This window comes from Mesoplodon densirostris, chromosome 5 (genome assembly GCF_025265405.1).
Source record: "Mesoplodon densirostris isolate mMesDen1 chromosome 5, mMesDen1 primary haplotype, whole genome shotgun sequence".
Taxonomy (NCBI): domain Eukaryota; kingdom Metazoa; phylum Chordata; class Mammalia; order Artiodactyla; family Ziphiidae; genus Mesoplodon; species Mesoplodon densirostris.
In genome coordinates this window covers 85,000,660-85,101,864 of record NC_082665.1, presented here as the reverse complement: position 1 = coordinate 85,101,864, position 101,205 = coordinate 85,000,660, and the positions used below count along the sequence as shown (strand labels likewise).

At 38.1% G+C, this 101,205-nt stretch overlaps 1 protein-coding gene and 1 non-coding gene across 2 annotated transcripts; both read left to right on the top strand.

Moving 5' to 3' along the window:
• The first annotated feature begins 36,048 nt into the window (after window positions 1-36,048).
• Window positions 36,049-93,076, top strand: KPNA4 (karyopherin subunit alpha 4). Its single transcript, XM_060099089.1, has 17 exons — window positions 36,049-36,313; window positions 65,168-65,212; window positions 66,047-66,136; window positions 66,247-66,276; window positions 66,371-66,423; window positions 69,307-69,402; window positions 69,893-69,978; window positions 71,585-71,671; window positions 73,770-73,939; window positions 74,045-74,089; window positions 77,015-77,146; window positions 80,890-81,018; window positions 82,371-82,475; window positions 85,869-85,940; window positions 87,684-87,846; window positions 90,436-90,530; window positions 92,469-93,076. The coding sequence occupies exons 1-17, from the start codon at window positions 36,245-36,247 to the stop codon at window positions 92,565-92,567; spliced, it is 1,566 nt and encodes a 521-aa protein (XP_059955072.1). The 5' UTR covers window positions 36,049-36,244; the 3' UTR covers window positions 92,568-93,076.
• Window positions 81,233-81,551, top strand: LOC132491494 (small Cajal body-specific RNA 7). Its single transcript, XR_009532707.1, has one exon. It is a non-coding gene; the product is annotated as a small Cajal body-specific RNA 7 (non-coding RNA).
• Window positions 93,077-101,205: the final 8,129 nt, after the last annotated feature.

The window sequence follows — 101,205 nt, the reverse complement described above, 5'->3', positions numbered from 1 at the left end:
CTTGCAACTACTACCACCCCATCTCCTAACATCATCAACTTCTCAGCTTCCCCTGAGGATAAGGGCTCGGCTCCAGCAAGGAGCCCAATAGATAAATTCCTTCTCCTCCCTCCATGGACTGTTCTGAGTCTCAGGGGGTTTTCTTTCCATGCCTTATTCATTTCTCTTTTTCCCTCACTCTTGCTGCCCTGGGATTGCACCACCAGTGAACCCATAGTAGGTAAGGTTTGTTTCAGGTTTTGTTTTCTAGGAAAACTGGACTAAGATAATGTGTGTTGCCAAAAAGTTCTGCTCAAATTAAATTTTGTCAGATTGAACTATATTTTAAATGAATTTAAGGGGATTTTTCTGTTTAAGATTATTTTAATGGAATGAGAACCTCTCTGTAATTCATATAAATACATTCTACTATCACATTCACTTTTTGTAAGGTTAGATTTTTACCTATTAGTTTTTCACAATTAAGTTTATAGAACACAGGCAAATGGCTCATACTAAAACAAACACAGTTTAAAAATGTATACATTTTAAAAGTTTGTAACCAACAGCAACAAGCATTTCCAGTGTGCCCAGATTTTGAATTCTAATACATTCTTTAATAAAAAGAATCAAGGCTCCTTAGGGAAATGGCTGATTCTAAAGCTGGGACAGGGAACATACAAGATGAAGCATTCTATTGTGCTCAAAAAACAAAAGGATGGGGCATGTCAAGGACATATGGGAGCCAATGTGAAGGAGCTCCCAAAAACAAACCTGGAAGAATCTGAGAGCAAAAATAACATAGCATTGAATTATAACCCCCAAAATAAATAAATATTCAGGAGTCCATGTTGGTATAAATAAATGACTGAAAAAAAATGAACGAGAAAAGAGATGTCTTCCTTCTATTAGAATTCCAAACAATTGTTGTAGATACTTCCTCTCAAGGAGGTGGAGCTTACTATCTCTTCCTCTCTTGAGTGTGGGCTGAGTTTAGTCATTTGCTTCCAAGGAATAGAGTATGATGAAAGGGGGAAAGTTTCTTTATGGTGAAGAAACCTGGCAAACACTACCTAAACTAAATGAGCAAGGTTAACATAACCAGTGATAAGTCATATTGATAGCATATATCCCTGATATGATGTGATAAGAATGGTACTTCACTTCTGTGATCATCCTCTCCAAAGCCTGTGACCCCAGTCTAACCACACACACACACACACACACACACACACACACACACACACACAAATCAAATTGAGAGGGATGTACAAAGTACCTGGCCAGTACTCCTCATCCTCAAAACTGTCAAGGTCATGAAAAATAGAGAAAGCCTAAAAAATTGTCATAGATCAGAGGAGGCTAAGGAAACATGATGACTAAATGTAATGTGGTGTCCTGGATGGGATCCTAGAACAGAAAAAGACCATTAGTGGAAAAACTAGTGAAATTCAAATAAAGTCTGGAGTTTAGTTCATAGCAATGTATCAGTGTTGGTTTTTTAGTTGTGACAAATGTAGCTTGCTAATGAAGATGTTAACAATAGGAGAAACTGGGTGAGGGGCAGACAGGAACTCTCTGTACTATCTTGGCAACTTTCTTGTAAATCTAAAGCAATTCTAAATTTAAAGTTAAAAAAAGCCCTAAAACATTCTAACTTACCAGGTTCTTATAATGTAATTTAAAAACAGAAACCAGAAAGGAAAAACATTGCATATAGGTTCAGCAGGAGAGGAGAAAAAAAGATATTGCTTGTATTTCACATGAATTATTATACACTTCCTTTTCTAAAATAGTTCTCTGATGGTGTTACTGGAATATTGTAAATGAAGAGGGAAATCAGAGAAGTAAAGGAGAGCAAGAGGCAAGGTCAGAGATTGGGGTGAAGGCTAAGGAAGCCAGAGTGAGAGGTCAGAGGCTGCTGAGCAGGCACCGCAAGCTCGGGGAGCCCACAGGTGGGCTAAGCAAAACAGCCTGCTTCGCCTCTTCCCCGGAAACATCTACCTTGCCCGACACTCTAACCCTGTTGGAATTGAGCTCAGTAATGCAGAAAGAGACTTTTTGGTGTCTGAGGGAAGTCATTAAGACCTGGAAACCTCCATATCCCAGATTATCCAGAACTGCCTGGGTCAAAATCTGGATATTGGTGAGGGTGGGGAGAAGCTAAGCGACTGAGGGAAAAATTCAGCTGTGATTCTGTTTGCTCTTTGCCCTGCAGGAGCTCACCATGGTGCTATCCAGTTTTCTCAGACACAAGATGTTTAGAAATAAACTGCTTCAGGGCAGAAATAGAGACACAGATGTGGAGAACAAATGTATGGACACAAAGGGGGGAAAGTGGCGGGGTGATGATGGTGGGCTGAATTGGGAGATTGGGATTGATATGTATACACTAATATGTATAAAATGGATAACTAATAAGAACCTGCTGTATAAAAAATAAATGCAATAAAATTCAAAAAAAAAGAAATAGACAAACTGCAACATCATTTTCCCTTTCATGGGATGGTGGTGCTAATTCATATTCAATAAACTACTTAGAAAAAATACTCCCACCAATAACACTGATTTTAATTGATTCTTATAGCTTAAGTGACTATAAATTCTAGTCTACAGGAAAACATTAAAAAAGAATTTAAAACTTAGCTTATATTTACTTCCATGTTATAAATGAATCATCATATAAAGTTTATAATTTAAAAAATCTTAGCTGATTTTATTATATCAACCCACTGGTAGAACAGGTATTATTTCCATTGTATAAATGAGAAAATGTGAGGCTCTAAATAATTAAGTACATAGTTGGAGAGCATACAACTAGTAAGTAGCTGATCCAGGTTTAGAACCCAAGTTATCAGGCTTCAGTTCTTGACCTGATGCTGGTCACTCCATACTCTCAGCCTGCCTGACACTGCCAGGTCCCTTTATAGGCTCAAAACTTCCAGCTTGAATGGGGTGAAGGTAGATTCTGGTACACTTTGGGGATAGGTTGTGCCTCTTACACTGGCAGGTGAGCTTAACCTTGCGGCTCGCAATGTCCTCATCATGTGCTGTCAAGCAATGGGAAATTGGCTTTTTACACAGCACAGCTTCACAAAACACACTGAGTTCTAGGAAAGGCAGTGGAGGTTTCTTACATGGCATTTAAAAGTCTCCAATGAAATGATATGTTGATTGAGATTCTGACATTTACTTTAAAATAATCCAGGAGGGGACGGAGGGGAAAGAGGATACCAATGACATAGGAATGACCATAAATATGTAGGAAATGGCACATACACATAAGAAATAGGAATGGCCTTATAACATAAACATTGAAGTTTAGTGATGGGTACGTAAGGCTTCATTATATCATTTCCTCTACTTTCATATGTTTGAAATTTTACAAAGTAAAAAGTTAATAAATTAACAAAGATACAGAAATAAATAACATCAAGACTAGATCCTGGGGGAAAAATAATTTAAATAAATAAATTGATTAGACTGGACCCTGGGGGGGAAATAGGTATCTCAATTTTGAAGAAAATAGCTAATTAGTTATGGTAAGTTCACTTACTTTATAAATTTATTTATTTATTTATTTTTGGCTGCATTGGGTCTTCGTTGCTGTGCACAGGCTTTCTCTAGCTGCGGCGAGCGAGGGCTACTCTTCGTTGTGGTGCGCCGGCTTCTCACTGTGGTGGCTTCTCTTGTTGAGGAGCACAGGCTCCATGTGCGCGGTCTCAGTAGTTGTGGTGCACGGGCTCAGTAGTTGTGGCTCACAGGCTCTAGAGTGCAGGCTCAGTAGTTGTGGTGCATGGGCTTAGTTGCTCCACGGCATGTGGGATCTTCCCGGACTAGGGCTCGAACTCGTGTCCCCTGCATTGGTGGGCGGATTCTTAAACACCACACCACCAGGCAAGTCCGGTTCACTTATTTTAATACATAAACTTTAAAAGATAATCACTCAGCAACTAAGCCCATGCACCACAACTACTGAACCTGTGCTCTAGAGCCCGCGAGCCACAACTACTGAGCCCACGTGCCACAACTACTGAAGCCCACATGCCTAGAGCCCATGCTCTGCAACAAGAGAAGCCACCACAATGAGAAGCCCAAGCACCGCAATGAGGAGTAGCCCCCACTTGCCGCAACTAGAGAAAGCCCGCACAAAGCAACAAAGACCCAACACAGCCACACACACACAAAAAAGATAATCACTCAAACACAATAGAAGTTTATTTCTCTCTAACAAAATTGTTGTTCAGGGGAGTGTTGCAGCCTGGAGGGGTAGAAAAGTGAAAGGGGGTAGAGAATGCTCTGTGAAGTCATTCAGGGACTCAGTGAGGCAGTGGTTCTGCCATCTTCAACATGTGCCTTCCAAGTTCTCTCCACTTGTCACCATATTGGCCCATGAGAAGGAGGAAAGTAGCATAATACCCACTCTCTTGAAAGCACAGTCCAGAAAGGCACATACTACTTCTGCTGCATTCCATTAACAAGAGCTTAGCCACATGAAACACTTGGCTGCAAGGGAGGCTGGACATTGTGGCGCCATAGTTACAGCCTCTTTGGAAGAAAGAACAAATTTTGGTGGAAAACTAGCTGTCTTTGCCACAACAATCTAGTAGACTTAGCCATTAACATTGGCAGAGACCAATTTATCATAAAGCTTATGAGATTCAAATTTCTAGGCTTCTCACTTGCATAGGCCTCTTCCAAGGCCCTGTGAGGGGCCTGCATTAGTTACCAATTTCTGTATAACAAATTACTCCAAAACTTATCAGCTTAAAACAATAACCTTATTATTCCACACAGATTCTGGGTCTGGAATCAGGGAGCAGTTTTCTGGGTGATTCTGGCTCAGAATATCTCATGAAGTTGTAGCCAAGTCTGTAGTTATTTAAAGGCTTGACCAGGGCTGGAGGATCCCCTTCCAAGATGGCTCACTCACATGGCTGTGGGCTGAAGGCCTTAGTTTCTCACCACATGGGCTTCTCCATGGGGCTACCTGAGGGTTCTCACAGCATGGTAGCTGGGTTCCCCAGAGTGAACGATCCAAGAGAGAGGTAGAAGTCGTAATGTCTTTTATAACCTAGCCTCCAAAGTGACATCACTTCTACTATATTCTATAGATTATATTGGTCTCACAGACCAATCTCAGTATGGTATTGGAGAGGAATTACAGAAGGGCATGGATACCAGGACATAGGAATGATTGGGGGAAATCTTCATAATGGGAAGCTGGCTACCACTAGGCCCCCAGCAGTGTGTTCACATGTTCTTGTAACATTTGCAAAAGTAAGATATTTTTATATTCTTTCTCTTAATGAGCCCCACCCCCACCTCCATTATATAAGTTTTTGGCCCCATGAAGCACGAATCCTTTTCTTATATGACCTTGCTTGAAACTTTAAACATCATTTTAGAATTTGGTGAAACTATTCCACAAACCAAAGTCATAATAACTAAATTCTGAAGGAAATGAAGTAATTTTTCAAAATGCGTTTGTTTTGATTACTATTAACTTTACCTAGTTTGTGCACTGCTGATTTATTATCAATGCTAGATGAGAAGTTAGGAGATCTGGATTCCAATCCAGATTCTACCTCTAACAAACTGGGTGACCTCCTTTTGATAAGATGCAGCCTGCTTTTTAAGCTGGCTTTTTTTTTTTCCTTTTGTCAATACAGTGAGGGTTGCATTAACTAATCCATACAGGTACTTCCATCCAGCTCTTTAAAAGTTTATGATTTAATGATGTCTCTCTATGCCACAAATTCCTCATCCCTAAAAAGGGATAACAGTATTTACTTCATCGAGTTGTAGTGATGATTAAATGAGATAGCCTACATAAGGTGCCTGGAATATGCCTGGCAAGCAGTGCATGCTCAATAAATATTAGTCATTTTTATTATCTTATGCCTGAAAGCTAACCAACCTCAAGAAGCCTATTTTGAATGCTTTTATACTATCACAGTGAGTTCAGTTTTCATCTCAGATGATAGTATAAATTTTTATAAGTTGGAAAAATATAATGTAAAGTAATATCAAGGATGTGGAACAACTGGAACTGCCATACATTTATTGATGGGAGTATAAACTGGTATGACTTTGGCAAAGTATTTGATAATATAACCACTTAAGCGGAACTTATGCATATCCTATGACACAGCAAATCCTCTTCTGGCTATACACCCAACAAAATTAGTGCTTATGTCCACCAACAGACATATACAAGACTATTCATAATAGCTTTATTCATAACAGTCTTGAAACTTGAAATAAACCCAAAATGTCCTCAATAGTAGAATGGATAAAGTACAATACAGTCATACAATGGGATGAGTATAGCAGTGAAAAAGAACAAAACTCACCAAGATGATGTTGAGAAAAAGAAGCTACTTCATTATGTGGAGTTCAAAATCTGGCAAACAAATCTGTGGTGATAAGAGGTCGGAAGCAATTACCTTTGAGAGGATGCTGACTGGCAGAGGCAGTGAGCGAGCCTTCTGGTCTTCTGGAAATGTCCTACATATTGATCTGAGTAGTGGTTACACTGGCATATACATATATAAAAATCAATCAAGCTTTAGATTTAAGATTTGTACATTTTATTGTAAGTTGTACCTCAATAAAACATTTTTTTAAGTTGGTATAGAAAAACATACTGCTGGTATCCTTGACGTAGGAAAAGAGGCTTGGTCATGATTTAGATTTATGCAACTCTGTTTCATTTTAGCTAAATCTTTGACAATTTTGGTCATTAAGCAGTCATTAATGAACAATTAATCATTTATTACTCCCCTATCATTTACTACCTTATTAATTGTGTCAACTGTTCATTCATTTCACAAATACTTAAGTGCTGAGTACTCTGCTAGGTGATGAGGCCACCAACAATGAACAAAAGAGACATAGTTCTTGCCTCCATAGGGTGAGGTGTATTGGGGCAAAACAGAAAAGTAAATCAGGAATTACAATTGCTTGTCACAAGTGTATTATGGGGATGTAGAAGGTACCTCCTGCTACTGGAGAACAAAGCAGGGGCAACAACCCAGAAGGGAAAGATCTACTGAAGAAAATAATATCTAAGTTGAATTCAGTGCCTTTAGAGTAGGAGTAGCATGCTGTTCCCCAGGCCAAAGAGAACATGGCATATCCTAGGACCTGGGAGAAGTTGAGTAGGGGTGAACACAAAGTGTGCTGGAAAGGAAGCAAGGGGTGCAATAAATGATGCTGGAGAAGCCAACCCATGGAAGACCTTGCAAGCCCTGAGAAGGAGGTTAAGATGTTATTTATTCTATGGACAGGGAAGACATGACATGGCATGTGTTCTGGATGTAGCAGTCTGTCTTCAGTGTGAAGAATGAACTAGAAGAAGGAAGAGACTGGTTAGGAGGCTGTTGCAGTAAACTAGGCTGGAGGTGATGGAGCCTACAACTAAGGCAGTGGAGGTGAGAGAAGTTTCGGAAGTAGAAGTTGTAGGACTTGAAGTATGGTTGGCTAAGCAGAGAAGAGTGAAGAGTGAAGGTTGACACTCAGTTTCTGGCTTGAGTGCTCCTGCTGACAGTGGTGCCATTGCCCAGGGTAGGGAATATAATAAAGAAGTAGTTTGCTATTTTGAGGGATTCTGTTGAGGTGAGAAGAGGAAGCTAATGAGTTCTCTTTTGTCTATCTTATGTTTAAGGTGCTTTTGAGTCACTGAGGTAGAGATATTCAGAATGCAGCTGGTGCTGAGGAGAGGTAACTGTCCTGAAGAAATAAATTTGGGGGGATTCCCTGGTGGTGCAGTGGTTAAGAATTTGCCTGCCAATGCAGGGATACAGGTTCAATTCCTGGTCTGGGAAGATCCCACATGCCGTGGAGCAGCTAAGCCCATGCGCCACAACTACTGAGCCTGTGCTCTAGAGCCCGTGAGCCACAACTACTGAGCCCATGTGCCACAACTACTGAAACCCACGCACCTAGAGCCCATGCTTCACAACAAGAGAAGCCACTGCAAGAAGTCCACACACCGCAACGAAGAGTAGCCCCCACTCGCTGCAACTGGAGAAAGCCACGGACAGCAAAAAAGACCCAACACAGCCATAAATAAATAAATAAATAAATAAAATTTATTAAAAAAATATAGTCAGAAGTCAGCATTGTACAGGAATTTTTTTTACAAATTTCTATAAATTTAAAAAAAATTTAAATTTAATTTTATTTATTTTTTTATACAGCAGGTTCTTATTAGTCACCAACTTTATACACATCAGTGTATACATGTCAATCCCATTCTCCCAATTCATCCCACCACCACCACCACCACCCCCAGAATTCCCCCCTTGGTGTCCATACGTTTGTTCTCTACATCTGTGTCTCAATTTCTGCCCTGAAAACCAGTTCATCTTGTACAGGAATTAATTAAAGCTGTGAGAGTAGGGAAAATCTAAAATCACCTCTGAATAAAACGTAGAGTAAGAAGAGGAGCTGATTTGGTGTAGAACACTGAGGGATACACATCCAGATGATCAGTAGCAGAGAAAGAAGGCCCCTCGGAAAACATTGAGGAGAAACGGAGAAAAAGTAAGGAAACCAGATTGTATACACAGAAGCTAAAAGGAGGGAGATTTTTCTAGAACTGTTAGGTGGGCAACAGGGTCAAATGCTTCCAAGAGGTTACATCAGCGAAGTCTCGGTGATCTTAACAAATACAGTAGCAGGGAAGATAGATGCCAGATTTCAGTGGTTGAGGACTGAATGGGAGGTGAGGGGGTTATTGTGTCTGAATCTCAAACACTCACCCCTTCTCTGAAATTGGGGAATCCTACTGCCCTTGCATTGACTAGTTTAGTATCATCATATTAGAGTACTAATTTTAGACGACAGAGTACACTCTCACTAGTTTAAGCAGAAAAGGATTTATTAAAGAGTATTGGTTAGTTTACAGGATGTCTGGGAAGGCTAAGGAACCACCTTTGGTTTTTGCACAGTCGTTGACAGCACAGCCAGGGGAAAGGCCCAGCCACATCATGGGAACTTTCCAGCAGATATGTCCTCACTGCCATCACCTGCTGCCTGCTACCCATGAACCTAGGATCTGGTCACTAGAACCTCTACAACAGCTGCAGCAGAAGAAACAAAAGCCTCTACATCTGTGCTTGCCAGAAGAACCGTGTGGCCTCTGCCTTGTGATGCTCACTTCTGCATGCCAAGTCTGTCAAGGGTACATCTGCCTGGCAGAAGCATGAGTAACCCTTGCTACACTTCATGAGAGTCTTGGAAATACAGTCTTCAGCTTTTCAGCTGCTGAAGCCCAGGAAGGCATGCTACAATGAATTGAAAAGGTATGGAATGATTCAATCAGTAATATTTTCACTGTCCATCCCTTTGGCTATTCAGAAACAGTTTATCGTTCTCCCCACACTTAAAATTTCAAACCACAAATTGCAAAAACATGCTCCTTCCTTTCCTAATGCAGTGATTTCTTGTACAAAAGAAGTTACATTCATTCTCTCCCTTCAAGATACAGAATCTCATCAATAACTTCATTCATCTTTGGTTAATGTTTTTCCTCCTCTGGTTAAGTTACAACTCAGTATTGATATCCCGAAATCTACGGACTAAACTGTGAAGCTAACCACAAAGTTAAAAGGTCAAGGGTAAAAAGAACAGAGCAAGGAAGAAAATAAGGATAGCTTCTACAGGCCACGAGGCTGTAATGGGCAATTATAACCTTCTTCCGCCCCTATTCAGTCTATGCTCCCTTTGCTCTCAGCCAGAAGCTTAAGTGGTTGGAGTCATGTTGAGATGACCCAAACCTTCTTTCCTGAAAGGTCTGAGCTTTTTATGACTCTGACATATAGATTCCTGAGGTTTTCCATTGGCTTTTACCACTAGGCATGGTAGTAATAGGAGGCAAGGATGCTCTAGGTCCTAGATATACTCCTCCTTTAAAATCAAAATCAAGCACCCCAGCCAATACATGTAATCTCCCCACCTTGTTCATGATGCATGAGGAATCCCAAAAGACCAGGTGCCAGTCTCAACCTCTAGTTCAATGAAACCACTTTTGTGTCTCCTAATGGACTCATTCCTCCCTTGGATAAGAAGACTGTCAGAGCAGCAGGGACAGAAAGCAAAAATTTGGGGAGTGGGTCATTAGATTTATTGGTGGGAGGTGTCACTCCCACTTCACATACATGGGTTTCTGGACCCGTGTATTGTGGGCATGGAAGAAACGCATTTACTGCATCCTGATAGCTTCATACCTCCACGAAATGTTGTTTCCCAGCTGGTACCTTAACTAGATCTCCCAAAGGACTATCTACCTTTCTAAAAGTCCGTCCACTTCTAAGTGATGGGATACATAATAAGATCAGTGAATCTCAGCCATATTCTACTTCATTCATCAATAAACAAATTCCCTGGTCAGAAGCAATGGCTAATGGGATACCACAACAATGAACTAGGTACTTAGTAGGACTAGAGATAATGACGCAAATAAAAATTTGGCATTCAGGGAAAGTAAACCTATATCTATAGTAAATACATATTTACAGCGAGGAAGTATTGCTGTCCTCTCCTTGATGGAAAAAGCCTATGTAATCAATCTGCCGCTAGACGGCTGGTTGATATCCCAGTGTTGGAGCTGGCTCAGGGCTCAGTTACTGATCGCTGCTGCAGGTACGTTAGGTACTCAGAAGGTGAAGTAGCCCAGTCAGCCCTATTGGAGGAAGCTGATGTTGAACCTATGCATAATCTCCTTCCCTGCCTCTACAGAGCCTTTAAAAATGAGCCTTTTGAACAAACAGATGCCCCGAGAAAGGCCATTTTGTCCACCTAATTATTGAGAACCTTCTCTGTAGGAGTCCTTGACAAGAATCCACACGGGACACAGTTATTCTCATACTCTGGGCAGAATCTAAAGGTGTCCATTCATGCACTTCCTTCCTCAAATCTCCTTGTCACAACTTTCAATCTTGTTTTTTCCATGACCTGACTTAGCTCATGAATCAATATACATCCACACCTCAGAACATCTCCTTCCATACAAAATGGACCACGAGATGTTCCTTGTAAAACTCACACATCGGCATCTGCTCGGCAGAAAGAAGCTTGTTACGTGAGAAAACCTTGATGATGCTTTCTTTTTCCCTGTGAAGGGGAGGCAAGGTCATCTGCTAAAAGTGAGGAAGAAAGTGACAGAATCAGAGATGTGAGGAATTCAAAAGTTTTAAAATAGGGAGAGAACCATTTGGAAAACAAAGAAATGATTTTGGAGCAGTTTTGAAGGTGTCAAATTACATAGTTATGTGATTTTTCTCCAGAAGCCCTACTGTAAGCCACTGAGAAGCAAAAACTACCACAGTGGACAGGTACAGCATGTTTACTGAAACTTCAAGACTATCCATTCACCTGTGTTTAAATAGAATTCCTGGGACTTCCCTGGCGGTCCAGTGGTTAGGACTCTGAACTTCCACTGCAGGGGTCAGGGGTTCAATCCCTGGTCGAGGAACTAAGATACCACAAGCCGCTCAGCCCAAAAATAAAAGTAACAGTTAAAAATAAATAAATAGAATTCCTAGTTCACAAAATCAGTTTACCAGTTCTGACTAAATCCAGGGTTATTATTTACATATTAGCTTTTTAATAGCAGCTTTTGTCGATTAAGGCATAAGAATAACGTATAAAAATTATTTTTCCAAATAAGGATTATTTGGAATAATCATCTTTTAAAATCTGTAAAATCAATTGATAACAACGGTTGCCTCTGGGAAGGGGAATTAGGTGGCTGAAAGATGAGAGGGAAAAGAGATTTACTTATCCCTTTGTAGCTTTTTTTTAAAAAAAAACAAGACATTCCTGAGAAATCATTGCTTTCCTGGAATACTTTGTCCTTTTTTTTTTTTTTTTTTTTTTTGCGATACGCGGGCCTCTCACCGTTGTGGCCTCTCCGGTTGAGGAGCACAGTCTCCGGACGCGCAGGCTCGGCGGCCATGGCTCACGGGCCCAGCTGCTCCACGGCATGTGGGATCCTCCCGGACCGGGGCACGAACCCGTGTTCCCTGCATCGGCAGGCGGACTCCCAACCACTGCGCCACCAGGGAAGCCCTGCTTTGTCTTTTTAAGTCTTTTCTTTCCTCCTGGTGGTTCAGAGACTTCTAATGTTGATTTAGAGGTGAATAAAAGCGAAGGCAGGGCCGGTGCTGTGCGTTGGGCCATAACCCTCCACGGTCCACCGGGGCTTCATCTCACCCGGACAACAGCCATTTGCTCATTCCTGCCTGTCTATAAACAACAAGAATTTGAATAATTGCATGTTATTTACTTGTTTCTCTGTAAGAAGGACCTGGAGATGTGTATAATCAAGGATTTCTGAGAAGGGCTTGAGGCTGAGAATTACAAAGAACAATCTTCATTTAGGCTATTTCAAAATATCAAAATCAATAGATGAGCAAAGAAATAAAAACTGCAGGGGCTTCCCTGGTGGCACGGTGGTTAAGAATCCGCCTGCCAATGCAGGGGACACGGTTTCTAGCCCTGGTCCGGGAAGATCCCACATGCCGCGGAGCAACTAAGCTCGTGTGCCACAACTACTGAGCCCACGAGCCACAACTACTGAAGCCCACGCGCCTAGAGCCTGTGCTCCGCAACAAGAGAAGCCACTGCAGTGAGGAACCCGCGCACCGCAACAGAGAGTAGCCCCTGCTCGCCACAACCAGAGAAAGCCTGCGCACAGCAACAAAGGCCCAATGCAGCCACAAATAAATAAATAAATATTAATTTAAAAAATTAAAATATAAAATGCAAAAACTTCAATGAACTTAGAGGTTGTCAAAATCTAGCTCTGAGCTTCCTGGAGGCCAGAGCAAAAAAAGAAATACTTTTTCATTTTTTAAATTGAAGTATAGTTGATTTACAATGTTGTGTTTGTTTTAGGTGTACAGCAAAGTGATTCCGTTTATATATATATATTCTTTTTCAGATTCTTTTCCATTACAGGTTATTACAAGATATTGAAATAGTTCCCTGTGCTATACAGTAGGTCCTTGTTGTTTATCTATTTTGTATATAGTAGTTTGTGTCTGATAATCCCAAACTCCTAATATATCCCTCGCCCCTTCCCCTCCTGTGACCATAAGCTGTTTTCTATGTCTGTGAGTCTGTTTCTGTTTTATAAATAAGTTCATTTGTACCATTTTTAGATTCCACATATAGGTGATATCATGTGGTGTTTGTCTTTCTCAGTCTAACTTGCTTCACTTAGTATGGTAGTCTCTATGTCCATCCACATTGCTGCAAATGGCATTATTTTGTTCATTTTTGTGGCTGAGTTGTATTCTATTGTGTGTATGTGCCACATCTTTTTTGTCCATTCATCTTTCGTTGGACATTTGGGATGCTTCTATGTCTTGACTGTTGTGAATGGTGCTGCTATGAACATGGGGGTGTATGTATCTTTTCAAATTAGAGTTTTCTTCAGATATGTGCCCAGGGGTGGGATCACTGGATCATATGGTAGCTCTACTTTTGGTTTTTTGGGGAACCTCCATGCTGTTTCCCATAGTGGCTGTACCAATTTACATTCCCAGATAAATAATTTTTGTATTTAATTTGCATTTGGAATAAAATGGAAGATGGCTGTTTTTGCAAAAAAAAAAGAAATTCTTCTTTTTTAATATTTATTTATTTATTTAGCTGTGCCCAGTCTTAGTTGCTGCGTGTTGGATCTTCGTTGGGGGATGCGGGATCTTTTTTAGTTGCAGCATGCGGGATCTAGTTCCCTGACCAGGGATCAAACCTGGGCCCTCTGCATTGGGAGCATGGAGTCTTAACCACTGGGCCACCAAGGAAGTCCCTCCCTTTGCAGCTTTTGAATTTATACCAATTCATAAAAATACCTCTATAGTCCCTCAGTATGTCCAGCCTCACCAGATACAAGAACAGTTCTCTAGAGGGCTGGATTTCATCGGAGACTTGACTGGGAAAAGATCTGCTTCTACACTTACATGGTTGTTGGCGGCATCCAGTTCCACTCCGGATGTCAGACTGAGATCCTCAATTGCTTGCTAGCTGTTGGCTGGAGGCTGCCCTCATTTCCTTGCTACGTGGTCCTCTCCTTAGGGAAACTCACAACACAGCATCTTGCTTCTTTAAAGCCAGCAAGAGAAAGTCTCAGCAAGACGGATATTATAATCTTAGTAAGTAATCACATCCATGTAACCAAGTACATCCCATCACCTTTGCTGCGTTCTATTGATTAGATGTAAGTCATAGGTCCCACCCACACTCACAGGAAAGGGATTGCACAAGGACATGAATAGCAGGAGGTAGAGATCATGGGGCCACCTTAGAGTCTGTCCTATACCACAGAACATGGCTTCACGATAAAAACTAGGGGGAGGTGTCACAGGGGTGCCCAAGGGATCTGTTAGGACCATTTTAGTGAATATTTTTCAAATGACCTGGAAGAGAGGAAAAATAACAAAATTTGCCAGTTTTCCTATGGAAATAACTTTCTAGAGAGTGAGATGTCATGACATTGGGAATAAGGAAAGACTGGTCAATGGAAATCACAAGCAACAACGGTAGCAGCATCATTGGCAAGTAGCATGGGGACTTACATCTGAGAACCGTGACACAGAAGCATTAATGGAAACAGTCTAGTGGAGTCTATCAGCAAGACAAGGTGCCTGCCTTAAGGAGTGTCAGGTAGTGCTGCCCCAAGAGGTCAGCAGTGGCGGAGGAAAACATGCTGGCCAATGCCACAGCAGGACAGCAATGGGGGTGTGATGAAGATTCTTTTCTCAGAGATTGAAGGGAATTCCCTGGCAGTCCAGTGGTTAGGACTCCACACTTTCACCATCAAGGGCACGGGTGACAGACTCTGATTGCTTTAAAAGAGAGAGAAAGAGAAAAAAAATTTGTATTCCATTTAATTCAGGAGTATTTGTCATGGGCAAAAACTAAGTAGGTCATAGTATATGGTTGTCAAAGCTCAGAAAAGATAACCAACTGATTAATTGCTTACAGACTGAATTAATTAAAAATGCACTTTAATATCAAAAATCCCATAATCTGGGCTTCCCTGGTGGCGCAGTGGTTGAGGGTCCGCCTGCCGATACAGGGAGCGTGGGTTCGTGCCCCGGAAAGGGAGGATCCCACATGCCACGGAGCGGCTGGGCCCGTGAGCCGTGGCCGCTGGGCCTGCACGTCCAGAGCCTGTGCTCCGCGACGGGAGAGGCCACAGCAGTGGGAGGCCCGCGTACCACAAAAAAAAAAAAAAAAAAAAAAGAAACCCCATAATCTAAAGCTAAACTATATTGTGTTTTATGAGTATATGCCCTCATTTGTGTTCAAGAAATATTTATTGAGCAGTTATTATGCTAGGAAGTGCTCAAGATGCTTGGAATACAATGTGAACAAAGACAAGTGAGGTCTCTGCTCTCGTGGGGCTTATAATAGTGGGAAAGATGAGCATTGAATGAATAGTTACACAAATAGCCATATAACTGTTACTGTTGACTGCTATAAATGGCAAGAATAGAGTGCTTTGAGAAAATATAACAAGGAGATACAATCTGGCCTGTAGGATCAGGATTGAAGGAAAAGTGACATTCAAACTAAGACCTGAAGGATGGGTTTCCCTTGCAAGAGGAGGAGAAAGAACAGGGCAGCAGAGGAAACAACATGTATGAAGGCCCTGGGAGGGAAGGAGTTGAGATGTACTAAAGGACGAGGGAGGCCAGTATGGCTGGGACATGGTGACTAGAGCTCAAAATGACAGTAGCATCATGGAGCACCTGGACAGTAAGCATTTTTAAATTTTATCTTAAGGGCAACAAGAAGCCACTGAAAGATTTTGCAAGCCAAAAAAATGACTGCTATGGTCTGAATGTTTGTGTCCCTCCTCAAATTCATATGTTGAATCCTAACCCCCAAAGATCATGGTATTAGGAGGTAGAGACTTTTAGGAGGTGATTAGGTCATGAGGGCTAAGCCAACATGAATGGAATTAGTGCTCTTATAAAAGAGTCTCCAGAGAGATCTTTAGCCCTTCAACAATGTGGGGACACCACAAGGAGTAGTCCACCCACACTGAATCTGCTGGTGCCTTGATCTTGGACTTCCCAGCCCCTAGAACTGTGAGCAATAAATTTCTGTTGTTTATAAGCTACCGGTCTGTGGTATTTTGTTATAGCAGCCCTAACAGACTAAGACAAATGCCATAACATGATCTCCCTTTAAACTGTCACTCTCATAGCTGTTGAGGATTGGACTGGAGAAGGGGCAAGTGTGAACACAGAGTGGCCAGTGAGAAAGCTTTTCGGTTGTCCAGAGAGATACAACAGTGGCTTGGACCAGGGCAATGACAATGCAGATGGAGAGATGTGGACAAATTCAACACATATTTTGAAGGTAGAAAGATCACTTATTGGCCGTGAAGTACCCTTCACAGGGAGATGGAGTTTTCAAGCATGACAATCATGTTTCAGGCATGAACAGCTGGGTGGACAACGTTACCATTTACTGATAAAAGAAATGCCAAGGTGTGCATAGATTTGGGGAGAAGTTGAAAAGGCTTCAGTTAAAAGATGTGAGATGTTCCCTTCACCAATGGTGGTAATAATAATAATAATAATAATAATAATAATATTGTAATGATTAGGTAAGAACTGAGCCACATGATTTTTCCTTTTCAAAATAAAATATGCCTTAAGAGTTAGGAGGTAGAATATTTATATGCTGCAGAAGCAGACCAGGATGTTACAGAACAACCTTTGGATTTTGAACAACTTATTTCTGAATGGAAATGCTAATGACATTATCTTAGGTTGGCAATATCCCACTATCAACTCTAGCAAGTCAGTTCTAAGCAGACTGAGCACCCCCCAGGTGACCAATCTTACCCTTGCTGATATAGTAGCTCCCAGAAAGTAAAACCTTTGGAACTAGGACCAAACAACTCTTTCAGAGTTTGTAGAACACAAAGTAAAATCATGAATGACCAAACATTTCTCTTCTGAATATAAGAGAACATTTCTGAGCTCTCGTCCAACTACCTGAGGATAGCAGGAGACCGTTTCTCTAAGTGAGAATAAAGTTTATTCTGCCAACATTATTATAATGTGTCACTGCCAAGTGATACCCATATTGTGAAAGTATTTTCTGTGTTAACATTTCATAAAATTGATTTGTTCAAGTGTGTTTTGCTTTTCCATGTTGGTTGGCGTCTCAAATCAAACATTGTGAGGCTGCTAGAAACAGCACTGTGTCTTATTCAACTTTGAGCCATAGAGGATGTTCAGTGAATGTTTGCTGGGTAAAGAAATGAACGTTTATTGTGTGGAATGTAAAAAAAAATGCAGAAATATGATAAGTGAATTTAATATAGATAAGTGTTAAGATAAATGCATTGGAAGAAAATAGCTCAGATCGCACTGATGAAATACTAGGTTCTGAGGTTCTGAGCTATCAAAATACGACCAAAAAAAAAAAATCTAGAACATAAATAACTGGTTTATGGAAAATATCTATTCTGTGTTTCTCTAGGATAGCAGCTTAAAGCAATGAACTGTAAACAGAGACTCCATTCACCATGATTTTAGAAATGTAGTATTCGGATATCAAAAACAATCAGGCACTGACCATAGACAATTTCTTTTTTTTTTTTTTTTTTTTTCAGTACGCGGGCCTCTCACTGTTGTGGCCTCTCCCGTTGCGGAGCACAGGCTCCGGACGCGCAGGCTCAGCGGCCATGGCTCACGGGCCCAGCCGCTCCGCGGCATGTGGGATCTTCCCAGACCGGGGCACGAACCCGTGTCCCCTGCATCGGCAGGCGGACTCTCAACCACTGTGCCACCAGGGAAACCCAAAGAGACAACTTTTTATGTGAAAAAAAATCAGACAGCAGTGCATACAAAGTTACACACTTACAACTGGTTTATAAAAATAGAAAGTGGACTTATTTTTTAATACATCTGTCTCTTTGGAAACTTCTATCAAAGATAATAATTACTTTAAACAGTCATTCGATGTGATATTGAGGGAGGGAGAATATTTCATAAAGTATAAATTAAAAGGAATTGGTTCAAATCTCTGATGAATGATTCACTTATTACTATTTGTTTCCATAGTTTGGTTTCTTTAGCATGGTTAAATTGTAACCTACCTGGTACCTATTCAGTGATCCACAACAGGGAACTCTAATTTTTATTGTGCAATCATTTATAAACCTTGGATTGTAGCCACTTTACATGTAAACACCACCAATGATGACTCTTAGGAAACCAGTGCTATGTGGTTCTTTCCAACAGTGCTGAAGCTATAGCCCAACATGGTTTTTTTTTGGTCCTTAAAGACTAAGATTGAGTTGCAAAAGGATTAATTCAACACCTGCTCTTCAACTTTAGCTTCAGAAACTGTTGTGTTTTTCAGAGAGAAATGAAGACTGGGGAGCAGATCTGAGAGGAAGATTTGGTTTATTACTGGATAAACTCCTAACGTTTGATTTTCTTTACATATTTTTACCACATGCATATATTATCTTATGATAACCGCAAAGCCACAATTTTTTTCAAGTTAGCTACCTTTTAAAAAACTACGTAAGTAATAGTTGTTGTTGTTGTTCAATCTCTGCTTTCCCCAAAGTTCCATAGAATTTACTGATATTCTTACTATAAAATTCTCTATTATATTATGTAAAAAACAAAGCTGAACCTCTACATAGTCAATTGGAACAAGTTAATTCTCTGTATTCCCAGGATCATGATACCAAAAATAAACTGAACTCTTCAAAATTCAAGGCTCTTTTTAGCAAATGTTTTGATCCCAATCCCAACAACTTTTTGTTGAAGCTGCTCATAGGAAATGAAACGAGCTGAGATGAATTGAGTTGGATTGTCTTTTATTTCTTAACCTCAAGCTCCAATCAACATGCTGTAAGCACAGGAAATGCATTAAAAAAAAAACAAAAGGCTGAGGATCTGGACAAGTATTGACGGGATTCAGTCACTGGGTAAGAAAGGACTGGCTGGCTGTGTCAGGCACTGACGTGAAGGTGATAGGAAGCAAAGCAAGTTGAAGTCACCTGGGGTCCAGGGTCCAAATTCACCCTGGAAATGAGCCCCAGATAAATTAGCTAATGTTATCTGTGCTCATCTGTGGCTCAGTTGTACTAGTAAGTTAACTTATTAAAGAATAGTGAGCAAAGAGACCTAGATCACCTCCATTTCCTTTCTTGGTGAGGTAGGCCCACTTAGGGCTCCGAAGTTCAAGTCCGCAATTGCTTTGGAGAAGTCAAAATCAGAACCTAGGGCTTCTCTGGTCATCAAAATCGGGTTTAAAAAAAAAATGTTTTCTTTCTCCTTCAGCTCTATGTTGGTTCAAAAATATGGAACCAGTTATGGAGAAAAATACTTTGCTGACCAAGCCATCCTTTTTCCTTTAAGACTTTTCAACATTCATCTAGCCTGATGTTTTTGTGCAAAAAAAAAAAAAAAAAAAAAAAATTTAGGCGTTAGGAAAGTTTTCCAGGATGATCTACACTAAAATACACGGCCTTTGCACATAGTCCAAATTTCTCTCTAATTAGCCTTAAGATTTCATATTTGTGGTTTTCAGCGAGGGTGGGACAGGCTTGACCTGTGTACTATAGTTTGGAAAATATACCACGGTGATTTGAATATATCAAGTCGGTACCTATCTAACTCTAGTGGACACATTCACACACAAGCACAAAAGCCAGGGTCTCTGTCAGTACATCTCAGATTTTATCCCATTGCATTCCAGTGCCTTCTCACAGTAGAACAACTCATCCATCAACTGAACAGATTTTATCAAGCTTAATTTTCTTGGATTGTATTAGGAAAACAGTAGTCGTATTCAATACACTTTTTAAAATTACACATGCTCTCCCATCTTGAGAATAATTATTCTGAGTTTACCATTCAATTCCTCTGCTAACACACCCTTTCCTTAAGTATATTCCTCACACCTCTATGATGGCAAAATTCCAAATTCATAATAATGCAATGTGACATTACAAAAGATTGCTCTAATATATTTTGGGTGAGTTTCTACATAAATATAATGTCTCCATAATATATTGTGACATTTGCTGCCACTTGTTAAATTCACTTTTATGGTTTTGGCTTTCAAAAAAATTGTATTCACTTTTCACGAAAATCCCACATAGTAAGGCACCACAGACTTTGGATTGAAACTATAGGGCCTGAGATTTAAATGATATTTCTCTACTGAATCAGCCACAAAATTATAAAGTGAAATTTTCATATTTTATTTAAAGTAATCATCTTTATTAAAATCACTCGACATTTATTATTTTAAATTATCTTAAAGCCACTTTGAAAAGTCGGCACTTGAATAACACACTGGGGTAAAGAGTGCCAACTCTCTGCAAAGTTGAAAACCTGCATATAGTCAGCCCTCCATTTAAGTCCTTCCTCTGTATCCACAGTTGTGCATTCTCCAATTGAACAAACTATGGATAGGGTAGTACTGTACTATTTACTACTGAAAAAATCCGTGTATAAATGGACCCATGAAGTTCAAACGCATGTTGTTGAAGGGTCAATTGTAAAGAAATTCCACACCTTTATTAATAAACCTGCCACGGGAAGTCTGTAGTGTGGTCCTCAATGCACGAACCCTGGAGCCAGGCTGCAGAGTGGGAACCTAACTTCTGCTATTTTAACTTCTAATTTTTTCTCGAGTTCTATCACTTCCATTTTGAATTTTAATTTATTTTGCTTTTTTATTTTTTATATATGTATTTTTTAATGTATTTTACCTCATTTTGAAATAATATAGTACTTCAGATCTGCTTATTGGGTATGTCTTTCTGACGTGCTTTTAATGTCTGTATGAATGTTATTTTACTCCTTATTCTTTTTCCTTATAATAACTTTGTATAGCATCAGATCTTGATATTCTCTTGTTGCTCATTTTTATATGAATTTAGTTTTACTGAATTTTAAGAAGAAAGCTTTGTTCAGATAACTTTTATAACTTTGTTCAAAATAGGGCAGCTTGCTTTCAGATGTTTCCTGATTGTTCCCCTTTCCCACATTAGTCTAGATTTTTTTTTCTTTCTTTCCTTTTTTTTAAAATTGAAGTACAGTTGATTTATAATACTGTGTTAGTTTCAGGTGTACAGTAAAGTGATTCAGTTACAGATATATATATATTTCAGATTATTTTCCATTATAGTTTATTACAAGATATTGAATATATTTCCCTGTGCTATACAGTAAGTCCTTGTTGCTTATCTATTTTATGTATAGTAGTTTGTATCTGTTAATGTCAAATTCCTAATTTATCCCTCCTCCCACTTTCCCCTTTGGTAACCGTATGTTTGTTTTCTATGTCTGTGAGTCTGTTTCTGTTTTGCATATAGATTCATTTGTATTATTTTCTAGATTCCACAAATAAGTGATATCATAGAGTATATGTCTTTGTCTGACTTACTTCAGTAAGTATAATAATCCCTAGGTCCATCCACATTGCTGCAAATGGCAAAATTTCATTCTTTTTTATGGCTGATAGTCCATTGTATGTATATATACACTACATCTTCTTAAGCCAGTCATCTGTTAAGGGGAACTTGGGTTGCTTCCATGTCTTGGCTACTGTAAATAGTGCTGCTATGAACATTGGGATACATGTATCTTTTCAAATTAGAGTTTTCATTTTTTTCTGGATGTATACCCAAGAGGGGAATTGCAGGATCATATGATAGCTCTATTTTCAGTTTTTAAAGGAAACTCCATACTGTTTTCCATAGTGACTGCACCAATTTACTTTCCCACCAACAGTGTAGGAGGGCTCCCTTTTCTCCACACACTCTTCAGCATTTATTATTTGTAGACTTTTTGATGATGGCCATTCTGATCGTTATGAAGTGACACCTCATTGTGGTTTTGATTTGCGTTTCTCTAATAGTTAGCCATGTGGAGCATCTTTTCATGTGCCTGTTGGCCATCTGTTTGTCTTCTTTGGAGGAATGTCTATTTAGGTCTTCTGCCCATTTTTTGATTGGGTTGTTTGTTTTTTTGATATTGAGTTGTATGAGACGTTTGTATATTTTGGATATTAGCCCCTTGTTGGTTGCATCATTTGCAAGTGTTTTGTCCCATTCAGTAGGTTGTCTTTGTTTTGTTGATGGTTTCCTTTGCTGTGCAAAAGCTTTTAAGTTTGATTCGGTTCCATTCATTTATTTTTGTTTTTATTTCTTTTGCCTTGGGAGACTGACCTAAGAAAATATTGCTACAATTTATGTCAGAGAATATTTTGCCTATGTTCTCCACTAGGAGTTTTATGGTGTCATGTCTTATATTTAGCGGACTTTCTCTTTCTTTCTTAACTGTTCCTGTCCTGCTAGATTTTTTTTTTTTTTTTTTTTTTTTTTTTTTTTTTTTTTTTGCGGTACGCAGGCCTCTCACTGTTGTGGCCTCTCCCGTTGCGGAGCACAGGCTCCGGACGCGCAGGCTCAGCGGCCATGGCTCACGGGCCCAGCCGCTCCGCGGCATGTGGGATCTTCCCAGACCGGGGCACGAACCCGTGTCCCCTGCATCGGCAGGCGGACACTCAACCACTGCGCCACCAGGGAAGCCCCTGCTAGATTTTGATTATGCTTCCAATCACTTCTGTTCAGTGTGAAGTCCCAGCCTTGAGGCAAAACTAATGCGTCAGTTTTTTTTGTTTTTGTTTATTTATTTATGGTTGCGTTGGCCTTCGTTGCTGTGCGTGGGCTTTCTCTAGTTGCGGCAAGCGGGGGCTACTCTTCATTGCAGTGCGCGGGCTTCTCATCACAGTGGCGTCTCTTGTTGCGGAGCATGGGCTCTAGGCATGCGGGCTTCAGTAGTTGTGGCACGCAGGCTCAGTAGTTGTGGCTCATGGGCTCTAGAGTGGAGGCTCAGTAGTTGTGGTGCACGGGCTTAGTTGCTCTGTGGCATGTGGAATCTTCCCAGACCAGGGCTCAAACCTGTGTCCCCTGCATTGGCAGGTGGATTCTTAACCACTGCGCCACCAGGGAAGCCCCTAATGGGTCAGTTTTGAGAATTAATAGGATTACAACACTCTGGCCTGTGGGCCTTACCTTGAGATCCTCAGTTTCCTAGCCACCTACTAGCTGTGTGACCTTGGACAAAAATTGCTGTAGCTTTCTATGCCTCCATTTCTCCTTTCATAAGATGAAAAAAGTAATAGGATGATCAGTTTTCATTCAAGGTGGTTAACACGTTGACACCCAGGGATCACTTTTTGAATGTTTGGTTAATAAGTAAAATAGCCATTTGCTCCTTCTTTATGAACTCATCTTTAAGTTGTAGAAGCTCTGAGGTCATCCGATCACAACTATCCAAAATCACCAGTGCCTCAAGGAGTCTATTCATGGGCTAGCCATAGTTAAAGCTTTAATTTACCCACTCAACATACCTCACACCATTTTGGTTATTAATAAAAGATTCAAGAGAAAGGAAAACTGCTCAATGTCATCCTACTAAGGACAAATGCCCTTACTTTGGTGTTGAGTCATTTCTTATTACATTTTTTTTCATTTTTTTTCTTCCCTAGGCTCTCTAGAAACTTGAAGGTAACTTTATTTGTATATAATCAAATAAGACTTCTCAACACCTGATACTTGAGCAAAATGGCAAACAGTCTTTTTAGAATGGCCCTGTAAAAAATCTTCTTAAAAGTCCAGAGCATTTTTTAAAGGTTTCTGAAGTTTTCATTTTTTATAGCTTATGATTTACTGCTGAAAATTTGTATGATCTATAGTAACAGTGTGCCATTTCTTTAACCTGTTGGATCGTATGTTTTCCCTTTTAAGCAATATTGTTTTAAAACTTATGAATACAAAAAAGGCTAATCAACCAGATTTTTGGAATTCAAGTTGCCAAAAAGCATTTTTCTACATCAACCTAGGATTTATCTACAAAAATATGACCCCAAAAAAGTGTGTGTGGAGGAACTCATGACAACTAAATGCAATGTGTGGTCCTGGTTTGAATCCTGGACCAGAAAAAATGTTTTCTTCTTTTTCTATAATTATTGGGAATTGATGAAGTTTAAATAATGTCTATAGAGAGCAATATTGTATCAATTTTCCTGATTTAGATAATCACACTGTGATTGTATAAAAGAATGAACACAAAACATTTGGGGAAAGAGGCATCATGCCTGCAACTTAGTCTTGAAGAGTTCAGAAAAAAGAGAGGATGTGAAAGCAAATGTGGTAAAATGTTAACATTTGGGGACTCTGGGTGAAGGGTATATGGGAATTTTTTGTACTGTTCTCTTACAACTTAGTGAAAGTCTGAAACTGTTTCAAAATAAAAAGGATTTTTCAAAGTTGGGGGTTAAGGGCAGAAAGATAGTAAGATTAATGTTGGTAGGGGCACTTTGAGCATTTACAATATCCCTGAATGTTGCATGTGGAAACAAAAACCTTATTTTAATAGAAAAGTTGGGGGCTTAGAATGCCTCAAATATCTTGCCTAGGATTCCAGAACTAAGTCACTCCCCAGAAGTATTCACTTTGATAGGTGCACTGACGTTTGAGTCAGTAAACTGCCATTCCATATTAGCTGAATCAGTGATACCCTAGTGAGCTAATAACTCAGGCTAAGGTCATTAGAAATAGCAGGCACTATCAGATTGGCAGAGATGAAGCTGAGTTATTATGCTTAGCTAGCATGTGGGGCAATGATGGTGCTTGTAATCTGTTGGTGGGATTTAGATTGGTATAATCTGGTATAATCTTTTTTAAGGAGCAATCGGGTAGTATGTACCACATTTTATATATGTTCATACCTTTTGACTCAGCAATTTTACTTCTAGAAATTTATCTTAAGGAAATAGCGGGGTAAGTGAACAAAGATGTATATTCAAGGATGTTCACTCTTTCCCAATAAAAAACAGGAGACATTATATGTCCATCAGTAGGAGATTAAATAAATAATGGTTTATCCATACAAGAAAACATTCTTCAGCCATCACAAAGTATGAGATAACTGACAAGGAGCAATATCTCTAATATATTAAATAAAAAGTAAGTTGCAGAATAGTATGTATAATATGATCCTATATATATTTGCATTACTTATTTACATTTAAAGTAGAGATATTACATAGGCTTTTTTTTTTTTTTTTTTGGTACGCGGGCCTCTCACTGCTGTGGCCTCTCCCGTTGTGGAGCACAGACTCCGGACGCGCAGGCTCAGCGGCCATGGCTCAGGGGCCTAGCCGCTCTGCGGCATACAGGATCTTCCCGGACCGGGGCACGAACCCGTGTCCCCTGCATCGGCAGGCGGACTCTCAACCACTGCGCCACCAGGGAAGCCCTAGGCATTTATTTTTAAAGAGTGAAGAAACATATGCCAAAAAGCATATGGTAGGTAGACAGTTAGAAGTGTATACATTGCATTATACATGGCAGACTATGTAATTTGCAAGTCCCAGTGCAAAATGAAAATGGGGAGCCTCTCAATAAAAAAAATTAAGAATTTCAAGATAGTGACAGCGATCATTAAGGCAAATGTGGGGCCTTCTATGTGCAGAGCCCGATGTGACTATATAGGTCACATGTCCATGAAGCTGGCCCTACATATACACTGTACTATACACTTAGATATATACTGCACTATACTATACATTACACTACAAAGTATATGCTAAAATATACACTACACTAAGTGGTAGTGAATGGAAGGGTGGGTGGAAATATACATGTTGTCTATCCACTCCATCCACCTCTTTGTTATTTTGGGTATTATAATAAGGGAAATACTTTGTGATAAGGGCAATTCAGAGTGTGTTTAAATTATTTCTAAAAGGAGCTAGCATGTTAAGGGTGCCAAGATTAACAATTTGCCAGTGTACCCTTTAGATCACTTTGCATGCCACAAGAGTGCCTCCAAGAGGACTGCCACAGATTCAATGAGGAGAGACAGATGTGCATCTCTCAAGAGAAATGTCTGTGGCAAATTTGAATTACTTTTAAAGAGGTTCCACTTTAATGGCTATCAGGACAGATAAATGATGAGTGATTTTTTTCTTCTTGTCATGTGGCAAGTAGAAGAAAAAAAAGAACAAAAAATATAAACATGAATTTCCTATCTCTAGAAATTAAATAGCTCTCCTAGGCCATCTGGGTATCCATAAATATTTTTCTACTGCTCTAATTGTTCTTTTTATTTTTGGCTGCATTGGGTATTCATTGCTGCGTACGGGCTTTCTCTAGTTGCAGCGAGTGGGGGCTACTCTTTGTTGCAGTGCACAGGCTTCTCCTTGTGGTGGCTTCTCTTGTTGTGGAACACAGGCTCTATGTGCGCGTGCTTCAGTAGTTGCATCACATGGGCTCAGTAGTTGCGGTGCGCAGGCCCTAAGGCATGCAGGCTTCAGTAGTTGTGGCAGCGGTCTCAGTAGTTGTGGCTCTCAGGCTCAGTAGTGGCGCACGGGCTTAGTTGCTCCATGGCATATGGGATCTTCCCAGACCGGGGATCAAACCCACGTCCCCTGCATTGGCAGGCAGATTCTTAACCACTGTGCCACCAGGGAAGTCCCTCTAATGGTTCTGTGATAGACTTGAATTAACCAAATAATAGTATTGCTAGTCATTAGTTGACTGTCTACAAGCTAAATGCTCCTCTGATACTTCTCTTTATAAGTAGAACTAAAAACCTGGGAAGTCTAATTTGGGATCAGCATGGTAGTTTATGTTCTGTCATGTAGAACATCAAGGTTTGATCAGGCAGATCCTAGGGATGTAGCCAAAAAGGCAAGAGGATAAGACATTCTAATATCTATCAGGCTTTAAATATGATGATCTAACACTAACCAGGCCCTGATTCTCAATAGTTTTTATAGGGCCTAATGACTGAGTGTTGGGATAAGCATGTAGGTGAAAGGACAAGGATTTCCAGGGTTCAACCAAGTGGGGAAGAGGTGAGAAAAACATTAAAAGATTTGTTAAAGATTTTATTTTGAAGTCCATCATAAGGTAACTAAGTCTAACTGACACACCAGGAGTTCCAGACCTTTGACTCTGTAGGCATCTGGAAAATTGGTTGAAACTATTAGAGAAGTTCTCCAAGAGACTTCAGGGTTTTGTATAAAATAGTGACAGAACTATAAATAGAAAGCTGATAAATCCTATGAGGTGTTACGTATTTCAAGGCTAATTTCTATGTCTTGAATGTGTTCAATCTTGTACTATTTTAAAATTCATTTTCTAGAATTATATGTGTATACATGGTACCATGTGTCACATCTAATTTATGCTAAGTAATAGGGAAAAACAACTAATAAATACATCAGAGTTCTACTTATATGTGATTCTCCAATGCAGTTAATTGTTTTAGGGCATCAGTTCTGTCTTCATTAAAGTTATTAAAATCACTCGTATTCATGAGAATTAATTTTCACCCATCTGACTAGCACTACTATTCTCAAGTTTCAAAAAAGGACCCATAATCCAGGTGTAAGACATTACTGAAGGTGGGAATCTATCATTTTCACAAATTAAAAAAAAAGAGCTCCATTAATGCATCTGCCCTTTGTCTATAGATATTTAACTGCTTTGATCTTAAATATTACAATGACTTTTTCTTTTAAATATTATATACACACATGTGTTTGACATGAAGAAATTTCTAATGATATCCTCTGAAGACTGAATGGGTTATGATTTAAGAAATATTGAATTCCCCATTAATGAATGTGTTGCCCTTGATGAGAATGTTGTAGTGAGAATTCAAGCACAAAGTAGGTGGTTGAACTAGTTAACACGTGTGCTCTTTTCCAACTCTGAGACATCATGAATATGAAACAATTCTTACAGGTCTTGAACAGGGCAGAAGATGGTCACAGGGAGATGGGAAAGGAGGCAAATGAGAGAGACACCATGAAGATATCCTATTAATTCAATACCATCTGTTCTTGATTGGACATGGAATGGCAGGAGAAAAGGATGAAGAATCAATAACACTTAATATTTTCAGCTCAAGAAACTAAGTAGAGTAGCACCTTTAAGAGAAATGAGAAAGGATTAAGAATTAACAAGTTTTTCTTTTTTCATTGTTTTGATTGTGAAGGAATCCCCTTGAACAGGGTGACTAAAAATAAAATTAACTCTGCATTTCTGTTGTGTTTGTTGGTATCAGAGACTGTTCTAGGAGACCAGTCAAGATGTGGCAGGAGAACCCATTCCTGACTGGACCTGCGAGGGTGTGGCCCCGAGGAGGCAGCTATAGAGGAAAACCTGGCAAACAGGCAAGAATTCAGGAGTTGAGGAAGAACAGTTAATGGAGACATGCTCTGCCTCTTTGCAGATTGACTCAAGAACTGGGACAGGCCTGAGCCTTCAAGGAGCTAGGCAAGTGGCAGAGGATATGAGATTTAACCTAACAACAAGGAACTCAGAATAGACTTTACAGGCTCAATGGAGCTAGTCTTTTAGAAGAATGTCATCAATGGTATTCGAGAAAACTCAAGGGAAAAACTGTAGGCAGAAAGGGGACCCAGGAAAGTACTGCATCAATCTATTGAGAAAGTAAAATGGAATTGGATATTACTGACCTGTAAATTCTATCCTTGAAACATTAATTATGTGGTACATTTTTCGAGTAAGAGTCAGATAACCGTTATTTTATATCTGCAGTACTTTGAAAATTTACATGACATATCATCATCTATTACTGTGATGCTTAATTATACTTATTTAACTCTATCCTTACCTTAGGCTGAAACCACCTTAAATGGGATGGCAGGCCAGATCTAGTAGTTCTCAAAGTATGTTCCAGGAACCAGTACAAGCAGCATCAAGTGAGCACTTGTTAGAAATTCAAATCTTTAGATGCTATCCCAGACCTACTGAATCACAAACTGTGGATGGAGTCCACCAATTGGGGTTTTAAGTCTTGCAAGTGGTTCTAAAACACTCTAAGGTTTGACAACCACTGCTTCAGGCATTTCAGACTTAGACCTCTTTAGAGCCTGTTTAGGAAAAAAATACTCTTGTTTTCTGTCGACTTACAGCACTACTCTCACTTCGGATCACCAAATGTGTGATTTTTTTTCCCACACCAAACAATTCTGCCACACCAGCTGGGTGACCTACATTTAAACTGAGTTCTGACACTACCTGGAGATAGTGTCAGATCCAACAGGTTAAAATCTTGTGGGACTGAGCCCCACACCCCGACATCAGTCACCAGTTGCAAGTTCAAGTTGTTACCAGTGCTTCTGACCTATAAGCAGTAAATTGGGGGTTATATAACCCCATCCTGGGGCTTGATTAATTTGCTAGAGCAGCTCACAGAACTCAAGAAAATAGTTTACTTACTGGATTGCCAGTTTATTATAAAAGAATATAACTCACGAACAGCCAGGTGGAAGAGATGCATAGGGCTCAGTATGGGGAAAGGGCTCAGCTTCCATGCCCTGTCTAGGCTCGCTATCCTCTCAGCACCTCCATGTATTCACCAACATGCAAGCTCTTCAAACCAGTTGGTTTTGGGTTTTACTTTTTTTTTTTTTTTTTTTTTGCGATACGCGGGCCTCTCACTGTTGTGCCCTCTCCCCGTTGCGGAGCACAGGCTCCGGACGCGCAGGCTCAGCAGCCATGGCTCACAGGCCCAGCCGCTCCGCGGCATGTGGGATCTTTCTGGACCGGGGCACGAACCTGTGTCCCCTGCATCGGCAGGCGGATTCTCAACCACTGCGCCACCAGGGAAGCCCTTTTTAAAATTTTTATTTATTTATTTATTTATTTGGTTTGGGGTTTTTATGGAGGCTTCATTAGCCACTGATTCAACCTCCAGTCCCTCTCCCCTCACCAGAGGTCCCTATCCTTAGGAGCTTTCCGAAAGTCATCATATTAACATAAACTCAGAGGTGGTTGAAAGGATACCCATTTCATTCTGGAGCTATTTCAGAAGCTGAGAAAGAAAGGTATCCCTATAACCCTTATTGCTTAGGAAACTACAAAGGTTTTAGGAATTATGTGCCAAAACTGTGGAGGAAGACCAAATATATATTTTTTAAATCACAATATCATTGTGGTCTGGCAGAGCTTTTTGTTAAAAACCAGCGAGGTGGGAATTCCCTGGTAATCCAGTGGTTAGGACTCTGTGCTTTGACTGCTGAGGGCCTGGGTTCAATCCGAGGCCAAAAAAAAACAAACCAGGGAGGCAAAATGGTTTTTTTGTCTGTTCAGGCTGCTATAACAAAATGTCATAGACTGGGTGGCTTACTTATAAACAACAGAAATTTATTTCTCACAGTTCTGGAAGCTGGGAAGTCCAAGATCAAGGTGATGGCCAATTCAGTGTCTAGTGAGAAGCTGCTTCCTCATAGACCATAGTCTTCTCACTGTAATCTCATTTGGCAGAAGGGATGAGAGAGCTCCCTGGGGCCTCTTTTATAGGGGAACTAATCCCATTCCTCATGACCTAATCTCCCCAAAAGGCCCTACCTCCAAACACTATCACACTGGGGATGAGGTTTCAACATATGAATTTTGCGGGGGCAAAAACATTCAGTCCATGACAATGGCCAACTATAAATAGTGGGGGTTTGCAGCTGGTCAGGCCTGGAATCAAACTGGGGCTCCAGTACTTGTTAGTTGTATAGGATCTTGAGCAAGTTGCTTAGCCTTTCTGAACCTCAGGTTCCTCACATAGAAAATAGAAACAATAATATCTACCTTGAGAGGTTACTATGAACTCTGAAGTCTACGTACCTAGATGGTAATCAGGAGTGCTGACTCTGGTGTCAGACCCAGTTCAAATGCCAGCTCTTCTATTGACTGTGTGATCTTGGGAAAATGACTAAACCTCTCTGTGTTTCAGATTTCTCATCTGTAAAGTGAGTAATAATATACTTTCTTCATAGGGTTGTTGTGAGGATTCAATGAGTCAATATTATCAATGGCTTAGAAGACTGCCTGCCCCATAATTGCTCAATGTTTATAATAATAGAAATACAAATAACACTGATAATAATAAAATACCTCACATAGATAGAATACCTAGACCTAGAATATGGTAGATATTAAATATTTGGTAGCAGTTATTATTATTATTATTACTATTTTTAAAAATTTTTTGGCCTCGCTGCATGGTTTATGGAATCTTAGTTCCCTAACCTGGGCCCTTGGCAGTGAAAGCGCCAAGTCCTAAACACTGGACCACCAGGGAATTCCCAGTAGCAATTATTACTGTTGTCCTTATAAAATTCTCAACAAGCATAGGGTTATAAGAGGCTCCAGTATATAGGCACCCCCTGATACTTTCATATAGTCTTTACATTCTAATGACTCCCGTCCCCTATGAATAAGCTCTATGGATTATATCAACATCAATTTTCTGGTTTTGATAGTGTACTATAATTACTCAAGATGCTACCATGGGAGGAGATGGAGCTGAGTAAAGGATATATAGAACCTCCTTGTACATGTTTTTTTTTTTTTTTTTTGGAAATGCCTGTGAATCTGTAATTATTAAAAAATAAAAAGTAAAGAAGAAAAAAAAAAGATAGGGGTAGGGAGCTTGCCTGAAGTGAGAACTACTGGGGCAAGGGGTTGGGCCCAGTTCCTTATTTCTCAGCCCCTAGAATCCTAACATTCCTCTTTACCAGTTTGGGCTACTGGAAGCCATGGGAGCCTGACTAGTGAGAGCTAGCCCAGGTTCCCATAACATTAGGTAAGATATGAATTTGCAGAATCTCTGCTACATGGAATTTTACACATAAGGAACACTGTACTTTGTCACTTCCTCATCTAGCACAGTTCCTGGTGCATGGTGGCAAAGACAAGAAAAGTGTTCCTCCCACCCAAAGTTGTAACTCCAAATACAGCATTTTCCTCATAGAACTATTGCCACATATTGTCACTAGGTTCTATGACATTCATATAAGTACTTTATAGATTAAATAAGCCCTTGTAGGTTAACTTGAACACCTACTCACTAGTCATGACCATGCTTTTATGCACACATTTCAAAGAACTAATCTTCAAGCAAACTTTTGAAATACCACCCATTTGTAAGTCACTATACTTACAAACTGGTGCTATTAATACAAAATTTTTAAATTGAAGAGGGATAGTGACTCTTCTCAATTCACTGATTTCAAGTTTCCAAATGGTGTTCTGCTTAACACCGTCTCAAATTTCCCACTCCCCGCACCCACCAAGTTCTAAACCTGTTAGACCAAGGAAAGTTTTTGTGTTCTTTTGTTTTGTTTTGAGGAATACTTACTAACATCTAGATCTGGGGAACTCTCTGTTTGAGAAACACTGCTCTAAGTCATATGATCAGTCTCCTTGGCTATTTGGTTTAAGTGGCTCCTTCTGTGCTATTTACTTTTTAAAAATTAAAAATGAAGAGTAAAAAAAAAAAGAAAGAAGAGTATACATATCCTTTCATTTTTTCAATATTTAGGTCCAAATAAAAAGCAAGTGAAGGAGGCTTCCCTGGTGGCACAGTGGTTAAGAATCTGCCTGCCAATGCAGGGGACACAGGTTTGTGCCCTGGTCCGGGAAGATCCCACATGCCGTGGAGCAACTAAGCCTGTGCACCACAACTACTGAGCCTGTGCTCTAGAGCCCACGAGCCACAACTACTGAAGCCCATGCGCCTAGAGCCTGTGCTCCGTAACAAAGAGAGGCCACCGCAATGAGAAGCCCGCGCACCGCAATGAAGGGCAGGCCCCGCTCGCCGCAACTAGAGAAAGCCCGCACACAGCAACAAAATAAATAAATAAATAAATAAATAAATTTTAAAAATTAAAAAAAAAGCAAGTGAAAAAAGTTTTAGAAAATCTATGGATGTTTGCCTGGTGGCAATACAAATAGATATTTACCAATAATCAGTGATTTGTACACATGAATTATGAGTATTTCTCCAATTAATTAGTCAAAACTAAGCTTAAAAAAAAACTAAGTTAAAAGAAAAACTGGTGGCTCATCTCTCTCAGTCAGATTATTATCAACAGCTATGCTTTTAATCTCTTACCATTCTGGGACTTGAGTCAAAATAAGAAGTAATTTTTTCCAGGCTCCCCAAAAGTCTGAAAAATCCTGGCAATAAAGAGGAATAAATAAAGTCCTCCACTACCTGATCAGTTCTGTTTTCCTAAGAAAATAAAAGCATATTAACAAAGGTCCAATGTTTTTTTCTAAAAAAACCCCAAAAAACTACTCAACTATAAAAAATAGAAATTACACTTTAGTTAAGATTTAGCAACACATAAAACTGCTTCTTGTTTCAGTAAATACTGCCTAGAGTTTTGCTCAAGAAATTACTCATAATTCCCCAAACAGTAACACAAACTGTAAGATCCATATTCTAGATTAAAGAGGGATTCCACAATCTTCAAGTTAATGTATGTATCATGAGAATACTCCAAACTGCTTAAATGAAATAATGATCAATTATAATTATTTTTGAAATTACATTTGATCAGCTAAAACCCTGTATAAAGCTTCACAAATCCTCTCACAAGTCTCTGCTGCAGAACAGAGAAATAAGTAAAGAAAATAAAGAAATAAATTTCTTTATTCAGAAAGTGACTCTAAGAGAATTTCACGACACATTGAAAGCTAGTATCTCCATAATATTTTAGACTTTTCTTATACCAAAATAATAACAAGTCAGGATATTATGTACCTGCTATTGAATATCCTGTTTAAAATAGGTCTCATGTATAAGTCTTACAGTGTTTGGTTATAAATATATTTCATACTACACACAAAAAATTGTTAAATAGTCTGTGTTGAAATGGTATTAATGGCTGCATATTACTATTTCCTTAGTTCAGCAAATTAAATTTCTGACACCTCCTAACTAAGAGCTACCATATCTTGCCAATTAGATTGCCGATCTGCATTTAGATCTATTACCAACTCCCCGGGAAAAAAATGTACTCCTTTTATATAAATTTTGTATCTTCTATCTGGAAAGAACTGGAGGTACAGACACTAAACATGCAAAGTGAGTGGCAATGGGTAGTGATAATTTCAAATGAAAAATTTAGGCCAGCAAACAGACTACCTAAGCATTATAATTAAGGACAATTTTTCGTTTTAGAAAAGTGTGTCACGGCTCCTTCTAAACATGTGGGGGGGGGTTGCCCTGAAGCCTATGTCTGATCTACCCCCTGAACTTTAACCCTGAAGTGAGCATGATACCAAATTAAGAATTATTAGAAGGAACCCAGTGTAGATTAGAAGCTGTACTAACTCAGTCAACATTTTTAATCAAGAAGTGTTAGCTTGTCTTTTAACTTATGAAACATACACTCACAGCAGCTTAGATTGAGGTCCTGCCTTTGATAGTCACTGAGTGCACACTACCATGCCAAGTACTAGGTGTCGGGTATATATAGAAAAAAAAAAAATATATGGCCCTTGACTTCAGAGAGCTTATTGTGTAGAGAGGGAGAGAGACCTTAGACAGACATTAAACAAATATTAAAAACCGAAATTACAAGTTGTGGTTATTTCCGGTTTGTATTGCATCTCTCTTAGTGGATAACTGTTATCACACTCTTCTTTTAGGAGTGCGGTATTCTAAACTGCATTTTCTTATCCTAAACTCACTTTGAAGACATCAGTGCTACAGTGTGCAATGTTACTTCAATTAAATGATTCTTTGGGGAATAAAGATTTATAATGAACATCATTTTAAACTTAGAATCGGCACTGAATTTACATTCAAGTGAACGTTCAGTGTGAATTATTTCCAGGCACAGCTTCTGTTTGCCTAGGCAGCTCAAAGCATACAAAGTATTGAGGACTTTAAAGGTATTATACTCATTTTAAACGTTTTATCTCTGCACGTTTTACCCACAAAAATATACCGGTAAGGAGGTGGGAGGGACCAGGTGTAAAATTTCCCTAAGTAGTTTGAATAAGGGTCTCTTCCCCCTAACTCGCCAAATTTAAACACACCCAAAGCTTCTAAACACCCCGCTTTCCTTCCGACCCCAATTGCTCCTGCATATTTGAGGAGCTATTAGTTGGATTTAAATATGTTTTTAAACCATTTCCTTCTCCCGCTTTCTAAAACATTTTAGTACGTTCTTTGTAGCCTGTGTTATCTCTGCCTCTGGTAATAACATTTCTGGTAGAGATGTGTATCTTTGGAACTCATTTCCTTTCTCAACAGAGTTTACAATATTACATTTCCTATGCCAGGGGCCACGGTCCCCGCCTTCCATAAGTTAGTACTTTGTGGCCGAGGAGCTCCTTTAACTTTCTAAGACGAAATATCCAGGGGGTGGTATCGTCACAGGATCATCAGCGCTTCCCAAGTTCCCACCTGTTGCGGGACTTGGTTAGAGAGAATGAATCAGATTCGTCTAAAACGTCCTTTGCCTTTTCCACCCACTGTCCCTCCCGCTTTCCGCTGCGCCTCCCGAACGCACGTCACTCCTTCCAGTCCAGGCCCCGAAGCCGGGCCCCCAGACAGTAGAGACCCCTGCCAGGGTAAGGAGCTCGGTTGAGAGGAGGGGGTTGTCCCGACCCGGGATGGAGCAGAGGCTCAGATCCCACTTCCTGTAAAGCCAGCGGAGCTCGCAAAGAATGCTCTGGAAGAGAAGGCTCACCGAAGAAGAAAAAGAACGTACTTTAAGTGGGCTTCGACCCCGGACCCCAGACGTCTGGGGTGGGCCGTACATGAGCAAACCAACTCGTTCCCTGGCGTCTCCTTCCCCTTCCCCTTCCCGCCTCTTAATTCTCTTTCGCTTCCTCCCCGTTGCTCCGGAGGAACGTGGTCCCTCCCGGCTCTGCCCCCGCCGCGCCCCTCCTCTCCGGGGCTTCCTCCCAGCGTCGCCCGCTTTCCCTTTCCGTTCGCTCTTCCGCCCCCGCTCTCCATCGTTCTTTCTGATTGGTTGAACGCACCGGAGTCTGTTTGGCCAATCGGTGAGCTGGGCTGGCGGCGATGGGCGTGGCCGCGGCGCCGGGGCCCTCAGATCGAGGCTTCCTCCCCCTCTCAGCCGGCAGCGCATTCCGCCGCCGTTACCGCCGCCCGGCCCCACAGTTGTCTTAGCCGGAGCTGCGGTCGCGCTGGGGTTAGGGCGGGGGGTGGGGGGGGAACGGGCGGGGAGAGGAGGAGAAGACCGCGGCGGAGGCAGGTGAGAGGAGGACGGAAGCGACGCCGCGGCGGGCACAGCACCTCAGGCGGCGGCCCGGTTCCTGGGAGTGTCGGTGCGGCGTGGTGGTTGGGGCGGATCCCGCGGGGCCCGGGCGGGGGAAGGAGTCACCGGCCCGGCCATGGCGGACAACGAGAAACTGGACAACCAACGGCTCAAGAATTTCAAGAACAAAGGCCGCGACTTGGAGGTAAACTCGGGGGCGCCGGAGGGGTGGGGGCCGTGGGCCTCGGGTCGATCTACGCCGGGACTCGGAGTGTGGGGAGTAGGGGCGGGAGCCGCCGCCGGGCCGCGGGGGAATGGCGCTGGGGGCCGGCCCGTCCGTGACGCCTGTGCTAACGCGCCGGGAAGTTTGTGTCGGGCCTGGTCCGCCTCCGCCGGGGAGCGAGGTGCCGGGGTACCGCCGGCGCGGCCTAGGCCTGCCCCGAGGAGCCGGCCCGGCTCGGGTGCGATGGGCTGGGCCGCGCGGCGGGGAGGCCGGGCGCGGCGAGTGCGGAGGAGGCGTGCGTGTGTCGCGCTGCCCGGGTCGGGCCGCGCAGCCCCCATCCCGGTAGCGGCGGAGATTCCGGCTCTCGCTCCCGCACCGACGTCGGGCGCCGCGGGCAGGAGGGCGGTGTGAGGTGGGGGGGGGGACTAGCGTGTGGCGACCGAGTGGGTCTCGGAACTTCCTCAGCGAGGCCCGAGTCGTCTCCACTTAAAGGCATTTTCTCTGGTCTTCCCGACTCCCGCTTTACCCCTGCCTCCCCCCAGTATCCAAACTACAGGAGTCAACTTCTCCGTTGAAAAAAAACACCCCCGGCGTGAGAGGCCATCCTGGAGATGCTAACAGTGCCTTCCAGCGGCCTGTGTTTTACTATGGATATAGCTGATTCAAGATGTGGCTCACTGTGTGCCCTCTTCCAGGCAGAGGATACCCCTTGTTTCAGCTTGTTCACAAATCTCTTTACCCCCTCCTGAGAGACCACCAGCTGCATTCTTACATAGAGTCCAGAGGGTTATACAAAGCTGTCATCCTCTAGTCTGCAGTATCCTTTCCCTCCACCTGCCGGTGGTGGTGGTAGCGGGGAATGGGGTGGGCCGTGGAGTGGCACCATCACATTTTATTATTTGAAAAGGGTGAAAAGCAACCTTCATTATCTTAAGTTAACAGCTGCTCCTGAGGTTCTTAGGCTACATAAGGTGTGTGGGTTAAGCACACACCCACATCATAGATTTTTAATAGAAGACTTCTTCCCTTCAGATTTAGGCGTCTAGGTAAATAGGGGTTTTTGTTTGTTTTTGTTTTCCATTCTGCATCTGAATCAGGAGGTTAGCTTTTAAGAGAAAGTGGTCAAGTAGTATTTTTATGTTGTTCCTTTGTACTTTTTTATACTGAGATCTTCAAATTCCCATCATCTGTTTCTGAACTTTGAGCATTTGCTTGACTGAGAAAGTAACTGTCTTTTGGACTTTCCACAGAGCCATTTACTTTCCAAGGCAGTTAGTGCTGTCTTAGTGGGTTTCCTAGTTTGAGGGACTATTTCCTAGTTAAAATGAAATTTCAGCATCTTTATTGAGATAATTCATATGCTATAGAAATTGCCATTTAAATGTAGAACTTACGATTTTTATTAAGTTTACCTAGTTGTGTAATGATGTGATTAAAATTTTTTTGACCAGTATTAATATTTAAAATGATGGGGACAATCACAAATTACAAAACCTAAAAACATAAATACCACAAAGTTACAAACATCCAGAGAAATAGCAGTTAAATGCTTGACAATCCTTCTGATCCTTTTCCCCTCTACATTTCTGGCTGCAATTTTTTTTTTTTTTAACATCTTCACTGAGATGTAATTCAAATACCATACAGTTCACCCATTTGAAGTGGCTTTTGGTGTTTTCACATAGTTGTGCAGCCATCAGCACAGTCAGTCTTAGGACATTTTCATCACCCCCAAAAGAAACCCAAACTCACTAGCAGTCACTCTGTCTTTTTAGATATGCCTGTTCTGGATATTTCATATAAATGGAGTTATACAATATGGGGTCTTTTGTGACTTGCTTCTTTTAGGTAGCATAATGTTTTCAAGGTTCATACACTCTGTAACCAGAATGTATTAGTGCTTCATTCCTTTTTATAGCTGAATATTCCAGTGTGTGGATATACTACATTTTGTTTATTCATTCATCATTTGATAGACTTTTGCATTGTTTCCACTTTTTAACTATTACGCATAATGCTGCTCTGAACATTCATCTACACATTTTTGTGTAGACCTGTGTTTTCAGTTCTCTTTGCTTATACACCTAGGTGTGGAATTAGTGGGTCATATGGTAACTTTATTTATTTATTTATTAAACATTTTTATTGGAGTATAATTGCTTTACAATGTTCTGTTAGTTTCTGCTGTATAACAAAGTGAATCAGCTATACATATACACATGTTCCCATTTCCCCTCCCTCTTTCGTCTCCCTCCCACCCTCCCTATCCCACCCCTCTAGGTGGTCACAAAACACATATGGTAACTTTATGTGGAGTTGCCAAACTATTTTCAGGTGATCCTTATTTTTTGAATTGATGTTTCCCCTTACTGTGTATCTCTTATTATTTTTGTCAAAATAAGATTGTGTTGATTCTATATTAGAACAATATTATGATATGTGACTTTTAAAAAAATAATTACAAATACACATTAGGTAAAAATTTTTTGAGAAGTTCATTGTGCCTTGTGGACATCCTTGTGACTTTGATAACCCTGCGTGTGCATTAGGAATATGAATATTTTCACATTTCCACATAAGGAAATGGAATATGACTTTAAGGGAAAGTCATATTCTCTCCTCACTTGTGACTTATTCTGTCACATATGCCTGCAATGAGATAGAAACATCTTTTGTTATCCTTAGAGAACACTAGAAGGCCTATTTTGTGTATTTATTCATTACATATATGCCTGTGTCCCTCAAAATACTAATTATGCCCATTTCCTCCTCCCTCAAAATATGGTTTCTGTATTGTGCTACAACAAATTCTAAGAAAATACTGCTTTTTGGTTGATCTTACAGTGACATGTTTCATTGGAAGGTCTTTGAAAAGAAGTGTGGACCAGTGCTGTCCAATGAATTTTATTTAAGCCGGTATATCCAAAATACCATTTCAACATGTAATCAGTGTAAAAAAATTTAATGAGATGTTTCATGTTCTTTTCATACTGGTCTTCAAAATCTGGTCTGTCTTTTACACTTACAGCGTATCTCAATTTGGGCTAGCTACATTTCAGGTTCTTAATAGCTGCATATGGCTAGTGGCTACCTTATTGGACAGCATGGATATAGAGGATAGCATGAGATAATTATAACATTTTTTGGTTTGATCTAACATTGTTTGATTCCAAATTATGATGAGTACAGAGTCATAAGAGTTTAGTTTAATCTAATCTCTAACTGTGTGTGACTTTGGGAGAATCAGTTAGTCTTAGGGTTCTTTCATCTGTAAAACTAGAGGTCCTTGACATCTGCTTCATGAGTGTTGTGAAGATTAATAGGTTAATGTTAGGAAGATGCCTGGCAATTCTCTGAGCATTTATCACCTTCAGCTTTTCTCAGGGAGAGGAAGGAGATTTAATAGGATTCAGTGGAACCTATTCTCTAACTCCCTTATTTGCAGTTGGCTCTTTGTTTTTTCTCTGTGTGCATATATGTTATGTTGAACTTAAAATTAATGGGAACATTTTTAATGTAGAGAGATGTAATTGCTCACTGAAGGGCAGTTTGGGCACAGGGAATTAGTGACCCTTGTAAAGTCAGAATTTCTAAGTGTTGGAATTGAAACTGATTCCATAGCCTTCAGTCTGATAGTTATTCCTGTGTTACATTCTACCATTCTGGCTCCTCCAAAATATGGTCATGCTAACTTCTTGAAAGATAAAAGCATTAAAGAAGTTATATGTCAGTATCCATTTAAAATAACTTGTAGGAACTGTCAGATGACATTCAGGGTGTGGTTTCTTTTGTGCAGTGTGGTAGAGGATCATCATTATTAGTTTCAGATAGTAACCATAGCGAGGGTATGCACAGTGCAACACAGGAAATGGGTAGTGACCAGATTTCAAAATAAAAAATGTGTCAGAATAAAGCAAATTAATCTCATCTCGCTTATGTTTTAAAAGTAGAGGGGGAATTCTCTTATAGACTTTCTAATAAACCTGCATAATTTTTATAGAAGTTCTGAGGTTATCCAGGATTGAATAGAGCATAAGTTATGTTAGAAAAATAATTAGATCTTATAAAAACACTACTTTAAGAAAAATACTTATCCTAAAAATAAAAGAATACTAAAATGCTACATAATTGGAAACTTGTCATTGTCCACACAGCATCAAATATGAAGTCAGCTTGAACTTCAGGAAAAAATAGTTGCTTGGTTGGCAAGAGTTTAATAAATTGATCAGCTGCTTTATTGTTTAGAAATGGCCTTGGTGATTTGTTAAACTGTACAGAGTGAAAGGCATTGTTAAGCTATTAAGTCTTGTTAACTTTTAGAGACTGACCTCTCTCATCACAAATCTTGGAACATATTTAGTATACTTAAAATAACCACTGTCTAATTTTTCATATAATAGTCCAAGCATGTGACAATATGAAATATCTGATAGAAATATAGTTGGGAATTAAATAATTGTTTTTGTGCTTCCTTTCATCTTTCCTAATTTATAAGGCAACCAATTTCAGAATTGCTTCATTGATAATTTTCTTAGAGATATCAAGATGTCATTTTTCTTAGAGACTAGTATGTCAAATGTGAATATAACAAGATTGGGAAGAGTTGTAGGAGTGATTTAGCTTTAAAAGAATGAAACAACTTTAGGAAAAATGTATAGGTAATTTTTAAACATTGATCTCTTGTATCTGATAGTGGTTGTGGGTCCTTAAGATATTTTTAAATGTTTACTGGAGCAGCATTCATCTACTTGAGGCCTATAATGGTGAAATGAGAGCTTGTCAAATCTAACCTTGAACAATGATTGTGATACTCACTGGTTTAGTTTTGGAACAGAGCAGAAGTCTGATTAAAGGGAACTAACTTCTTGAGCATCTACTATATATGCTTTTAATTGTATTCTCATTTCTCTCAGTCATGTAAGTAGGAAGTATTATTATGTAAAGAAAAAAATTCTAGAGTTAAGTGATATAATAGCATAACATTCAAGGGAATGGTCTTAACTCAGGAATGTCAAAGTGAAGTCAATACTATTTGTACTGTACTATATTACCTCCCTTTAACTTCTCTCAGCCTTAATACAGATCTCAAAGTTGATTAAAAGGCTATATGTGAAAGCACCTAGCATAGTACATGGAGTATATAATAGGCATTCAGTAAGTATTGTTTCCTTTTTTTTTTAAACCAGAGATCTTTTTGGAAATTGTGTTTTATTTGTGGACTTTAAACTAGAGAACACAATCTGTTTACTTACTGTGCTTTCCATTTAGGTTTAATAAGACAGGGATGAGGGAGACTTCTTTCTTCCATAGATAAAATGAAAACAATCTTTATATTGGCACCTACTAAATAAGGACAATATATATGTGCTTGTTATGGTCTCAGTTCAGAAATTTTCAGAGCTTTGGGGCTCAAGACCCATTTATGCTGTTAAGAATAAGGATCCTCAAAAAGCTTTATTTGGGGGTCTTCCCTGGTGGCACAGTGGTTAAGAGTCCACCTGCCAATGCAGGAGACACGGGTTTAGGCCCTGGTCCGGGAAGATCCCACATGCCGTGGAGCAACAAAGCCCTTGCGCCACAGCTACTGTGCCTGTGCTCTAGAGCCTGTGAGCCACAACTACTGAGCCTGCCTGCCACAACTACTGAAGCCCACGTGCCTAGAGCCCATGCTCCGCAACAAGAGAAGTCACCGCAATGAGAAGCCCATGCACCACAACGAAGAGTAGCCCCTGCTGGCTGCAACTAGAGACACAATGCAGCAACGAAGACACAATGCAGCCAAAAAATAAATAAGTAAATAAATGTGTTTTTTAAAATTAAAAAAAAAGCTTTATTTGGGAGTTTCTATTAATATGTTTTTACCATTTTAGAAACTAAAAGCATTTTTAAATATATTAACTCAAAAGTAACACTAATAAAGCTGTTTTTTAAAAAATAAATTTATTTATTTATTTATTTTTGGCTGCTTTGGGTCTTTGTTGCTGTGTGCATGTGGCGAGTAGGGGCTACTCTTTGTTGCAGTGCGCGGGCTTCTCATTGTGGTGGCTTATCGTTGTGGAGCATGGACTCTAGGCACACAGGCTTCAGTAGTTGTGGCACACGGGCTCAGTAGTTGTGGCTCGTGAGCTCTAGAGCGCATACTCAGTAGTTGTGGTGCACGGGGTTAATTGTACCACGGCATGTGGGATCTTCCCGGATCAGGGCTCGAACTCGTGTCGCCTGCATTGGCAGGTGATTCTTAACCACTGCGTTACCAGGGAGGTCCCAAAGCTGTTTTATATTAACATAAATTTCTAACCGATGATAACTTATTTTTTAAAACCCAAAAAATTTGGTGAGAAGAATGGCCATGTTTAACATTTTTTTGAGTCTCTTTAATGTTTGGCTCAAGTAAAGATAGCTGAATTCTCATAACTGTTTCTTTTTTTAAAGATTTATTTCATTTATTTATTTATTTTTTGGCTGCGTTGGGTCTTCTGTTGCTGTGCACGGGCTTTCTCTAGTTCCCGTGCGTGGGGGCTACTCTTCGTTGCAGTGCGAGGGCTTCTCATTGCGGTGGCTTCTCCTGTTGCGGCGCACAGGCTCCAGGCGCGCAGGCTTCAGTAGTTGTGGCACACGGGCTTTGTTGCTCTGCGGCATGTGGGATCTTCCTGGACCAGGGCTCGAACCCGTGTCCTCTGCATTGGCAGGCGGATTCTTAACCACTGTGCCACCAGGGGAGCCCCCTCATGTCTATTTCTGAATTCAATCTTTTGGTATGTTCTTTTGGTTAAAGTATATGAAGAACATCCAACTTCATACAGTAGGCCGTTGGAAAAGGGAGGAACGTTTAATAGCCTTTTCAGATAATTAAGGAAATTATTCTTTGATATACCATATCATACCATATATGCCGAAACTCCAGAAATAACACTTTCTTAAAAGTTAGTTGCAATGTGGAATCTGAAGCCATATTAGTAAACTTTTCTTACTTTGTTACATTAAAATCCATTGGTCTGTCTTGCACTTGAACATGCCTGATTTTGTAACATCATGTATTGGTCATTTGGAAAATATTAGTTCACTGAGTTGTGTAGATCTTCCGAATGCTGACACATTTTATTTTACAATAAAAATTCACAATTATTAGTATCGCCATGTAGCTCATCAGAAAAATCTTAAATATTGGTAATCTGTCAAGCTCACAGTGGTAGATACAAGTTTTCCAAAATTCTTATCTTCACTTGAAAGCTCAAATTTTGTCATTAGCAAGAAATACTTTAAGTTGTTTTCCTTGAAGCCATAAGTTCACTTTGCTCATTTTTGTGAAAACATCTGCCAGACACTTTCTGAATAGCCATAATTTGTCTCTCAGTTGTTCTTTCAAGTAAAAGTGATGTTCCATGAAAAAAGTGGCTAGTTCAATTAGCAACTCAAAACAGTCCCACAAATACTTTTTCCTGAAACAGTCATCCTACTGCAGAAGGGGGTATGCTGTAGAAATGGTTTATGTGTAATCCCCATTTTATCACAAAATTTTAGAAAGAAAAGGCCAGGTTTTTTTTTATTAGTTTCTGCTTTATAACAAAGTGAATCAGTCATACATATACATCTGTTCCCACATCCCTTCCCTCATGCATCTCCCTCCCTCCCACCCTCCCCATCCCACCCCTCCAGGCGGTCACAAAGCACTGAGCTGATCTCCCTGTGCTCTGCGGCTGCTTCCCACTATCTATCTCCCTTACGTTTGGTAGTGTATATATGTCCATGCCTCTCTTTCGCTTTGTCACAGCTTACCCTTCCCCCTCCCCATATCCTCAAGTCCATTCTCAAGTAGGTCTGTGTCTTTATTCCCATTTTACCCCTAGGTTCTTCATGACATTTTTTTTAAAATTCCGTATATATGTGTTAGCATACGGTATTTGTCTTTCTCTTTCTGAGTTACTTCACTCTGTATGACAGACTCTAGGTCTATCCACCTCATTACAAATAGCTCAGTTTCGTTTCTTTTTATGGCTGAGTAATATTCCATTGTATATATGTGCCACATCTTCTTTATCCATGCCAGTTTTTAATAAAAGTAATTTTTTTACTGTTTCATCAAGGACATTATTCTTTTTTTAACATTTTTTTCTCTTTTTAAAAATTTTATTTTATTTATTTATTTTTGGCTGCGTTGGGTCTTTGTTGCTGTGCACGGTCTTTCTCTAGTTGCGGTGAGCGGCAGCTACTCTTCATTGCGGTGCGTGGGATTCTCATTGCAGTGACTTCTCTTGTTGTGGAGCACGGGCTCTAGGTGCACGAGCTTCAGTAGTTGTGGCACGCGGGCTCTAGAGCACAGGCTCAGTAGCTGTGGCGCACGGGCTTAGTTGCTTCACGGGATGTGGGATCTTCCCGGACCAGGGCTTGAACCTGTGTCCCCTGCATTGGCAGGAGGATTCGTAACCACTGCGCCATCAGGGAAGCCCCTCATCAAGGACATTCTTCAGTGAACAGGCTTTTTTTTTTTTTTTAACTGAAACACAATGACTATTATTACAGCTTGGTGACCTTGCCTTAATTCATGCTAAAGCACCAGTGGCTTTATCCATTGCAGTGCAGTACAGTGCAAATGTTAACATAATAAAAAATTAGTAGTAGTAATTTAAGAAAATAGTTTTGACCTTGTGGACCCTCTGAAGAAGTCTCAGTGTCCCCACAGGGGCCCACTGACCACACTTTGAGAATCACTGTCTGTATTATTATTGTTGCTTCTGTTATAGGTGATTGTCACTTTTAATTAAAAGACTCTTGAAGGGCTTTATAGTATCACAGTTAAATAACATGGACTATGGAGTCATACCTGGATTTGAACCCTAGTTCCTTTGTTTAATAGTTATGGAAGTTAACTTAATCTCTTTAAACTACTTAAATGCTTAATAGTGCATGGCATGTAGTGCAGGTAGAGTGAATGGTGGCTGTTTTTATTTCTACCATCTTGCTTCATCATACATTACATCCAAATAACCCCCTGTGTTCCCTGTCAGATTAACATTTTGTTTGCAGTTCCTTTTGTACCACAATTCAAATCACATCACATGAATTGGAGAAGGCTTCTTTTTCCCTTCATTAGCCCTCAAGTGAAAGCCTACTTTCTCCTGCATGCTTAACCAAATTGTCACAAAATTACTAGTTTCTGACTTGCTTTTTCTAATCCTGTGTTGTAAGTAGGTTAGTAAATACTTAATGTAGATTTTGTAACTGTTGTCCCATAAGACTGTAAATTTAACCACAAAATAGCTCTGATTCACACTATTTGGTACACGTAATGAAAAATGGTTTAAGGCCATAGACATTTACTGGTACTACAAGATTAGCTTGATTATTTACAGTGCTAAACTGTTTTCTGTTACTGTTTATTTACTGTTAGGACAAAATTTGATTAGCTATCACTTTTACCCTAAATTTAATTTACACTGAACTTAATGTAAATTACATTTTCAATAATGGTGTATTTTGGCAAACCTGAAATTTCTTTAAATTTGTATTAACAAAAGTCAGAATCCTAAGATAATGTGGTATTTCATCATTTGGTGATAAACATATTTTTAATATTAGAAAGCAAATTATGTTCTGTCTCAGTTTCTAGTTCTTTAAATGAAAGCTTTAGTTGCCCAGTATTTACTCTTAATACTTGTTTCAGTTTTTACAGCATGTATGGTTCCTTAAAGTAAGTGTTATGTGAATTTAGTTACAGTAGTTGTATCCTGAAGGCCCTACAGCTAGTCTCTACCTGGTTGTATTAAATGATCCTAACCTTTTTGCCACCCATCCTGCCTATTCCCCTGTTCCTCTTTAGCCACTTTCAGCTGTTGCAGGTCCAGAAAAGAAAAAAGCAAAATAAAGTCTTAAGATTTTTGAATAATTGTTACATTACTCTTGGTTCTTTAGTAATTATGAAACCCAATATTTTCTGTCTTTGTTTAGAATAGTGGCTTTAAATACCATAAACTCTTTTTCCATAATGTTGATATTAAAAGTTAGGTCTGATAGCTTTAGGCTGAAAGAGCTGATTTTTTAATATTATACAGTTTTGTTTTGGGGAACAGAAACCCAGCTAAAATTAGTTAAAGCAAAGTGGGGGAATCTGGCTCTCATAACCCAGTAAGTTCAAAGACATAGCTCACATTATAAGAGTTCTAATGAAAGTCTAGGGAGGACTCTGATTGATCAAGATTTGATTGCATACTTACGCCTGAATTAATCACTGTGGGCAGAGGAATGTGGTTCTGTGGTTGGCCAGCACAAAGTCATGTGCCATAGGCCATGTGTGTGTGTGGTGGGGTGCTTTTGTTGGGGGAGGGTGTTGGTACCTCCACTTAAACCACAGGTTTCACAAAAGAATGAGGGGTCTGTCTGTTAGAGTAAGAAGAACGGAAGAAAAAGCCTATTGAAGACAAAATTATAAAGCACTACCATCCAATACAGATGTAGAATGGTTTCTTATTTTGCCTTTGACTATTATGTAGAGGTGTTCACAGGTATAGCTACAGAATTGAGTTCATTGTTGATCAACTGTTTTCTCAAACGTCTTATATCAGAGTTTTCACACTTTTTTCTCTTAATGTCTTGAGTAAGTCTTCCCAATTCCCTTTTGTTCTCCACCTTTAAAATGGTATTATCTTTAAATTATGACAAAGCGTATTTAGGACCAATAAACAAATAAAATGTATGATCCAACAGCATTAGTCATTAAGCTGAAAACCATAATGAGATACCACTTCACACCTACTAGCATAGCTGTAAGCAAAAAGATAGACAATAACAAGTGTTGATGAGGATGTTGAGAAAGTGGAACCCTCATACATGGCTGATGAGAATGTAAAATGGTGCAGCCACTTTGGAATGCAGTTTGGCAGTTCCTTAAAAAGTTAAAGGGTTAACATGTGACCCAGCAGTTCCACTCCTAGGTATAAAACCCAAAAGAATTGAAAACAAGTGTCTGCACAAAAACTTGTACATGAAAGTTCATAGTAGCATTGTCTAAAATAGGCAAAACATGGAAACAACCCAAATGTCCATCAACTGATGAATTGATAAACAAAACCTGGATATGCATACAATGGAATATTATTCTACCATAAAAAGGAATGAAGTACTGCTACATGCTACTACATGGATGAACCTTGAAAAAATGCTAAGAAGCCAGTCACAAAAGTTCACATATTCTGTAATTCCATTTATACGAAATGTCCAGGATAGGCAAATCCAAAGAGACAAAGTTGATTAGTGGTTGCCAAGGCCTTGGGACAAGGGGCACATGGGGACTGGCTGCTGATAGGTATAGGGCTTTTTGTGGTAAAGAATATGATCTGGAATTGGATGGTGGTGATTGATGTGCAACTTTGTGAATATACTAAAAACGACAGAATTTTACACTTTAAATGAGTGAATTGTATGGTATGTGAATTATATCTCACTAAAGTTGTAGCTTAATTAAGAGAAATAAGTAGGGCTTGTGGCAACTTTCTACTACCTAAGGGTCACAGGTGAACTCTTGGTAGCTCTTTTTCACTCACTTTTTATCTACCCTTCCTTGTATTGAATTCATTTGTTCAGCAAGTAACTACTCAGTTTCTGTGTCTGAGGTTCTGTTGTAAGCAGTGAGGCTAGAGCAATGAATAACACAGGCTAAATTCCTATTCTCATGGTTTTACATTCTAGAAGGTCAAGATTTCTCAGATCCCTGCTCTAAACTGACCCTGTGGTGATATTTAACCACTGTGAGCTAGTGTTGTAGTAGATCCCTTATCTTTCTTTCCTAAACTCAAATTTATAATAAATAACATACCTTAAATTTGAAAGGAAAGGATATCCTAAATGTTTGGCATCCAATAACTCTTCCCTTAAGATTTGTGGAAAAGGTTGATTTTTATTTTTTTTCTTTTTTCTTTAACTCTACCACAACCCTACACCTTACCCTAACCCGTACCTTAATCCTAACCCCTACACGAACAAGAACCCATGACTTAACACCTACCCTGACGCTAACACTTTTCTGTACACTCACCTGTACCCTAAACCATACCGTTCCCTAAAGCTAACCCTAGCTCTAAACCTAAACCTAAATCCAACCCTACACCTTACCCTAACCTGTACCCTAATCCTAAACCATACACTAACACTAACACGTGCCCTAACACATACCCTGACCTAACACGTTTCTGTATCCTCACCTGTACCCTAAATGGTTCCTGTTCTCTAACCCTAACCACAGCCTTAAACCTAAACCTTACCCCAACCCTACCCCTTACCCTACCCCGTACACGAACACTAACCCGTGCCCCAACACATACCCTGACCCTAACACTTTAATGTAACCTCACTGGTACCCTAAACCTTACCGTTCGCTAACCCTAACCATAGCTCTAAACCTAAACCTAACCCCAAGCCTACACCTTTACCCTAACCCGTACCCTAATCCTAAACCACACACTAACACTAACACGTTCCCTAACACAAACCCTGACCCTAACACGTTTCTATACCCTCAGCTGTACCCTAAACCTTACCGTTCACTAACCCTAACCCTAGCCCTAAACCTAACCCTAACCCCAACCCTAAACCTTAACCCTAACCCGTACCCTAATCCTAATCCGTACACTAACACTAACTCGTGCTTTAACACGTACCCTGACCCTAACCGCTTTCTGTACACTCACCTGTACCCTGAACCTTACAGTTCACTAACCTTAACCCTAGCTCTAAACCTAAACCTAACCCCAACTCTACACCTTACCCTACCCTGTACCATAATCCTAACCCGTACGCTAACACTAACCCGTGCCCTAACACGTACCCTGACACTAGCATGTTTCTGTACCCTCAGATGTACCCTAAAGCTTACCGTTCGCTAACCCTAACCATAGCCCTAAACCTAACCCTAAACCCAACCCTACTCCTTACCCGAATCTGTACTCTAATCCTAACACTTACACCAAACCATGCCTTAACACATACCCTGACCCTAACACGTCTCCGTACACTCATCTGTACCCTAAACGTTACCGTTCGCTAACTGTAACCCTAGATCTAAGCCTAAACCTAACCACAACCCTACACCTACCGGAACCCGTACCCTAATCCTAACCCATACACTAACATTAACACATGCCATAACATGTACTCTTACCCTAACACATTTCCATACCATCAGCTGTACCCTAAACCTTAACGTTCACTCACACTAACCCTAGCACTAAACATAAACATAACCATAACCCTACACCTTAACCTAACCCATACCCTAATCCTAACCCGTACATGAACAATAACCCATGCCTTAACAACTACCCTGACCCTAACATGTTTCCGAAACCTCACCTGTACCTTAAACCTCACTGTTCGCTAACCCTCACCCTAGCTCTAAACCTAAACCTAACACCAACCCTGCACCTTACCCTAACCCATACCCTAATCCTAACCCATACACTAACATTAACACATGCCCTAACACATACGCTGAACCTTACACCTTTCCGTACCCTCAATTGTACCCTAAACCTTAACATTTGCTAACCCTAACCCTAGCCCTAAACCTAACACTAACCCCAACCCTACACCTTACCCTAACTGGTACCCTAATCCTAACCCATACACTAACACTAACCCGTGCCTTAACACCTACCCTGCCGCAAACACATTTCCGTACCCTCACTTGTACCATAAACTTTACCGTTTGCTAACCCTAACCCTAGCCCTAAACCTAACACTAACCCCAACCCTACACCTTACTCTACACCGTACCGTAATCCTAACCCGTGCACTAACACTAACCCATGCTTTCCCACGTACCCTGAACCTAACACTTTTCAGTACCCTCACCTGTACCCTAAAATATACCGTTCGCTAACCCTAACCCTAGACCTAAACGTAAACATGTCTGCACTCCTACACCTTACCCTAACCCGTACCCTAATCCTATCCCATACACTAACACTAACCCGTGCACTAACACGTACCCTGACACTAACACGTTCCCGTACACTCACCTGTACACTAAATCGTACCCGTTCGCTAACCCTAACCCTAGCCCTAAACCTAAACCTAACCCTAACCCAACCCCTTACCCTAACCCATACACTAATCCTAAACCGTACACTAACACTAACCCGTGCCCTAACACCTAACCTGACCCTAAAACGTTTCCGTACCCTCAGCTGTACCCTAAACCTTACCGTTTACTAAACCTCACCCTAGCTCAAACCTAAACCTATCCCCAACCCTACACATCACCTGAACCCGTACCCTAATCCTAACCCGTACACTAACACTAACCTGTGCTCTTACACGTACCCTGACTCTAACATACTTCCATATCTTCACCTGTACCCTAAACATTACCCGTTCGCTAACACTAACACTAGCCCTAAACCTAATCCTAACCCCAACCTTACCAGTTACCCTAACCCTAACCCTAATCCTAACTCGTACACTAACCCATTCCCTAACATGTACACTGACCCTAACATGTTACTGTATCCCCACCTGTTCCCTAAATCGTACCTGTTCACTAACCCTAACCCTAAACATAAACCTAAACCTAACCCTAACCCAACCCCTTACCCTAACCCATACACTAATCCTAAACCGTACACTAACACTAAACCGTGCCCTAACACCTAACCTGACGCTAAAACGTTTCAGTACCCTCAGCTGTACCCTAAACCTTACCGTTCGCTAACACTAACGCTAGCTCTAAACCTAAACCTAACCACAACCTTACCCTGACACATACCCTAATCCTAACCCGTACACTAACACTAAAACATGCCCTAACATGTACCCTGATTGAGGTTGATTTTTAGAATGAGAAGACCTAGGATTGCATCTCATGAGCTATATGCCATCAGGAAAGCTTTATAATAATTTTTTTAGCCTCAATTTCTGTAAAATTAAAAATGCAAGGAATAGGGACTTTCCTGGCCGTCCAGTGGTTAGGACTCAGCGCTTTCACTGCGGAGGGGCCTGGGTTCAGTCCCTGGTCGGGGAATTAAGATCCCACAAGCCCACTACGCAGCCAAAAAAAAAAAAAGAGAGAGAGAGAGAGAATGCAAGGAACACCCTTATTCAGACTATGTCAAATAAGGGTGGGGTGTTAGGAACATTAAGGAACCAGTTCTCACATTATCCCAGATATTTCAGGTAGGAGTATCTTGGTAGGAATTCATGGATCTTTGCTCTACTGCTCTGCCAGCCACTAATTCAGCTAATAAATTTTAGTTTTCCTGGGTACTGACTCTCTTAGTCTTTATATAATTTTCTTGTTGAATTACTGAGAGAATCTGCTTATGCTGATAAGCTCTGCCCAAACTGAGGCAGATTGTTTTTACTGCTGGCCTGCTTATGGATTGGCTTTTCCCCTTCACCTCCTCCACCAGTCAACTGTGGTGTGGGGAAGGGGGGTGTCACATAAGTAACATCCTTTGCTGGCTTTGCAACAAAATCCCTGGAAAGGGAAGTTTCTCTATGATAAGGTTGTAAGTATGATGTTATTTAGTCAATGTCACTCCATTCTTACTTTTCTGTTTGCTTTGTACTCACTGTTAAAATCTGGGGCAAATCATTATTACCTCATCTCTACAGTGGTTGCTTTATTTCTGCTATTGCTCTGCTCTAATTCATAAAATAACCAGCGTGGTTCTTTTAAAAAATAAGTAAATCATATCAATGCTCCTCCTCTGCTTCAGTTGCATCCCACCACATTTAGCTTTCAAACTCCTTACTGAGACCTTTAAGGCCTTGCCACATCTGGTCCCTGTCTCCTCCTACCTCTCTCTCTTATTATCTCCTTTTACTATGCTCTCATTTATCTTCTTTTAATTCCTCTAACTCTAACACATTAATAGCCTTCTCCAGGCCTTTCACACATGCTGCTCTGTCAGAATGCCCTTCCCACTCCCTTTATCTTCATCCCCTTTCCTTCACCTGCCTGGTTATTTCTCATCTTTTGAATCTTCAATATCATTTACTTAGAGGCCATCCCTGAACAGGCTAGTTGAAAGTTAAATCCCCTTGTTGTTTTCCTTAAGAATACATATCATAATTTGTTAGTGTATTTACTCAATGTTAAATTCTCCCATCAGACTATAAGCTCCCTGAGAGTATGAACCTTGTCTATTTTGTATACCACTCTATTCTTTTTTTTTTTTTTTTTTTTGTGGTACGCGGGCTTCTCACTGCTGTGGCCTCTCCCGTTGCGGAGCACAGGCTCCAGATGCGCAGGCTCAGCGGCCATGGCGCACGGACCCAGCCGCTCCGCGGCATGTGGGATCTTCCCAAACCGGGGCACGAACCCGTGTCCCCTGCATCGGCAGGCGGACTCTCAACCACTGCGCCACCAGGGAAGCCCTACCACTCTATTCTTAATTCTCATCACAGAACCTGGCAGATAAGTGGCACTTAAGTAAATACTTGTGGAAATCAAATGCAACTTTAAAAAAGAAAAAAAAAGAGTCATGTACTCTGATTAGAATTAGTGACCAAATCAAATTTTTCAAATCAAGTTAATTTTTCTCTTTTTAAAAATGTTTGTTTATTTATTTATTTATTTTGGCTGTGCTGGGTCTTTGTTGCGGCACGTGGGATCTTCGTTGCAGCATGTGGGCTTCTTAGTTGCGGCATGCATGTAGAATCTAGTTCCCGGACCAGAGATCAAACCTGGCCCCCCTGTATTGAGAGCTCAAAGTCTTACCCACTGGACCACCAGGAAAGTCCCAAGTTAATTTTTTTCTTTTGAAATGGTAATGACATGGTAATTGTAGAAATTTTTTAGAAAAATGGAAAAATAAAATAATCCTCCATAATCTTACTGCTGTTAATCTTTTGGAATGTTTCCTTTTTCTTGTGTACATTTTGAAATATATTTGGACTTAGTTTGGGTTCTAATGAGAATAACTCATATTAGAATATAGCAAAGTTTCTTAAGTTTGGCACTATTGACATCTTGGGCCAGATAATTCTTTGTTGTGGGAAACTTCCCTGTGCGTTGTAGGATGTTTAGTAGCATCCCTTGCCTCTGCCCATTTGATTCCAGTAGCATGTCTGTCCCCTTCCCCCCAAGTTGTAAAAACCAAAATTGTCTCTAGAAATTACCAAATGTCCCTTGAGTGGCAAAATCATCCTGGGTGAGAACCATTGGGATGCAGTCTTGTGGGATATAAAATTAACCAACACTAACAAGGAACAACCTGAAAAGGAAATTGAGAGGCACACCCATTTACAGCAGCATCAAAAGGAATATAATACTTAGGAATAAAACTAACCAATGAGAAGAAAAACTTTTACACTGAAAACTGTAAAATGTTGCTGAAAGAAATTAAAGGGGACACAAATAAATGGAAAGACATATTGTGTTCATGGATAGAAAGACTTGTTATTGTTAAATGTCTGTACTACCTAAAGTGATCTACAGATTTAATGCAGTCTCTATCAAAATCTCAGTGGTATTATTTGTAGAAATAGAAAAATCCATCTTAAAATTCATGTGGAATCTCAACGGGCCCCAAATAGCCAAAAGGAATCTTGAAAAAGGAGTTAAAGTTGGAGGTCTCATACTTCCTGATTTTAAAACTTAGTACAAAGCTACAGTAATGAAAACTGTGATATTTGCATAAAGTCAGACATATAGACCAATGGAATAGAATGAGGAGCCCAGAAATAAACCCTAGCATGTATGGGCAAATGATTTTTGGTGAGGGTGCCAAGACCATTCAGTGGTAAAAGGACAGTCTTTTCAACAAATGGTGCTGGGAATATTTGATATCCACAAGCAAAAGAATGAAGTTGGACCGTAACCTAATACCATATGCAAAAATTAACTCAAAATGTATCGAGCCTAAATATAAGACAAAACAATAAAACTCTTAGAAGAAAACGTAGGACAAAGGCTTCATGACATGAAACTAGCAGTGATTTCTTGGATATGACACCAAAAGCATAGGTGACAAAAGAGAAAATAGGTAAATTGGACTACATCAAACGTTAAGATTTCTGTACATAAAAGGACCCAGTCAACATTGTGAAAAGGCAACTGGCGGAATGGGAGAAAATACTTGCACATCTAATATGTGGTTAACATCCAGAATATATAAAGAACTCCTACAACTCAATAACAAAAAAAACCCTCTATTTTAAAATGGGCAAAGGATTTGAATAAACATATCTCCAAAGAAGATATACAAGTGGCCAAAAAGCATATGAAAAGGTGTTCAACATTACTAGTTATTGAGGAAGTGCAGATCAAAACCACAATGGGATACCACCTCATACCCATTAGAATGACTACTGAAAAAAACAAAATCCAAAAAAAAAAAAAAAAAAAAAAACCCCAGAAAATAACAAGCATTGATGAAGATGTGGAGAAATTGGTACCATGGTACACTGTTGGTGAGAATGTAAAATGGTTCAGCCACTATGGAAAATGGTATGGTGATTCCTCAAAAAATTAAAAATAGAATTACCATATGACCCAGCAACTCCACTCCTGGGTTCGGAATATACCCAAAAGAATTGAAAAGGACTTGAAAGAGGTATTTGTACCCTTAATAGTCATAGCAGCATTATCTGCAGTAGTCAAAAGGTGGAAGCAAACCAGGTGTCCTTCAGTGGGTGAATGGACAAATAAAATGTGGTATATGCATGGACATCGGGTGCACGAAAATGCGGATGTACTTTACTGAACTCTTCACTTAAGAATTATTATGATGGCAAATTTTACATTTTTTAATAAAAATTTTTCAGTTAAAAATGGTTATGATAGTACGTTTTATGTCGTGTATTTTACAATTTAAAAAAAGAAAAGAAAAAACACTTGACAACCAATGTTAGTGAGGATGTGGAGCAAGGGGAAGTCTCATTCATTGCTGGTGGGAATACAAATTGGTACAGCCACGTTGAAAGGCAGTTTGGCAAGGTTTCTTACTCTTACCATACAATTCATTAATCACACTCTTTGGTTTTTATGCAAATGAAGGTAAGTAAACTATGATAAATTGAGACAATGGAATATTATTCAGCACTAAGAAAAAATGTTTTATCAAACTATTAAAAGACATGGAAGAAGCTTAAATATATACTACTAAATGAAAGATGCCAATCTAAAAAGGCCACCTACTGTATGATTCCAACTATATGACATTTTGGAAAAGGCAAAAGTGTAGAGACAGTGAAAGATCAGTGGTTTTCAGAGACTGTAGGCAGAGTACAGAGGATTTTTAGGGCAGTGAAGCTAATCTGTATGATACTATAATAATAGTAGATACATGTTATTTTACATTTGTCAAAACCTGTAGAATGTACCCTAATGTAAACTATGGACTTTGGGTGATAGTGATGTGTCATAGGTTCGTCATTTGTAACAAAGGTACCATCCTGGTACAGAATGTTGATAGTGGAGGAGGGGCGAGGAATACATGGGAACTCTGTACTTTCTGTTCAGTTTTTCTGTGGGCTTAAAATGGCTCTAAAGTTTACCTTTCAAAAAGGTGTGTATGGCAAGATATTATTCATATTAAATGTTAAATGTATTAAAACTATTATAGATGTGTTGATATACAGTCAAAACACTCATGAGAATTCAGAAAAATGGTTGCTTTTGGGAAGGCAAAAGGGGAAAGGGAGTGGAGAGGGTTGAGGTTGGAATGAGGTTTCAGCAGTATCTAACACTTAGAAAATCTTATTTCTTTAAAAAATAAAGCAAATGGGAAAAATAGTGATATTTATTGATACATGAGTATCTTATGATTTTCTCTACTTTTTTGTATATTTGACATTAAAAAAATAATTTCATACTTATAGAAGTGGTTAATTTGGGAATATATATGTTAAAATGTAGTCTACTTCATTGACTGCATTGATGGAGGGGGAACCATTATTTACACAAATTTAGTCTTGTCCTGAAATATATGACCTAGTCAGAAATAAGACTGCTTGCAGAGTGGCTTAAGAGAACAAGGAAGGGCTAGAGAGTGGGGTTTGTTTTCATTTGGAGAAATCTGTGTTGTGTAGATACCAGAGCTCACCTTTGGTTCTGTAACTTATTCAGGTGCAGTACTGTAGCACAGTAAATAACATGTGGGTTAGAAGCTTTGAGTCTTGGGTAGTATTTTTCAGCTTATTAAGTGTCCAGGGATGGGAATAAACGGTAACAGGAACAGACTAGAATTCATTGTAGATTTGGGGTGGGGGTATTGTTTCTGTGATGACAAGACATATTAAATTATAAAGTAAATATACAGTAATCTGAAGGTTCTCAGTTCTCATCTTATTTGACCTATCAGTACCATTTGACATAGTTAATTATGTATTCTTCCTTGAAAAGTAATTTTTTTTCACTTGATTCCAGATTTGCACAGATTCCTATTGCCTTCTGTCTCACTGACTGTTCCTTCTTAGTCCTCTGCCCCTTAATATTTAAAGTGCCTGAAGTTATGCTCACTCTGTAGATAATCTTATCAAATCACCTGGTTTTAAATACGATTTATACACAGCCAGCTTTCTAAGTTGATATTTTTAGTCCTAACCTCTTCCTTGAAACCTAGGCTCAAACTGACTTCTTGACTCATTTTGATTCATTGTAAGTATATTAAGCTTAGCATGTTCAAAAGTCATATTACCCCCCAAACCTGCTCATCATTCAGTCTGCCCCATCTCAGTAAATGGTAGTTCCATCTTTCACTTAACTTGGACCAAAAACCTTCCATTCCTCATTGTTTCCTCTCTTTCACAGTCTTATCTAGCCCATTAATTAGCAAATTTTGTAGATTCAATCTTCAGAATATATCAAACTGCACTAAGAGTAAACGCCAAAATCTTTACAGTGGCCATCCATTTCCTTCTTCTCTGTTCATTGCATGTAGCCACCTGGACTCTGCCTTTCCTTTTCTCTTCTGTCTGGTCCTTTTTGACTTGCTAATTCCTCTGCCTTGAATACTTTCTGCCAGATTACCAGCGTGGCTTGCTTACTCATCTTAAGGTCTTTACTTAAAAATATCCCTCTTCTTGGGACTTTCCTGGTGGTTCAGTGGTTAAGACTCCGTGCTCCCAGTGCAGCGGCCCCAGGTTCAATCCCTGGTCAGGGAACTAGACCCTGCACGCTGCAACTAAGATCTGGAGGAGCCAAATAAATAAATATTTTTTAAACATTTTTTTTAAGTTAAAAAAATCTCCTTTCTTGGCTTTATATTTTTTCTGTCTAATGTTTGTCACTATCTAACATACTATATATATTGTAGTTTTATTTATTGTCTTTCCCCACACTAGGTTCTGTGAAGACAGAGATTTCTATCCTTTTGTTCCCTGCTGTGTCCTTAACACTGAGAGCAGTTTATGGTATATAATGGTCAGTAAACATTTGTTGGGTGAATTACTGGCTTTTTGTGTAGATGTACACATTTGTTTATTATGTGAGCATAATTAGAGTTAATGCTTCTCAAATGGTGTTTTAGTAAAGCAATTCAGTGATTTACCTTTTAATGAAGTTTTTCTGTTGCCATTGTGAAAGTCTTTGAACATAAGTTCACAAAGAAAAATTAATATTATGAAAATACTGAGGAAAAAGAAGGAAAAGTAGCTAATTTGAAGAGATATGCAACAGAAGCAGACCTAGAATGAAAAGGTAGTATGGTCTAGTATAAAGAACATTGGTCTGGGGCCAGGATAATCTGAGCCTTGGACAAGTCACTGTAAAATGAGATAGTTTAAATGATTTCTATTTTTTCCAGTTTACAAAATCCTACAATGATATTTGTGTAGATTTTTCTGTAACAAAACCATGAATTTGAATTGATTATATTCATAAAATATATGTACAAGGAAAATATTCCTTAATCTGCTTTTCATGTTTTATTTTAATCTGATCTTGTTTTTTTTTTTTTGATCTTGTTTTGTAAATGGAAAAAATAATTGGTTTTCTCATGTGAGAATGCACCAAATAAACAGAGATAGCAGATTTCTTTAGCAGTGTTGTAAAGCTCGGGTTCTGTTGACTTCCTTAACTTGGTTGAACCTCATTTGGTTTCTTGTTCTTCGTAATTTTTCCCAATATCTTTCCCGTATGTTTTCTTCAACTTGTTACTCAGTTCCTGAAATTGTATTTCTTCTATAAAGTACTCAAAACCTTTGAAGAGAAATGATCACTCTTGCCAGGATTTGATCAGTCTCATTCTAAAAGAGAAGGGAGTACCTTCTCTTTTGCGCATATAAAATTCAAACATGTATTGTTTGGTATAACAGGTTTCTCTATGTGTTGTCCTTAATCACTTTCTGTGTGATTCTGAAAGTTCACCTTGCAGCATTTCCCATCTTTGAGAGGGTTGGTTATATGTGTCTCACCAAACTTATGGTCATTTCTTACTCTTTTTTCTTTCCCTACCAAACACCTCCTCCTTGCCAGCAGCACACATGCACAGACACACATACACACAGAGTTCATTTGTTTGGTAATGACCTCTGTTACCAAATCTATTGAAAGCTCAATGATTTCCATGTCCTTTTGACATTTGCAGCATAATTTAAGGCCAGAAAAAACCCTGCAAAATGTGAAAACACAGAGCAGCTATGCCAGAGCCACACAATATCTTTTCATTGTTTACAATTTTGATCTATGGCTTTCTCAGTATTCTTAGCATAGAAGTTATTGCCATGGGTAGTAACTTGTACTAATGGCAATTTTAAATATTTGTGTGACTTTGTTTTTTGAAGCTGATAACATTGATAAAATTTTTGAGACATAAAAGATGTTAGAATCCCTTCACTCTATAGATGAAGGAATTAATGCCCATAAACATGGTAACTTGACTAAGATTACAGTAAATAAAAGGTAGAGCTGGGACTAGTAGCCATATACTAGTAGTTTAGCCATATGGTAGTACCCATCTTGGGGGGAGACATGTATGTATTCATGTATTTTCTCCTCTGTTATGTATGTGTGTATATACACCTCTTGTACAATATAGGTGAATATAGAAAACTTAGGAAATTTAACTTTTTCCTTTTCTTCTTACCTTTGTTTTCTAACTTTTCCAAATAGATATGTATAACTTTTGAATTTAATGTATTTCTCTATTGTTTGAATATTGATTAGATAGTGAAACTCTACTGTAATGCCATTCCTTAGAGTTAACAACTATTAACAGTTTCTAACATTTTTGTGATTTTTATCTTTTTTTTTAAAATTTATTTTTTGGCTGCGTTGGGTTTTCGTTGCTGCATGTGGGTTTTCTCTAGTTGCAGTGAGCAGGGGCTACTCTTCGTTGCGGTGTGCGGGCTTCTTATTGTGGTTGCTTCTCTTGTTGCTGAGCACGGGCCCTAGAGCACGTGGGCTTCAGTAGTTGTGGCTCATGGGCTCTAAAGCACAGGCTCGGTAGTTGTGGCGCACGGGCTTAGTTGCTCCACGACATGTGGGATCTTCCCGGACCAGGGCCTGAACCTGTGTCCCCAGCATTGGCAGGCGGACTCGTAACCACTGTGCCACCAGGGAAGTCCCTTTGTGATTTTTAAAAAAGTACATTCATGTAATTTAATAAGTTTAAATCAGTTAAATTTCAATGCTTATAATTTACATGTGGATCATTTTAAAGTATGGTATCTGTAGATTCGAAGTATTTCTTAAAACTTCTCCAAAAGCTTGCCAGGGTTAAATCTGGCCTCCTGCAGTGAATTTACTTTTTTTTGTGTGTGTGGTACGCGGGCCCCTCACTGTCGTGGCCTCTCCCATTGCGGAGCACAGGCTCCGGACACGCAGGCTCAGCGACCATGGCTCATGGGCCTAGCCGCTCTGCGGCGTGTGGGATCTTCCCTGACCGGGGCACGAACCCGTGTCCCCCGCATCGGCAGGCGGACTCTCAACCACTGCACCACCAGGGAAGCCCGTGAATTTACTTTAAAACATCTCTTATACTCAGTCTCCATTCATCTTTTTACTTGTCAGAGATAAGAACTTGATTCTGCTTATGAAGACTTTTGTCTATCACTAGTAGTGCTAATTAGAACTTTTCTCTCCTACTGCTGCTATTAATAAATATTATCGCTGAGAAATAAATCCATAGTTTGAGCAAGCATATAATGTTAAGCATTTAACATTAAGCATTTAACTTTTTATTGTCATAAATGTGAAGTTGGAATTTATTTGCTAATCACCTGCAATTTAACAACTTATATGCTATTTGGCAAAGGCATAAATAAGCACCATAATGACTGCTGCTAGAGAGATCAACAAGTGGAGATGAGAGGAGGGAGAAATAGGTAAAGAATGGGAAAACAGACTTTTATAGATACTTTTAGCATTTGGTTTACCATATTTATTGGGTTAAACAGCTGTTGTACTTATGTTTAGGATGTGATGGTTATATAGGTTGAAAACACTAGTAACTCACTTTTAATTCTCTCTTTTTGTATATGTTCTGTTTTCTACCTGAAATGCCTGTCTCTAACTGAATTTCCATTCAGTCTTAAAGATTCAGCTTATATTTCATTAGCTTATATTTCATCTTTACTACATAGTTTCTCTGCTGTTAAGATTAGTATGCACGTTATAACACATTACATATATTTAAATGCATAAAGTCAAGTAACATATTTAGAATGGTGTTTGACACCCAATGTTTGCTAAGTGTTAGGCCTTATTACTATTTTATTAAATTGTATTTTTTTGTCATGAGAGTACTACCTCCTTAAGGCCATGGATATGCTATGTCTGGTCCATCCTTGTATTTCTTGTGATTGGCAAGTAGGTGATCAATAAACATTTGAATAATTGAGTGTGTGCTTTTTTAGCAGGCTCTAAGTAGTAATACAGTAGTAATCCACATTGAGGGGAGGATTTGTGTGTGTGTGTGTGTGTGTGTGTGTGTGTAACTTTTTAAAAACTGCTTTATTGGGATATAGTTTACTTTGCATAAAATTCACACATTTTAAGTATACAATTAAATGATTTTTAGCAAATTTTGAGAGTTGTGCTAACATTACTACATACCAGTTTTAAAATATAGCTCATCACTTCACAAAAGATCTTATGCCTGATAAATTTTTTTATTCTTTTGCTTTTTTGTGCTATTACCTAAGTATCAGTATTCCTAAGGTAAAAATGACAGACTGGATGAAATAAAATCAAAGTATTATATCCTTTACCTTTGAATGACTAACTTTAGAATTTTCTTTAAATGTTTTTCTCTAGTAAGACTTACTGAGTCCTTACTGATCTAAACCCTAACTTTTTTTTGTGTGTGTGATACGCGGGCCTCTCACTGTTGCGGAGCACAGGCTCCGGACGCGCAGGCTCAGCGGCCATGGCTCACGGGCCCAGCCGCTCCGCGGCATGTGGGATCTTCCCAGACCGGGGCACGAACCCATGTCCCCTGCATCGGCAGGCGGACTCTCAACCACTGCATCACCAAGGAAGCCCAACCGTAACTTTTTACTCAAGAAAATTTAAACCATTCAGTTTCATACAGTATATTATTACATCATCATATCTTAAATTGTTTTTAAAGTTTTAAACAGTATATTATATGGATAAAAAGTGACTTAGAAATTAACTAACCATAAATTGGAAAGAAAGTACTCTACTTTTCACCCATTGGAGCAGAGAAAGTAATTAGTTCCTAGAACCTAGCACAGTAAAGGATACATAGTAATTATTTGTTAATTTTAAAAACTACATACCTATTAAATGGAAATACCATTCTGTGTTCTGTAAGATTCACTTGTTTGAATTTTTTGACAATTTCTTGTCCCTTTTTGCCTGAATTTAGAACTTTGAAGCTGTATTACAAACAAAGAAATATAAAAATTCTGGATGATCAGAGCAGCCTGAACTCTACTCTTTATTGGGGGTGGGGGGCTGGAGGCGGGCACCCTCTACAGCCTTTGGCCTATAAATAAGCCTTTGGCCAGTTTGGCAGCCTTTTGGAATTCTGATTGACAGCTTACTGCATCAGTTAAGTCATGTGAATCCAGAACTATTATATTTGTATGTAGTATGTAAAAACCCTGCTCTTTAAGATAAGTTAAGATTTAGAAAAAGAAGCCTTGTGTATCCCTTTCATGAGACCTCAGAGAAATAAAAGTCCTTCTTGATTCGAGATGGGGTTGTGATTTGAAAATGTCTAAATATCTAATAGCACCTTTAAGACACTTTGTTTTTTTGCAATAAAAAACATGGGTAAATGCTGCCAGGTTGTTGTGTAGGATATCTTTCTATCTTACTATTTCATTCAATCTTCTTTTTACCTTGGAGGTAACAGCTTTCTCTATAGAGAAGAAAACTCTTTCTTGCTCTGTTGTAAAGAGGTTGTCAGTTCTTTTATTTTGCAAATGTTTCTGTGGATAGTAATAGCCCAAAGCTTATGTCACAGCAACTGCAGTGCTGCTTTGTTTTGATAAATCCTTTATTAAGAGTTTCAAGTTATCAGAAACTCCAAATTTAATAAGTAAGATGTAAAAAAATGGGGAAAAATTGTGTGTAAATAAATATTTAGGTCAATATATAGCAGTTGTTTAGGATTTATTAATAGTTTGCTTTATTAAGAAGTTAAAGCCCATTCATTGTACATTAATCCCACTTCTTTAGATGGGATTAGAGACTAGACTAGAAATAATCTCTGTCCCTCAAAAGTCTACCTTTTACTGAACAAATCTTTTAAGTAGTACATTTTACAGATTTTATTTTCTGTGAGAAACGGGACATAGTTTTATGTTATTGTTTATTTGAGTTTTTTATTGTTTTTGTATTGTGATACAGGGAAAGCGCATTGTCTTGATAATAGTACTTTTGCTTTGGAATGAACCATGGGCTCTAAAATTGGCTTGAACTCTATTTGACTTAAAGACTTGTGGGAGACAGTGTGGCATAGTGGTTAATTGGCTTTGTATGAGACTCTGAATTCTAATCCTGGCTGTCCCACTTCTAGCCATGTAGCCTTGGCCAAGTAGTTCAACTTCTCTAAACCTCAGTTTCCTTACTTGTAAAAAGAAAAATATTTCTTCTTACTTCTTAAAGGCTGTAATGATTAAACTATGGTGAATATTGAAACTCTTGTTGTAATCCTTGTCTAATTATTTTTATTCATTTTGCAGCCTATCTTATTAGTATTTTTTAATTGTCTTGGTATTTTTATTTTATTTTAATATTCTATTTTATTTATTTATTTATTTATTTATTTATTTAGACGCACCGGGTCTTTGTTGCAGCATCAGGCTTCTTAGTTGCAGCATGCAGACTTCTTAGTTGCAGCAATGCATTCAGGATCTAGTTCCCTGACCAGGGATCGAACCCGGGCCCCCTGCATTGGGAGCTCGGAGTCCATTTTCTTAGCAGTTGCTGTATAGTGTATTAGAAAAGGCCTTGAAGAGAGAATTTCCAGTGCATTAGTGGAATAGCAAAGTTAGTGAGGATACAGCAGAATGAATTGAGAGAGTGATAGGAGCTGAGATCTTAGAGGTGGTAACCAGGGAGGGGGTGAGGTGGGAAGACTTAAGCCATTATAATGACTGGGCATTTACTCCAAAGTGGAGAGCCATTGGATGGTTTTGAAGAGAGGAGTAACATGACCTGATTGACTTTTTAGAAAGGAGTTCTAAAAAGGAGAAAGGAGTTCTTTACTGAGTCCTTACTCCCATGGAGTCTATGGGTGGAATTCAGGAGGTCCCGGGAACTTAGAAAAAAATTAATTACATCTTTGTTTTCACTAACTTCTAACTGAGACAGTATTCCCTTCAGTTAATAATGTAGCCAATAAACCTCAGTAGTTATTAAAGTTACCTGTGATTTTTGTCACCACGAATAAAAATCAGATTATGGTTGCAAAATATGTTTCATCTAATATCTTATCCAGTGCAATGGGCTTTTTCTAGTTGCAGCGAGCGAGGGCTACTCTTCATTATGATGGCTTCTCTTGTTGCGGAGTACAGGCTCTAGGCTCACAGGCTTCGGCAGTTGTGGCACGCAGGCTCTAGAATGCAGGCTTAATAGTTGTGGCACACGGGCTTAGTCGTTCCGCGGCATATGGGATCTTCCCGGACCAGGGCTTGAACCCATGTCCTTGCATTGTCAGGCGGGTTCTTAACCACTGCACCACCAGGGAAGTCCTTTATGTTAGGTAACTTTAAAATTAGAAAAACACTTTAAAAAACAGAATGGTTACAGTATGTGGTAGAATAATTAATGCGCTTCTTAGGAAGAATGAAATAGATCTGCCTATACCACCATGGAAGATCTTTAAGATCTTTAAATAAATAAACAAAAATAAGGTGAAGATCAGAATAGATAAGTGTGTCAAAATCATAGTAAATCTAACAGTGTTTACCTTTAGAGAAAGAAACTATGAATGGGCAGGAAGGTTCTCTCCCCTTCCCCCTTCCCCCGTCCCCCCTTTTTTAAAGCAGTTGCATTTACTAACCTTATACACATATTAGTTTTTAAATAGGGAGTCCATATGGGGGGGTGAGATTACCTTGTATATATATTACTTTTTAAATAGCAAGTTCATATAGGGGGTGAGATTATGGGTTCTTTTATTCTTTGTACCTTTGTGTTTTTAACAATTCTTATGTTACAGTTTAAAATTTTTATGATATATCCAATATTATAGCTCCATTAATAATTTCAGTGATGTTCAGTATTTGAGAATGTGAATATGAAATGAAGATAGGAAATCATCTATATAATATAATCTTTATTATGAGTAAAATATGACTATGTATATATACGAGTAGAAGAAAAGATAAGGGGATGTACATCAAAATGTTAATATCAGTTTTCTCTGTGTGATGGAATTTGAGGTGATTTTTTAAAAAATAATTTTCTTTAATTTCTTGTAGACTATGAGAAGACAACGAAATGAAGTTGTAGTCGAATTAAGGAAGGTGAGCCTGATTAATATTGGGTACTTTCAAGCATAATTCTAACAACCTTACAGCATATAGAGAAATTAGCAAACGTATATTAATCTCAGGTGCTTAATTGGCATTTCTTTTTCTTTTGAAAATGGGAAGATTGACTAAATTTGACAAGCTATTGAAGATGACAAGATACAGTTTGTCCACTATCCAAATATAGAGATAAACACATTATCAAATGATTTTTTCTTCTGTAATTTTAAATGATTTATATAAAGTATATGTCATACTAAATAGTTCTGCTATTTACAGTAGTAATTACTCCATAAAAGGAACTTGGTACTTAAAAATTTCATCAACTTTTCAAGTATTAAAGTAGGTTAGTTGAGAATATATTTTTAAGTTTGTCCCAAACATTTTTAGTGAAATTCAAGTGGCCCTTCAGTTTTGTAAGGTATTGTTGATTTTTGTCTGATTTTGAACTGCCCAACTTTTGCTTTGACTTTGTTTTTAGGTGATAAAGAGAAGCTCCCCGATGATGTATAAAATGGTTTAGTACTTTAAAATAAATATGTATGTTTGGTTCTGGCTTAAACTGTACACTATCTTTTTTAATCAAATTATTTTGTTTTTTAGTTTATTTTTACATTGTTCACAGTTCATTAAAAATGTAATATTTGGGGTTTGGGGCTCAAATTAGTGTTGCTTAAGTGTTTAATTCACAATTTGGTTTAATTTTCTGCATTTGCAATTTACTTTTAAAAGTCACTTCATGTTTTTTTGTAGGCACAGGACTGCCTAATATTTGTATGAAAGTATTTAGCTTTTTAAAATTTAACTGAAGTGTTTTTTTTTTTTAAGAATAAAAGAGATGAACATCTCTTGAAGAGAAGGAATGTACCACATGAAGATATCTGTGAAGACTCTGACATAGATGGTGATTATAGAGTGGTAAGTAATTGTTATGCTGGTAATTTAAAAATACCAGTGAAAAAATTTTACATAAATACAGAATTACAAGGTGATTTTTTAACTTTAGTTTTCTCTAACTTTTTTCCCAGCAAAATACCTCTCTAGAAGCTATTGTTCAAGTAAGTTGAGTTTCCCCCCCTTTTCATTTGTATTTCTTGGACTTAACAACTAATTACTGTGTATCTGCATCAAAAATTGTTTTGTTTTTTATAGAATGCTTCAAGTGATAACCAAGGAATTCAGTTAAGTGCAGTTCAAGCTGCTAGGTAAGTTAAATTTTAAGGACATATTTTGTAACTTACACAGGAGTTCTCTTTTGGGTTTTCACTATATAGTAGTCCTGTTTCTTATATTAACTTTGATGACAAACAATAAAGAACAGTCATAGACCAACTGAATTTATTTTCAAAATTATTCTCTTGATTTAGAGTATTAAAATTAGCAATTTTCTAAACTCACTAATACATTGAGACTTTAGTGTGGCTAATAGGTACAAATGCTAGGGAAAAATTGATTTGACAGTGTATTGCTACAGACTAATAGAAAAACATTATTTATAAAGCTTTTTACCTTTTACTGATTAATAGGTATTTAATTTTATTAAAAGTCAGATTCATCAAATCCTGCTCAGGTAGCTAATTCTCCTCACAGTCCTCATATTGATCAAACAATGAATTGAGCTAAAGCTTACTGTAGCAGTGTACAGGGAAGTACACATTAAGATTTAGGGCTACAGAGACTCCCACTTCTCAGTCAATGTAAGAATATTTAGTTATTTTTGCACATTTCTGTTATAAACCTATGCACTCATATTTTAAGGGAAAAACAAGAAAAAATTATTACTGAGACATCTGTATTAATAAATAGCTTGGGGAAGACATGGTTGTATCATAGTACAATATAGTGGTTTCTTTGTTTTTTTTTAATTAATTTATTTTATTTATTTTGGGCTGCATTGGGTCTTCGTTGCTGCGCGTGGGCTTTCTCTAGTTGCGATGAGCGGGGGCTACTCTTCATTGCAGTGCGCAGGCTTCTCATTGCGGTGGCTTCTCTTGTTGCAGAGCACGGGCTCTAGGGCACGTGGGCTTCAGTAGTTGTGGCACATGGGCTCAGTAGTTGTGGCTCGTGGGCTCTAGAGCGCAGGCTCAGTAGTTGTGGTGCATGGGCTTAGTTGCTCTGCAGCATGTGGGATCTTCCTGGACCAGGGCTCGAACCCATGCCTCCTGCATTGGCAGGCGGATTCTTAACCACTGTGCCATCAGGGAAGCCCTCTTTGTTTTTTTATAAATAAAAGAATAACACCCTATGTTGTAATTGTAGGAAAGAGACACTTAAGCAAGAAGTTGATTCTAGTTACAGAATTTTAAAGTGAAAAAAAACTTCACAGTTTTATGTAATATCTTATCCAGTGCATGAGTCCCTTTTATGTTTATTAGACTTTCTTACTTTTGCGTATTCACTTTAAATGGCCTAGGACACATATGGAAATTATAGAATTAAAGTGTTGCCCACCACAGGTAGAAGAACTTCTTAGAGAGGACTTTGCTGTGTAGGAAGAAAATCACAGAAGTTTTCACATCTCAAAATGACAAATTAATGTTAATAGGAAGAATGATTAAGAAATTAATACATTATGCTCACCATTGTCAGAGTCGATTATAGTATTGGAGCAGCTCTTCTCAACATGAGTTCTGTAAGATAATTAAAGCCCCTAAGGCTCCTAAAGCAGGGGATCTCAAAATATAGTGTGTGGATCCCTAGGAGAGCCTGGGATAACTTCAGGAGGTATTATTTTCACAATAATTCACAATAATTCTAAGACTTTATTTGCCTTTTTTGTTGTTTTTACTGTGTTAACATTCACATGGATGTTGCAAAAGCAACTGTGGGTAAACTACTGGCACCTTAGCACAGAGCAAGACAGTGTCACCAAACAGATGATACATTGTAGATACCGTATGCGCCATTTTACAAAGAAAAAGGGACATTTCTCTTTAAGAATGTCCTCAATGAAGTAATAAAAAATAATTTCTTTTATTAAATTTGAAACCTTGATTAAGAAGGACTGGGTTTATATCCTGTGTTGTGCAAAGAATCGTACCATTTATTACGGAAAATACTGTGAAGAAGCATGTGGAATAATTCTTGCTTTGTAAGAAGTTTAGAACCTAATCGGGAAGGCAAAACTATATTAAAAATAGTGATGCTCAACAGCGAATGTAGCCATATGCCATGTATATATTCTCGGAATTCAGAGAGGGTATTTTGAAAACACTTAACTTGAAAAGATAGAGTTTGAATAGGCAAAAAAGAGAGCATTCCAAGTGTGGGGAATAGGATTTGAAGGGCCTAGAAATTAGACTGAAATGGTCGGACAGACAACTGACCTGTTGTTGAATTACAGAGAATATTAGTAGATAAATAAGATGGAGCCAGTTTGTGGACTGTTATAAAAAACTTGGTCAAGAAGTTTACACTGATGGGGTAGTAAATTAGCAGCCATCACTTGGTTTATGTAGGGGAATAATATGATTAAGCTTGCTTAAACATTGTCTTCATATAGTAGTGCAGGGGATTCAAATGGGTTAGGGATTCAAATTAGGTTAGGCCACATTTAGGATTTGTCAGCTAAAACTGCAGTCTGCCATATGTGTAAATGGGCACTAGGTATTGTTTTACTCTCTAAGCTCCATAAGAGCAAGGATGTGTCTGTGTTGTTCACCTTAGTATCTCCAGTATATCTCTGGATATTTTCCTGTGTATTGCTGTGTTTATTTCATTTCCTTTAGTTGTTGAGATGAGAATGTTGTTGAGCTTTTATGACCTTTGATTTGGTATATAGAGTTGGATGAAGAACTGGACACTAGTATCAGCTATAAACTTGTACCAGCATCCTATCTGCTTTTGTCCTAACTTAAAAAAAAGTGGTTCATGTCTTACCATTTTTTCCTAATTATTAATAATCTCTGTAAATTTATAAATTAATCTTTTTATAATAGAGAAAAGGTTGCATTATGTAAATTTAAAAAGTAGCTTGCAGGGAGAGTATTTGTGCCAAATATTCAGTTTATTGTAATATATCAAATGTGAATTTGAATTTAATTATATGTCATTAAGTTTCACAAGGGGTATATTTATATCTCTTATAGGAAGCTTTTGTCCAGTGATCGAAATCCACCAATTGATGACTTAATAAAATCTGGAATATTGCCTATTTTAGTCCATTGTCTTGAAAGAGATGACAAGTAAGTACATTATTTTAAGAAATAATTTAGGATGTATCCTTTGCAGAAGACAAGATTTTCTCGTAGTTAGTTTGGTCTTTAAAGAAAAAAAAAAGGGCTATAAGATGGAGTTGAGAAGCCAAGGTGAAAAACAGCGTAAGGTATGTTTACACCAAGAGAGGAAAGTAAAGACCAAACGGGAACTTGCGAATGATATATTTAACTTCTAAGCTTTGAAAATTGGCAAGAACTAGTTTAGCCAGATAGGTACTTGAGAAAACTGTTTGGGTAGTAATGTGCAGGTATCTTAATAAAGAGTTCTTACTAAAAATAAGGACACCTGAGGAGGTTGTATGCTTTTTATACCGAAGAGATATTTTAAATAGTCATTGGAAGTTTAAAAAATTGAATAAAAATATTTAATACTTTTAAAATGCTAGGGAGAGGAGTGGTTGGTAGATATTTGGGACAATGTAGAAATTCCTGCTGTTCAAAATTATTTGTTTTGTAGTCCTTCTTTACAGTTTGAAGCTGCATGGGCTTTGACAAACATTGCGTCTGGAACCTCTGAACAAACTCAAGCAGTAGTTCAGTCCAGTAAGTTGGTTATTAAGAGACAAAATTGTGATTTTCAAAAAAAGTTAATTAAAAAACTCAATGCTTTTCCTAAAAGAATAGAACTATTTATATTATAAAGTAATTAAGTATTTTGAATTCAGTAACAAATAAGGTAGTTGAAATAGGCCAACTCAAGTACGTTACTTTGATCATCTTGTCTCATTGACTGACATTTTCTATTTCCAAAAATTCATTTGATTCTAAATCTGAGAACATTTTGTAATTATAGTAGTAGTTACAATATTGTGTTTATAGGACATTACATAAATAAAGATGTTTTTCCTGTTGCCATACTACCTGTTGGACACTGTTAATGAGATGTCCATTATGCATTTTAAAGAAATCTTCTTTTATAAAGTAGTCCTACTTTAGAGAATGGCTTGAAATTTTTTTTTCATAGTTATTATAGGATTGGTTGTTTTTTATGTTCCAAGAAATGTAAGTGGGAAATAATTATTGAAAGTAATAACTTGAATTATTTTCATAAGTACTATTTGATTCTTCTACTAAACAAAGAAATAATTTTAAAGAAGGTACTTTCAGAATCCCCTTCAAATATGTAAGCAGTATACTTGTCTAAGCCTGTTAAAATCTTAAGCACTGTCATGATTTTGAAAGGGAACAAAAGTGTTATCCAGTGAGGATTTTATTATATAGAAACTTGTATTATATAATATTACATAGAAAAGATAATTTCCTTAAATCTTAATAAAACTGATTAATTTTGGGTTCAGATGATTTTGGGGTTTGGTTTTTTTGGTTTTGCTTTGTATAGTTGACTGTTTAGTTAATTTTATGGTCTCAAGACAATGTCTTAATCCCTCTTTTTCTTTTCTCTTTGGTGTTCCTTAAAGATTAGAAAGAGGCTTAGAATTTGTTTTAACGCTGCTAGTCTGTCTTAATATACCAAAAGTAATGGATAAATGAATTACTTTTTACTATAAGTAAGCATGATTGATCTACATGTACTCAAATAGCATTTTTCAGAGCAATATCAGAGGGAAGAAAAGAAATAGAAGAATCATTTGTTCAGTTTAGTATTATTCTGTTAAACGTCTCTTTGTTTTTCCTTGTGTTAAGCAACAGAAACATTTTCTGATTCAGAAGGTCTCACGTGGCACAGGAATCACTGGCCTGGCTGAAGACCCATATGATGTTATTTTAAATTTCTATATTCAAAAGTTATTTTAATATTTGGAGCTTTTTTCAAATTTGAAGATAATGCTAATCTATAAGGAATTAATTTCTTGAAGTTGGAATTAAATCCGGTTTTAACTGTGAATGAAATTTTATCAGCTTAATTTGACATTTGTCTGTATGTTAAAACTGTCACTTTGATGATGAATGGTCTGCTAGCCGGAAATTTTCCACTACCGTTATTCTAATGAAAATCATTTAATGAAGATATATTTTAAATATATTTTTGATAGGTTTCTTTCTTTTGGGATTTCAGCAAAGAAACAAGTTTGATTTTTGGTTTAGATTATAGTGTTTTCAACCTTTTTTCTTTCAATTTTATTGAAATATAATTGATATATAACAGTATCTTCAAACTTAAATGATAGCTTATGTTTTCCTTCTTCAGATGCTGTGCCACTTTTCCTGAGGCTTCTCCATTCACCCCATCAAAATGTCTGTGAGCAAGCAGTGTGGGCATTGGGAAATATCATAGGTTTGTCTAAAACTTGTAATACTAGTCCAACAATCTTTGTTATCATGTACTATGTAATAAAAATGACTACTAGTAGTTGAAAAGAAAAAGCAATTTGCCTTTTTTAGTACTAGTTTTTATGAACTAGTTTACAGAAATTACAGCTGTTTAAGTATAAACCCATAGTAAACAGAATGAACATTTTTGTTGCTTGTGATACCATTATATCTCAACTCTTGACTATAGTTGACTATAGTCAACTCTTAATTATTTGAATAGTTATGAAATATGTATGTGGTTTAGGTATTTTCCTCTTTCTCCTTTATTATGTTGGTCCATTTTATTCCTCAACTCTTACTATCCTAGGAAATAATAAAAAAAAAGGAGGAGGCAAAACTTAAACCAAAATTTTTCTCTATAATAGCAGTTCTGAGAAGAATCTAAATTGAAATTTTTTATATCTCTTGTGGATTTTAGTGCAATGAAGTATAGTAATGTTATCCACTATCATCATGAGGTCATCATCATACATGTGGTATCTGTACCTTATAGGCAGTCTCATTAAATGTTGACCACCATGATTGCCATACCTTCAGGTTTGTTCTGATAAATAATTGTAGGAAGAATAATTAAAGACAATTCCAATATTTCAAGAATTTGTTTTTTAACTACAGCCTAACTTTACCCAAACTCAAAAATTCAAAAATCTATCCTCCAGTGGAGAATGGAAAAAATCTGGGGTCTGAACTGTATTGTGTACCATGATGTTAAAAGTTATTTTTGCCACAGATTTTTTTTTTTTTTGCATGGGAGTAATCAGTTTTGCTCTGATATACCTCCTCTTTATTACCCTTTTGGGGGCCAAGATGGAAGGTAAGGTATGGTTAGTGCCCCACAATTGTGAGTTTTCAAATGGGAGAATTTCCCTATAAACTGTTCTTGGCATACGGTATATTACTGTTAGGAATGCTATCGTTTATATATTCCAGAGTCCCTCACTTTTATACCAAATTGTAGATTTAGAACTATTAATACAACATCTTGATCTTTGGCTTTTAATTCCAGTGACATTATAGAATTAATTAGAATACATGGATGCAAAAAGAACAAGGATTTTATCTTCAAATACCACAGTGCAGGGCGAAGTGTTTTCACTTACGGAATGTAATACTTGAGTGTGGCTTTCATACTACAAATTACAGTGATACTCTAGATAGAGGAAATTAAATTTGGCACTTTTCTCTAGGGCAGTGATTCTCAAACTCTAGCCTGTTATCAAAATTATTATTAAGGGCTTGTTAAAACAGAATCCTGGACCCACAGAGTTTCTGTTTCAACAGATTTGGGATAGGGCCCCAAAATCACTATGGGAACCACTGATCTAGGGGTATTGGTTCTCTCTCCCCTGCCTTTTTGAGACATAGTTTCTAAGTGTATAGAGTAATTTACAGTTAATACTTGCTGTGCTTTGATATTAGATCAGTATAAATTCTACAAATTTTTTCTCTGTAATGGTATTTTAATATATCTCTTTTTTTTTTTTTTTCTTTTTGCTGTATGCGGGCCTCTCACTGTTGTGGCCTCTCGCGTTGCAGAGCACAGGCTCCGGATGCGCAGGCCCAGCGGCCATGGCTCACGGGCCCAGCCGCTCCGCGGCATATGGGATCCTCCCAGACCGGGGCACGAACCCGTATCCCCTGCATCGGCAGGCGGACTCTCAACCACTGCGCCACCAGGGAGGCCCAATATATCTCTTTTTATAACATGAAAGTTTCTTAAACTTAGAGTACCATTGAGAGAGAAGAGAAAAAACAACAATTCTGTGTTCACAAAGTACTTTAAAGCCTTACTGAGGCTTTTAGATGGCATGAAAACATTTTAGGGTGAACAGCATATAAACCTGAATACATGAATAATGTGTAAAAAAAATCTTAGTACCTTATCTTGCTTCTCTTGGATCAAAGACCTAAAATGTGAACTAGGTTATTATTGTCTAACACTTTCACATAAAACGAAATAGTGTACTTGGTTCAAATACCGAAAGTAGCATATTGAACCCAGTGCTTTACGTTTTCTGAGTTGCTTATTGTATTGAATTAATAAATCCTTCTTCCTACAGGTGATGGGCCACAGTGTAGAGATTATGTCATAAGTCTTGGAGTTGTGAAACCTTTACTTTCCTTCATAAGTCCATCTATTCCTATAACATTCTTAAGAAATGTTACTTGGGTTATGGTCAACTTATGTCGCCACAAAGACCCACCACCCCCAATGGAAACCATTCAGGAGGTAACAAGTATTTTTGTTTTTGTTTTCTTTTAAAGTAAAGTAGATACCATTATGTGTATGTTTTTATCTGTGTATATTTTAAAATCTATATATTTCTCTCTTCAGATTCTTCCAGCTCTTTGTGTTTTAATTCATCACACAGACGTAAATGTGAGTAAATGCTTCCCGTCATATATTTTTATATGTATATATGGTTAGGGCTTGTCCCTATGACATAGGGGAGAAAAATGACATTATGTCAGTGTACTCTTATCAAATTTTTTCATTTCAGGAGCTGCAATACATAGTTTGGTATTTTATATTTTCTCTGTGTTTACCCATATCACAATATGTAATTTCAGTGAAGAAATCAAGCCTGTTATTTTTGGTCTGGGCAGTAATGTATGTGCATATATTATATATTAGTGTTGTGAAAACTGACATTGGAAGTTCTTAAAGTTGCCAGTTAGTAATCTCTCTCACTAAGATTTTATCTGATTGTTCATGAGCTTTTTATGAAAGCTCATTTTGACAGCTGGCCATTGAGAGAACACTTACACCTAGTGGTATTATTTTTCGAAAGGTAAAAAAGAGAAATATTTGTGCCTTTATGCATGGGTTTGTATTCATATACCATTCTTACACCAAACCATGAATATCAGTTGCTCTTTAATTTCATTTTTACTCTATTAATTCATTTATAGTGACTTTGGTAATGGCTTCACTTGGTGTAGAGATAATTGAGTATACAAACAAAAAGGAAAAAAATCAGTGCAGACTAGATTTTAAACATAATAAATATATCCTACTCATACTTACTAACACAGAGAGCAAAAGAGAAAGCAACTCAGGAAGTATGAATGAGTGGGAAACTGCCATAACTGCTTATAAATTCAGTCTAGCCTTCATTGTGTTAGAAGAGCTAGGAATATAATGGGTAAAAGAAAATCACATGGATAAAATGCATAGTAACAATCAGAACCTTGTGTAGTTCTTTAAAAACACAGTTTGGTATGATCAGTGTCTGACAAGCTGCTTCATTCCTTCACAGTTTCTAGGGTATTAATACCCTTTTGCCAGGATGTCTGAAAAGATATGGAGCAAATTAAAGTTAGAATTATACTACATCGAGGAGTGACATAATGTGCTTGTTATTCATTAGATGAACATGATCTTTGTCCTAAAGATATTTTTTCTAGCTCCAGATAGTCTAGGGTGTTTAAAAAACAAACAAGCAAAAAAACCACACATATAACCAAATTTTGGTTTTGGCTTATTATAGTCAAATTCTTTGATTAAATTACAGTTTTTTGTATTTTACTTTTATTAAAAGATTTCCAAGAAAGATTAATCTCAAAGTTTATAACTCTTCTGGAAAACTAGACATCTTGGTTGACCTTATTCAGAGATGTATTGTGTTCTTTCCACTTGTTTACCCCAGTCCATTTGAGATTGTAACTCCGTTTTTCTTGCTCTTGATATATCTTGAATTTCTCAAGCCAGTTTGCATTCTTTTTTAGTAGCATTAGTAATATTGTTTACTAAACAATAATGTTTACTAAAAATGCAATCTTCTTAGGTTAACATTTAGGAGCAAGTTCTTAAATCAGGCCATCAAAGAAATAAAAAAAATAAAATAACGAAACTGCTTCCACAAACCATAAGTGAAACATTGAAATTATACTCTAGTTGTAATTAGTAAACTTATCATAGACTTAACTTTGCTGACACAAAAAGTGCATATGAGATCAGGTCTGATTTAAATTATGATTTTGATGTGAGCATATTAATGACATGTTTAGTATTGGGCCTTTTTAAAAAAATATATCTGGATTTTACATACAGTCATGCACAAGTAACTTGAAGTTTTTTTGCCTATACCAACAAATTTTGGCAAAAAAAAAGTTACTTTTGTCAGTTGAAATTTAGTTGTCTCACATATTTTGATACCACTTTATGTGTGTGAATTTTTCATTCGGTGTCTTCTTTTTACGTTAAAAATATCCATAGTGCTTTCTTGAATTTCTGAAAGGAAAAATGGCAAAGTGCTATTTTCTTCTAGGAGCTTCTTGGATGTTTTAAACATATCATTGATTTAGGATTTAAAGGTTTCAGACTTTTCTGGTTTGTCTTTTGACACAGAGTTCATATTCCAGAAAAGCTTTGGGAAGTAAAATTTCAGGCACAATTATTTATTACTGTGTCTTTGTCAATAATTGTATTATTTAGCAGTTTAACAGTTGTTTGTCATTCTTCGTTTTGGCCATAACTTCCAATTAGGACTTCACATACAAAGAAAGAAGAAACACAATGGCCTGTTGTACTTCGAAATACAGTCATCATAAGTTAATTACAGAGGCTTTTTTTTTTAAGTACTTTTGGCAGCTGATGTAAATTATAGTTTTGTTTGGTTGGTTGGTTTGGGGGGTTTTTTTGTTTGTTGTTTTTTTTGTTTTTTTAACTAGAACATGTTTTTTGATTATAGATCTCACAAGTTGACCTATGGTTGCTTTTAATGTCTTGATCTGCAGCTGTGGGAGATTCCTATTTGGGAAGTTGCCTCTGGTTTTATAAGGCAAAGCAAACTGGTTGGAAAAGATGAAAGTACTATAATCCTAATACTGGAGTATCGGCTTTAGACCTACCTTGAATATATTCACCTAGCCCAGATGTTTTGAACCACCGTGTATGTTGGATACATATACTCTTTCCACCTACATGCGTTTATCACAATGTCCTTGGACCTGGTATCCCTCAATCTGAGCATTCGGGAAAGAGAATGCCTTTTTCTCATATTTTATGTGCTATGTAGTGTGTTTGTATCTTTGTGAGTTAAGAGTGGATACCAGTCTGTGAACAAGATCATAATTAACCTAAATATCCTAAATATGGCTAGAAGATAAGATGCACACACTTGATATAGACGTTCATAGATGACGATGCTTAGTATAATATAGAAGATTGATTCCAGTGAATTTAGGTGAGAGAAAAGGGAAGAAAGAAGATAGTAGAACAATCATAGGTTAGTCCATATGGTTAAGAATTTTTGAAATGAGAAAATATTCAAAGGCTATTTGAATTTTTTTTATTCATTAGATATTGGTAGATACGGTCTGGGCCCTCTCTTACCTTACTGATGCTGGCAACGAACAGATACAGATGGTAATAGACTCTGGAATAGTCCCTCATTTGGTTCCTCTGCTCAGCCACCAGGAAGTTAAGGTTCAGGTGAGTTTTTTATTGATAAAAACATGTCACTGTTTGCTTTAAGTGTGACATTTGAACATGGGTAATGTCAATAGTGTAAAGTGTTTTTTTAGCCTAATAACAACATATCTGTGATGAAAAGAGTGTTATTATATCCCCATTTAAAAGATGAAGAAAATGAAATAGATTACTACACGAACCTCCTCCTCTCCCCCCCAGCCCCCCCCCAAAAAAAGCCAAGTTGACTTCTTTGTAAATTACTGATTTCTAACGTAGACCAGGGCAGTTCATATAGCAACTTGGGTAGCATCTGAAACAAGTACTGATTATTTTTCCTACTTTTCCTATTTTTCTTCTTCCACTCTCCTGCTCCTTCCCCCACCCCACTCCCCCCAACGGCTGTCCTTTTTTATTCTCCTTCACTGCACCTGGCAAGTTTAGTTAATGCTTAGCTTCACTGGCACTGTGATAAAGGCTTTGTACTGAAATGTGCTGCTTAGGGGCTTCCTAAATTGTCTTCTCTCAGTTATTTAAGATCTTTTTCTTTAATTTTGTTTTGTTTTATTATTTTAAAATCCTTCCATATAAATATTTATCCCAAAGAATCTGCATCTAGAAAGAGCCAAAAAAGAGAAGGTGAGAAGTTCACACAAATATTATAAGCAGTAGCTGTCAGACTACGGTGGTAAAGGGAGATGCAGCAAGCAGCAAGCTCTCCCTATCCTTCTGAGGTAAATAGCATGCTTTAATCTTAGAATGACTAAGAGCCTATAAAGCACAATAATAGCATAAGGAAAACTGTTAACCTGATTCACTATTTCTCAACCATGGCTGGACAATAAAATCAGCAGTGGGAAGCCTAAAGAAACAAAATTAGTGTATTTCCCTTGCTCTACTCCTAGAAATTCTGTTTCAGTAAATCTGGATATTTCCTAGAAACCTGGGCTGTAAAAAGCTCTTTAGGTTATATTCATATACTGTCAAAACGGAGACCCACTGCTATAAAATTTAAGCACTTTAAAGAAAAGAGGGAACAGTTAGCTAAATTCAGAAAAATTGATTAATAGAATAATTTGTCATTCAGGGTTATTTGTGGTTTATTTTAAATATTCCTACTAGATTCTTACGAAGTTTGCATTTCTTAAGTGTGGTACTTATGCCTTGGTATAGGTTTTTGGTTTGCATTTTGTTTTTGTTTTTTCAGAATGCATCTTCAGTTTTAATACTGGACTTTATTGAGAAAATAGGGCTTGGACTTTCACTTGAGCCAACTCTCAAGGAAAGTTATGTTCTGTACTTTACCTGGTAACTAATAGAGATTTTTAAAAACTTTTTTAACTTTCATGCCATAATTTAGGAACATAGAAAGAAAAATGTAATGAACTCTGTAGGTTTCCTCTATATCACTACTTCCCTGCCAAATTATTTTGACACATATTCCAGATACCGCCTAATTTCACCCAGGTTGCATCTCTAAAAAGTAAGGCTATTTTTTTTTAATATATCCACAATACCATTAGAACACTTTAGGAAACCGTAATGTTAAAATCCAATCAGTATCTGAATTTTACTTATTGCCTCATTTTTTTTTCACAATTTGACCAAATCAGTATTCAAACAAGGTCAACACATTGCATGTGGTAGCTATGTCTTTATGTTTCTGTTACTCTACAACTTCCTTCTCCTTTTTTTCTTTCCCCTGTTAAATTTATTTGTTAAAGAAGCTAGGCCACTACAAAACGTTTTTGAAAGAAGTTGAACAAGACCTAAATCAGTGGAAAGACATCCATGTTCGTGGATTGGAAGATTCAGTATTATTAGGATGGCAGTGCTTCCCAAATTTATCTACAGATTAAATGCAATTCCTGTTAAAATCCATATGGAAATGCAATGGACCCAGAAATAACCAAAACAATCTTGAAAAAGAACCAAGTTTGGGGATTTCTCACTTCAAAACTTGACTACAAAGCTAGAGGAAACAGAACTTTGTGATTCTAGCATAAGGATAGACATATTGATCAGTGAAATAGAATCAAGAGTCTAGAAATAAACTTACACATTTATGATCAGTTGATTTTCAACAAGGGTGCCAAGAAAATTCCGTGAGCAAGGAATAGTCTTTTCAGCAAATGGTGCTGAGGCTACTGGATATCCATATGTAAAAGAATGAAGTTAGAGCCCTACTTCACACCATATTTTTTAAAAATTAACTCAAAATGAATCAAACAGCTTAATGTAACATTCAGAAGTATAAATCTCTTAGAAGAAAACACAGGCATAAATCTTCATAACCTCAGATTAGGCAGTAGTTTCTTAGATATGACACCAAAAGCAACTAAGAAAAAAATAGATAAATTGGACTTCCAAAATTAAAAACTTCTAAGGAAACAATCAAGAAAGTGAAAAGACAACCTACAGAATGGAAGAGAATGTTTGCAAATCATATATATGAAAAGGTATTAGTGTCCAAAATACATAAAGAACTCTTAAAACTCAACAAAAAAAAATGACAACCCAATTTTAATATTTATTTATTTATTTATTTGGTTGTGCTGGGTCTTAGTTGCAGCAGGTGGGCTCCTTAGTTGTGGTATGTGGCCTCTTAGTTGCGGCTCAAGGGCTCCTTAGTTGTGGCGTGTGTGGGGTCTAGTTCCCGACCAGGTATCAAACCCAGGCCCCCTGCATTGGGAGCGTGGAGTCTTAACCACTGCACCACCAGGGAGGTCCCAGCAACCTAGTTTTAAATGGTTTAAAATTTTTAATGTTCTCCAAAGAAGACATACAGATGGTCTATAAGCACATACGAAGATGTTCAACATCCTTAGTGATTAAGGCAAAGCAAATCAAAGCCACAGTGAAGTACCACTTTATACCCACCAGGATGGTATAATCAAAAAGACAGTAACAAGTGTTGGCAAGGATGTAGAGAAAGTATAATCCTCATACATTGCTGGTAGGAATGTAAAATGGTACAGCCTCTTTGGAATATAGTTTGACAGTACCTGGAAAAGTTAGGCGTAGAGTTATTATATGACCCAGCAATTCCATTTCCAGGTATATACCCAAGGGAACTGAAAACATATTCACGCAAAAACTTTTGTATTATCTTATTTTCTTTATGGCCATAATTACTATCTAAAATTATCCTTCATACTTACTTGTTTATTGGCTGTTTCCTCTTATAATAATGGAAGCTCCATAGGAGCTGGGTTTATGTCTGTCCTATTCACTCCTCTGTTCCTAAATCAGTGTCTGACACAACTTGCTCAAAAAGGATAGGTAGGCATGAATGCATAAAGATATCTTTTATAACATGGGGCTTCCCTGATGGCACAGTGGTTAAGAATCTGCCTGCCAATGCAGGGGACACGGGTTCGAGCCCTGGTGTGGGAAGGTCCCACATGCCGCGGAGCAACTAAGCCCGTGAGCCACAACTACTAAGCCTGTGCTCTAGAGCCCATGACCCACAACTACTGAGCCCGCATGACACAACTACTGAAGCCCATGCACCTAGAGCCTGCCCTCCAGACAAGAGAAGCCACCGCAGTGAGAAGCCCACGCAACAACGAAGAGTAGCCCCTGCTCCCTGCAACTAGAGAAAGCCCGCGCACAGCAGTGAAGACCCAGGGCAGCCAAAAATAAATAAAACAAATTTATATGAAATAAATATGTATATATCTTTCATAACCTGCTTAACATACCTTTGTGGTAATAAGAAGTGATTCATATAGAACAACATCTCATTAAATCTTTTTATGTTTCAGACAGCAGCACTTCGAGCTGTGGGCAACATTGTTACTGGAACTGATGAGCAAACACAAGTAGTTTTGAACTGTGATGCTCTTTCACACTTCCCCGCACTTCTAACACATCCCAAAGAGAAAATTAATAAAGTAAGTATTTTTAAATACTATTTAATAATTAGCATATACAGTAGCCATTTTCATTTCCAAAATTAGAGACTCAAGTGTCTTTAATACCGTTTATTAACATAAACTGTCATTTAGACATTAAGAGAAAATAAAGTATTTTACTCTCTATGACATGGATTGGTACATGATTTTCCATATATAAAACCGATTGTAAACAGTGCACATTTGGCTCTCTTGGAAATGATGAAATAGAGATAATTGGGTGTTGAATGTTGTATGATTGGAAGATTTTAATACATAAGTAATCTAAGTTTAATATTTTTTAGCTATTTGATAGAGTGTGTGTGCATGTGTGTGTGCTTGTGGAGGCTATGAAAAGGGGGCACTGACTGGTGATGCTGACATTGGAGTGCATCTGAGGCTGTTGTAGAAATACGTGGGTTGTTGATTACAACATTGCCGATGATTATAACCCAAGAACAGCTCACCTAAGTAGCCTAGCACCCTAAACTCTCTAACAGGTTCATTAAACATGATCCTGTGATCTGATCCAAAAGAGCCTACTGCACACTAGGAGTAAAACTTGTTTACTACTTTTTTAAAATAGAGAAAATGTTTCCCTTTAGTAAATTCACATGTTTAATAAGTTTATTAACTTTGGTAAATTATAGCAATATCCTACATAGGACATTAGGTAGATATTTTGTCTTATTTCGTTCTGTATTTTTAGTATGCATTTATTGTCTATGAAAAAAAATGACTTGTAATCATCTTGGTGGAAGTAGCACATTGTGGTGTAAAGGGTAGCATAAAAAGATCATTAAGGTAGACCAATAAAGCAGTCAAACATCTGGTTCCACTTTAACTCTTGAGAGAGATGGTGCAGTGAATGACTATTACAAATAAGTATACTAAAACAATCCACTATTTCAGTTTTTGTGTCTCCATTATCGTGAATAATTGAGAGATTTATCTACTTTGGCTACAACTCAATCAGAACAGAAGAGAGAATAAATAAATGTGAGGAGGATGCTGAATCTCCTTTCCAGTTGTTTTAGGATTTGTATTTGTATTGCAGCTCATCAGTTCCTTAGTATTTGTTCAGCCAAGCTTCTTTTGAGTCTTAGTGTTTGGGAACATTGCTTTCAAGAATTTTTTAGAAGGGTTAGTTCATTATAACTTAGACTAGGGTCATTAGCAATTTGTCCAAAGAAAAATATGGAAAGGGGATAGAGGAATTCAGATTCTTAAATTTTTTATTATAGAACATACTCCATAAAATCATTTGGATGTTGTAGTGAATGTGCTTTTTCCTAGTTCAGCTGCAGATTTTATTTTTTAATGAGAAATATTGAAAAGGTCTTGTTCTACAGGAAGCAGTGTGGTTCCTCTCTAACATCACCGCAGGAAATCAGCAGCAGGTTCAGGCAGTAATTGATGCCAATCTTGTACCAATGATAATACACCTTTTGGATAAGGTAAGAAAGTCATCTTGTATGTATCTGTGTAAGAGGAAAATAATTATGTGAATATATATTTTTCTGTTTAATTACAACCTATACAATGGCATGAGTAGTACAGTAAAATAGTATTAATATTAAAACTTCAAGCAGTTTTTATATACAGGAAGTAGTTCCTTTTAGAAACGCCGACCCTTTTTCTATATCATTCTTTTATCAAAATTACCATAGGGCTTCCCTGGTGGCGCAGTGGTTGAGAATCCGCCTGCCAATGCAGGGGATACGGGTTCGTGCCCCGGTCCGGGAGGATCCCACATGCCGCGGAGCGGCTGGGCCCGTGAGCCATGGCTGCTGGGCCTGCGCGTCCGGAGCCTGTGCTCCGCAGCAGGAGAGGCCACAACAGTGAGAGGCCCGCGTACCGCAAAAAAAAAAAAAAAATTACCATTATCCTGAAGTTTATTAAAAATTCACATTACTACTACTGACTATAAATGCTTACATATCGTACCAAGCACTTTACATATATTACTTTATTTCTTTATTACTGTAACTCTGTGAGGTTAAGAATTATTCCCATTTGACAGATGAAGAAACTATGGTATAGACAAATAAATTGCCCAAGATCAAACAGCAAGTAAGTGTGCTATTTAATCATACGCCATATCATTGCATGCTTACATTAACGTTTGGGAAAGAGACAGTTTAAAGTGTCCACTCACAGCATGAGGGTTTTTTTCTCAACACTGATCTGTTAATTAAAGAGAGGATATCTTGATCTTCTTTTCTTCCATGTTTCCTACAAACTGGTAGTAGAGGCTAATTTCCTGTAAACTGGTAGATCGGGTTCAATTTTTAGGCAGAAATACTTAGTGCGCTAATGATTCACATGAGGAGAAACATTCTATCTGTTTGTCCTACATTTAGTGATATTTAGATTAAGTCAGCTCAGACGTTATCAGCCTGTTCCAGCCAATTATTATAAAGTTACTCATCATTCTTTCACATAATGGTTTTTCGGCAGTCATGATGATCATTACCTAGATCACTTATTATACTAGGAACTGCAAAATGATGACTTTGTAATTCTGCCATTCTTTATGTATTAGCCATGATTCTTCAATAAAGAAGAAAAAAGAGCTTCTCCCTATCAACTGTTGGTTTACTCTAAAATATATTTCATATAGGAAAGGCAAGACAAATGTTTGATTCTTGCTCATTATCACTCAGTTTTTAGAATGACATGGTTCCCTAATGACCTCAAAAGGAGAAGAGTGTAAAGTTTTTAGTGTCATTAAGGAAATTATGGATTTACGTATGTGCATATTTTTTATATAAGTTTTAGTCCTTTGTAGTTATTCTTTCTGACATTCAGGTTGTCCCTGACCAATGGGAACCTCTTAAATTTGGTGCCTGTGTCTTTTTTACATCACTGCAGTAGTTTTTGAGAGCTTCCTACCTTTTGGATGTGATATGATTCCCAGGCTTACCTTGTATATTTTCTGATCTACGCCTGGAATTAACTATTTTCCAGGGTGTCCTGGTTCCTTTTTGTAGCAAATGGTATTTAAAGATCATAGTTCAGGTACTAAGGATGATCATTGCTACAGGTTGTCGTGGTATCTAGGCTTGATGAACAAAATAGGTGATAAATTTTTTTTAAAGAAAGTGAAAAATATGCATATTTAATTTTATGAACATGAGATTCATAAAAAACAAATCATGAATGAAAGGAAGCTATCAGATATTACTGGGTATTTAAGATAGCAGTGTTTTTATTTTTACTTCTTCGATTTTATATTTTTATCTCTTACGCTGGAAATCTTCCAAAAACATGAACATAATTACTTGAGTTATATATAGAGATATATAATATAAAATCTATCAAAATAACAAGACTACATTGACACTAACAACATGATTACTCCACTTTTGAGATTTCCTTGAGGACTTTTTTGTCTTTAGGATGTATTCCATCAATGATGTACTTAAAAATAATGTCACTTGAAATAATTCCTGTATGTGTGGTTAACATACACAACTTGATATACAGTTAGGTTATTTCTGTTTGTTTTTTATTTGGGGGAATTACTTTAGGTTTTGTTTTTTATTTTTATTTTTTTATTTTTGGCCACACTGTGTGGCTTGTGGGATCTTAGTTCGCCAACCCAGGATAGAACCTGGGCCCTCAGCAGTGAGAGCATGGAGTCCTAACCACTGGACCACCAGGGAATTCCCTTGTTTTTTATTTTGTTGTGGTTATATGAAGCATTTATAGTTTCCAAGTAAAAAATATGTACTTTGTTTTCAAGGTATATACACAGATGTCTAACTTCTGTTTCTGTCCATTTCTCCCTGTTCTTTCCCTTCCTTTACAGATGATCATTTTTATTAGTTTTTGGTTTATTCGTCTATTGTTTATACTTTAAATATAAGGAAATGCCTATGTAAAGTTTTTTCCATGTTTTTTGCCATGTAGTATTTAGGATTACTGGATCTACAAATAGACATATATGTAAATTTGCTATATAATGCCCATCCACCTCTAGAAAGATTGTCCCGTTTTACACTCCTACCAGTCTCACCAACACATATTTGGGATTTCTCAATCTGATAAATAGTAGATAACCCACTGCAGTTTTTCTTTTTTTGAAGTATAATTGATTTACAGTGTTGTGTTAATCCGCTGCAGTTTTAATTTTCATTCTTATTTACATATTTATTTCTTAATATATCCTAAGCATTTTTCCAAGTTGCTAGTCATCTTAACATTAGTGGCTGGTTATTATTTTATCCTTTAGATTTGCTATAATTAGTTATTCCTCTATTGTTTAAGTTGCTTTTACTTTCTGACTCTTATGTGCTACTAAGACATTATATGGAAAGATACGTAATATTACTTTGTTTTGAATTATTTGCTTGGTGAATTCTGAAAGGTGAGATTACTAAATCATATATATGACTTTTTAAATGATTTTTAAATTTATTTTATCAATTTATATTTGAAAGACAATATATGAGGGTAATGTCTTTGTGACAGTCTCATTAATGGTGGGTATTTTCATTTTTAAAACTTCATGTGTTTAAAAGGATACCTTACCCTTGACATTTCTTTGATTAAAGTACAATTGTACATTTCCTTTTTTTTTTGGACTGATTTTATTTTATTTTATCATTGACTTCATTTAATCTGATATTACTGAACAGCAATATCAAGTCAATTTGTTGCCGGGAAAGTTCACAAAAAGGAATCTCCATTTGTTTAGGGTAATTTGAGTTCAAAGCCTTATCTTTATTATATGAATATAGAAAGGCTAGAAGAAAACCTAGGGGAATAAGCAGTTGAAAAATCATTTCAGAAAACACCTTTTCCAGTTTACCCTATATTGCAATTTGTATCCTTTGCTTTTACAGGGAGATTTTGGCACTCAGAAAGAAGCTGCATGGGCCATAAGTAACTTAACAATTAGCGGAAGGAAAGATCAAGTAAGTTCAGCTCTTATTTATTTCTCAAAACTGATAAAATAACAGTACCAATAATTCTAAGATTTAGATTTTAGTAAATCATAATTTAACATAATAGCAAGATAACAGGCATTCTGTGATATATAAAAGTGTCACCTTGACTTCCTTTAGTTATATTTCGTAGATGTGAAGTGTTTTCTTTCCAGCTTTTTGGCCTACAAGAATTTTCTAATCCATGGTAAGATGAAGCACTTACGGTCAGGGTTGTTCTTTTTGTTTTTTAACAGTGTTAAGAAAAAAACAAGACTTTTTAGGTTAATAGGGCAGAATGAAACTGCCTCACAGATTCTCCTTACAAATGAACAACAACAAAAATTATCTGGCAGCAAACCAAACAAGGAACTAAACTCAACCAAAAAGCTGGGACTAAGAACTAGGGTGAACAATGTGAGGTGCCTAGGGCATAAAATATTAAGAGACACTTACTCTCATAGTTGTGCAGGTGACAAAGCTTAACATTATGCCAACTGGTGAAAGAAAATGAGTTTTAAAGGTCCCAGATATGGGGGACTTCCCTGGTGGTCCAGTGGTAAAGAATCCTCCTTACAATGCAGGGGACATGGGTTCGATGCACTACAGCTACACGATGTAGTTGCACTACAACTACTGAGCTGATGGACCTCAATTAGAGAGCCTGCTGCAAACTCTGAGCCTGCACGCTCTGGAACCCGCGCGCCACAACTAGAGAAGAGAAAACCCACATACCGCAGCTAAGACCCGTGCAGCCAAAACTAAATTAAAAAAAAAAAAAAGTCCCAGATATGTTTCACAGACAAGTAAAAAAGGATGAATTTGGAGCTGATAATTGTCACAAATAAGCTATAGACTGGTGGTGACCAGTGAATCCACTCAAATATGAATACAGAGTAGAATATAAATATAATACATGGAAATAACTAAATAAAAAAATGATAGAAGAATATTTTGCAGTTTTTATGGAACCAATAGAATAGCAAATTGAGAGGTGGCCAGGTATATATGAGTGCTAAATGTTATAGCAAAGAGAGGATGCTCTCAAATTGAACAATTATAGTTTAAAAAAAAAATCATCCAGCCTCTTAACTGATTTCATAATTTCTTAATGTTAGAAAGGATCTCTGAAGGAAGTACTCCTTATGGCAAAGAAATGTGTCATATGAAGTTGAGTGATTCCTTCATTTTCACTTTAGTTTTTTTTTCTAAGTTCATGAAAAATAAACATACAACATTAAAAAGAAAAAAAGGTTAGATTAATGTAGTCTAACTTAACGTGTGAGAGGTGAGGTCATATTTCCATATTCAAGATTTTAAAGTCAAAATTATTCCAGTGAGGACTTCCCTGGTGGTGCTGTGGTTAAGAATCCACCTGCCAATGCAGGGGACATGGATTCAAGCCCTGGTCCGGGAAGATCCCACATAACACGGAGCAGCTAAGCCCGTGTGCCACAACTACTGAGCCTGTGCTCTAGAGCGTGAGCCACAACTACCGAGCCCGGGTGCTACAACTATTGAAGCCCGCGTACCTAGAGCCCATGCTCCACAACGAGAGAAGCCCATGCACCGCAACTAGAGAAAGCCTGCACGCAGCAACGAAGACCCAATGCAGCTAGCTAGATAGATAGATAGTAACGAAAATTTAAAAAAAAAATTATTCCTGTGAGAAAATAGGGTGCACGAATGAAGTTCACTTAACACTTATCATATCATGGTATTTTCATTCTTCAGGTGGCCTACCTAATCCAACAAAATGTTATCCCACCTTTTTGCAATTTGCTGACTGTAAAAGATGCACAGGTTGTGCAAGTAGTACTTGATGGACTAAGTAATATATTAAAAATGGCTGAAGATGAGGCAGAAACCATAGCCAATCTTATAGAAGAATGTGGAGGTAAGTTTATTATAAGCTGTTGATATTATTCCACATTTTAATATTCTTTTTGTAACTACTTTTCTAACTAATACAGCACTTCTGTATTTTTCTGTCTTAGATAATCAAGTAACAGAATAAAGTAAATACTGTATTCTATATGTACAGTCCTGCTCAGCCTTTTGCATATGCTTAGGTAACTGAATTGTTGCCATATATTGAACAGGCACTGTGCTAAGGTATTGGGAAGACAGTGGTAAACAAGACACAGTCCTTGCCCTCAAGGCATGTAGTCTAGTCATGGAGATAAATATGAACTGATTTAATGTGCTAATTACCCTAATAGAAATGTACAACAAAAGGAAATACCCTAATCCATCCTGGAAGAAGCAGGAAGTGACACCTGAGCTGGATTTTGAGAGATGAATAAGGATTAATAAAGTAAAAAGGGATGAAAGGTGTTCCAGGCAGAAATAACACCATGAGCAAAGTCTGAGGTGAGAAATAGCATTCAGCTAATTATAAGTAGTTTAGTGTTGCTGAATCACAAAATATGAGGTAGAAACTGCCAAAAGATAAGGCTGCAGACTTAGCCATTGACCAGGCCCCTGCAGTCTTAGAAGCTTTGTAGCACAGCAGATACTTTAGGGCAGTGGTTCCCAAATCTGGCAGTGTACCAGAGCCACCAGGAAGGTAAACAACATGTCTTAGCTTTCAACCCTTAGGATTAACATGTAGACAGAACATGGAAGTCTCAGATATGGCTGTGGAATAACATGTAAATGTTATCAACCTGGATAAGCATAAAAGTAAAGATCTGTCTGATCGAAGTTGAGAAGTAAATGAAAGGAGGGGAGAGGTAACTAAGAGTAGGAGAACCAGTATCTTCAGCTTTCTTAGTAGAGTTCAGAGGCTTGAAAATTAATAAGAAGTAAGTATTTTTAAAGTTACTAAAGTGACAAATGGAACAACAACGAAAAATGCATAACTATCAAGTTGGGAACAGGACATGGAGAATACTGTTAGGGAAATAATTAGGAAGGGAGTACCAGAAAAATTAAAAGCAGGAATTGTTAAAAATTTTTCCTACTTGTATGTTTTTTTCTTTTACCATATAAACATTTTCATTATTAAAAATTTATTTTTATATATTAAAATAAAAATATAGACCATGAGCATTGCCTACTTCACTGGAGGCGAGCCCTAGGAATATGTATCTTATAAACTTCCCAAAGGATTCTGCTGTAGGGTATGACAAGCCATTGGAAGATTTTACCTAGTGAATTGATGTGTTTAAATGGAGCCATGGATATGAGGGGAATGGAACCATTAGAGACAAGCAGGAAACCACCTAGGTGGTTTCTATATATTGTGGTGAGGCCACAATAAATGAAGGCAGTGATAATAGAGAAAAAGGGGAGATGACAAGATTCAAGAAATGGATAGACTTTAAGGTTTTTGAGATTTGATTATAGAGTATTGAGGGTAAGGGGAACTTATTAGTCTGTCTCTCAGATTTCAAACTGTTGTTGATTATCACCAGTAAGAATATGGTATAATAAACTGTAAATGAAGAATGGCAAATAACAAATTGTGTTTGGATAGTTTGAGTTTTAGGTACCTGTGAAATATCCTTGTGGAATTATCATACATGTTTAAGATTTTCAACATCTGAAGCTCAGAAAAGAAATGAAGCCATAGATTTATAAGTCCTCAGCCTATATGTAGTAGTTAAACTTTTTCATGGAAGGGCCTCATAAAGAGAGTGTGAAAAGTGAGAAACATACCCATAACAACTTCCTCCACTTAAAGAATAGATAAAGGAAGAACACTCATGAAAGGGCAATTTCACTTTAATTCAGAGGCCTTAAAATTAATTATTACTCCTATAATGCAAAACAGTGTCCAGTTTGCATATCAATAGGTTAAGTTTATATATTCTGCCTATGATTTAATAAGTTTATTAATATTTACAGGGAAAATTCCCTTTTCCCCTGAAATACTGTGGTTGATCTTGATCATTTTTCATTATACTTTAATAGCTGTCTTAACATTCATATTTATTAATCACGAGTACTTAAAAGTTTTTTCCTAAATGCTCACTAGAAAAACTTGGCAGATGCTACAAAGTAGAAGGAATTTGCTTTTAACTTTTTTTTTCCCTTGCATCTTTGGGGATGTGTGTGTGTTTGTTTGTTTTTGGCCATGCCACATGGCTTGTGGGATCTCAGTTCCCTGACCAGGGATTGAATCCGGGCCACACAGCAGTGAAAGCCCAGAGTCCTAACCACCTGGCCACCAGGGATCTCCCAGCTTTAACTTTTAACAAAGCAATTTTACATGTTATTACTCTTTATAAACACTGATGTGTATAGTTATTCTGCTGAGTAGATAGACGTCCCATTGCTTATGTTTATATGTAGTTAGACACTCAGATAATTTTTTAAGATAAGTATGCTATATCTTTGTGCATAAAACCTTTTTATTTATAAGATTCACCTTTAGAATAGATTCCTCAAAATTGGATTTTGTGTTCCCAAGATTATTGTAACTTTTTTGTCACTGCTTTTTAAATATTACCATTATTTCACTTCATAAAATTTCTTACAGGACTGGAGAAAATTGAACAACTTCAAAATCATGAAAATGAAGACATCTACAAATTGGCCTATGAGATCATTGATCAGTTCTTCTCTTCAGATGATGTATTTAATAATTTTATAATTTTCTTAGTTTTATGTATAAACATAAGTCTGGATGAAATGTAAGCTAGGACGTATATGTATGTATTTTGGGGGAATGGAATTGAAATAGGTATATGACAGTAATGTTACTTATTTCAGAAGTATAAATATTTCAGTATTTTAAAGTCCTTCAGGGTATTAAAAAGTAGTACTAGCTCTAATGGCAAAAAAAAGAAGAAGTATAAGAATTTTTTGACAGTGAATAAATCAGGCTTTATTTTACCTTGATGTCTTTATAAACAAAACAGTGAAGCCTAGTATATCCTATAATAAATCCATTATGACAATAATTAATCTGTATTTGAATATATTGTCACTGTTATTTTTAGTTGGTGACCAAAAACTAATACAAAGATAGATAGATAAAATGAAAAAAATTATCAAGAAATATAAGTATTTCTTATAATAATATATATATTACTATATAATGTAAGGTATAGTCCAGAAGAGTATCTTCAGATTGTCAGTATATGGTAGTTGAAATTAAAGAATTATTTTTAGTATCACCTCTTTGGGAAAGTTTAATCTAAAATTAAAGCAGTTGTTTCTTAGGAAATTATAGTGATTATAGATAGGACCACCAGTGGATCTCTTGAATGATTTTCTCAACTTTCAAAAAACAAAAAAATGGAATGTTATTAAATATTTTGTTAAGCATGCATGATTTGAACATTAACTTGACAAGGACAGTACTAAAGAAGAATTACAGATTATCAAGCTAAGTCCTATCTAGAATATATTACTAGTTGAAAAGCATACTGTTTTAAAGGTAGTTTTTGTCACATGTCTTAAAAGTTGGATTTTTAGAAGTCCTAATTGATAATTAGGTATACATAAAGCCTTATGATTTCTGGTACTTTAACGTGCAGGTCTTGTCTACTCTGTTGCATCATGAAAAGAATAATAAAGATGATGTGCCTATTTATAGGAACTACACTATAGGTGCATAATTTTGTGGTATTTCAACATTTAGATATAAAGCATATAGAAAGAATATTATACATTTTTAGCAGAGCTATTATTTTACTACTTTAAGCTCAAAAGTCATTTGTCTCTAATTGCTATTAAAAGATAAACCAAAGAATACACTTACTCTCCAAAAGTGGTAGCATTACAGTGAGTATACTCTGAGATGTAGGACCATCTCCAATGTATTACTTCTCTTTCATTATTTCAGAAGATACACGTTTTGCATATTCTCTTAAGTTTCCTCTCTTTTTGGTATCCCTTAAGAAAAAGCCTGTATAAAGTGTTTCAGGTTTCTAAAGGGCTGGTAGGACAGTGTTGGCACCCATCATCTCCCATACTTTTTTTTTTTTTTAATTAATTTATTTATTTTTGGCTGTGTTGGGTCTTTCTCGTAGTGTGCGGGCTTCTCATTGCGGTGGCTTCTCTTTTTTTTTTTTTTTTTTTTTTTTTGCGGTATGTGGGCCTCTCAGTTGTGGCCTCTCCCGTTGCGGAGCACAGGCTCCGGACGCGCAGGCTCAGCGGCCATGGCTCACGGGCCCAGCTGCTCCGCAGCATGTGGGATCTTACCAGACCGGGGCACAAACCCACGTCCCCTGTATCGGCAGGCAGGCTCTCCACCACTGCGCCACCAGGGAAGCCCCGCGGTGGCTTCTCTTGTTGCAGAGCATGGGCTCTAGAGCTCAGGCTCAGTAGTTGTTGTACGCGGGCTCTAGAGCACAGGCTCAGTAGTTGTGGCGCATGGGCTTAGTTGCTCTGCGGCGTGTGGGATCTTCCAGGACCAGGGCTCGAACCCGTGTCCCCTGCATTGGCAGGCGGATTCTTAGCCACTGTGTCACCAGGGAAGCCCTCCCATACTTTTTAAATGGAAATAGTACTACAATGCTATCTTTTTAAACTAATTATCACCTTCTTTTTCCTTTTTTCCCTTAGATTGATGAAGATCCTAGCCTTGTTCCAGAGGCAATACAAGGTGGAACATTTGGTTTCAATTCATCTGCCAATGTACCAACAGAAGGGTTCCAGTTTTAGAAAGATGTTGTGGAAGTTAGGTACAATGCAGCACTGAGATATATATATATACACATATATATAAAAAGGTTTGATCCATCAAGCTTGGCTCATGGGATCTGCTGCTGCATTAAATCGGGAAAGAAAATGTGAAGATTTCATTTGGAATCACAGAAAATGCCCAAATGAGGTCAAGATGGCGAGTGGGTGCGAGTGAGAATGAGTGGCAAAATGTAATGAAAACTTTACATGAATGCTTATTTAGGTTGTTCTGAGTAAAAGGGCTACAGGTCACAGATCTTCAGTGCCTGAGGAGGAACATTGACATTATACCAGCTGAGGGGAAAGTGCAGTAATGTCATCTTCAAGCCTTGTAAGCATAAAAGAGAATAGGATGCCCATATAAGTCAAAGGAAAATGAGCCCAGGCCTTGCTATGAAGCAGTGTGTGAATGGACAATGTTGAATGAATGTCTGGCTCAGTGATAGAGAGCCAGGTTCATCTTTGAAATCTAGGGCTCTTCATTCATGAAGCAGACTCCTAGTCCTGGAGTGACTGTGTACGAGAGTATGGTTGTGGTGCTGTATGTGAACGCATGCAAGCTTGATTTGCCTTCAGGGGGCTGATAACAAACCTAGTAAATCATCAAAGTGAGATCATAAGTGTTACTGTACACTGGACATGAAAACAAAGACCAGTTCAGCAGCAGACATTGGTGTACTCTGCAGCCTGTGTTTTCTATTTCCCTTCTTCCCTTTTCCCACCCCTCCTTTTCCCCCTGCCCCTCTTTTTTTTGTGGGGTTTTTTTTTAGGTTTTTTTTTTTTTTTTTTGTGGGGTTTTTGTTTTGTTTTTAGTTTTTATTTACTTTACCTAGTATGGCTTTTTAGTTGCTTCTCAAGTCAGAAAACTTTCAGGAAGGTTTCCCTGTGCATTTGCACCAGATGAATGTTTGATGCTATGAAAAGCTTTCCATATCATCAAAACTAATTTGTGTAGATTTTTGCATGAAAAAAAAATCATGAATTTCCCTCAAAATAGACTGTGTTGCAGTACACAAGTTACCATAATAGTATAAAACAGTAAAATGTGCTTTAAAAAGCCATCCTTTTCATTTTCAGAGATAACATAAAGATCTTTGCATGAGGTAAATCTACAGCCTAGTTAATTTTTAGATTTTGTTGAGTCCTGTAAAGAAGAAGAAGAAAAAAGTTTCAGTTGTGGTAGAATACCGTGCTGTGTTTAAATGTTACTTGTTTTCAAACTTTGTTTTCTATGAAAATGATATGGAAACTTCTAAAATGGAATTTGGTGCATATGTACTGCTGAATAAAGACCGATGAAGAGGTTTGAGTAGATGTACAAATCAAGTAATGGTTTGAACACCTTTAATAATATGCCTAATCTGTTCAATTGTTTTAGAATCTTTTTATCTTAGATGTAGGCAGCCATGAACAATCTATTTTGAGCCACTTTAGGGAGAAAACTTTGTATTTTTAAAACTTGCATAAAAGTTATGCAAGTGGTTTTTATAAATTGGAATAATACCTCAGTTTCGAGGTTATGCACACTAAATTAACTGTGACATAAATTAATTTGTACAAAAAGAACTCTTTATAAGGTGGCTCATTGTAGGAAATCCTGTGCCTTCCCCTTTGAGCACAAGTGTTGCATGAACAACAGTTTGCTATAAGAAACATACCAGATTAGCCACCATTAGCATCTATATCTACTTTGTGTTTAAAAATCAACTGGTAATTCTGAAACACTGTAGAATGGATAAAAATTATTTTGTGATCATAACTCTTTGTTGAACTAGAGTATTTTTGCAGCATTCCTTGTCATCAGAAACATGGTTAAAGTTTAAAACTAGAAGCAGCAGAAAACTAGCTTGTAAAATTTATCCAAGTAGATTGCAGGCTAGGCTGTCTTGGGGAAATAAACATTAAAACTCAAAGCAATGTTTTACATGGGGCGTGTGGTGTGCTGTGTGGATTTTTTCATGTATTAGTGTAAAAGTTAGAGTAACTCAGTGGCTTATGTTTGCTTGTCTTTCATAAGCTTTTGATATAGACCCAATATTACAGAAGAAATTTCTTAAATTATTTAATTTCAGTATAGACGTATTAATATTCTAACTGACTGAATTTGTTCAGGTGACACCATCTTTGCTTCTACTTTCTCCCTGTCCAAACCAAGATTTTGACCTTCCTTCACCCCTCCAGCAAAATGGACTGAGAGAGACAACTTGAGCTATATTTTAAGTATTTCTGTAACTATAACATATGGTTCCAAATAGACTGCATACAAAGCATGGTTTTTACAACTGGCTTAAGTTACCAGAAGGTGAACATAATAGTACTTTGCATAATTCATGTTTCTTAGTAAACAAAAACCTGGTTCAAAGTAAGCCAATGAGGTTGTAATAGGCCAAATGATTTTATAGAATAATTTTCTTACAGATACAGGACTCATGGCAGCTTGCTTATTCAAGGCCTGCAGGAGAATCTGATCTCAGAGAAGGCCCTAAGCTCTCTTTTAAAGGGCTCGCCTGATTAAATCAGGCCCACCCATTATAATCTCCCTTTTTTTTTTTTTTTTTGAGGTACGCGGGCCTCTCACGGAGCACAGTCTCTGGATGTGCAGGCTCAGCGACCATGGCTCACGGGCCCAGCCACTCCGCGGCATGTGGGATCTTGCCAGACCAGGGCATGAACCCGTGTCCCCTGCATCGGCAGGCGGACTCTCAACCACTGCGCCACCAGGGAAGCCCTATAATCTCCCTTTTGATTGACCCAAAGCCAAACTGATTAGTACCTTAATTATACCTGCAACATCCCTTCCTCTTTGCCTTATACCATAGCCTAATCACAGAATGATATCCATCATATTCACGTATCCTGCCAACACTTGAGTAAAGGGGATTATAAATGGTATGTACACCAGGGAATCTTGAGAGCCACCTTAGAGTTCCTATACCACAAAGAAATACTAGTATTTAGAGCTGGAGCAGTTTAGAAGTGATCACCTAATATATTGCAAACTTATTTTTAGATGAAGGTTACCTGTGAGAATCTAATGAAAACTTTGGACCGGCTTCCTTCCAAAATGCATATACATACAGTTTTAGGGGTTCTGTGGGAGTCTGAATTTCAGAATATGAATGAACTGTCCCAGTCCCCCGCTTCAGATGATAGAGTTGTGAAGAAGTGACTTGATCAAGGCCAGACAGCTACTAAGGGCTAGGGAAGACCCAGATTGTACCTCCCATACCATTGGAAGCTATGCTTTCAGTTACTGTTCTAAAACGGAGTTCATTTAAATTTGTGAGCCAATGCAAAAAAATGTTTATGCAGGTTTTCATATCTGTATTTTGAGGAATGGCTAACACTAATTCTTACAGAAGCTTGTCTGTGAGTTTTGAAATTACAGTTGACCCTTGAACAGTATGAACTTTGCAGGCCCACTTAAATGCCAATTTTTTTTCACTAAATACATACTACAGGGTCAACTACTTTAAATCATCTTTAGATTACTTGTGATACCTAATACAGTGTAAATGCCATGTAAATAATTGTTAAGTACAATGTAAGTGCTGTGTAGCTAGTCCCTTGAACAAAGCTGGGGTTAGGGGTGCCAGCCCTCTGCACAGTCAAAAATCGAAAATCCTCATATCTGGTTCCACATCCAAGGATTCAACCAGCCACAGATCATGTAGTACTGTAGTGCATATTTAGTGAAAAAAGTCCATGTATAAGTGAACCCAGGCAGTTCAAACCCATATTGTTCAAGGGTCCACTGTATTTGATTTCTTTGAGTTTCCAAAAATTGATCTTTCATTATGGATATTAAGAAGGTGAACTACAAACAGGCCAATTTAGCTTGAATCAAAAAAGTTACCAGTTAGGGTTTCCCTTGTGGCGCAGTGGTTGGGAGTCCGCCTGCTGATGCAGGGGACACGGGTTCGTGCCCCGGTCCAGGAGGATTCCACATGCAGCGGAGCGGCTGGGCCCGTGAGCCATGGCCGCTGGGCCTGCGCGTCCGGAGCCTGTGCTCCACAACGGGAGAGGCCACAACAGAGGCCCGTATACGGCAAAAAAAAAAAGTTACCAGTTCAACTCCTGAGGTTTAATGGATTATTTATTTCTTAAACTTGACATTTTAAACATTTAAGGAGAAAATGGTTTTTCTTTTTAACAAGCACATTAATGAAGTGTATACTCTTTAAAAATATAATGAAAATGGGCCTCCCTGGTGGCGCAAGTGGTTGAGAGTCCGCCTGCCGATGCAGGGGATACGGGTTCGTGCCCCGGTCTGGGAGGATCCCATATGCCGCGGAGCGGCTGGGCCCGTGAGCCATGGCCGCTGAGCCTGCGCGTCCGGAGCCTGCGCGTCCGGAGCCTGTGCTCCGCAACGGGGGAGGCCACAACAGTGAGAGGCCCGCATACCGCAAAAAAAAAAAAAAAAAAAAAAAAAAAAAAAAATATAATGAAATTATGCACATATGCCTATAAGTAAAATCAAAGTGCACATTTATAGTCTTATTGTAATGAGATAATTCCTAAGTTGAAGATGAAAAAAATGAAGACTTGTAAAGCCTGTATTCCAGTGTGATCAGAAGCAACTGAACTGTAGTGTCACATTGCATATTAACTATCATGTCAGTAGTATACAGGAAGGTAGATTTAATGTTTTTTCTCTTAAGATACAACTAAGCAGTTACATTAATTTTGAATATCCTAAATGCAGGCCCTTTAGGTGACAAATTTGGTTCAGGATGTCCATGCCAGGATGTACTGTTTATAAAATTGACTTGACAGCTGCTACTTGGCGTAAAAGAGCAGCTGAGTGTGGAGGAAAGTAAATACCGCCCTGCAGATTCTGATTTACCTCTTACCAGAGGCCTGCGCTCCTGTCTTTTTTTTTTAATTAATTAATTTATTTATCTTTGGCTGCGTTGGGTCTTTGTTGCTGGGCACAGGCTTTCTCTAGTTGCGGCGAGCGGGGGCTACTCTTAGTTGTGGTGTGTGGGCTTCTCATTGCAGTGGCTTCTCGTTGCAGAGCACGGACTCTAGGCACACGGGCTCAGTAGTTGTGGCATGCGGGCTCAGTAGTTGTGGCACGTGGGCTTCAGTAGTTGTGGCACACTGGCTGAGTAGTTGTGGCACGTGGGCTTCAGTAGTTGTGGCCGCGGGCTCAGTAGTTGTGGCTTGCGGGCTCTAGGGCACAGGCTCAGTAGTTGTGGCACACGGGCTTAGTTGCTCCGTGGCATGTGGGATCTTCCCAGACCAGGGCTCAAACCTGTGTCCCCTGCATTGGCAGGTGGATTCTTAACCACTGCGCCACCAGGGAAGTTCCTGCACTCCTCTCTTATCACTTACATTTTTGGCCCAATTTCCACCTTCTCTCCACAAGTTTTGCATCTTTGCAGCTCTAAATATGCTTACTCCAGGTTAACTTAGATTTTCCAGACTGTCAGTTCTTCCAGTTTTATTCTTTGTGAAGAAAATTTTTTATAACCTTTTCATTTCTTTCTGTTATTCTTCAAGCATGAATTCTACTTCCATATCATTCATTCAGTGTCCCATCCTCTAGTCCTCTGGTTTTTGAGCATTCCGAGCCACCTTTCCCCCATACTTTCTACATGGTTACCTTTTTACTGATTTTGTAATTGGATACTATAATGCTAATATCCAACACTTGGACTCAGCTTAGGAGGGTATTTCTCTTATCTTAAAAAAAACAAAAACAAAGAAACCCCTGGCGGTCCAGTGGTTAAGACTCCACGCTTCCACTGCAGGGCGCACAGGTTCCGTTCCCAGCCGGAGCACTGAGATCCCACATGACACACAGCCAAGTCATTTTGGCTCATAGTTGTGGGGTTGGGAAGCAATCGACATACCCTTAGTCTCTCCTGCCTTACTGCCGTACTTGTTTCTCAGGGGTTGTCCCCACTGTTCAACTCATTAACGTAAAATTTATCTATTACCTATTATGGGTATTTTCTATCTCCAACCATTTCCCTTTGTACTTGCTAAGTGTGCTCCCTCCATGAACAAATTACATTCTGCCTCAAATCTAGTAGCTCCCGGTGTGATCTACAAGATGCCCAACCTATGTAACCATATAACTGATGCAGAGAAACTGGTTTTTATCTCTTTTTCTCCCCCTTTGAACCTGTTTAAGATGGTTATAGGAAAGCTGTTAAGGAGCTGTGAAGTTACCTAAATAGTTAACTTTGTTCCAGTCTGAGTCAACTAGTGATGTACTGAAAAGTTGGTTTCCCTGTTCTCTCTATCCCCGGCTAACTCTTTATTGCTGTTCTTCCCAGCTGCAGAGAGTAAAGAAAGCTAGAGGTAGCAGATAGGAAGTGTCTTGTTTGGATCCTGATTTCTCAACCACTTTACATACCTTGAACATTCCAGATATGTCTCCTTCAGGAAGCCAAATATATCCAGTACCGTCTACTACCCTTGCCATCCCCATTAGCTCTCACTTTGCAGTGTGTGTTTTACACCGATGGTAATTTTTCAGTCTGTAGAGTCTGTTCAGTCGCTGCTCTATCACATCTGCATTTTAGTCTTTCCACTACATTGTAAGCTTCTTAAGGGCCAAAGTCAGCAAATAAACAAAGCTCTGTAAACCCCATGAAAGTGCCATGAGTTCTGTGGACACTCAAAGGTTTGTGATTACAATACAACCTCTCACATGAACTGATAGTAGTGACTATTTCTAAAACTCTTCAATTTGGAATTTTTCAGTTTGCCTCATTGCATCTGAAGTTTAGAATGCTTTCTATAGGAAGGCATTCATTGCCAGATGAATGCTCATTTCTTTATTTCCTTTTTTCACTTTTGATATTCACCCAATGTCAGATCTGGATATCTGACACAGGATATTGCAATGCATCGTCATGTGTATTTCAAATACCAGCCTTCCATAATATAAAGCAGGGAGTAACCTAATATATAATACTATTGATGCAGTTAATTTTTGAAATGTGTGATTTATTGAAATATCTGTATCATAATAGTGTTTTTACAAAGAAAGTATCCAAACCATAAAGGTAAGTGATTACTGTTTTAGTCTATAGTATGAAATTATTAGAATGCTTTTTGGTTATTGATGTTGCAGTGTTCTTTGATTAAAATAATTATGTGAGCTTTCTTCTACCAGACTAGTATTATACAAATTTTTAGATGCTAGAAATAATTAGGAACAAGCCCAAGAAACTCCCTCAGTTTTATCTAGTCCTGATCTGAACAGTTCTGATAATCACCATGGTGTTTACTCATTTTTTCCTGTTCAGTGTTGCAGAGGCCTTAAGAGCAAATTCATACAGTGGCCCTTTTGATAGAGTTTCTGGCTTCATATCCTAGCTCTGCCACTTAACTCCTGTGGAACCTTGTAAAGTTACTTCAGGTGCCTCTGGTTCTTCATCTGAAAAATGGAAAATGTAGTAATGCCTACCGAGTGGGTTATTTTGTGGTTTAAATGAGTTAATTCATGTAAAGCACTCAGAATAACCCTATGTAAATAATAAGCACAGCAGCTAGGAGAACTTCCCTTTAACTTTTGCTGGAAATAAAGGCAGAAGCCTTATTTCTTACATTTAACAAATACCTGAGAACCCATGTTGGGCTAGGCATTAAATCAGGAGTTAGAGTATGAAGCCAATTAAAATGTGTACTTGCTCTCAATTTAGTTTACTGAGGGAAAGACAGTCAAATGGATACATTAAAAGCAGTAAGTAGAGTGACAGGTGTACGTGGTACCTTTGGTAAACCCCACTGTTTGGGGACTGCATCAGAGCATTTGATGGAGCATACAAAAACTTTAGACTTACTATCTCTAAATTCATTATCTCCAACTTAAGACTTTGTTTGGCTATTCAGACTTTAATTTTTTTTCAAATTCTAACCCTCTATTTCTCCCTCATTCTTAGTAGATTACCGTTCCTATTTTAGGGGCGGGGAGGTGGCAAAGAGAAACTATATGAGAGAAACTCCCTCAGCTAGCTTCCAGCTTAGAGACTTATATTAGAGGAGATAGATAGCTTTCCTCATAACTAAGGCAGTCCCATTGTCTTCATTCCTATCTCCTGCTACTTCTCAGGAATCTCACACTATGAATTATGGCTTTTCTCTCCTTTGTATTCAACTGTTCCCCTTCAGTGTGATCCTTCCCATTAACATTTGAACATGCAACAAATACTTCCCAACATAAAAATGAAAGTGCAGCCCTCCCTCCCGTTCCAGCTCCATCCTCCCCTTACCACCACAGCCAAAGTTCTTTTAAGAAGTTTGCTTCTTCCAGTTGCTCAAGCCTCATTCTCAACCCATTAGTCTCTCATTTGCCCTCATCACTCCATAAAGCCCTTGAAAAATCACCAGTGCCTATATGTCACTAGATTAAATGGGCAATTTTTTGTCTTTATCTTGACTCAGAAAAACTAGACACTTGACCACTCCCTTCTAGATTTTCACAAATTCACATTATTTTTCCTCCTCTGACCATTGCTACCTCCTTCCCTCTCTCTCTCCCCTCCCCCGCCAAACTCCTAGCCAGCATTTTTTCTCCTTTCTAGCACATGCTTTTCCCTGTCATTAAATGTTTAAGGGGTTTAACTCTCAACCCAGGGTTTTCTTCTCACACCAAGCT

Excerpts from the sequence above, each read along its gene's own strand:
- KPNA4 (XM_060099089.1), top strand. The coding sequence starts at position 36,245 with ATGGCGGACAACGAGAAACTGGACAACCAACGGCTCAAGAATTTCAAG. Across the intron at positions 73,940-74,044 it reads CAATGGAAACCATTCAGGAG|ATTCTTCCAGCTCTTTGTGT; the intron begins GTAACAAGTATT and ends TTCTCTCTTCAG. Across the intron at positions 74,090-77,014 it reads TTCATCACACAGACGTAAAT|ATATTGGTAGATACGGTCTG; the intron begins GTGAGTAAATGC and ends TTTATTCATTAG.